Source organism: Pleurodeles waltl, chromosome 1_2 (genome assembly GCF_031143425.1).
Source record: "Pleurodeles waltl isolate 20211129_DDA chromosome 1_2, aPleWal1.hap1.20221129, whole genome shotgun sequence".
Taxonomy (NCBI): Eukaryota; Metazoa; Chordata; class Amphibia; order Caudata; family Salamandridae; genus Pleurodeles; species Pleurodeles waltl.
In genome coordinates this window covers 843150719-843259706 of record NC_090437.1, presented here as the reverse complement: position 1 = coordinate 843259706, position 108988 = coordinate 843150719, and the positions used below count along the sequence as shown (strand labels likewise).

General features: G+C 45.1%; 1 protein-coding gene across 1 annotated transcript; it reads left to right on the top strand.

The window, feature by feature from the left end:
* Window positions 1-5261: 5261 nt before the first annotated feature.
* Window positions 5262-103457, top strand: SPATA4 (spermatogenesis associated 4). Its single transcript, XM_069244640.1, has 6 exons — window positions 5262-5728; window positions 13373-13502; window positions 16577-16695; window positions 37352-37572; window positions 88018-88140; window positions 102956-103457. The coding sequence occupies exons 1-6, from the start codon at window positions 5616-5618 to the stop codon at window positions 103081-103083; spliced, it is 834 nt and encodes a 277-aa protein (XP_069100741.1). The 5' UTR covers window positions 5262-5615; the 3' UTR covers window positions 103084-103457.
* Window positions 103458-108988: the final 5531 nt, after the last annotated feature.

Genomic DNA, 108988 nt, shown 5'->3' with positions numbered 1-108988 from the left:
TCCTTTGCCTGACCATCTCAACCTATATCTGTCCCGGTCCATTCCTAAATTATCCCCAATTGCCGTACGCTGAGCTTGACACTGGGAGTGTCCGACGACCCATATATACAGGAACTGCACCTCTGGCCCCGGTACGGGACCTATAGTAAGAGGAAAAAAGACATGTCACTCCACTAGTCCAACAAACCAGAACCCCCTTTCCTCACATACCGCCTATACGCGTCTGACTTCCACCTTCCCAATGTCATTATTCGTCTGTCCGCCCATCCCCTACTTCCGTCGCCATTCTGATCCTAAAAGAATGTGTGCCAATTTGATCCTTGTCTTGACCAATGCACCGCAAACCCGCACGAAGCACTCCTAGTAACTGATGTGCTGACACCCTCGTCCCCCTCTAATGCCTGAAAACCCTTTGACCCCTTTCCCAAACCGTCTTTTTGAACTCCCGACCCCAACGAATGGGACACACATCAGATTCCGAATAAGCTGCCAATATAACTTGTGCTCTGAAACCTTGTTGGTCTATCTTGGAACTCCCAATTCTCATGACCAAGTGATCGCGCCAAAAGTCTATGCCATCCCACATCACCCCAATCTGTCTCTGCACCCCCAGGAGCTCCGATACTCTGAGAGCTCCAAAAAACATCCATGTCACCAAGGTACGGAAAAGCAGGCATTAGAATGCATTATAACAAATGCCATCCAACACGTGTGTCACCTTCTTCAACAAGGCCAAAGTCAGCGGCTGCCTCCCTGACCCCCTTCTGCTGTCCTCCTTCGCCCAACCGTCCAAAATACGCTGACCCAACTCCCCCGCAGATGGAGAGTATCCCCATAACAATTTGCCCATAAACGTGATGCCTGCTAACTTTACGGCGATGGTAATCCCCGATTGTCGTCTCTCTACCAACTCCATGATAAAATGTACCACATCCTCCAATTTATCTCGCTCATCCTCCCTGTGACAAGCCCCAGACTCGCCAATGCGATCCCCAGTCTCCTACAGAAAGTCCACCCTGCTCTCACTACTCAGCACGCAAAATTAAGATGACCCAGCAGAACCTGAATGTCCCGTACTGTCACCTTATGCCTCCTTAAAAGGTCCTTGAGCATCCCCACCATGACCTCCTTCTTTTCTTGAGGCAAAGGCACCACCATCAGGTCAGTATCCAGCTCAATACCTAGAAATGTCAGGGCCGTGCAGGGCCCAACCGTTTTCTCAGGGGCCAGGGGCACACCCAGGTCCCCCATAATGTCCTGGAATTGCCGCAGGACGACCGCGCAATGGTCCGACCTCGGCGGTGCCACAAAAAATAAATCATCCAAGTAGTGTGTCACAGCTGCATGCCCTGTGGCTGCTGAAAAGATCCACTATAAAAAGGTACTGAAACATTCAAACAAAGAACATGATATGGAACAGCCCATAGGTAGAGCTTTATCCACGTACCAATGGCCTCGGAATTGAATGCCTAATAACTCAAAGTCACTGGGATGCAATGGCAAAAGTCGAAAGGCAGACTTAATATCTGTCTTGCCCATCAATTCCCCCGTCCAAAAGTCTACAGAAATAGCAACGTCTACCAACGCATATGACACCTTTGTCAATTCCTCTGGTATGAAATCATTAACAGAGGACCCTTCCGGCCACGACAAATGATGTATGAGTCTAAACTGTCCGGGTTCTTTTTGGGGAACCACACCAATAGGGGATACTATGAGATGCTCTAACGGCCAACCCATGAAAGGACCTTCCATACGTCCTTCAGCTACTTCCTTGTCTAACTTCTCTTGCACAATGTCCTCCTTTCCCGTAATAGATCTCAAATTATCCGCCCAACGCCGAACCCGTGGGCCCTCATATCCCAATGAAAACCCATCAGAAAAGCCACTAAACAAAAGATGCCCAGCCTGCCTGTCGTCGTAAATGTTTAACCAAGGGACCAACTTGTCCAGCCTAACCGGAGTATGAGCTTTTTCCCAAAGGCCCCTGTCTGCTCTTATAGCGTCCTGCCTGCTGACTCCCTGAGGTGGCTCCCCCTGACTGCTGCCCTTGCCCTGCACCCGAGCCCCCTTGTGTTGCAGGGGCATAGCAGTGAAGAAGCGCGTGTCGTCCCACGCATCGGGAGCACTCGTGGTGGAATTTACAGTACTCCCGGGCGCACAAACCCTTGTTGTAATCCCAGCCAGCCCCCATCTTGGCGGGACTGCTCCCAGACCCTGACTCTCCCTTCCCATTACTGCTCGCCCCACCCTGAGTGGGGTGCTCTCGAAAGGGCCGATAAGTAATGGGCAACCCACTCGCCGTGAAGACGGTCTTCCCAAATTTAGCTGGGCCCATGGTGTGTTGCCATAGATCCACGTCAATCTCACCCCATTTCACTTCCTCATCCGCTGCCAATCTCACCCGGAACTCCTCGTCATATTGCACCCAGGCGTAACCCCCGTAATTCAAATAGGCCTTTCTAATTACGTCCATATATTTTTTAAGCGCCACTGCCCTTTCAGGAAAGCACCCGCAGTATACGCTGGCATTTATATTAAAAACACAGCCGTCCAATTCTCTATAGTGACCAGCACCTTTGGGCGTTTAGCGAGCTCGTACTCCTCCTCCTTTGACCCCTCTTTCGACCTGATTTCGCGATGCAACAATTTGAGCATCTCCACATATTCCCCTTTCCATATTTTTTCTTTAGTGGCCAACATTAAGTGGGCCCCCAGGGGTTTAGCTGTACCCATATATGGCAATTGTTTGGCTTTGTCCTGCCCTGAAGTTGTCTTTCCTGTCCCGGAGTCTGCCGCCATGTCCCCTTTTTTCTCTCCACCCTCCTGCGATGCAGCCTTGTCTTGTTCCGATCCCGGACCTCCCAAAGCTCCCTCCCCTAGTTCAGGACCAACTCCTACATCCGTGATGTAAACCCCTTTATATAGCCGTTCCTGTGTGGCACCTACCTTCGTCTCTACCGCCACCGAAATTGCCCCAGTGCGCACAGCACTGCTCTTCTTACCTGTCTTCAAAACCGGGGGCCGCTCTTGTGTCCTCCTCTATATCTGTCCCTGTTGTCCGCTGTCCTGTGCGGGAGTCTGAAACGACTTAATGACAGGATTAGACCCCCCCCCCCGGCGCACCACCAGTCATATTCCAAATCCTCTCTCAGCTCCCCTTCCTCCACACTGTCCTCGCCATAGTCTCATTCATCCATCGTCTCAACCAAATCACTAGGCAGGGTGCCCCCCAAAACCCTTGCCTATACCTGTATCTCACCCGTTGCTCCATGTGCAGATCCTGGAAGTGCCGCACTAGGTTGTCGCTACCGCTGGAATGCAGTGACGGGGGCGCAACATCCACTCCGCCTCGTCTCCCTGCGGGAACCACCATAGCCGTGGACGCACACGCGGATACCTCTCTCCTCGTCATCCGACCGGCCGCACTAGGTCCCGCCATCACTTCATCCTGGGGTCCTCGGGCCGCTCCTGACCCGCCCAGGTCCCGATGCGACCACTCACCATCCTGCCATGATAAGCCCGGAGTGCCGGTGAATCCTACGTTCATATTGCCCCATCCTCACTAGTGCACTCCCAATCTCCTAACCCCCTGCCCCTTCCTTTCTCAAACTCCTCCTCTCCCGCACCTTGGCAGACCCCTCCGTTCTCTGATACCTCCCTATACCCAACCCGGGCGTAAGTGCGCAGGGGAGGGAGCACCCGTAAAGTGATGCCATCCTCTTCAACCCCACACCCATTCCCCTCCTCCTCCTCACTCCAATCCCAACCAAACTGCCCTTCCTGAACCTGCACCTCACCTGTTCCCTCTGCCAAACTTGAAGACTCCTCTTTCTCCTCATCCTGAATCCTGCCCACTGTGTCCCTCAACTCGCTGTGCCCGCTAAGCAAAAACTCTTCACCTGGCTGGTCTTCCTGGGCCCGTGCTGCCAGGGGCCCCTGCCGACATATCTGCCTCCAATGCTGCCCCAAAGTCCCTGTCTCCCCGACGCCCGAGCGCAGCTCCCTGCCTACGTTGCGCTAATGCCCGCCTTCTGTGCAGGGCAGGGACACGCTTAACAATGGTTGGGCCCGGCGCGCTCATGTAACGCCACGCAACCGGGCCCAAAACACTCCTGCCGCCCGTCCCCCGAGTGCCCATGCGCTCGGGCCGCTACCCCGTGGACGCAGCCCAGCCCCGAGCGTCTTCAACGCTGCAAGGGGGCTGGTGTGACGGGTCGGCGAGCCCCTGTTCCGCCCCTAGTCAGCAGCGCCCCGGCACCTCCTCCCGCCCCACCTACTTACCGCCTGCCTCGCAGACAGCGCCCTCGTTGGAGAGCAGGCGAGGACAGCTGCCGCCACTCCACTGGAGGCCTGTTGCGCCGGACGCGATGGGCCTACCACGACCTCTCTCAGCATATCAAGGCAGCCGGCCTCCGTCAAGAGCCGGAGCACCGCCTGGACCTCATCCTCCGCATCCATCGCTGAAAACACCGTGCTTCGTGAAGTAAGACCCACTATTATACTTGTTTTTTTTTTTTTACACACTCGTGCCACCTGCAAAACGCCCAGACTACCTACACCACTCGCCCAACCTGCAAAAACACCCCACACTACCGGACACCGTGTCGCACTGACAAAATGGTTGCGACATCTAAAATGGCTGGGCTTTATAATTCCCCCCATAGCCCAAAAGCGCTATACCACTTCACCAAACCTCCCGGGGGGAGACCTCATTCTTCAGCGCCCCCCCCTTCCCCCGGGACCTCCTTCTGCTTCTGCTTCTTTTCAAAGAGGGTTGTCTGTTTTCCATTTGAAAACCAGGCACCATTGGTATATATACATACCTACCTTTTGGCGTGTGGTATCTGCATTTTCCTTTGAAATCGCTGGTACAGTCTAGCATAACAGTGCCCAGAACACTGTAGCCCAGTGGTTTTCAAACTTTTTTAACTTTTTAATACAGCGCTCCCCGTCCAACTATAACCCCCCACTCCCCAAACGACCCCCTCGAGAATTATTAAAAAGTTATCTGCGTAATGCTTATTTTGCCGGTGCCTGGCGTCCCCTCCGGGATCACCTGAGGACCCCCAGTTTGAAGACCCCTGTAGACCGAGGCCAGTAAAACACCAGTCCTCGCAGTACTGTATATTACGAACTTGTAAACTGCGCAAGCCTCAAGTGAAAGGCAGGTCAGACTCGAAACTCAACCAATCACAGTGTCAGAGGGAGGAGCTTCAGCCACGCAACGTCAAATGTAACCTCTCAGGCACTGCTTATTTATTCATCGGGAAACCGAATGTTGACGAAGGCTGCTTTCCGGTCTTCAGATCGGACCACGAAACAGAAAATACGTGCTCAGAAGGCGAGGTGAAACACGAAAGGGGGCAATGACCCTCTTATCCTCTCCGAAGAAACGAAATACACAGTAGAAAATAAAATATTGAGCACGCTATTCACAGGTGATTATTTTGACCTCACTGGGCTACCATGTCAGTACTCGCGCTGCGTGTCCAGTGTTTCTGTGGCAACAGTCTCCCAGGAGATGATAGAAGCAGAGAAGGGTATGTCTGTGTCAGAGACGGCTGAACAGGGAGCCCTCGCTGGGGCAAGAAGCATTGCACCTCTATCCGGCCATGTCTTCCCCTTCCTATTACCCCCAACCACCGCGCAGGACAGGTCTGCCCCGGGAAGTGCTGCGCTGGCTGCAGAGCCTGGACCTGACCTTCCCAGTCAAGAACGTTCGCAGGTAACCGGTGCAAGAAACACCAGAATAATAAGCTCAGTTGTATTTACGCAGCGCCAAAGTAGCTTTCAGGCAGCACCTTCTTTAGATATACTATTTGCGTATTAAAAGCAATGCGTTTCTATTGTACTTTTATTTTGTTATGTGTCACTATGTCAAGATGCAGTCAGATCTGTGGCTTGATATTATGACCCATGTCAGTCTAATTTGAAACTGTTTGAGCTACTAAAACGGATTCAGATGAGGCGGGCATTCGAGTCCTTTTGCTTTGACAAACTCTACTTTTACGTTAGTAAAAGAATGGGCACTGTATTCCTGAGGCACGAGAGGTCCACTTTATACAGCCCAGTTGGTTAAACTATGCAGCAAAAAGGTGCAAACTGTGCAGCATACTTGGGCATTAAACACCATCTATGGGCGTTATAGAGCTACTATTTTGACATATTACAAAGTATTAAAAAGGATTCTACTGCTATATAAAATACATAGTTCACCTCAGAAAGTACACAAGATACGCTCCGCTGATCCATTTAACAGCAGTGGGCAGGGGAGCTTGTCTGCGGAGGAATGCTAACTGTAAACATTGTGAAACATTTATGATTTTTGTTGTGCGTGGAAGCTCCAGAATTCCATTCCAGTAACACTACCCTTTCTAACACCAAGAGTAAAATACTTTGTGTTAAATATATACATTGGCCCACTAATCTGAAAACAACCCTACAAATAATCATTATTTGTAATAAACGATGCACCAGTTTTATTCTACCCAGACGAGTAATGTTTTAAAGTGTGCTTTCAGTTTTGGGGTTACCTTTTGGTCACACTGCTTGTAAGAAATGTGATTATTTCAAGTGGGGTGACTGATCCTTTCAAGCAGTAATCACTACTCTTCTCAGGGTTAATCCTTAAAGTCACTATATTAACCGGAACTGAAGCCCCTGGTACCTATAGCACAAAGCAGATTGCCTTAAATTAGGGCACTGTGTAAATTGTTTATACAGTGCCAAAGCAATAGTCAAGTCAAAATACAAAACAATAAAATCCTCAACCTAAATTAGGAAAAATAGATTAAAATGTAATAGAAAATGATTAAATTACAATAAGGAGAACCAGAGGGATGACATTTTAAAGATTTAAATAGAAGTAGTGCCAAAAAAAGGTAAGTGCAACTGATAGTCAGTGGTTGTGGTAGACCGAGACCAAGGTGCATTTCCATTTCAAGGCGACCGTGCTGGAGCCCGGGGTGAATATTCCAAGTGGGCTTGGCCTGGTAAAAGTCTGGATGTCAGAAAGTTCAAAAGAGTTTCTAACTCCCACTGGTCTGGAGGAGAGGTTTCAAAAGTTTTCAAACTTTCTTCAGGTGACTGAACAACCACATGTGTACACATGTAAATACCCCAGGACCTCAGGGGAGAGAATTAGAGATTCACAAGGTATCAGGCAGTGGCTAACATGAGGGTCCAGTTCTGGTCCAATTGACACTGGTTATGTGGGCACTTCCTGGAAAAGGCTGCTTGCAGTTTGTCACCCAATAGCCACCAAGGAAGTCAGCCATCTGACCGTGGAGTCCACTCTTTGTCTTGGGTACACAAGGTAGCAGGACCAGTCCTTCAGGGCTCCTTTCAGGTCACAGACTGCAGATACAGTCCTCTTCTGATCTTCCGCAGGTCCAGAAAATGTTCTGAAATGGCTACCTTGCACTAGCTAGTGGATGGGTGTGTTTTCTGGCCACCCCTAACCGGTGGGGTAAAAGTTCCTGGGGCCAAACCCTACCCACTTTTCCAGTAGTTTTGGTTTGCCTGTGTGCAAACAGGTCCAAAATGTAATGTCATGGTATTTTTAAGATGCCAAAAGTCTTCTGCCACACTGAACATAGGCTCTGAGGGCTGGGATTGTGGGTGGGAGTGTCATAGGGAAATCAAACATCTAACACTAAAATCTAGTTCGTTCACAACAGGCACTGTATCTACAAAAAAAACAAGAAACAAAAGTCTGGTAGGTCCTTCAGGAACCGGACAGAGTATCCGCATGAATTGTGTTGATAACCTCGCCTCTCCCTTTGAAGTGTGTCCTAAGTGTTACATGTGGCTCAACAGACCTGTCAGGCACATTTTGAGAGTGTGGTGTGATACAATGCCCACATCCCTCACTCTGAATATTCTGTGGCGTTCATAGGAGTCACCTCTGCCCACTCAGATCAGCCTATTGTTTGCTCCTGAGAGACATTTCACACCTTGTTCACATGTATTGAAGGCTGAGCACAGGCTAGGGGCAGCATAACTGACAAATGGCCCCATTCAGACTGGAAACTTCAAACTTTCGAGAAAAAAATGGCTTTATTTTGTCTGTCTCCCGCTTGAAATTGCTTCTCTGTCAATAGAAATTAGCGGCGGAAATATAACCGCTGTATTATTTTTTAAGTTCTCCCACTGGCCTCTTCTAAAGTGTTGGCGTGCATGGAGGAGCTGGAGAGCTAAAGCAAATTAGCCTCAGTAGTTTCAGGCAAAGGAGCTGTGACTTTTCAGTAGTTAATAAAAATACCATTGACTTCACCATTGAATTCAGTTTTTATGTACTATTAAAATACTGTTTTTTCTAGCTAGTCCCTTTCCCCAGTTAGCAATATTAGTATTTTAATCTGCACTCTGGTTTTCCACAGAGGACAGCTATGTCTGCCACAGTGAAAATACTTTTTTAGGCCTTTTCACTGTGGGCTACAAGGCTCATGTGGGGTGAATTATTAATATTTAAAACACATGTTTTTATCTATCAAAAAGGATTATTTTAACAGGTGTTACTGCAGATGTTACACTGCAGCAGTCGATCTACATAGGATAGGCCTGTAGCAATTATTGCATTTATAGCAATTGTAGTGGATGGGACAATAGGTGCTGCAGTAAGTGGCGTTCAACTTCCAGGCTCTGGGTGCATGTTGTACACCATATACTTGGGGCTTAAAATCAAGTTAAATGTGCCAATTAGTGATAAGCCTATTTAACCACATGTAAACTGGGAGCAGAGGTATTCTACTGTTGGTTTACAGATGTAAAGTGGTCTAAAGCCAGGAACAATATAGGGACCAGCAAAAGGTAAAAAATCCAGGATGACCATGCAGAAAGGTTGATTTTCGTCACGGTCAGCCTCTGGAAATGCCAGATAGCGATAAAGAAATTAAGTTAGTTCACAGAGGCCAGGATATTTGATACCCCAATTTATTTGTGGGAATGAATACACCTTCAACCAGGAGAGACCAGCGTCTGCAAGAAGCGCAAAGCAGCTGAATAAAATTGTGGCTGGGCTCGCAGGCACAATTCCTCTCCAGAGTGTGGAACACAATACAGATCACAATAAGTGGTTCAAGCTACATTGTTGCGTGAACATTGAAAGTTATTATTATCCATATTACTACAACATTTCCTTCCTTAAATGAAAAGAAAAATGAAAATCTACATAGCATGCATGATGACAACACATTGACCTTGAAAGCATAAGAGCAAGCAAAACAAACCAAACCCTCTGATGCAATATATTGAAAAAAAAATACGTAGAATAAAATGAGGATGGGAGAATTCAAAATTAAAACAACACTTAGGCATTAAATCTGCTGGGCGTCCTCCTCTGACGGCTACCCCCTTCTCTCCTGGTTGTGTAGCCAATATTGTTGTGGTTCAACACACCTATAGGAAGTGGCACTTTGGAAGAAGAAGAGACCTGATGTGACTGTAACGAGCTCGACCAATCACACTCTGCAATAACACTATAATTTGTTTTATGGAAGCCGCTTGTGTCTGAGAGGTGGACAAGACTCCGCTTATTCCACAATCCTTTGTCCTCTAGAAGAACTGGCCCTTTGCTCACTTCCTTTACCTGTACTCGAGAGGAAAACTTGGATAAACCTTTACACACTCTTTTTGGATTTTTTATCATTACCCAGTCACCAGCCTGTAGATTCATGTTTTTGAAGCTTTTACCTGCATCAAATTGTTCTTTGGTTTAACACTGTTTCTTCATCACACGTAAGTCATCGGAAGAACCTCTGGCTCCATCATCCTTCACAGTGTCTTTGCACCTAAACCATTCAAGAAAAATGCTGGTATACACCTTCCTATCTCTGAGTAAAGTGAATTGTTGGACACCAGGAGTACTATGGAGTGTTATTTTGTAGCTCCAAATCAACTTGTTAACAAATTCGTGTACATGATGAAATCACTGTTCAAATCCCTTCCTTTACAATTCTGTTTGCCCTCTCAACTCAGTCTTTCAAGGAGGGAAAATAGAGGGCTACCTTAATGTGCTGGATGCCACTGATTTCCAAAAAAATTCACATTTTGTTAGATACAAAGTGTGTGCCATTGTACGTGACAATCACCTTTGGCGAACCTTCAATCTTGAACACCTGTCTGAGAAAACCTTATGGCATTTTCAGTACTGGGTGAGTCACAAAACGTATAGTACACCCACTTAGAATGATAATCTGTCAACAAGATTGTTGTTATTGGGTAACACCTCATATGATCCAGAAAAATCCATACCAATTTTGTCCCAAGGTTTATTTGGAAAGGGGACTGGGTGAAGAGGTGTGTCAATAGTTTTCCACTTTTTGTTAGACAAAAGACATTCAGTATAATTACCAATCTTGGATTTGACCTGTGTTTCTAGGGATGAACACCAATAGCACTGCTTGAGGTGTTTACATGTTTTGATAGCCCCCAAGTGCCCTTGGTGTGCAGTATGAATTATGTCTTTTCTCAGGCTCTCTGGAGGGATGAGCAGATCATGTCACCATCACCATATTTGCTAACCATTCATTCTGAAACCTTTGACTTGACTAATGTCCTGATTTAGAACTCTGCGGATGAGTTACTCTGTCACAACAGTGACAGATATGCCATCCGCCATAATCTAAATCCCATTATATCCTATGGGATTTAGATTTCAGCAGATTGGATATCCGTCACCATTGTTATGGAGTAACCCGTCCACTGAGTTCTAAATCAGGCCAAAGTTCAGAATCCTTGATATAGGCCTCTTGCCAAGCTTGTTCAGAAATATGAGCACATTCAACAACAGCATCTAGTGCTGCCACCACGTTCAGTCTCCTGATGCCCATCTTGATCTTGTTCACCCTTTGATGCCATGCGCACAAGGCATTCAAGCCTGAAATTCTTTCCCCCGGTAGATATTGATGGTGAAGTGATACTCCTGTAGTTTAGACAACAAGCTTGCCCCGTTACCATTGAGGAAATGCAGCAAAAGTTGTGGTCAGTGAATATCTCATACTCTCCTCCCCAAATGTACATTCTGAACTTGTGTATGGCCTAGACATAAGGCAAAGCCTCCCATTCTATTGTACTGTAATGTGTCTTAGAACCAACCAAAAACTGAGCAGAAAGTATCTCTATCTCCGGGTGGAGCAGCATTGCTTACTGCCTTGATCAAGGAAAATGTGCGTTTGACGCCCTCATGTGAGATCATGTGCCCTAGATAATCCAACGCTTGGTTTCAAATGTGCACTTTTCTCACCTTATTGTCATGCCTGTATCGGACAGAATGGAGAGAACCTTATGTAAGGTTGCATTGTGTGCCTTCCAACTACTGGCAAAGACCAGTATGTTGTCCTGGTATGCTTGAAGCTCAGGCATGTCTCCAAAAAGATTGTCCATGTGTTTTTGAAAAACGGTAGCCACAGAAGCTAGACCAAGTAGTAGTTTTAGGTGTTGAAAAGCTCCAAATGGGATGAAGAAAGTGGTGAGTTCTTGTGACTTGGCTGCAAGTGGTATTTGGTGATATGCCAAGCGCAAGTCTATGATGGAAAAGAATGTAGCTCTCCACCAGCTTAACCAGCAACTCCTGCATTTTGGGGAGGGGGTGGCACTTAACCAAGATGTTTTTGCTCACTGAGCTCAAGTCGGCATACAGCCTGATCTCCCAGGACTTTTTCCTCACCATTACGTTGGGCGAAACCCATTCAGAAGAATCTCATGGTGCTTTGACCCCATCAGAGCACAAATCAAGCAAGATTTTGAGTTCATCTCTTGCACTGAATGGTAAGGGATGTACTGTGTGAACTACCAACTGTTCCCCCTGATTTAAGGCAAAGTTTGTGTGTAAAACACTTGATGGTCTCCAGCTTGTCAATAAATATGCTAGGATATTGGTTCACAATACTTTCAATGTCTGAGGCACTCAAACTATATTCAGTACATACAACATGAGGTTCATCATCAGTGCAGCCTGTAGGAATATCGCTTACCACAATGGGATTCTTTTTCCCTGGTAGTAAGTACAGTCCCATCTTAGCAAGGTCTTGCCACCCTATGATATTCTGTCCTTTGGTTGCCATATATGATAAATCTGTACCTACCTAAGCACTCAAATATGGACATAAAATACTCAAGCATGTCTATATTGTATTTACCAAATGCTTTGGGTTTTTTCATCCATCTGCTCCATTTCGACATTAGAGTTCCATTTTTTTTGTAAAACGTTGCATCTGAAAGAATGGTAATCAACAATCCAGAGTCAGCCATGAATGGAATATCTACATTGCCGATTAGCGCAGTACACGATGGTCCTTTGGCTTTGTTAACACCCAAAATGGAGTTACATTCAATAATTTTTCTGTATGTGTTAGACCGGCTTCCTTGAGGTGGTCTCCCCTAACTTTTTGCCTCTGCTTCCCAGGTTGTTGCTGTTTTCTGGACTCTGTTTTTGTTACTTTGGGCACCCTACCACTGCTGACCGGTGCTAAAGTGCACCCTATGTGAAATTGTATGTGTAATTGGCTTTTCCATAATTGGCATATTTGATTTACTAGTAAGTCCCTAGTAAAGTGCACCAGAGGTGCTTCGGGTCTGTAAACCAAATGCTACTAGAGGGCCTGCAGCACTGATTGTGCCACGCACATGAGTAGCCCTGTAAACATGGCTCAGACCTGCCACTGCAGTGTGTGTGTGTGTGTGTGTGTGTGGTTTTAAACTGCCAGTTCAACTTGGCAAGTGTACCCACTTGCCAATCCCAAACCTCCCCTTTTTTATAAATGTAAAGCACCCCTAAGTTACGCCCTAAGTAGCCCCATGGACAGGGTGTAGTGTACGTTAAAGGTAAATGTAACTGGGGCCCATTCATTTAATGTATTTTACTCTGAGTAATGAGGGACCTGTAGCCCTGTAGGAAGCAGTGAGGCCTATTTTGGTTAGAAAAATAACTCAGCGGGAGCTGTAAATTGCATTTTTGCTAGTAACCCTGAAAAAATGGTTTGGTTAACAGCTATACACGCCACAGTTGTTAGTTTTTGAGTAGAAATTAAAGAAAATACACTCAATGGAGTGACAATCAAAAGAATGGCCTGTCATTAGAGATTCTGTTATGAGAAACAGTGCATTGTAAATGTGTTAAGATGTTGCCATCTTCTTGATTCCAAAACACAGCTTTTTCAAAAAGTGAACTCTGTCTTTCCTATTTGGAATCCTGCTTTAAATATTACATTAGCTCCATTAGTCCCCAAATGGGATAGATAGCAAAAGAGTTAGTGGCAAACATCTGCGTGGTTGTATTTATATATTTGGCATTGGAAGGTGCAATTAGAAAGCATACAAGATTGTATATTGTTTCTAATGCATTCAGTTTTTTTTTTTTTTTTTGTAGAGATTTTTCTAATGGCTTAATCGTTGCTGAAATTTTCTTCTGGTACTTTCAAGAAGACATTCAGATGCATTCATACGAAAACGGAAATTCGATAGAGAATAAGTTGAGCAACTGGTCACAGTTGGAGAGAGTGAGTATTCAATCCAGAAAACAATTTATTAAAGAAAATGGACCACGAGTTGCTATTTCTATGTTTTTCAACATGTACAAATATCTAGGGATTTTTCTTATCTGCTGTTCCTCTACTGGCAATGACCTCTGCTGAAATGTTATGTGAAGCAAAACAGTACTCTGTATTTTTTTTTTTAAGTTACTTTGGATCCTTTGTTTGAAAAAAGTAATGCTCACATTGCTGAGCACGAACATTTGTGGAAGACTATGCGTTGTGGCCTGGATCATAAACAGATAAATACTATCATTGATTTACTTAAGCATATATGGGGTCATCAAGAGTTTGGCAGACGGAAAAGGACGTCTGCAAAACTCCTGCGGTCAGGTTACCGCCAGTGCAGTCACCTTCCTGTGGGCCCCATTACGAGTTTCCTGCTGGGCCAGCGGGAAACAGCCCACAACATTGATGCCGGCTCATAATTGAGCCCGAGGCAATGTTGCGGTGCGTAGGGTGCACCAGCAACCGTCGCGCATTTCACTGCAAAGTCCCAGGAAGGGGGACTGTGCATCCCCCTCCCCTTAATATATATGTTAAGCCTCAGTGATGACATGCCCAGGGCCACTATTGTTTTGGGGAGGAGGCCTGTGCAACTTCCTTCCCATTACACATATGGTTTGACCCCAGGGTATGAGATAACTAGGGCAACTATTGGCTCGTGCATGCACTCCTCTCCCCTTAAAGGGCTTGGGGGATGGGGTCTCCGGGTCCCCTTCTGGCTCAGGGAAGTGGAGGCCATGCACCATCCCTCCCCTTTAAATACTGCAGGGGTGGCGCCCCCATGGCCCAAAAGGCCAACTCTTTGTCAATCACACCAAAGGCTGTGCGTGGCATTGGTTGGCAGTTTCGGGGAGTTGGCAGCTGGGCCTGGCCACAGACCAGATCTTGCAGGCAAGCCCACACTGTGCATTGCCAAAGGCCATGCTCACCATGCGTTTGGCTGCCTCCAAGGGGTGTAGGCACAGGGCACAGGTGCAAGCCAGCCCTGCAGCTAACTCTGCGCTGCTACAAAGAAAGGCTATGAGCAGAGTGGAGTTTGCTGATTCCAGGTGGGTTGGCTAAAGGGCCAGACACAAGTTATAGTTGCCTTCGGCCATGACTACCAGAGCTATTATAACTGGTGAATTTCAGTGGTTTTACATGTTTAAAACGTTATGTTGGCGCCGATATTTTCACCTAACTATAATTTTAGTTTAACCTTTGTTTCTTCAGCTAATTTCTAAGTTTTTTTTGTGTGTTTAATGTAAAGTAAAATATAAGAACAATTCCGAACTATAATGCCTCTTTAACCTTTGGTTTTATCAGTGAATACATACAAACACTTCCAGATGATCTAGTGTAACCTAGACCTAACTAACTTACTCTCAACACCTGTCTTTACTTATATCCTAATGTTTACTGCCTGTCTCTGTTGCAGAATTTTTTTAAATTAAATTATTCTTCTCCTATATTTTAACTTTAATAAATTCACATACCCTTTCATATATCTTGGCACTGATACTATGTTCTCACTTTAATGGTAGTCTGCTTTATTTTTTTTAATGCATAGTAATAGGTGGTGCCAGTAATGATACAACTGTGATTATTTTAGATTTCTTTTCGTTTCTTGAAGACACCTGTGTACGTTTCTGTCAGTTTCCTTTGCCGCAATCCGAGAAACTTCACATGCACAATAACCTGTGCTACTACTTGTTCTCTGCTCAAGTAGCACCCAAAACAGAACAGGTAAAAGAGGCCGCTAATGGAATGCCATTACAAGAAAAATCTCTTTAGAGATGTTATCAGTATTTGCCTTACATGCGAGGGGCAGTGTTCACCATTTTCACACTGAGAGCTAATGTTGACCTGAATGCCATGTATTTAAACGCTGTGTGACCAAAGGAAGAAATATAACTACATAGTAACATTCTGGTGCTTCAGGAAATTTGATTATTTTTGCAGGCTTTTCAGCAACCGGAATGGCTCTAACCCGTATTGATGCTTATTGATGCTTACTGACAATACAGCAGGAACATGTTGCATCAAAAAACAAGAAAGAAAAACTGTCGCTGTTGCAACTAAGTGATGCTTCTACGGGAGTGAACACTTCAGAATTAGCCATATTACTTTGCTCTTAATGTAGCAGAGGAAGAACATGTTAGACTGGATAGTCTATAATAGTTTGTGTGGTATTTATTTCTGTTATTTTAAATTATTTTGTGGACTTTAGTATTTTCGATAATTAAATATATATTTTAATACATGATGTGTTGGTTCACAATAAATAGAACTATATGGATTTATGACAGATTATGGAGTAGCTAAGTGATTTGTTTTTAGATGAATGTTTTCTTGCTTTATGAAGCATTTCAGTCTCCATAATAGCCATTCAATTCCACCTGACAATGAGTGTAAATAAAGTCTGTTCTTAGGTGCCCTCTCCTAGCACTAAGTGGCAAAGGGTAGTGTTAGAGCATGTATCTACAATATGACAAGAACATGAACAGCACTTTTATTATCCTAAACCATCTCTACCCAATGGGCTAGTAGGCAGAAGTTTACTGTAGGACGGTACAGCGAGATAGAAGATGACCACCATAGGCAAAGGGTGAACAGCAGACATGAAGGGAATTTAGCTGTGAGTTGTGGAGGGTCATAGAAGCCTCCTCAAGAGCCTGGCTACATGGTATATCTGCTATTTTCTTTTTTAAAAACAAGAGCCTGGCCACATGGTATATCTGCTATTTTCTTTTTTAAAAACAAGGGTAAGTTGTAATTATCAAGGCATTATCTCAACTATTTTGTATTAAAAAGTCCAAAAGCTAATGATATAATAAAACTCCAAAAAGTAGATCAACAACAGCAGTGTGTTGCATTGAAATATACAAAGAGCTTTATAACAAATAGATAATCATACAATCATAAGCAGGCATGTTCACTTGCCTCATTATCCACTGTGTTAAATTCAAGCATATAAGACAATTAACATACTGTTACCTTCTTTAGATGTTTAAAATAATTAGTATTACTCTTTGACATTGTTTTCTTCTTCAAAGTTTTTCATGAAACGGAACCTGAATATCAGCAGAGAATTGATTGATGGGACAATTCACTGTAAGCCTGGAGCAGCGGAAATGTTGCTGCAGACCATATATGTTACCTTGACAAATAGACGGTGAGCAGTGTTCTATTTTTATTTTAAATGTCTCCGCACTAAGAGAACATTTGTACAAATTCCTGATAAGCGTTCATTGCTAGAGTCTTAGCTAAGGTATATTAATGCATATTTCACACAGTTTAGAATAAATGATTACTGTTCTGGCATTTGTGCTGTATTCACTTCCTCGTGAAAGTCTGAAATAGGCTCACTTCATGTTCTGCTAGTGTGAGGCCCTGAAAAGAATAGTGCCCATTTTTTGCCTTCTAAATAATAGCTTTGCTGTCACTTGGAAGAATCAATTTATTCTCTGAGTGATTATAATCCATGGTACAGATTTTAGGAAAATGTAGGAGGGTTGGAAAGTGCAAAGCAGACTGAGCTAGACACCCCATCAGTTTTGGGGGAGGTGACTCAATGGGGTTTATGGACTAGCTCTACACTGCCAACCTTGGTTACACCCCTCTTGGGGACACCTACAGTCCTGTCCATACTTCTCTGTTTAAATATTTGAGAACTCGGTTTTACAATAAATGTATGAGAGAGGTTTTTGTTTTTTACTGAGTTGATTACTCGTAGGTGTAGGAAATTGGGTTACTGGTTGAGGAGGGGGACCCCTACTCAAGCAGCACCCCCAATACTTATCAGGGTGAAACACAAACCTCAAAATAACCTGTGCTTAACTCTCTGGTAGCTTGGCACAAAAGCAGTAAGGCTTAACTTAAAGGCAATGTGTAACACATTTATGAAGCACACAATAATAAGGTTAAAAAACAACAACAACAAAAAATCACACACCGATTTATAAAAACAGAGTAAAATTGAATAAATTATTTGAAAACAAAACAACAAAAATCCAATTAGTTGAAGCGGAAATATGAAATGTTTAAGATTTAGATGACTTAAAAGCACAAAGTGCCAAATGTAGTTATTTGGTCGTGCCACACTGAGACAAAATCACAAGTTCAGGACGACTGCGAAGGAGAGCGAACTTGATACAGGGCCAACTTAGTCCTGCTTTGAAATGTACCCTACATCCTGGTTTTGGAGTGTTTTGCGCCGCACAGCAGCAGTTCCGAAAAGGGATACGAGGTCTACATCAAAGCTATGTCATGTAGCAGTAGCTCTGATGAGCTGCGAGGGATTGCCGGGTTGCACAGAGGCTGCATCACACTGCGTTCGTTCTAGGGAGAAGCTGCGAGGTCCTCTTTGCAGAGGTGTCATGCAGCAGCTGTTCCATGAGCTGCACAGACTGCGATGCAGGCTTGCGACAAGGCTGCATCAGTTATGATGAGGTGCTGCGCAGAGCTGTGTCAGATTTATGTTATTCTGCTGTGTTCTGAAGAGACCACAACTTGGCTGACAGATCACCTCTAGTCCCACTTCCAAAGGTCCAGGAGTGGAGGGGCTCCACGTGGGGGTAATGGGAGGAGGATTGGACTCACAGCAGGTAGAGTCCAGGTGCAGGGTTCAAGATGGCTGGAACCTTTTCTGTGCCTGAGGCTCTGATCAGGAGGCTAGCCAGCTAGCACTTGGAGACACTCAGGTGGTCCTGTGTTTTAAGATGCAGGTCCAGTCCTTCCCACTCAGGTAGCAGGGCACCAGGATAGCATAGCAGTCCTTCTTCTGAGTCTTCCACACACACAGAAGTGATCTGAAGAGTTGGGCCTGAGGGTCCACTACTTTTACCCGATGGCCACTTTGAAGTGAGAGAAGCTTATAGAGTTCCCCCCTCCCCCCCTACAAAGGTGTCTGGAATTTTCTTCCTCCCTGCCCTGTCCCTATCTTGTCTGGGGGCACAAAAGACTAGTGTGAAACCCTTTGTGACAGTTCTGAGACAGAGTCTTTGTCATGTGTAAGTGTGGTAGGTGACAGCTCCTTCCCCTCAACCTGACAGAGATGGTCCATCCTGCCAACACCAATTCCCCCTTTGTCTCATTGTCTGAGTGGAATACATAAAGACCAGCTGCCAGCTACATTTAGTCACGTGACCCAGGGCACAGGCTGCAGGCATGAAATGGCTGGGACGAGAAAATTCAAACTTTTCAAAAGATACATCTTCAGAATTGCTACTTAAGATCCAAATTTAACTTTAAAGGTGGTTTTAAATTAAAATTGTGTAGAGATCAAACTTAATATTCCTACCTACTCCCAATTGAAAGCTATCACTTGTAAATGTAAAAAGTGAACCCAATGTCATCCTAAGGAAGAGGTAGGCCCCACAGTAGCTAAAAACAAAGTTCTGAGATTTTCACTGCCACGACTTGTACAACTAAAAAGTACTTCCCCATCTTTTGAAATAAACTGCACCCTGCCCTATCCCCTATTTAGGGCCTACACTAGGGGTGACCTATATGTATTAAAAAAGGAGGTTAAGGCCTGGCAAAAGGTTTAATTTACCAGGTTGAAATGACAGTTTAAACTGCACACATAAGCTGCAGTGGCAGACCCGAGACATGTTTAAAAGGGCTACTTAGGTTGGTGGCACAATAGAGACTGCAGGCCGATTAGTAGACTATAATTTACAGGCCCTAGGCTACAGGCAGTACTGATTTACTAGGGACTCCTAAGTAAATTAAATGTGCCAATTGGGGGGGGGGGAGCCAATGTTTCATGTTTTAGGGATCACACACAAGCATTTTAGCATTGCTTAGCAGCGGTAAAGAGTCCTAAGGCCAGCAAAAACGATGTCAACAAAAACAGGACGATTGAAGGCAAAAATTTGGGGTAAAAACATTGCCAAGGATGTTAGGTCTGTAAATGTTTGACAATGACACTCATATATGCCCACGGGGCAGGGGGACAAAGCAAGCATATATATCAAACAAATAGTCACATAGGATTTGCATCAGGAGACCTCACCAAAACGTAAGCGGAATCCAAAAACAACTTTAAAAAGGCAGTACTATTCCAACTGAATTATACAGATGAAAACTAATGGATTTCTGTTGCATTTGTATTAACAATCCACGTGCAGTACAGTATAATCTACGATGATAGAAATGAATAAAGTGCAGATGATGCAGTGGTCATTCAGTGATGATATTTACAATATATAGTACACAAGACACTGTACAACGCCCAATGGTTATAAAATAATTGTCAGACCACAGTCAAGGAAGAAACTTAATTAACGGTCCCTTAACTCATTAATCCTCAACTGTCACTGATTTGGGGGGAATGTCAACGTTTTGACTCCAAACAATTCATATGGTGTCATCAAGGCGTAGTCATCACATCCGACCGATAAACCTGCACGTTGGAACAAAAACCAGGAACAACCTGACTAAGAATATCAGACCAAATCCAGTCACAAGGAAGGTAGTCAGCATTGGCCAGTTACTCACCATATGATGAAAAAACAAGGTATGTCTGATAAATGATTTGCACCATCCACACATTCCTAATGTCCTATGACCAAATCAAACTGTTGCCACAAAATACTTCTGCATATTCTGCATATATTATCTCAAGTAAATATAACTTGAACTAAATAACTTGACGCTTTGACAGTTCTTACAAAGTTAGAGACAGGCGACATCTAGATTAAGGGCAGGCACGTTGATGATTCAGCAAAAATACAGAAAATTTAGTCTCGTCCAACTCAAAATGGAGCCGGGCCTTATGTCTTTACGTCACATGGACCACATTTGTTTGTTGAAAACGCTCTTCCTGCAGGGGATTAAGACAGTATGGCTTCTGAGGATCTTGCACTTCTTTTAAGGGGGAGGGAAATTGCAGTAGATGGTTCGGGCTTTGAATGTGGAAGGAAATTCAAGATGCAAAAAAGGAACAACTACAGTAAATAAAGCTAGGCATACTTATTGAAAATCAATGAACAGGAAGGAATAGTTTCTTACCTGGAACTCCAGTTCTCTTGTAGGGGTATTTCCATGATAGTCATAAGCGTTGAATAGTTTCGCCCGCTTGCGGGGACCCCGGAGCACCTTTTCCAATATAACTTCTTAAGTGTCCATGTTCGCCTTACTTCAGGAAGGCCTGCCAAGTCACTTAAGAATGTCCATATGCAGCCTCGAGGAAAGGCTATAGTGTCCAAAATTCTTCATCCAGTTTTCTTTTCTTTTTTAAAGGGACACATTTGAGACGCATGCATTTAAATGCCTGAATGAATGAACATTTTTGCAAAACAATGATGGAGTGCAGGGCAGTGTAGCCCATAGGCTGCCATTATTAATGAAGAAAAGGAGACTGAGCCTTTTTAGAGCAGCCAGTCCTTCAGTATCCCATCATGCCTAGAGAGAGGCAGTTACCTCAGTTCTTTTTGTAGGCAGTCCTAGCTGAGAGTAATAAGTAACCTGAGTTAGTAATCTGTCTACTCCACCGGGGAGGAGGGAGGGTTGCTTATGACTATCATGGAAATACCCCTATTAGAGAACTGGAGTTACAGGTAAGAAACTATTCCTTCTCTCGTAGGGGATTTCCATGTATAGTCCTAAGCATTGAATAGAATAGCAAGCCCATCCCATAAACCGCAGAGGAGTAGACAGAACACTCATGAAATACACTTTCAAGCAAAGAGGTTCCTGAGAGAAGCCTGTCGTACTTGAGCATCTGCCCTGGCATTTGAGTCAAGACAATTATGCTTAGTAAAGGTGTGAATAGACCTCCAAGTTGCAGCTCTACAGATGTCTGCCAAGTGAACATTACTCATTAAGGCAGTCGTTGCCAACTTGCCTCTGGTAGAATGCGCTTTTGGTCTGCCAGCTAGTGTCTTGTTATCTAGTTGGTAGCAAAATAGAATACAGGAGACAATGCATCTAGACATTGCTTGTGTGGAGGTGGCTAGACCGGTACGAACTGGACCATAATTAATGAATAATTGTGAAGACTTACGAAGAGAACTGGTCTTATCTAAGTAGAATTTTAACACCCTTTTTACATCTAGAGAATGGAGAGCCCGCTCTGCTGGAGTAGATGGGTTTTGAAAGAAATTTGGCAAGGAAGTTGATTAGTTGACATGAAAGTCAGATATAACCTTGGGCAGGAATTTAGGATGTGTTCGCAGTACTACCTTGGAGGAGTAAAATACTGTGTAAGGTTCGTGGGCACAGAGAGCCTGAATCTCGCTAACCCTTCGTGTTGATGCGATTGCCACAAGGAAAGCAGTTTTCCAAGTTAGGTGTTGGAGAGATGCCTTGTGTATGGGATCAAATTGATTTTGCATGAGTTGCAAAAGGACCACATTAAGTTCCCATGGTGGGGAAGGGCGCCTAACTAGAGAAAAGACCTTCTTTAACCCGTCTACAAAATCTTTGATGACTGGAATTTTAAGGAAAAAGGTTTGCGAAGGACTTTTTCTCTATGCCGTCAAAGCTCCCAAATGGACCTTTATTGAAGAGCATTGCAGACTAGATTGAGCCAAATGTAACAAGTATGGAAGAATGACATCTTCCTGGCAAGATGTAGGGTCTATCCTCTCAGAGGAACACCAGATGCAGAATCTCTTCCATTTGAAGGAATATGCCGAATGGGTAGATGGCCGCTTTGCCTATTTTAGGATTGCCATACAATCCTGTGGAAGATTTAGGTGTCCATACAGAACTAACTCAGAAGCCATGCTGCCAAATTCAAGGAGGAGAGATTGGGGTGTCTCATCTGCCCTTCAAACTTTGTCAGGAGGTCCGTTCTGCATGGTAGCCTGAGATGTGGACGGAGTGACCGGTGAAGAAGGTCTGGGAACCACCGCTGTCTCGGCCACTCTGGTGCAATGAGAATCATTGTGGCTGAAGTCATTGAGAGTTTGAGGAGAACTGCTGGGATCAGTGGAATTGGTGGGAAGGCGTACAGAAAATTGTTGGACCAGTCTATCCACAGAGCATTCCCCAGAGATTCTAGGTGGTAAAACCTGGTGGCGAAGGCACGGCATTTTCTGTTTTCCTTTGTGGCAAAGAGGTCGATAGAAGGTGTGCCCCACTATCTTGAACAACATCTTTGTTGAGCACCCACTCGTGGTTCTCTTCGAGAACTCTGCTGAGGGCATCCACTTGTACATTTTGAGCACCTAGAAGGTAGGTTGCCACTATTTCCAACCTCCTGGCTAGGAGCCAGTGCCATATTGTCTGGGACTCTTGAAACAAGACTCTGGATCTGGTGCCCCCCTGCTTGTCCAGATAGTACATGGTGGTTGTATTGTCTGGACAAGTAAGTTGTCGATGGTGAATGACGGGAGAAAAGCCTTGAGGCTAGGTGCACCGCACGGAGCTCGAGGAGATTGATGTGGTATGACAACTCCTTGGGAGACCAGAGACCTTGTGTTTTGTAGATGACCCATATGGGCTCCCAATCCGAAGAGAGAGAAATCTGTCACAATAGTCTGTGCTGGAGGCTGTGGACAGAAAGGCATCCCCTTTAAGAGATTGGCTGGAGAACACCACCAAGCGAGGGATCTGATTGCGTGGGTGGACATAAGAATTTGGTCTTCCCAGTTCCCTGACAGTTGATTCCATTCATCCTCCAGGCACTCCTGAAGAGGTCGCATGTGGAGGGGAGCGTTGGGTGTCACAAAGATGGCCATGGAGCAGAGAAGTGAGGAGACTGTGCGCACTGTTGGGCGATGCATAGTCTGGAGTGCCCGACACTTCTGGAGAATGGATAAGTGTCGTTCCTCCAAAGGACACACTTTTGCCTGCAGTATGTCTATGGTAGCTCCTAAGTAGTGCAACTTCTGGACAGGAACTGTTGTAGACTTGTGATAGTTGACATGAAGACCTAGCCGGTAAAGGAGATCGCAAGTCCACTGGAAATGCAGTTGGGCTTCTGCAAGGGTGAATGCTTTGATTAGACAGTCGTCCAGATATGGACAGATAAAGATCCAATGTCTTCGGAGATGTGCTGCCACCACAGCCATGCATTTGGAAAAAGTTCTGGGTGCTGACCTGAGACCGAATGGTAGGACAGTGTAGTGGAATTGATCTTGACCCACAACAAACCTCAGGAACTTCCGGTTCTTTTTCACGATGGGGATGTGAAAGTAGGCATTGTGCAGATCTACTGAGCAAAGCCAGTCCCCTTGCTGAATCTGGGGGTATATCTGGTGTAAGGACAGCATCCTGACCTTTTCCTTTCGGATCAATTTGTTGTCAATTTTGAGGTCTAGAATGGGTCTGAACTCTCTCTTGTCCTTTTTCAGAATGAGAAGATACTTAGAGTAAATGCCTTTCCCCCGCTGGTTGAGGGGAACAGGTTCCACTGCTTTCTTTTCGAGGAGGATGGAAACTTCCTCCTTTAGAAGGCCGAGATAAGAAGTGGTGGATTTCAGTTTAATGCTTGGCGGCGGAGTGGAAAACCTGAGACCATATCCATTCTGTACAATGTTTAAGACCCAAGTGTCTGTTGCAATGAGTTTCCACTCTGCCACGCAATTGGTGATGCTTCACTCCCCCTCCCCCACACCGGAGTGGGTAATGGAGTTGTGGGAAGGACATTTCTAGGGTTTTGAGGCTGAAGGTTGTCGAGAACCCTGATTGGACTGATGTGTCGATCGTCCTCTCTGTTTTTTGCTGAGGTTGATAAGATCTTTGGAACTGCTGGTGATATCTTGCAGGGAGCAACTGAGGGGTTTGAACCCTCTGAGTGGAATAGCGACATTGGAAAGGTCGGAAGGGCCTTCGTTGTTCTTTGGGTTTTTCAAGACCCACTGCCTTCAATGGGTTCATCTCAGCCTTCATCCTTGCCATCTCATCGTCGGTGTGGGAGCCGAATAGAGTAGAGCCTGAAAATGCCAGGATCAGAATGCGCTGCTGAGTGCTGCAAGACACAGCCATGAATGTCTCAGTAGCGTTACTCCGTGGCAGTATGTATGCGCGGAGAGCAAGAGAGAGTCCGCCGCTGCACTAATGATCTGATTCGAGACCATGGCACCCTCTTGGACGATCTCCAAAAAATCCTCCCTATGATCTCTCGGGAGATGCTCTGCAAACTGGAGTAGGGAATCCCACACGTCCTGTTCTGCTTGCTGTCTTCATGGAGGTTGCAGCCTGTTGAATCCACTTTCCTACTCTCTTTGTCCGGAGGAGAGGTAGAAGACGGAGAGGTAGCGTGGGATTTGCGAGCTGCCAATATTACCACCGAATCAGGTGGAGGGTCGGAACGCAGGAACAAAGGATCTTGCTCTGGTGGACGATTCTTTTTCTGTAGTCTGGAGGGAGCAGGCTTAGTTGGAGCCGGCGTAAGGAAGACTTCCATAGCAGGTTCTAGAAGGCCTGGTACCAGAGGTAGCAAAGGTCTGGCTGCTATGCGCTGTTGGAGAGTCTCGAATATAATCGAAGTAGATGGGGTAGGGGCAGTCATCGGAATGTTGAGTTTTATTGTACCTCGGACCAGCACTTCATGAAAGGTATTGATATCATCTACCGGCGAGGACCGAGGTGGAGGTGAATCTGATAAAGTTGGGGAATAATCTCTGGTGGAGGACGAAGAATCTCTCTGATGGGCACGTGATCTTGATCTATGTCTAGATCTTTGGTACGAGTGTCGTGACCTGGGCCTGATGACTGATGGCCATGTCGAGAACGGTGGCGCGATGTTAAGCGCGGTCTGGGAGATGGGGCACTGATATGCACCAGAGGCACTGGAAGTGGTGCGGCTGCCGGAAAAACCGGATCAGTCGATCGCAGCGGAGTCAGACTTCATGAAGGTTGAACAGGAGGCGTAGAAGCTGGTGGAGGAGAGGCATGAGGAGAGGCGATGAAGGAAGAAGCACCAGTGAAGGGGAATGGTGTGAATCTGATGAAGAATAGATCCTTCTCCGTTTCTGTCTCCTCGACGTTGAGGGACTCCTTGACGTCGATCTTTCTCTCTGACGTCTAGGTGTCGACGTTGAGTGGGACCTCGATGTCGAAACGCGACATCTGCGTTTTCGTCTCGACGTCGATATGCTCCTCAAAGTCGTGCGTGTTGTGGAGTCTTTGACGTCGTTCTGTGTCTTGACATCGACCGGCGACGCTTGTGTGACGTTGAGCCAGACTTCGACGGCGAGCATGTCGGTGCCATACCTCCTCTTGACATTGATCTCCTCGATGTCGACCGGGACCGAAAGCATTTTCTGACAGAAGAACGCCTCTCAGACCTTCCACGTCCACTGGAGGCTGAGGTATGAGCTCTGGTGAAAGAGTGATCTTCCCCCTCGCTCAGAGATCTCACTGGTTTCCTGGCTTTGTCTTTCTGCTCTCCTTTGAAGGCAAATCTTCTCCCTGACACGCAGGGTACGTTTGGAAAATGTTTTGCAGATGTTACAGGAGGCAGTAATGTGTGAAGACGGCAGACAGATGATACAGACCTTTTTTCGGCCACATCGTGGACAGTTGTCGAAATAAAAAAGGCATTTTACTGGGAAAAAAGCCTTAATTCCAGTCAGAAAAAGACAAAAAACAAGAGGGAAAGTCAAAAGACGTTGAGTGAAGCAAGAAAAAACCTAAATAGGTCGAGCTCAGTGCTTCAGGATCCTGTCAGCAGGACTTGGAAAAAAGAACTGAGGTAACTGCCTCTGTCTAGACATGATGGGATACTGTAGGACTGGCTGCTGTTAAAGGCACAGTCTCCTTTTCTTTATTAATAATGGCAGCCTATGGGCTACACTGTCCTGCACTCCATCATTGTTTTGCAATTTAAAAATGTTTGTGAAGGAATTTTTCATTTATTCAGGCATTTAAATGCCTGTGTCTCAAACTTGCCCCTTTAAAAAAAAAACAACAAAAAAACTGGATGAAGAATTTTGGACACTGTAGCCTTTCCTCTGGGCTGCATATGGCATCTTAAGTGACTTGGCAGGCCTTCCTGAAGTATGGCGAACATGGACACTTAAGAAGGTATATTGGAAAAAGTGCTCCGGGGTCCCCGCAAGCGTGTGGAACTATTCAACGCTTATGACTATACAAGGAAATCCCCTACGAGAGAAATCATTCACCTTTACACCTTTTACTGTTCAAGGACTTAACATCCTTAAAACTTGAAAAGATGGTGATGAAAGTCCTGAAGAACACACAGTTGGATATTAATTAATATTATGCAAAAGGCCCAACTACTTTTGCAGTACATGGAGGCTTCCGTCCCTCTATTTCCCCTAACAGTTTTTGCTTCATCTAAAAATAAGGTAAATGGGGCTTACAAACGGGGCTCACATTTAAGAACTCCTTAGCAGTCGCTTAAAAGCGCTTTGATGCCTCATAAGGGGTAGTAAGAACTATAGAATTACAATTACGAAATGGCCTTTTGAGTTGTCAGTCCTTGTCGGCCACAGCAGTGTATACACTCATCTGCTGCCAAGAGGGTTTTCATAGACAAATAAATCAGGGGCTACTTAGCTTAGCAATGGGTCCCTAAATATGTGAGAGGATTGGAGCGTAGTAGTAGATGGTCACAGAGACAAATAAGCCTGAGTCTTGGAAATACAGTGATGCTTTTGCATAAGGAAAGCTGGTTGATTCTGAAGATGAGCTTGATCGCCAGATCATGACATCTGCGTCCAAATGGCATTCAAGTGGCAAGGAATTTTCCTACTTCTTAGCGGTAGTCAAAGGCTAGAATCTTTGTGATACCATTGGATCAAACTTTGGGCTCTGCCTTTATAGAAATGTGGCATGGAGTAATAACGTTGCCATACCGTACACCAGTCACTTGCACATTGTGGGGGCAAACAATGAAAATTATGGACAGGGTTATGTATCTGGATGATCCAGAAGCTAAACAAGCAATTCTCTCTCAAATCAAAGAATGAATTGTATTAAATGACAGGTGAATGTGACCTATTGACAGTGCAGGAGTGAAAGGAATGGTAAGGGGATCTCTAGATTGGAAGCTGTTAAAATACAGGTCATTGCAGTAACATGGCTAACCCTCCAGAGTGATTGGAAGGATTTGGAGGCACACTGTATGGCGCTAACCTCACAAAAACACATGCCTCAAGGTACTGGCAGTGAGAGGACAGCAGTTAGAGGGCCGCATAGGCTGCAGAACTCAGGAACGCAGTATATAGTCCAGCCAAAGTCATACAAAAGTGAGATGAAAGAGGCAATGATTTTGGAAGGATCTTAACTGCAAGCCTAAGGATTTGTGGGAAGGCCTGGTGGGTACAAAACTAGCACAGAATTTCAACAGTAAGGAACAGCAGTTTTTTTTATTGGAAATTCTCCTGATGCAAGATGGCACTTGCTTGCTAGTCTGGTCTTCAGCGGGGAGAGATGCATAACTACGTACTTATCATCATCATCATCAGCAGCAGCAGCAAAAGTTCGGTGAGATTCCAGCCATAAAAGCACAATTCTGATAAAATAGTAAAACATTCATAAAAGCTAATCAAATTTACAGTTCAAATGCTAAAAACATAAATAATCATTAAGATCAGTTCATAGGTTTGGAATGCATCATCTTCCCACAGCCTGTCTGTCTTTTTCTTATAGCCAGTGCACATTTGTTTAAAGTAATCGCCGCATAACCAATCTGGGGGGTGTCCAACTTTTACAGCAGCATCATAGCAATCCTATGGTGTCTGCAGTTGGCTGCGCAGAGAACAGGGACCAAAAAGTGCTTCCTGTGCAAAGAATTCATATTACAAAACATCATAAAGTCCAACGTGCTGTGTTGTATGACAGAGTCACAAGAACAGTTAGGGAGATTAACAAAACAGGTACCCTCGGAAGGATATGCAACCAGAAAATGGATTAGATTAAAACAAAACCTGGTGAGATAAAATCTATATCTTTTATTCTGGACTAACGTGAGATAGAATTCTAAACCTTATGAGAGTTTGATAGGCTTGTAATTTTGAGCTGACTGGGCTAGAAAACAAAACCCTCTGCCATTCTTCTTTCCTCCGCTAAAACAACTCTTTCACTAGGGGTTTAGTGCTTTTCGTAATGGATTCTGGGTTTATAAAATACCCTTCAATACCTAATGTCATAAAGACAGATTTTACATATTTTAACAATAGAAAAGCTCCAACATTATCCAGTTGAAGACAGTCCTGTATGATCTCCCTCATAAGACTTATTTCAGGGGTCGACCAACATCTCAACCAAAATAATAATGTCCTGATTTTAATTCTATCCTCCACGTAATGTACACCAACTTCTATATGACATACATGTGTAGAAAGGGACCGCAACCAGATTACGTAGGAAGTTATTTTCCAATATGTGCAGGAAGTCATTTTTTTTGTATCCCCACACTCCTGCTCCATAGGTCGCTATTGCAACACATTTAGCATTCTAAATTGCAGAGAGTTCCTTCACCAGTTTTAGCCCCAAACGTTTTGCAGATTTTCAGTTGATCTCTGAAAGTGCAAGGAACCTGCTTTATATAAAAAGTTCCAGCTCATTTTAGAATCGAAATCAACCCAAGGTACGTACAGTTTTCCACTTTAGCCATCTCTGTACCACCCAATTGAAAACTCAAAGTTCTTGTTCATTTGTGACTCACTAGCAAAACAGATGGCTTTCCTAAGTTTCTTTTCAGACCTTGCTTATCTATAAAGTGCTTAAATCCTTTTAATAAGGATTATAACCCCATGGCCGGTCGCGCAATTGGCACTGGATCGACTTCTTTTAGCAGTGCTGGAATTGAAAGGTGATTACATTTGAGTGTAACTTTACCCACTCTCCACAATGCGTCTGCTAGCCCATTTATATTAAAAAAATAAAATTAAAATTAAATAAAGGGGCAAGCATACATCCTTGCTGCACACACAACCTAGACCTGATCTCTAGTGAGAGTTCCCCATTTATCCCATAGCTGATTTTTACTATGGCATCCAAATGCATCCTGTACAGGAGGTTTATCAGTGGCTTATCAAACCCTAGTTCATCCATAACGGACCACAGAATAGAGCGGTTTACCATGTCAAATGCACTGGAGACGTCCACAAATGCTAAATGAATAGACCCCGCCTTGGCATGAAATACTTCCCTAGAGTAAGCTTTAATTTTAGGCATTGGTCAATGGTACTGATTCCTTTGCGAATCCCATATTGTGCCCTGGAAAGTAACTACTTGCAGTTACTGTAGGAGGCTGGACTAGCTTATATTGGGTACCTGATGGTACTTACACCTTGCGCCAGGTCCAGTTATCCCATATTAGTAGATTAGTAGTGTTCTAGCAGCTAAGGCTGATAGAGGTAGCTATAGCAGAGCAACTTAGGCTGAACTAGGAGACATGCAAAGCTCCTACTATACCACTTACATCATATAGCACTATATCATAAGAATCACAATACTCAGAGTTACTGAAAATAAAGGTACTTTATTTTAGTGACAATGTGCCAAAAATATCTCAGAGGATATACTCCCTTATGAGGTAAGTAAAATACACAAAATATACACACAAACCAAAATCAGGTAAGTAAACAGAAAAGTAATGTAAACACTGTAGAATACAATAGGATGCAATAGGCCTAGGGGCAACACAAACCATATACTAAGAAAGTGGAATGCGAACCACTTAGGGACCCCAGGCCTAGTGTAGTATGTAGAGGGTCGCTGGGAGTGTAAGAAAACACTAAGGGTGTCCAAGATACCCCACAACCCTGAAAAGTAGGAGTAAAGTTACCCTACTCCCCAGAAACACACTAAAGTCGTGATAGGAGATTCTGCAAAGACCACTACTGACTGCAAAGCACTGAAGACGGATTTCTGGACCTGAGGACCTGTAAAGGAAGGGGACCAAGTCCAAGAGTCACAAAAGTGTCCGGAGGGGGGGGGGGGGCAAGAGCCCACTAAACACCGGATGAAGGTGCAAAATGTCTGCCTCCGGGTGGAAGAAGCTGAAGATTCTGCAACAACGAAAGGTGCTAGGAACTTCTCCTTTGTGCAAAAGATGTCCCACGGCGTGCTGGATGATGCAGAGTTGTTTCCACGCAGAAAGACCGCAAACAAACCTTGCTAGCTGCGAAGGTCGCGGTTGAAGAAAAAGGGTGCTGCCCGGGCCCAGGAAGGACCAGGAGGTCACTACTTGGAAGAGGAGACAGAGGGGGCACCCAGCAACACAGAGCCCACGCAGAAGCAGGCAGCACCCACAGAAGTACTTGAACATGGGTTCAAGAAAACTGAGCACGGCGGTGGTCTCAACTCTACAAAGGAGGGTCCCACAAAGCCAGTGGTCAACTCAGCGAGTTGAGCAATGCAGGACGGAGTGCTGGGGACCTGGGCTGTGCTGTGCATGAAGGATTCCTTGCAAAAGTGCACAGAAGCCCTAGCAGCTGCAGTTCACGCAGTACATAGGATTACTGTCTGGCGTGGGGAGTCAAGGACTTACCTCCACCACATTTGGACAGATGGACCACTGGACTGTCGGGGTCACTTGGATCCAGCTCCTGTGTTCCAGGGACCACGCTCGTCACGATGAGAGGGGACCCAGAGGACCGGTGAAGCAGAAGTTTGGTGCCTGCGTTAGCAGGGGGAAGATTCCGTCGACCCACAGGAGATTTCTTCTTGGCTTCCAGTGCAGGGTGAAGGCAGACAGCCCCCAGAGCATGCACCACTAGGAAAAAGTCGAGAAAGCCGGCAGGATTAGGGGCTACAATGTTGCTGGTAGTCTTCTTGCTAATTTGTTGCAGTTTTGCAGGCGTCCTGGAGCAGTCAGTGGTCGATCCTTGGCAGAAGTCGAAGAGGGAGGTGCAGAGGAACTATGGTGAGCTCTTGCATTTGTTATCTGACAAGAAGACCACAGGAGAGACCCTAAATAGCCCTCAGAGGAGGATTGGCCACCTAGTCAGGTAAGCACCTATCAGGAGGGGTCTCTGACGTCACCTACTGGCACTGGCCACTCAGAGGCCTCCATTGTGCCCTCACACCTTTGCATTCGAGATGGCAGAGGTCTGGGACACACTGGAGGAGCTCTGGGCACCACCCCTGGGGTGGTGATGGACAGGGGAGTGGTCACTCACCTTTCCTTTGTCCAGGTTCGCACCAGAGCAGGGGCTGGACTGGAACCGGTGTAGACTGGTTTATGCAAGGAGGGCACCATCTGTGCCCTTCAGAGCATTCCCAGAGGCCAGGAGAGGCTACTCCTCTCAGGCCCTTAACACCTATTTCCAAAGGGAGAGGGGTTAACACCATCTCTCAAAAGAAATCCTTTGTTCTGCCTTCCTGGGACTGGGCTACCCAGACCCCAGGAGGGCAGAAGCCTGTCTAATGGTTGGCAGCAGCGGTAGCTATAGTGAAAACCCCAGAGAGCTGGTTTGGCAGTACCCGGGGTTCATGCTGGAGCCCCGGGGATGCATGGGATTGGCACCCCAATACCAGATTTGGCATAAGGGGGACAATTACATGATCTTAGACATGTTACATGGCCATATGCGGAGTTACCATTGTGAAGCTACATATAGGTATTAACCTATATGTAGTGCACGCGTGTAATGGTGTCCCCGCACTCACACAGTCTGGGAAAGTTGCCCTGAACTATGTGGGGGCACCTTGGCTAGTGCCAGGGTGCCTTCACACTTAGTAACTTTGCACCTAACCATCACCAAGTGAGTGTTAGACATATAGGTGACTTATAAGTTACTTAAGTGCAGTGTAAAATGGCTGTGAAATAATGTGGACGTTATTTCAGTCAGGCTGCAGTGGCAGTCCTGTGTAAGAATTGTCTGAGCTCCCTATGGGTGGCAAAAGAAATGCTGCAGCCCATAGGGATCTCCTGGAACCCCAATACCCTGGGTACCTAGGTACCATATACTAGGGAATTACAAGGGTGTTCCAGTGTGCCAATTAGAATTGGTAAAAATGGTCACTAGCCTGCAGTGACAATTTTAAAGGCAGAGAGAGCATAAGCACTGAGGTTCTGATTAGCAGAGCCTCAGTGACACAGTTAGGCATTACACAGGGAACACACATTCAGGCCACAACTGTGAGCACTGGGGTCCTGGCTAGCATATACTCGCAAACAGGCCAAAAGTGGGGGTAACAATGCTAGAATGAGGCTACCTTCCTACAGTTACCGTACCCAAAATCTTACATGAGCTGTCCAAGAGAGAGTTTGGCCGATAGCAGCTAGACAAATTTTTGTCCCCTGTTTTTAAAAGGTGGTACAGCCACACTCTCCTCTACTTACTCAATTCTGCCCATGTGATCATGGGACCAAAATTTTCAAGTGAACTTACCAGCTCCTGGCTGTCTTCAGTGTTCAGCTCTGCGGGTTGTCTCCTAGTGTCGGCCAGTACTTGCTGCCTCCAGGAGCTGTGGGTTTCCTTGCTGCTGTGGATGCCCAGGGTCATGCTTGGTTTCTTTTTGGTACCGCTGATTGACTCTTCCCACATTGCCATGCCCTGGCTGTTCCATCAGCTGCACGGATGGTCCCCTGGTGATTTACATTCTGTTTTTGTGGGCTCTCTCCAGCAGCAAGGAATGCCGTGATTGTGGGATCTCTTTGGGGAAGAGAGTTCAAAAACTCTGCCACTGCACTCTCTCTCTCTCTAGAGATTCCAAAAGCCACCCCATTAAGGGTGGCAGAGCCATCACAGTCTACATTCCACAGTCTTCATCAATCCAAGGTGAGAACTCTGGAAGGCATTTTCTTTGGCAGGCACATAACTAGTTTGAGATGAAAGATGCAGATAATGAAAGCACCATACGAACTACAGGCACAGCAAAACCGGTGGTTCAAAGGTAGGACGATCACACAAGTGATAAGAGAGCTATAATACTCAGCAAGATGTCAGATAAACCCTCATGTTCATCTGATGTTATGGCTCTTGCTGCTCCCAACTTGCAGGTAAAGCAAACTCTCAAATCAAAGGCTCCTAATGATGCTTGTGATCATAATGAAGGTACTCTTGCACTGTCAATACATGTTCTGACACGTCTGAAGTGAATCACTTCTCAGACTTTAGATGTTAAGACAGGTGTCAACTCTATGGATGTTGTTGCACCACAACACAATTATATTCTGATACAGCCTTGTCTGATTGCTTCTAATTTGCAGGCTCCTAGACTACCTCCCTCTCACTTCCTGCTAAGTGCTAGTGTGGGGCCTACTGATTCAGAATCACCTCCATTTTGATGCACAATCTCTTAACAGACAAAATTAAGACTTGCGCAGTTGCCCCTTTAGAAAACACTGAGAGCTCTTAAAGTAAGGATTCTAGTGCTTATATAGAGCAACCTGAGGTCAGCCTGGTGTCACGCCCAGCAACTAAGCAGATACAGGAGGGCAAAGTAACCAAATTGATACAGGTAAATAGATGCAACAATTTGACTCAGAAGAGGCCTTGCTTTCTTCATTTTTTTTTCTTTCTCCGAGATCTCTGACTTGTGCTCTGATCCAGACTCAGAACCAAAATTATCAGAGGCGGTCTGGTTTTTTGATGACTCAACAAATTGTAAGAACATAATGGGTGATATAGTAGGGGATGATGTGGAGGAAGCACTGATTGTGACAAACTGCTAGGGAGAGATAAGCCAGAAATTAGACAAGAGTATTCATAAAGGTAAAAAGAATCCTTCACTGCAAAGGGCAGATGGGGATGAGGATAAAGAAGAAACAATCACCTTTTGTGGTAAAATACAGCTCACCACTTGACACCAAATGCTACTGTTATAAATCCTCTATCAAGCCTCAAGCAGGGCACTGACTCACAACCTTTCATACTTAACCGTATGTGTGATACAACAGCAGATCCTTCCTTGCCCTCAATCTATGAGCTACGATGCATACATTGTGATGTATATGAGAAGGATGCTGCTGGGCTCCTTATACCTGATCTAAAGACTCAAGCTGTGGTATAGAAACTTTCAAAACGGATTACACCATTTGGGGAGTGGGTGATCAAACTGGAAGAAAGTGCTGAGAAAACTGAAGAAACTAACTCCGCCACCAGATAACAGTTGGTCTTGCAACAAAAAGAACATAGACCCTCATGGGTAAAGTAGAAGATATAGAGAATCGCATGAGGCGCAACAATTTACAAGTCCTTGGAATTGAGGAGGGTGCGGAGGGCGACCAGTCTAGGGTATTTCTGTTATACAATGGAAATCTGTTTTACCACAGCTGCTCTACCAGACAGCTAGGTCACAAAATCGAACGAAAAATGACAAATACACATTCTTTTCTAGGTCTGACTTTTGCCATTGGATAGTTGAACCCCGCTGGCAACTCAAACAGTTAATCCCTATGTTTCATTCTGCAGGAGCACAGATATTTCTTCACAAGCCAGATCTCCTGAAGATAGTTTCTAAATCCTACAGTGATTATTGTCCTCTCCCTCTGACGGCTGAGGCTCTGCTGGAGAAACAGTTTTGGTGTGGACTTTCTGATAATGATTAATTCAAGGGCACCGAATAAAATTCTCTCTTGTCAATTATGCCAACCTTCTCTGCAATCATGCTTTAATTGGCATACTCCTTTTCAAGAGGCTACTAGCCTTTGGACTATTAGCTTCTCTCTTCAGGATATCACTTAATTTGTTTGTAATATTTACCTGCCATTACTGCTATATCTCCCCTTCTAAAGGCTATACTAGTGGCATGTACTCCCCTTCTACCCACATCTACATGATGTGGGTCATATTTGTGTCCCCCTGAGGATGAGTGGTGTGTGGGAAGGAAGGGTTGTCTTCTTGGAGGGAGGCATGTTGGACATAGATGGGCAGGGGAAAAATATAAAAACATATAAAAAGGAGAGCAAATGCTGGTTAGATGCAGTATAGAACTAATATACAAAACACGTGACAACTCAGAACTCTACCTCCAAGGTCACTGTTAAAAAAACTAAAGCTTCTGATTAACAGATTCACCTTAACACATTTGGGAAGATACCTGAACCCAGAAGATAGACATTATTCTCTTTTTCACATGCACATAAGGTATGCCCTAGAATTGATTATGTATGTGTTGACTGAACTGTATTTGGAGATCTGAAATTAGAGATTTCTATCATATCAATATATGACAATGAACATACAGAATTTATGTGGAAGAACAGGATGAAAGAAGGGAATTCTTCAAGTGCCTATGCTGTAGAGCACAGTGGGAAGGTATAGCAAACATGATCAAGGAATTCTTTGAGCTGAATAAGAAAGGGAATCTGCCAGTGGCTAAAAAATAAAAACATTAGAAAAGCCAAAAATGCACTACTTCATTTGAAATAAAAATGTATCACAACCACTGGCATCGAAGTACACTACTTCATTGACAAATGTTCATGTGTGCACAAACAAAAAGCCATCACTCAGAGTGAAGAGTGCAGTGGCTGAAGCGTACTGACTCATTCCCACATGCTGTGTGCTTTGGTGGACAGAAGCAAAAGGTGAATAACAGTGGACAAAGACTTTTGGCCCAAAGCCCATTTATGTTTATAATTTTGTATTCTTAGCAGTGTGTTATGGAAAAAAAACATAAATCTTGTGAAACAGCTAAGGTTGCCTGTAGACCAGACCTAAGAAGTAGGGTAAAAAATATATTTGTCACAAAAAAGGGGAACTCATGCTCTTTAGGCTTAGACAGAGGTATATGGAAAAAAAAGAATCAAGATGGACGTGTTATTGTCCATGAAACTTTGCACATAACATAGTAATGCTCAATTAGTGGGCATTAAAAACCCCAAAATGGGATGTAACTGATGAGCAAAGATAGTGGTCATCCGTGCTTTCTATCAGGAGTTGTGTACGAGAGGTCCATAGACAACAGTACCAGGAAATAATAAGTGTCTTACTACAAATGCTGTGCTTACCTTAGACTCATCTAGACCTAAATAGATCTATTTAACAGGAAGAGATTAAAGAAGCAACCTTCTCATTAAAATCATTAAGGCCCAACATATCCAAACAACAAGAATTATGGTAAATGTTAAGGATGAGGAAGACCTAACCTGATGTCATGGTGCAGGTGTGTTACCTGTATGCCACTCCGTGCCATCACGTCCGAAGGTGGGACAGAGCCACCACAGTCGTTTAGCAGTGTGAGGGAGCTATTGCAGGTAAAGTATCTAGATCCAGTCTGGTGCCTGGAAGGTTTCAAAAGGTGAGAAAGCTATGGTTAGAGTATCCACCAGAAAGAGCATTGCCAAAGATAAGTAACATTATGTTATGTGTTTTTGTAAAGCAGAATATCACCTGCAAGAGTAACTTGGCGCTGAACAGGTGTATGTGCTTAACCCTGTCTATAGCATTTATGTTAATTGAAAAGCCAGGACTTTATCTTCTTGTGGAATTCAAGAAGAGAGGTGGAGGCTCTGGTGTGGAGTGGGAGGCTATTTAAGAATGATGTAAGAGAATACCGGTTCTGCTTATCTGGTTCTGTGTATGCATAGGATGTCTGTGGGTAGGAGTCCTGCTGAGTGAAGGTGTGTGGGTGGCAGGTGGAAGGAAATTCAACTGTTCAGGTAGGTGCCTTGAATTTCTGTGTGAGGAGTTTGAAATGAGCATGCTTGTGTCACAAGAGCCAGTAGAGCTCCCTGAGGTGTGATGGGAGTTCTGTGTGAGACATGAAGATTCATCTAGCTGCAGAGTTCTGGAAGGTCTGGAGTCTTATAGTGAGTTGCTTGGTGATCCCAGCGTAGAGGGTGTTCCCATAATCTAGCTAGTGACTAGGACATGAGTGACAGTTTTTCTAGTGTTGCGTGTTCTTTAAGTTATTATTGTTTTCTTGTGACTTCTAATACGAGTCCTGGCACCAACATATATTTAGTGTATTTTACATTTTCCTATGTAAATATTTCTACTTTATAGAATTAAAACAATTCACCAAGAAGAGATTGACTTTACAGACCGCCCATACCAAGAGATTCTGCCAATGGTCGCTCGATCAACCGCCACAAAAGCAGTGAAGAATAACATTACGTTGAGTGAAATGTTGATAGAACCTGATGTAGTTGTCAACAAACAGAAGATGCAGACTATTGTTAATATACATCTTCAGCAGAGGAAACAAGAAAGAACAGAGGATCCAAGTAAGTGATTTTGAAGAATGTTGATTGTTTATATGTTCAACTTGGGATAAATGAAGAAGACTTCTTATTTGGTTTGGTGTCTGGGATGAGCTCGAATCTAGTATTAAGATACAGCTTTCACAGTGTTTCCACAAATGAGAAGAAACAGGGAAGACACATGGAACATCTTCTAATTCATTTTAAAAAGGTTCACAGGCAAGACAGAAGGATAATCTATATGTTGGCGTTTTATTAATCACAGTCCTCATGCCCGCATTGGCCGCTCATGCTATTAAGAAGTGGAACCTCATACAGCATTGGCCATGTTCCTTGGATGCTACAGTTAAATTCTTCTTTAATGTGCACGATCATTTAGGAGAGGAAGTTCCATAAGAATCCAATCCCCCAAGAATCTCAGCACTTAATCCACCAGCACAGGTGTAAAATGGATGTTGTTCTAAAGGGTTTCAGTGCTAAGACTTTATAAAAGTCACTTCTTAAATTTGGTATTTTATATGGTCAGAAGGAATGAAACCTTTCTTCAATCTGCACATTATTTGCATGGTTATATAGTCAACACTGGATAATTTATTCCTATGTCATACTGTTCGGAGTACTCTTCAATGCAGCTCTCTCTCATTTCCCAGTATCGCAGTGGCAGCGGATTTTAGACAGTTTTAGTTGGGGATCCCAGTTTTATGGTATTTATCTTTGGACATTTCCGTCTTTATTACCATATTCATTTTAATTGTATTTATTCCTGGTTTTTTTTATTCCTCAGGTGAAATAAAACACAGTAGCATGTGTTTTTCCACTTTTAATTTTATGAAAAATGAACACAACTCCTCACAGGGAATGTAATTTGTATGTAATAATTATGCTGAATGAAACATATTGTGGCAGCTTCACCCCCATCTATCTGCTTCATTTGCACTTTCATGAGAAAGTAAATGCGTCCAATTTAGGTGCTTGAAAGTCCCCATAATTTCAAATGTTAACCCTTCCGGGCCATGCAGTCACAATACTGACAAAATGGCGATACGGTGAAGAGACCTGATCCTATTTATCTGCTAACATTTACAAATAATTAAAACCGAGAACTTTGAGGTTCTTAGATCACCTAACTTGCTTAGACAAAGAATCCTGTATTCCTCACAGAAAAGGACCTTGCTCTTTCTTAGAGAAGGGAAATTGCCTATTGCTGTCATTAAATAAAACACGAGTTCATGATTCTAAATGCAGACACATCACTAGCTTGGTTAGTTTAATTTCTCACAAATAGATCCCCTTCTGTTTCTAGACCAGGTCTGTGTGAGTCACCACATGTTCCTTAATTTGCCACATTAAATGTAAACCTTATGGCCAGCCACATGTGCATCTCAATGAGGTTTACTCTTTCCACTCTTACATCTATGATGATACTACAAATCTTCCTAAAAATATATTATGGGGAGATTAGGGTGTCATGATGGCACAAATCCAATGGTTCATGATAATGACTCAAATTAATTCACTCGGAGATGAAAAAAATATGTTGACAGGAGGAAGTATAGAATTGTTGGATTTCTCTTTTTGATACATCTGTGCATACTGGTGTTCTAAACTAATATCTATGGTACCTCTAGATATAGCTGTGTTGATGTCCAGCGCCCTTTGCACTCTGCCATCCAGGTGTAATGTTTTATTTGTGTTGTACTCCGCCTGTCTGTTCAAAACAAAAGCTACGAATCAATGACAAAAATACAGCGTGCTTTCAAAGTGTAAAGATTGTTATTAAGATCTTGACATCTATTAAGCAGTGAAATCAGCCTGCAGAATGCACAATCTGTAGCTGACTTGCCTGGTTTGATTATGAGATAGATTGTGGCCCCTAATGAGGGAGGGTTGACTTTTCTATCCCCGAATATCTTCTGAAAGACTAAGAGTACTTGCAGTAATTGGAGGCCAAAAGACTTATAAAAGACTACTATGAAGCCATCTGCTGTTGGTGCCTTGGAAAACTTTAAACTCTTGATGGCTCGTGCAGGAGGCTGGCTCAGTTTGTGGGGTACACCTCTGTTGTGGCACCCTATACTGAGTCTAGGCAACCCTTAGTGATATTGAATAGGTGTCCAGATAGCAAAACTCTCTAGGGGTAGCTGACACAAGCAGCTGAAGCTTATTCAGGAGGACTGTAAAGCACTTGTAATACCACAGTAGTCAGACAGTAACTCACTCACAAGAAAGAGCCACATAAGTGTTGCAAAACAAAGGATCCTATATTACCGCAGTACTGCTACGCTAGCATTGGTATGTCTCCCTTTGAAGATATCTACACACAATATATACCCAAAATAACCAACAGAAATAGCATAAAATGTACAGGGCACTATGGGAGGACCAAACCATATACTAAGAAAGTGGAATGTGCAATAGTGAACCCAGCCAAGGTAAGTGTGCTAGTTAGCTAGGCGCTGGGGATAGATGAAAACACCAGATGTAAGTACAGTAAGTGTCCCCAGCGACCAGGTGCAAGGTAGTTACCCACCCAGTCGTCCCATGGGTTAACACAGGGAGTAGTGGTTGGAGTTTGTATGACTAGGGACCCTTCCCAGTGGACCCCGAGGAAACCAGCAGACAAGAGGAAGGTTGGAGAGTGCCCCACCCCAGGATACCCAGAAGACAGGAGTACCTATATCAGGGACCCTGGATGCAGAGGGGAGAATGGACTCTCTCTGAAGTCAGTGGAAGCCTCGGATTGTCCAGCTGCTGTCACAAACCGTGGACTAGGCCGGTGGAACACAAGGTCGAATTCCGGATGTGGAGGACCTGAAAAGGAAGGGAACCGAGTCCAGCACCCTTGGGGATGCCCAGGTGATGCAGGTGGCGATGCCCACCCTCCTAGAGGTGAAGTTCCTGCAAGTCAATGGAAGAAGTCCAGCTGCGTGGTCCAGGAGCTGCAGAAGATCCAAGGAGTTGCCTATGAACTGTCCCTTGACGGTCACCGGATTGCAGGAGTGTCAGTGACCTGCCAGGTCACCAACAAGCACTGGCACATGCAATCAGGAGATGCAGAGGTATTTGCAGAGTTTTGGGGACCAGCAAGGTCCAGGAGACTCTATCCTTGAGGAGGAATCAGGGCTGGCTCTCACCATGCAGGAAGGCCAGCAGAAGTCATTGGAGCCCCCACGAGTGACCCACAGGTCATGCATACAGGGAGTCACAAGGAGGCCTCAGCAGCACAACAAAACAGAAGTCCCACGTTGCAGGAGTTGCAGGACAGGGGCTGATCTTCAAGTTAACTGCTGGAGGCCGGGGCTTCTTGGCGCCTTAAGATCTCCTGGAGGAATAGCCATCAAGCCTTGGCAAGTGCAACAGTCAAGGTGCACATGGGTTCCAGTCGCAGGAGCACAAGTTGGACAGAAGACAAGCAGGACCCAGAGAAAGCCACAAACTCACCACCTGTGAAGCAGAGCCTTTCGATGTTCGTGGAACAGCAGATCCCACCTGCCCAGTCAACGTTGTCTTGAGGTGCCTTCGGTTGCAGGAGAGTGACTCCTTCACTCCAAGGAAGATTCCTTCGTGCTTCCTGGTGCAAACAGAGTCCTTGTGACCCTGGATGTGTTTTAAGTTTCAAAGCAGACCAGCAGAGGTTTCAGCGTCCAGGAGCAGAATATGTCTTGCAGAGAGTTCCTTGGAGAGTCTTACTCAACAAATCTGAGGACTGATCCACGGGGGAGCCCTTAAGTAACCCTAAAAGTGGGTTGGTCACTCTCTAAAGTGACCCACCTATCAGAGGGGGTGAGAGACGTCATCTATCTGGCTTAACCAGTCACATGCCCCCACGGGCCTCTGCCCATCTTGTTTCCAAGATGGCAGAATTGAGTGGCCACCTGGCAGAGCTCTGTGCACCTCCTTAGGGGAGGAGCTGGACAAGGGGGATGGTCACTCACCTGTTCTTTCGCGCCATAGCGGGAACCGGGGGTTCCTGAACTGTTGTAAACTGGATTATGCAAAGCAGACTGGTTGCACTCAGAGGCCGTCCTAACCCAGCCCTTAGACACCTACTACACAGGAGGAGGCGGTCACACCTCTCCTTTGCAGGAAATCCTTTGTTCTGCCTCTCCAGCCTGAGCCGGGCTCACCCGCTGGAGAAAAGAACAGTGTCTGGGATTAGCAGCAGCGTGGGCTGGCAGCTAGACCCCGTAAGGCTGCACAGGCAGAACTGTAGGATTCTCAGAGGATGCCCCCCCCCCGAGTACATGGTATGATGCAACTAACACTGGAATTTGTGTAGTTGCATGATTCCAACATGTTTGATACCAAACATGCCTAGCTTCAGAGCAACCATTATGTCATTGGACTGCTTGTGTTGACCAGTGTCCACTACATACCTTAAGATGGCTTCCCCGCACTTAGAGTCCAGGAAATGGAGCCTGGGGTCTGTAGGGGAACCCGGGTCATGCAGGGGTACCCCCACACTTAGGGACATGCACTCTGCCCTTGGGCTGAAGGGCCTACCAGAGGGATGACTTACAGTGTCTAAGTGCAGTGACCAGGACAAAAGGCAAGCCTTATATCTGTGGTGAAATGGTGCTTGCACCATTTCAAGCAGGCTGCAATGGCAGGCCTGCAGGAACAACTGCATGCTGCAGCCCCTTGGGGACCCTTGGTGTAGCAATGCTCTCTGGATACTTAAGTACCATATACTAAGGACTCACATTGGTGCACCAGTATGCCAATTGTGGGTGTAAAAAGTTTACCAGCAATCCAATTTAGGGGAGAGAGCACAGACACAGGTGCCCTGATTAGCAGGATCCCAGTGAACTACAGTCTAAACATGCTGACAGGCAAAAAGTAGGAGTAACTATGGTAGAAAGGTAGCACTTGCCTACAGCTCTGAGGACCTTCTTATTTAGAATTGGCCCATCCAGCTTATTCTTGTCTGTGTTTGAAATTTGGAGATGCTGTGCCTGAGACACATAGGGGGTCATTCCGACCCCGGCGGGCGGCGGGCACCGCCCGCCGGGCGGAAACCGCCCAAACACCGCCCCGCGGTCAGATGACCGCGGGGGGCATTCCGACTTTCCCGCTGGGCAGGCGGGCGATCTGCAAAAGATCGCCCGCTGGCCCAGCGGGAAAGCCCCAGCAAAGATGAAGCCGGCTCCGAATGGAGCTGGCGGATTTGCTGAGGTGCGACGGGTGCAGTGGCACCCGTCGCGATTTTCAGTGTCTGCCAAGCAGACACTGAAAATCTTGCTGGGGCCCTGTTAGGGGGCCCCTGCACTGCCCATGCCAGTGGCATGGGCAGTGCAGGGGCCCACAGGGGCCCCACGACACCCGTTCCCGCCAGCCTCTTCCTGGCGGTGCAGCGCCGCCATGGAGGATTCCTTTGGCCAGGGGAAAACCGGCGGGAAACCGGCGGTGTCCCTTTTCTGACCGCGGCTTTACCGCCGAGGTCAGAATTGGCCAGGAAGCACCGCCAGCCTGTTCGCGGTGCTTCCGTGGTCGTTGGCCCTGGCGGTCAATGACCGCCAGGGTCAGAATGACCCCCATAGTCTATTCAGGGTGCAGTCTCTGTTCTTGTGTATATAATTGTCCCTGTATTCCAGTAACTCTTCAACCAGAGGTTCTCTTTTTCAGTTGCACAGCTTCTACTATAGCATGCCGCCTCAGGACAGCTTTGACACCATTCCACAACAGGGCAATATTATCCTCATTGTCATTTGTTGAGAGGTCATCTGCTATACTTTGGCCAATGACTAGAAGCATTACTAGGTCCCTATGAGTGCGTCCTTGAGTGTAGTCTTGTGCTGAGTTAATCATATATGAAGCCCTTCTAGTACAAATGACACTGTGCCTCGTTTGAAAGTGTCGTGGGTCCCTGGCCTACCTCCTTAACTTAACAGCCATGTATTCAGAAATGTGTAGTCTAGGCACACTTAGCTTTTGTATGCAGTTAACTTCCTTCAACAATTCTCCGTTAAACTGATTGTGCCAGCTTGCCCCACAACAAATTAAGACCTTGGTTGAGTTATACTAATTCCCAAACCAGGTAATAAAGTAATGCAGCGTTCGCATCTATTCCCAGGGTGCACCCCCCCCCATGGGAATCAATCATAACCACTGTCCATCTCACCTCTCATAAAACCTAGTGCTCCTCTATTAAAAAAAGACAGCACATTGTCCTCTGCTTGACTTCTTAGAGGCCTGCCATAACTCGTTTTCTTCATCTGATGTTTCTTGCCACTCTGGTATGCTGACCTTTTGTAGTTCAATTGCCTTTCTGCAACCCACCACCATTTTGTCTTGGTGTCATGTCACACTGCATTCGTGTTCACTCACTTTATGCCGTTCCAGGCCTTTGACGTGCTTCACGCCTCTTCGCTGGTCACACTGATGGGTGTCTTTGCCTAGATTACTGTCTACTATTTCACTGTCTTCTAAGAAGAATGTGGTACTCCAGTGCTTGACTTTCCTCATTTTAAATATTTTTATTTATTTATTTTGATATTTCAATACATCACCGATGATAAACATACTACAATTATGTTCAAGTAGGTAAGTGAAAAAAGTGTACAAATTTTAAGGAGCATGACCATTCACCAAATTATACATACTGAGAAAGAAGAGATAATTGCAAAAGAGGCTTCGTCTCGTTGACCTATTGATGGACTTGTTCACCCCCACTTCTCCTTTGCACAAGCTATTCTACACTTTAGACCACCATAACGATCAGCGGTGATTAGCTTGCCTTGTTCTATGTGTGGGCTAGGATAAGCTTCACTATTATTAATACACTGCTGGGGCTTCCTGCCATGAGGACACCTGCGGCCCAGGCCGGGCACGACTGGTGGGAGTGAGACTCCGCAGTGGGACCATGGAAGTCCCAGCGGGGCCCTTTGACCACCCCCCCCCCCCCAAAGGTCACCTGCATCCAAAAAGTACACCGGCAAGGGACCATCCACGCGCTCCAGGTGAGGCCTTGTGGGGCAGCACCGTGAAACATGTCCTGTTGACAGGCTTATGGCAGAGAAGTGAAGTGGTGAAAGGATCCCCTAGATGAGTGCAGAGGGGTGATGAAGGAAGGCCCTAAGGGCAGCAGGAGGCCGAGTGGAACTTGTCCAAGAGACTTGAGTGGATCGGTGCGAAAACCTAGGAGGTGGGCAACCCCAGGCCTGGCAGCACATACTAAAAAGCCGAAGGGGGAGGCCGACACGAGAATTCCCTGAGAGGGCGGGGTGGGCCGGCAACTCCTACAGAAACTTGGGGAGAGGCACAGTGACGCGGTGTTAAGGCTTGTGTTGGGACGCCCTGCGAAAGATACAAGGGACTTTGGGAACCAATAATGGGGCGGCGGCCTGAGCCTTGTCCCCCTGTGAGATCCTTGAACACTGACTGAAGGGACACTGGGGCCCACCTCACAGACCAAAATCGACAGGTTCGCCAAGCAAGCCTCACAGTCTGACAAAGCTGGTGCGGCAGGGGGCACGGCACCACAGGACAGACACCCCCAAAATTCCGCAATTTTGCAGGCGATCAAAGACACTTTAGAAAGAAGCATAGGGGAGCTCAAAGTTGACTTATCCTTAATCTGCTAAAATCTAAGAAACACCACACATAGTCATGGAAGTAGGTACTAGGGTCTCTGAGACAGAAGAAATTGTTAAATCACGTGAGACCCGCCTTGGAGCCCTACAATAGCAACACAGAAGTATGATGCACGGAGTACTGAAACTTTTCAAGCATTCACCCACGGTCACAGATCTGGGTTTAATCAATCGTTCTTTTGCTCACCATGCACCCCAGCTTGGACCCAGCCATATGCAAATCACTTTTGACCCTGCTCCCCATGGAAACAGCCCAGCCCGAACTGCCAGGTCAGGCCTTCCCGGAACCAGAAAGAAGCATCCGGGGACAGCATCAGCCAGGCTAGCTTGAATCCATGGCACAGTGAGCAAGGAACACATGTCCGGGCATCCCCTGGCCACTTAGGGTGACTTTTACAACACAAAAGGATGATGCACAGAATGCTGAAATTTTTTAAGCACTCACCCACCGCTGCAGATCTGGGTTTAATCGATCATTCTTTTGCTCACCATGCCAGCCCAGTTTGGACCCAGCCATATGCATATCAGTTTTGACCTTGCTCCCCCATGCGAACAGTCCAGCCCAAACTGCCAGGCCAGGTCCTCCGTGGATCGGAAACGAGCCTCCTGGGACCGTTTTCGGGATATCAACCCTCATCAGCCAGGCTAGCTTGAATCCAGTGGCACAGTGAGCAAGGGACTCACATCTGGGCATAGCCTGGCCACTTAGGGCAACTTTAGCAACAGAGAAGGATGATGGACGGAGTGCTGAAACTTTTCAAGCACTCACCCCCCCAGTCACAGATCTGATTTAATCGATCATTCTTTTGCTCACCATGCCACCCCAGTTTGGACACAGCCATATTCAACTCATTCTTCACCCTGCTCACCATGGGAACAGTCCAGCCTGAACTGCCAGGTCCTCCCTCGACCGGAAAGAAGCATCCTGGGACCGGTTTCAGGGTATCATTCCTCATTAGCCAGGTTATCTGGAATCCAGTGGCACAATGAACAAGGGACCCACGTCTGGGCATACCTTGGCCGTACAATGGCAAGTTAACTTATTGATGGCCCGCCTGGAGGATAGGAAGGGGAGCTCTTGCTGCAATAACCTTTGCTTAGTGGGTATCCCTGAGGGACTGGAAGGGTCCTCACCCACATCCTTTATTGCCACCTGGCTTAAAAGATGGCTACCCAAGACTGTTCTTTTGAGTTGCTTTGTGGTGAAGCGGGTCCACTGTGCTCTGACGGCCAAACCTCTATGGAGACTCCGGACTGACCTTTATTGACCGGGTGCTGAACTTTGCTGACCGATATGCGATCATCCGAGCTGTGCAAGAACTGGCTCCCGTGATGATCTTCCCCAATCACACCCAGCGGATCCAACTATGCTCCTATATGGAGATAAAACAGAAGCTCCGAGCCATGGGCGTAAAATACATACTGCTTTTCCCTTCCAGACTAAAGATCCTTTTTCAGGACCAAACTTTTTTCTTCGACATACCAGAAGCAGCTTGGGATTGGGCTGAGGAGCGCCCTAACCTTTGGGATGGAGGGAACCTTCACCGGGAAAGTGGAGAAAAGGCAAGAGAGAGAGAGGAAGGGACGAGGGATGAAGGTCGAGAGAGCCGGCTGGGGTCTGGTGAACAATTGCAAGAAGCGCCAGCACCGAAGAGACAGGAGGGCCCATTCCCTGACTCCCGAAAAGGGCTCAGGGAGACAAAATGCTTCCTCTGCTGTCGAAGATAAATCCTCACCAGACACATCTAGACAACACACTACTGCCTCCACAAAACTTATATGTATATTTTCACACAAGGTGTGCGCACAGTTAATGACGCTGTGATCCACACTAACCCCTGCACTTCTTGTATCCACTGTTTTCGGAGGACCTAGTGCATGCTATAGTTCAAGAGTTTCGTTTCTAGTGAGGGGAAAGGGGGGGAACCTAAGGGGGATGGGCGTGTTCAGAGTAGCCAGAGCAACCTTACCCGAAGGTGCATAACAAGTACTTCTTGTTTACAAAGTATGGATTGGAATCCAGGGAGGGGAGGGATTTACACAGTTATGTGTTTCTTTTTGGTGTTTTTTTTTTTACACAAACACATTTTGTTCCACACACCGGGGAGCTACATAAACCGAGCTGTGCTTCCCAGCCTCTGCCAACACTACTACATTTAAGTAACACCCACCACGCCCTTCATGGAGGAGCGGCCTGACACATGGGGGGGCTCTCAGACCTTGTCATTCCTTTCTTGGAATGTGAATGGCATGCTAGATAGACTCAAACGAGGGCAGTGCTTAAATCAGCTCACCATCATGGGGTTGATATCCTTCTGCTACAAGAGACACATTTAGTGGGCAATAAATGCCCTTTCCTGGCTTACCAGGGCTACTGCCAAGTCTATCATGCAGGGTTCCACCAGGGATGAAGGAGGTTGGCCATTGTGATTCATAAAAGGATTCCCTTGACAGTGTCACAGACATGGCACAATAAAGGAGGCCGTTACGTGGCAATTTCAGGTTTTCTGGGAGGGTCCCCGCTGTCTGTCATTAGCGTATATGCGCCCCCGCTCCCCCACACGCTATATTGCCTTGGGAGGTCTCCTTAGACGCTTGAGGAACCATGGCTGATGGGCGGGGACTTCAGTGGGGTCTTTGATCCCGAAATAGATTGCTCTGGCCGAATACTGTGTGGCAGCTCCACCCTGTTATCGGGATTCTTGCATAAAATGTTGGTGATAGATGTTTAGAGGGCATACCAACCCCAAGAGAGGGGATACATATTCCACTCGGAAGCCTTGGGAAATCTCCACAAGGGATAAACATGTAATGGATTCCCGGCCGAATGTTAACATTTAGTTTCGCCCACTTCTGGCCCCATGATGTGGAACATGTTCAGTGAGTCCTTAGAGCATGGGTCTTAGTCCAGAAGCACGACAATATTGAGATGGAATTAGATGTAATGTTATTCTGTACATGAAAATGTATTTTGCATGGCATGTGTGGTTTGCTTCTCAAATAAATAAAAAGAAAATGTTAAAAAAAAAAAAAAAAAGACAGAATAAGTACATATGGTCCTTCTTTAGAGGATAAAGAAACCAGCCCTTCTATAGTCCTTCTGACACTGGTCTGAATGCCCAAACTATGCTTTCAGTCTAACAGGGGTTAAGTATCATCTTGTGATACATTTATATGCTTTTTCTTTGTGTGTAGAGATAGTGATAATTTAGCTGCTGTATCCTCTGCACTGTTGCATACTTAATATGTGTGTGCATTCTGCAGGACAATTGTCCATTGACGTTCATAGGTATGTTTCTTCGAAGGTTGAAGATTGTTTAATTGGCATAAAGTTTAGAGATTCCTTTATTGGTAAAGAGTTGATGAAAGTGACGTCTTTTCTTGTCTGCCCTTTTCTTTAGTGTCTCTAGAGCTTGCCCTCTAATAATTGACTCAGAAAAAAATTCACTGAAATGTAAAAGGTAGAATGTGTTCATATGTGTTTCTTCTTAACACCTCCCCACTGTGGAATAAGTCACCCAGCAGTGGGGGTTCCTCTGATTTCTCTCTGCTGAACACTATCTGCATTTCCACGTCTGAAGTGGGATTGAAAACAATTTCAACATTGGGTATGAAAAGGAAGTCATTGTCCTCTTCAATAAAAAATAGAGCAAATATTATAAGATTGTGGGGTCAATGATGTGTGGTGACAGCAACTAAAGTGAATTTTCAAGACCCAGCAGCCCCTCAATTAAAAAAGACCAAAGGTTTAGTGAACTACATCTTGCACATCACCCATGGTTGTTTCTGAATTGCCTGACATCGACATGGTGAGCTGAGCTGCGGTGCCTAATACTTACCATATTGGAGAGGGGAAGGTAAATGATAATAACAATGGTACTTTCCAGAGCAAGGAAGTCGAAGAACAGAAGGGTTGGTATGTACTCTTGTCTTATTCTGATGTCACTTCAAGAGGGTTCCTTTGCTGTCTCCATAAGAGCATGCTGGCTCTCTGCTCCCTAATTGTGCTTTGCCTCTATCACTCCCTGTGTTGTCTCAATTAGGACGCATCAACAGCTTCTCTGCTTGTGTGCTGTTTTTTTGTGCACCAGATTTCTTTCGCTTTGCTTGGGAACGTCTCTGAGTGGTGTTTCTTTTGGACTGAGAAAAACAGTAGGAATAAGAATCTGTATGGGTTCTTTTCTTGCTACATATAAGCCATAATGTCTCTGTCTGCTTTTGGATCGGGTGGTAAATCACCCATCTACAAAAAGGATAATTGTGTTTCCTTTGACTCTGTCTTGTCAACCCTCCTCACCACCGGTAGTATATTTCCTTTCCTTTTGATGGAGTGGACTCTTGTGAGTAAATCTGGTACCATTTTGTGTCCGGTCTAGGATTATATCATGGTTTTTAGGAGCTTGAAGAAGGTGACAGGAAATAAGTTTGTAGTTCTCCAGGTTTTCTTTGGTTACAAAGTTACTTCTTCCCTGTAATTCAAGGACTTGTTCGGCCATAGTATTCTATATGATCTTTTCTCGTTTCAACATTTTCTATTGAGTGGTCTAGGTCAATTAAAGCTTTTGTGAAATCTTGCTGCAGTGCTGTAAAGTCCTTTTTTAATTCTAGCATCATTAGCTACACATCAACTTTACTAGATGGTGCATGCAGGTCGATAGAATCCCGGTGGGTTTCAGTGGCACCAAAGGACAGTTGTATAGCATTTTAGGTTCCCTCGCCCCTTGGTTTGTTTTGAATCCACATTTGTTTTTATGGAAAGTGTCTTCAGGTCCTTCACCTTAGAGGATGCCATTTGTTGATGGCAAATGGTCAGTTGTGTTAAAGGCAGCAATTAATCAAGATGGGCCCGAACAGAAGTAGCTGAACAACCTTTGCTCCTAGGTCCCCATTCCAAGAAGGGGGGCATGGGATTTGCTGGATATTGAATCTTTTGAGGAGCACTGAATTCCCTCCATGTGAATGGGGACAGCAAAAATCAAGTGGCAGGGCAGCGCAGCACTGTTGTGCAAACATCCCTCTGTTTGCAACAATTGTATATGCCAGCATTCAAAATGATGAGCAACTCAATCACCTGATGCTTGCAGCTTCCCGACACCTATGTTTGTCAGACCCTGGAAGAGCATTCTACTGAGCCTGTGGTGATCAGCGTTCTTCAAACATAAAGGGCCACTCTTACAAGCATGTGACTGCACACCAGGTAGTACACCGTCTGTCTTGGTGCATATGGATTCTCCTCACCATAATGCAATATTCCGTCATAGTCCTTCTCCATTGAACTGTGACTGCTCACTCTGATTGATGCTGCAGTGTACAGCTTTCCAGGGAGCTGCCATTTCTTATTCTGAATTTTATAGAGGCAGGGAAGGGGTCAGGTTTAGAAAATCTCTACCTCTTTGGCCTAATGCAGCACTAGTTAATTTCTGCCCCCTGCTGGGTCGCAGTCACTTGCGTAATGGAAGCCTTTCTAGGATGGTGGTGCTAACGCGTCCCTTTATGATTAATTTACTCACTTTGGGACTAGTTTTAGGCCAATGAATCTTTTGACCCTGTTTGAAGACACCTCAGGACGAGATAGCTAACCAACATGTCAATCAATATGTCAATAACGTCATCAATATTTATTATAACAATGCACTTTTACTTTAGTCAATGACACTTAATAAACTCAAAAACACCATGACCTTGCAGTCATGAATAACCACACCAGTTTAGTATGAATTTAGTGTTATTTATTCCCTATTTGTTACAATACTACTAGCAAGTTTAATAATCTCAAAACCAAGAAACACAATAGCATAGTCACAATATGACAACTCTGATAAGATTTCATCAAAGCAAGAACCACAAACATTAGAATATAACACGGCGTCAGCATCGATTATTCTAAGCAGAGTATATTAGTGTATTGTTCATCAGTGAATAGATTCAGTCATTTGTCTATTTGCGTCCGTTTAGTGAACCTCTCAACTAACCTCGAATTAGCATTGGCATGTTGGGCTTCATGCAAAACAATTTAGTAACACCAATTTAGAAAACATCTAACTATGGTCCCTGTCAAAAGAAAAGCAGTTGGTACCTAGAAAGGAAAAGCAAACAGACAATCACAAATTTATTGTTAATATAGTTACCCTCCAAGCTTGGGCAGCACTCAGGTTCTGTCTTCGTCTTCAGGACATCGGTAGATTGGCCATCAAAAGAGATTCAGCTCCGGGAAAAACATGAATGGGCAATCTAAGGACAAGGATGGTTCTAAAATAAAATCAGCAAGTCACCAAGCAAAGTGACAAGGTCTATGGATCATATCAAATCGCATCAGCATCTCCCTAACTAACTAGTCTGGTCACTTACGTGTGTCAAGGGGTTTTATCCCGTTTTCGTCGTACGTTCCCCTAAAATCTGATTGGACAAGGGGTTGCACCCCACTATCTTTAACCAATTAAAATCAAATTACTTCATCGAATTTGTTACCCCATAACAGCTCTCATGCATTTTATTGGTGCTTATGATTGACGTTTTTAGCGGGTGGAATGTCCGGTATGATTTCATCGTCTTATAGTCCTTTGCACATCTTTGGTCAGTGGCTCCATTGTCCGTACCGGTTTAGGCGACCTTGTACGTAGCATTAATCTACACTGTTGCATTTAGCTAAAATGTTACTATAGGCAGGATGAATTTCATGAGAACGGATCTACTACGGTTACATTCAGCTTCTAGCTTTTGGAAAAAACAAGAGTTCATGTCCTTTAGCAAGTCAGCACACTGCACGTTAGAAAAATACATTTAATATGAGAGCCAGGCAGCTAGGCCTCGACTCATGCTAACTAAGGCCTAATGATTTATTAGCAAAATTCTAGTACATATTCTTTTAATATTAGTATAAAATCAAATTTTTAATAAAACATTTCATGATTATTAGTCAATATCATTAGTCCCCGTATACATTGGCGGCCACCCCCCCGTGGGCACATTTCAAATGCACGTTTCAGCAAAACATGTTAATAAAGTTTCTATGCAGCATTATTATACATTAGTTCATAAACATTTCATGTTAATATAGATTATATAGGCTACGCTCTCTCAGTCCCTCCTCTGATGACACTTGTCATCACACAAACCTTTCCCTTTAACCTTTCACTTTTAATTTTTCACTTTGCGCATGATGCGCATTTCAACATCTTGCCCTTTGTGTGAGCTTTCCCAAATTTCATTGAACATTTTCTCCCTTTCATTTTCTTCATTTCTTTTACTTCGTTTTGTCAAATTTCTTTTAACCCCTGCGCTGCCAGACCTTTTCAACCCTCCTGTGCCAAGCCTTTTTTTGGCTATTTGGGGCAGTTCGCGCTTACGCCCTCATAACTTTTTGTCCACATAAGCTACCCATGCCAAATCTGCGTCCTTTTTTTCCAACATCCTAGGGATTCTAGAGGTACCCAGACATTGTGGGTTCCCCTGAAGGAGACCAAGAAATTAGCCAAAATACAGTGAAATTTTCATTTTTTTCAAAACAATTGGAAAAAAGGGCTGCAGAAGAAGGCTTGTGGTTTTCCCCCTGAAAATGGCATCAACAAAGGGTTTGCAGTGCCAGAATCATCATCTTCCCAGCTTTCAGGAACAGGCAGACTTGAATAAGAAAACCCCTTTTTTCAACACAATTTTGGCATTTTACTGGGACATACCCAATTTTTACTATTTTTTGCGCTTTCAGCCTCCTTCCAGTTAGTGACAGAAAATGTTGTGAAACCAATGCTGGATCCCAGAAAGCTAAACATTTCTGAAAAGTAGACAAAATTCTGAATTCAGCAAGGGGTCATTTGTGTAGATCCTACAAGGGTTTCCTACAGAAAACAACAGCTGAAATAAAAAAATATTGAAATTGAGGTGAAAAAAACAGCAATTTTTCTGCACGTTTTACACTCTAACTTTTTCCTGCGATGTCAGATTTCTGAAAGCAATATACGGTTACATCAGTTGGACTCTTCTGGTTGCGGGGATATATAGGGCTTGTAGGTTCATCAAGAACCCTAGGTACCCAGAGCCAATAAATGAGCTGCACCTTGCAATGGGTTTTCATTCTATACCGGGTATACAGCAATTCATTTGCTGAAATATAAAAAGTGAAAAATAGGTATCAAGAAAACCTTTGTATTTCCAAAAAGGCCACAAGATAGGGTGTTGAGAAGCAGTGGTTATTTGCACATCTCTGAATTCTGGGGTCCCCATACTAGCATGTGAATTACAGGGCATTTCTCAAATAGACATCTTTTTTATACACTGTCTTACATTTGGAAGGAAAAAATGTAGAGAAAGACAATAACACTTGTTTTGCTATTCTGTGTTCCCCCAAGTCTCCCGATAAAAATGGTACCTCACTTGTGTGGGTAGGCCTAGTGCCCGCAACAGGATATGCCCCAAAACACGACGTGGACAGATCACATTTTCAGAAAGAAAACAGAGCTGTTTTTTACAAAGTGCCTAGCTGTGGATTTTGGCCTCTAGCTCAGCCGGCACCTGGGGAAACCTAGCAAACTTGCGCATTTTTGAAAACTAGACACCTAGGGGAATCCAAGATGGGGTGACTTGTGGGGCTCTGACCAGGTTCTGTTACCCAGAATCCTTTGCAAACCTAAAAATTTGGCCACAATAACACTTTTCCTGTCATTTTGGTGACAGAAAGTTCTGGAATCTGAGAGGAGCCACAAATTTCCTTCCACCCAGCGTTCCCCCAAGTCTCCTGATATAAATGGTACCTCACTTGTGTGGGTAGGCCTAGCGCCCGCGACAGGATATGCCCCAAAACACAACGTGGACACATCACATTTTCAGAAAGAAAACAGAGCTGTTTTTTACAAAGTGCCTAGCTGTGGATTTTGGCCTCTAGCTCAGCCGGCACCTGGGGAAACCTAGCAAACCTGTGCATTTTTTAAAACTAGACACCTAGGGGAATCCAAGATGGGGTGACTTGTGGGGCTCTGACCACGTTCTGTTACCCAGAATCCTTTGCAAACCTCAAAATTTGGCCAAAAAAACACTTTTTCCTGTCATTTCGGTGACAGAAAGTTCTGGAATCTGAGAGGAGCCACCAATTTCCTACCACCCAGCGCTCCCCCAAGTCTCCCGATAAAAATGGTACCTCACTTGTGTGGGTAGGCCTAGCGCCCGCAACAGGATATGCCCCAAAACACGACGTGGACACATCACATTTTCAGAAAGAAAACAGAGCTGTTTTTTTACAAAGTGCCTAGCTGTGGATTTTGGCCTCTAGCTCAGCCGGCACCTGGGGAAACCTAGCAAACCTGTGCATTTTTGAAAACTAGACACCTAGGGGAATCCAAGATGGGGTGACTTGTGGGGCTCTCACCAGGTTCTGTTACCCAGAATCCTTTGCAAACCTCAACATTTGGCTAAAAAACACCTTTTCCTCACATTTCGGTGACAGAAAGTTATAGAAACTGAGAGGAGCCACAACTTTCCTTCCACCCAGCGTTCCCCCAAGTCTCCCAATACAAATGATACCTCACATGTGTGGGTGGGCCAGGTGCCTGCAACAGAAAAAGGCCAAAAACTTGTAGAGATTGAGGGGGTAGCACAGCGGGTTGATAAGCACATATTCTTCTTTTATACATCTTTAGGCTGACTCTGCTTTGGGGACCCACACAAGTGAGGTGTCATTTTACTTGGGAGACTGAGGGGAATGCTGGGGAGTAGGAATTTTGTGCTGGAGCGGTGATCGTACAAAGAAAAGTCAGGAAAATATGCTTTTTTAAGCAAATTTGGAGGTTTGCAGAGGAGTCTGGGTAAGAAATGTTGGGGGATCCACACAAGCCACACCTCCCTGGACTCCTTGGGGTGTCTAGTTTTATCAAATGTCTGGGTTTGGTAGGTTTCCCTAGATGAAGGCCGCACCCAGGACCAAAAACATAGGTGCCCCCTCCCCCCCAAACACAGGTAGTTTTGTAATATATCATTTTGATGTGTCCACATAAGTCTGTGATGTGCCAAACACTAAAATTGTGAAAAGAAATGCACTTAGGTTATGTGAAAAAGACCCCTCACCCACCAATCAAGTTGGTGGCATGCTTCATCATCGGGGTCCCACCTGAGACACCTAGCGTGTCACAAGTGTGCTGCGACGCCTGATTATAGCAGAGCAGATTTTGTCATTTTTAACCACACATAATGGTTGGATTTGGCACGAGGGTGAGTGATGGTTCAGCAGATCAAATTTTATTAACAAGAGATTTCACAAAAGTGAAATGCACTGTTAATAACTGAAAGGCCAAAAAACTGAACGAATGACTCACAGCTCGTGAGCTGTAAAGCCACGGCAAGGCACCAACCGCTTTACAGTCCATTCACACACCTTACATACATGACATGCACAAGACCATTCACGCCGCCAGCCACGGGCCCAGCACATTACAACACTCGCATCGACAGACAGCTCCACTCAAGGGCCCATCACTTTCATACGCCCACATGCCTGATACAGCAATCACACCAACTGATGTGTGTGGACTGGCGTTTGGCTGGCACCGCCAGCCAAGCGCCACCCCACGCACACCGCCACCCAAGCGCCACCCCACGCACACCGCCAACCATGCGCCACCCCACGCACACCGCCAGCCAAGCGCCACCCCACACATACCATCCCTTTTTTTTTTTTTAAACAACAAAGAAACCACTAATCATAAATAAGTACAAAACTACAAACACAAAAGCTCTAACTGAATACATGACTAATGCCAACCGTGAAACTGAACATATAAAAATATAAAACAGCAGTTAACGCTCACGGAATTTCCCAATAATTCTTCTGTGTGTGGTAGCTCCTGAAACAGCCACCCACACACAGCCCAGGCTTTGAAGGACAATCAGGGCAGTACATCCTAGTCTGCTTCCTGATACCTCTTCGAGCACAGACTCTACATCTCTTAGCATGAAAGTTTTTTTTGGCCGTGGGAGGAATGTGCTCAGCAAAGTGACGATCTTTCAATCTAGCCACATCCTCCACCACTGCTTCTCTAGGAACTCTTGCCTGTTCCAGCACAACAAGGATAGCTATGATAGACTCTTGAAATTTCACAAACTTCATCCTTGACTCTGGAGAACTATCCTTGAACACAACAAAAGCATTAAAAGTTGCCAAGTGGAACAAGTGAACCACTAATTTCTTATACCAAACATAAGACTTACGAGCAGCAGTGTAAGGTTCCAACCTCTGATCTACTCTATCAACACCACCCATGTGCTTATTATAGTCTAAGATGCACACAGGGTTGCGCACTTCGGCAACCTGACCCCAAACAGCCACAGGTGAAGTACTCTCATCATGGATGGTACTTAGCATGTATACATCCCTCTTGTCTACAAATTTCAGAGCTAGCAGCTCATCATTCCGCAAGGCACTGCACTGTCCCTTCTCAAGTTTTTTACAGACAAGCTCTCTTGGATAGCCTTTCCGATTAGAGCGGATTGTGCCACAAGCAACAGTGTCCACTCTGAAGAACTCCTTGAACAACTGAACTCCAGTGTAGAAGTTATCTACATATAAATGGTGACCTTTGTTAAACAGTCGTCTACCAAGTTCCCATACAATTTTCTCACTAACTCCAAATGTGGGTGGACAACCAGGGGGGTCAATATTGGAATCCCTACCAGTGTAGACCTGAAAATTATAAACATATCCTGTACTACTTTCAGACAGCATATACAATTTAATTCCATACCATGCCCTCTTGCTAGGAATGTATTGCCTAAAAACCAAACGACCCTTGAACAGGACCAAAGAGTCATCTACAGATATTTCTTTGCCTGGAACATAGATCTCTGAAAACCGATCTACCACATGATCAAGGACAGGTCTAATCTTAAAAAGACGGTCAGAATCAGGGTGATCTCGTGGCAAGGCTAAAGCATTATCTATAAAATGCAACATCCGAAGAAGAAGCTCATACCTGTTACGACTCATGATGGCAGGAAATATAGCAGTTGCCATCAAGGGACTAGTAGACCAATATGAAGACAGCGATGGCTTCCTTATCATCCCCATCAAAAAAGTTAAACCCAAGAACTTTTTCAACTCTTCCAGATTTGTGGGAATCCACTGGCTAGCTCTAGAGTGTGGCCTAAGTCTGGCATCGTTGTCCCTCAAAAACTGCTCTGCATACAAATTAGTCTGCTCAACAATCTCTTCCAAAAATATATTGTCCATAAACAACTCAAAAAAGTTGACGGGCAAAAAGTTTTCCGTATTAACTCGACACCCTGGAAAACCAGTAAACGCAGGCAACTGTGGCTGCTCCATGTTTGGTACAACCCACGTGTCAGGTCTTCCAATGTTAGACATAAGACAACACAATAATCATTGTGCATAAATCTAAGGACAATTTCACACACAATCCTGCATTCAGTACACCACCTACAAACATGTCATTCATGCATGGCAACAAAACTCACTTGGAGTAAATTTATTTACTCACCTAAAACTACGCAAACCACAGGACAACTACTGCCGAAACTGCAACAAGCCACAGCAAAGTCAGCAAAAGCTTTGAACTAAAACAAAAAGGAGAAAAACTGTTGTTATCATAAAAGCAAATACTTTACCAGTTGACAAACACCCCACCACCAACCATTTTTAAATTTTCCCTTGTGTCTAGTGTTCTCTGCTTGGGGGAAGATGGGCCTAAAAAAAATAGGCCAGTCTGCCCCCAAGGGGTGCAGAAATGCCATAGAATATATTTCCCCCGTTGGGGGCGACCCTTGCCCGAGGGGCCAACCCCCCCACACAAAGCACACACATAATGCCTGGCGCTAAGTGGATTCTGGCCCCCCTTGGGGACAGATGGGCCTTAAAAAAAAAAAAAAAAAAAAAAAGTCCGATCTGCCCCCAAGGGGAGGGGGGGGGGGAACAGAACTGCCCAATTGTGCTTTTTGGTCCTTGGGGGCGACACTTGCCCAAGGGGGCAACCCCCCCAACACAAAAAAAAAACAAAAGAAAAAAAAAATCCCTGGCATCTTCATGGTTTCTCAAAGGGGGGACAGAAGGGCCTACAAAAAATAGGCCAGATTACATTGCCCCCTTTGGGGGGGGCGACCCTAGCCCAAGGGGCCACCCCCCATGCAAAGCACACACACACACACATACATTATCCCTGGTGCTATGGGGATTCTGCCCCCCCTTGGGGGCAGAAAGGCCTAAAACAAATTGGCCTATCTGCCCCCAAGGGGTGCAGAACTGCCCAATAATGCATTTGTGCCCATGGGGGTGACCCTTGCCCAAGGGGCCATCCCCCAACACAAAAAAAAGAAAAAAACAACAATAAAATCCCTGGTGTCTAGTGGCTTTCTGTTTGGGGGCAGATCAGCCTAAAAATAAGGCCAATCTGCCCCCAAGGGTGGCAGGAACGGCGATAAATACATTGACCCCCCAAGGGGAGCGACCCTTGCCCAAGGGGCCACACCCCCACACAAAGCACACACACATATAGTATCCCTGGCGCTATGGGGATTCTGCCCCCCTTGGGGGCAGAAAGGCCTAATCAAATAGGCCTATCTGCCCCCAAGGGAGGCAGAACTGCCCAATTATACATGCCCAATAATACATATGGGCCCCTGGGGGCGACCCCCAACACAAAATAAAATAAAATCCCTGGTGTCTAGTGGCCCGCCCGGAGGTAGAAACTCACCTTCTTCTTAGACATGCTGGAAGCAAATGGCTTCCAGCGCGTCTTTCACCCTTTCATGATGTCAGCGCGCGATCGTGCTGACGTCATGGTGGGGGGGGGAAGGGGAAGGGATTCCCCTTTCAGCCCTGGCCTGGGGGCGTGGGGGGCGGCCCTCAGAGGGAGCGCTAGCGCTTTCCCCGAGGGCCGGTCCCAGGACGTAATCCATGGCGTCGAACAGGTTAACTCTTTCGTTAATTTTGCATGCTCCCCATAAACCCAATAAACAAGTCAGAACAATTAATAGACCCTCTAATATTTTTGCAAGTGCCCCATTCCAAATATTACTAAACCAATTCCCTACTTTGGCAATTCCTCTCCCAACTTTCTCCCAAAATCCAGGTTCCTTCAGCTCCTTCAAATCTGCACTATCTCTTGTTAGGTTAGTAAGCATACTTCTAATCTTTCTACTGTTATCCGGGATGAACGCACAACAATGGCGCTCATTAAGCATCTTGCACACTCCGCCGCTCTTCGCTAAAAGAATGTCTAAAGCAAGCCGGTTTTGAAGAGTCATCGCTCTTTCCGTAGCAAGTTCAGTATCCATCAGGAGTATAGCACCTGTAAAATTTGTCAGCATGTTATCCACAATAGTAGACAACTTTCTAATCTTTATGGAGTTTAAGATAACCCCTACTGAAGGAATTATGGCTCTAAATATGTCACCAACGACAGCAGCCGCTGTCTCTCTCTTTTGTCTAGTATGTTGTATTTCAGACATTTTAGGTATCTGCTTTAAGTCATCAATCTGGTAAATCTTTGGGAAAACTATTCCCAAATAACATGTCCCATACCATCCCTTAGGGAGACGGTAATAAGCATTAAGTCCACATATATAATAGATCCCAGGGATCGCTGGATCCTGTCCATTTAACATGACTGTCCACTTACTCTGAAACAAAAACACATGCCTGCATTCACTCATTCCCACAAATAAAGTATTGTGCTCAGATTTTGGTCTATTTATACAAAGCCTACCTACATGTAATGCATCTATAGCTAACTTGCCTTGCGTCTTTATTGCGGTATAAGCATAATCATTTGCATATGTGCGTTTTTCTAACCCCTTTTCTAGCCTTTCCTTCAGTGCTTTGCGTCTATCATCAGTGTGATCTAAGAAGCTCTTTTCTACAGGTGTTAGTAAGCAGGTTAGATTATTGCGGTGCGCATAAGCTGTCCCAAACGTTAATGTTGGCTCGAAGAAACCCCTAACTAATTTTATGCTGTGCTCTTTAGCTAATTTATTTAAAAACTCAATCAAAGGCACAAAAGAATACACTACATCTAAATTAGAATAAAAATATTGCACATGTTCCTGGTCATAGAATATTGTTAGTAGCAAACTACAGCCTATCCCATACGTTAGAGGCAGGCTATGATAGGTGACCCCTTCTTTCACTGATGAAGGAATCTTTGTACACACATAACAATTATTTGCATCCATTGTGTCAACATACTCATTCAGCAAGCGATAGAAGACATTAGTAGAGAGTTCCCCTTTTGGATTAGTTCCCTCATGCAAGTATTTTGCATCCTGCTCAAACTTTTCCCACGGTGTTAGTGTAGCAATCTCAGGTTTTGAAGCATTGTTAGTCACTTTCTTATCCAGCCATGGCATTCCCACAATCACACCTATAATTATTATTGCACACACAATACCTAAGATAGCACTTAACCAACCACACACCCTACCCCTTTTGTTATTGCCTCTAGTGTAAGCCATGATCTGTAAAGAATCAGATAGCAGAAAAATATAAAGCAAACAATCAACTTAAGGACGATATAAAAGCTCTTTTTGTTCTTTTTCTAAAGCAAAGTCTCTTTCTCTCTGCGTATATTTACAGCGTTTCACTCCCCCCAGGACCCTTTTGTCAAATCAGGTTAGCAGCTTGTCATAATCGGTTTTCAGAGTCAATTCAGGTTATCAGTGTCACATCCGGTAATTTTTCAGTCTCTTTTCTCAGCTTTACAGCTTTTAATTTTCAATTTCAACTTTTAACACAGTCTCTTTCTCAGGTTGATTTCAGGTGCCGTAGTATTGACCTGGTACCTCTCGATCAAAGCAGAACGCTAAGAATTCTTGTTGCCATTCAGATGTTGTTGCATATGCCCATTCAGGACCCGCGTATCTTTTATTTGCGACTCTTTCTTTTTAGTCTGCGTTCACTCTGCAACTCCCCTTCACTGAGATCCTCTTTTCTAGTTGTGTCAATTTCTTCCTCTATTGTGTCACCAAGGACCACTTTCTCTCTTGCAGCTTGTTTCCTTGGCCAGTTATCACCTTGTTCTGCTTTCCTTCTTATCTCATAACCAAGCTTACAGAACCTCTCTGGAATGCACTTCTGAGTTTAAAGAAGACATTTATTGTTATTAATTCTCCACCACGAGGTTCCTGAGAGACGAAATTAGTAGATTGGAAGCACACGTTCAAAAGTAGTCGCAGCAATGAAAGCAAAATATATCAAAGTACTTCTCAGTTGCAATGTACACAGCAAATATATGTGGTTATATTATAGCATAACTTCAAAGCAAAGCATAAAAGTCAAAATTCATCACCGTATGGGCAAGGCTGTAGGGCCTTTATTCAGCTTCATCTTTCTGGGGTCTGCAAGTTGATGACTCCGGTCAACTGCGAAAAAGAGATTTTCTACCTAAACGGGATACAGGCAACTGACGTCTAGCTCCTGTCTGAAGTCAAAGCAGATTCAATCTACCTCTGCTGTAGCCCAGAGTCATCCTTAAAAGCAAACTCAGTGTGAGAACCGAAGAAACCTGGAGAGTGGCCAATTCTCCCGAGCTCCCCGTTCTCAGACTGGATTGCGAGGTAAAAACAAAATCTACGTGCTCTTATCAGCTAAGGTCTGGTGTGAAGAAAACAGCTTGGCCCATCTTGTGGAAAAACACAGCTTGGAAAAACACAGCGCATCTGCAATGTCTCAACTGCAATGTCTAACCCCACATTAAAGCCAATAGGCAGCTAACCTAAATATCAAATGTAATGTCTAATGTCTTGTCAAAGCCAATAGGCAGCTAAACTGAATACAGAATGTAATGGCTAATGCCATGTCAAAGCCAATAGGCAGCTAAACTGAATGTCTAATGCCATGTCAAAGCCAATAGGCAACTAAACTGAATACAGAATGTAATTGGCTAATGCCATGTCAAAGCCAATAGGCAGATAAACTGAATATCTAATGCCATGTCAAAGCCAATAGGCAACTAAACTGAATACAGAATGTAATGGCTAATGCCATGTCAAAGCCAATAGGCAGCTAAACTGAACACCACATGCAATGTGCTACTGGTGAACACTGAGCAACTAATATGCGGAATGGTGAAACACAAAGTCATTGGTCAAACACAATTAATAGCATCACACACCTTTATGCGTTTTCTTTCTGCCTGGCCTTTCAGGACGTTGAACAGCACCCTCCTCTTGGGCTATGGTGTTTTCTCTTGACAGACCTGCAAGCGGCTCAGGAGGATTTGATGTACTTTGACCTCCTTCTGCTCCTTCCCCCTTGTCTTCAGGGTCTGTAACGGGTTCAGGTTCTAACCCGTATCCGTCTACTTGTGGGAGAACCTCTCCTTGTCTCGGTTCTCCTGCTGCCTCTACTGAGATAGGCTCACTGTCACCTCTCTCTAACTCGTTTACTGTTTGAGGGACTAAGCCGTCCTCAGTGGGCTCTCTTTCAGTCTCAGTTCCCCTTTGAATACTCTCCAGCCCTGAGACTTCCTTCTTTGGAGTTGTTGTTTCGGACACTTCAAGTTCCTCATCAGTCGAACACGTCACCTTCTTTGTGTGACTGGCATGTATCCAGTTTGGTACGCCTGCACATTTCACAGCAGTGGTTGTCATCAGTATTACTTGATATGGTCTCTTCCAACGCGGCTCCAAACACGACTTCCTCACGTGTTTCTTGACAACCACCCAGTCACCGGCTCTCAAGGTGTGACCTGGATCACTGATTGGTGGCAATGTGTTAGCTTCCACCTGGTGAGAAAAAGAGCGGACCACATCAGCCAGACCCTTGCAGTAGTCCAATACCATATCATCCGTGATATTTACCAGAGCATTTGCAGGTACTGCGGGCAACCACATAGCTCTGCCCATCAAAATCTCATGGGGGGATATTCCTGTCTTTTTATCAGGTGTGTTTCTCATTGACATCAGCACTAAGGGCAATGCATCTGGCCACTTCATATTGGTAGCTGCACACATTTTTGGCATTCTCGACTTCAAGGTACCATTCATCTGTTCCACTAGTCCTGATGCTTCAGGGCGGTAGCTACAATGCAACTTCTGCTCAATGTCCAATGCAACACACAAGAGCTTAATCACCTCATTGTCGAAGTGTCTGCCCCTATCTGATTCTAAAGAGACCGGAAATCCGAACCGTGGTATTAACTCTCTAGGCAACAGCTTTGCTACTGTGAGACTGTCATTTCTACGTGTGGGGTAAGCTTCAATCCAGTGACTGAAAACACACACAGTCACCAACACATACCTCAAGCCTCCACATACAGGCATTTCAATGAAATCCATCTGCATCTTGCTAAACGGACCTCCAGCTCTCCCTATGTGGCTCAAAGTCACCACAGTCCCTTTTCCTGCATTCATCTGTTGACAGATGATGCACCTGTGACAGGTAACCTCTGCGGCTTGTCTGAATTTCGGATTGAACCAATCAATTTTGAATAATCTGATTGTCTCTCCCAAGATGTGCCTCACCATGGTAAAGCCTTGCAAATTGTGACAAAAGACTGTTTGGCAAAACCAACTTCCCCTCCTCTGAAACCCACAAGTCGTCAGCCCTCTGTACACATTGCATTCTTTACCAGGAGCGTTTTTCCTCTCTGCTAGCACGGCCGTGCAGTGATCTTAGCTCATCTAATGTATCAACCACTCTTAATGCAAAGTTCAAGCATGTTTCATTTTCAGTTTCAGGTAATAATTCTCACTGTTCCTTGAACGATATACAGTTCAATGCGCAAAACCTTGCGACTTGATCTGCATAGCCGTTTCCCATTGACACAAAGGTGGTCATTCTGACCCTGGCGGTCTTTGACCGCCAGGGCGGAGGACCGCGGGAGCACCGCCGACAGGCCGGCGGTGCTCCAATGGGGATTCCGACCGCGGCGGTAAAGCCGCGGTCGGACCGGCACCACTGGCGGGGTCCCGCCAGTGTACCGCGGCCCCATTGAATCCTCCGCGGCGGCGCAGCTTGCTGCACCGCCGCGGGGATTCCGACCCCCCCTACCGCCATCCAGATCCCGGCGGTCGGACCGCCGAGATCCGGATGGCGGTAGGGGGGGGTCGCGGGGCCCCTGGGGGCCCCTGCAGTGCCCATGCCACTGGCATGGGCATTGCAGGGGCCCCCGTAAGAGGGCCCCTACATGTATTTCACTGTCTGCTGCGCAGACAGTGAAATACGCGACGGGTGCAACTGCACCCGTCGCACAGCTTCCACTCCGCCGGCTCGATTCCGAGCCGGCTTCATCGTGGAAGCCTCTTTCCCGCTGGGCTGGCTGGCGGTCTGAAGGCGACCGCCCGCCAGCCCAGCGGGAAAGTCAGAATTACCGCCGCGGTCTTTCGACCGCGGAACGGTAACCTGACGGCGGGACTTTGGCGGTCGGCCTCCGCCGCCCGCCAAGGTCAGAATGAGGGCCAAAGTCTTGTGACTTAACATGAGCATTGCATTTCACCATGGCAATTTCAAGAGGTAACTGAATCGCATGTAACAAATCCTTAATCTTTTTGACATTTTTCACTGGTGAGCCAGAAGAGGTCATGAAACCCCTCTGTGGCCATAATTGGCCAAAATCATGTACAATTCCAAATCCGTATCTGCTGTCAGTATAGATAGTGACTTTCAGGTTTGCAGCTGCGTGGCATGCCTTAGTAAGGGCAATTAATTCAGCCACTTGTGCGGAGTACACTCTTTCGAGCCAGGAGGCTTCTAGAATACCAGTGATTTTACACACAGCATAACCGGCTCTCAGTATTCCGACTGAGTCTCTCAAGCATGAACCATCAACAAACATAATGTAATCATTTTCCTCTAACTGTGTATCCTTAATGTCAGGTCTGGGTTTGGTGCATAGTTCTGTTACCTCAAGACAATCATGTTCCATTTCCTCAGCATTATTCATCTCAGCATTTTCAACAGGAAGTAAAGTTGCCGGGTTCAATACTGTACATCTCTTGAGGGAGACATTCGGAGACCCAAGTATAATGGTCTCATATCTCGTCAGCCTAGCATTTGTCATTTTGCTGAGTCTTAGTTCGGGTTAACAGAATTTCAACTGAATGTGGAACCATTACTGTTAAGGGATGCCCCATCACTATGCCTTCACACTGTGTGAGGCTCTGACCAACTGCTGCAACTGCGCTCAAGCAACCTGGTAAGGCTGCTGCGACTGGGTCCAAAGTAGCTAAAAAATATGCTACTGGGCGGTTTGCACCTCCATGGACCTGTGTTAAGACAGACAAAAAACAAGCATCACGTTCATGACAAAACAGTAGAAAAGGCTTTGTGTAATCAGGCATACCTAAAGCTGGTGCCCTGCACATGCACTCTCTCAACTCCATTGTGAGAAAACAGGGCTGATTGCAGAGGCCCCATAAATTTTTGCCCCCATTTTCCTCTTTTTGCTGGTGTTTTCCTGACTTTGATGGTGCCCTGGGTACTGCTAACCAGTCCCAGGGCCTGTGCTCTGTGTAAAATGGATATGCAAATTAGGCTAATTATAATTGGCTAAGTTAACCTACCTATAAGTCCCTAGTGTATGGTAGGGCATGTAGGTTTAGGGACCACACCATAGGTGGTGCACACCTAGGTGCACTGCTGAGGTGCCCAGTGTCATTTTAAAGGCAGGCCTGCTTTGCTGGCTGCTTTTAAATTAAAGTTATATGCAAATTCGACTTTGGAATTAAAGGTACTTCCAAAGTCTTAAACTACCATATTTTTACATATAAGTCACCCCTAAGGTGTGCCCTATGTGCCCCTAGGGCTGGGTGCCATGTAACTATAAGCAGGGACTTTATAAAAATAGATTTATAAGCCCTGGTGAGGTAAAAACAGCCAAATTCGTTTTTCCCTCATTGAAGTAAATGGCCTTCATAGGCTAGAATGGGCAGACTTTATTTTAAATTTTAAAGTCTCCTTAAATGTTGCATACCAAGAATTTGGTATCAAATTAATTGTTGTAATAAATCCTACAACTTCCAGTTGTTGGATTTAATATAACTAGTTCAGGTAAAAAGTTTAGACTTTACCTAAAAAGTTGCCAATTTCAGCTCTGCATTGTTTTTGCTGCTGTGCTCTGATTGGCCAGCCTGCAGCAGCTTCTGCCAGGCTGCCTTGATGAGGTGTGAAGTGGCCAGGCTTCACACAAAGGAATGTACTTGGGGGAGAGAATCTCCCCTCAGCAGATGGTGAGGCAGGAAGGGGGAGGGCTGCCAAACTGGTCTTCAAAGGCAGAGAAGGACATTTGCAGCACCCAGCAACACCCCCACATCCTGCAACCCCAGACAGCTAGGTGCCCCCTTGATTAGATTAGGAGAGGGAAGGAGAGGGGTGTGTTTATGATTTTTAGCCACACCAGTGGGTGGGCTCAGCCAGATGTAACCTCCAAAAATCAGATTCATCCATGTTGGATTTTTAGAGACTGTTGCCTTCTGGGATGGATTTTTGCCACACTTCCCAGGAAGTGGTCATCACAGGGGGACGACCCTGTCCCTGATTGGAGAACCAGGGCCCCCCTGCTTTTCACCCAGGAGCAAGGATAAAACTGGCAGACCTGCACCCACACCTCAGATCCCCACCAAATTTCAAGAAGAAAGAACTTAAGGAGAAGAAGGACTGCCCTGCTGGACCCCTGGCCTGCACCTGGAACCTGCACTCAGAAGGACTGCACCAGCTGCACACTTGGGCTTCACCACAAGAAGGACTTTGCCTGGCTTCAACTGGTTCAAGGAGGGACTCCCTGTTTGCTACAGGTGAAAAATTGCTAAACCAGAGTCCCCTGCACCAACTCCTGAAGAAAGCGAACAGCTGACCACTGTCCAGTGGCCAAAAAGGAGTTTGCGCCAGGTGCATTCTGGGAGTTGAAGTCCGCACCCCCCAAGGACCATCACAGAACTTCTGGACCCTTGGGGTGAGCTGTGGACCCCAAAAGAACCTTAAAAGAACATCTGGGTGAAGCCCCAGAAGTTTGGAAAAGATTTGAGAATTTTTGGAAAAAAGCTCCAGAGAGGGACCGACCCGCCGCGGAAATTCTAGCCGGCTTGCCTCAACCGCGACCCGGCCTGACTTCGTGGTTCGTCCCGGTAAAGAAAAACATCCAAAAAAGAGACTAAGTCCGAACGTAAAAAGTTGACCGGGACCTCCCAGCCATCGTATCCGAGAAGGGCTCCATGGACATCGGATCAAGATCCAGGTTTACCCCGTCGAAGGATTTTCATCTCTAAAAAACGACTAAGTCCGAAGGTAAAAGTCTCCACCGAGGAAACCCACATCACGTATCCGGACAAGGGCTCCAGGAGGTCGGATTCAACTGGCAGGTTCGTCCCGGTGAAGAAAAACTTCAAAATAAAGACTAAGTCAGAAGGTAACTTTTTAACCGAGGCCTCCCGCGACCTGTAGCCGAGCAGGGCTCCATCGCGGTCGGCCTGAAAGTTTGACTTTGTCCCGGTTGAGGTGCAACCAGATGACCCGTTTGGCGCTTTTTGTTTCTAAGCGCTAGAAAAGTAATAATTCTTTAAAAATTCATATCTCCGGTTCCCCTGAACCGATTTTAATCGTTTTTGTGTCATTTTAAAGATAAAAATATAAACTATTTTTATAAATTGGTTTTAGATTTTTAAACTGTTTCCTGTGTTTTATTTAATTACTGTTTTGTGATATTTGAATGCTTTACACTTTGTCTCCTAAGTTAAGCCTTGATGCTCGTTGCCAAGCTACCAAGGGTTGAGCTGGGATTAATTTACTGAGACCTAACTGTACCTATGTGGAGGTTAGTGGCTTGTTGCTAGGTGTAGGTACCTACCTGCCCTACCAATAACCCATTTTCCAACATCCATGAATGCCTCAATTTCTTTCTCCGACATGATTATGGTACCTGGGTCGTCCTGAACTTCTTTACCTGTCAATTTCACCAAAGGTTTGGAGATTATCGAAAAGTTGGGAATCCACTTGCGACAGTAGCCCACCATTCCCAAAAACATCCTGACATCTCTTTTAGTTGTTGGGGGATTCATCTGCAGTGTGGCCGTCACCCTTGCTTTGGATATTCTCCTGGAGCCCTTTTCAATCAAATGCCCTAAATACTTCACCTCTTTCTGACAATATTGCAGCTTCTTTGGGGACACTTTATGTCCGTTCTTTCCCAAATGATTCAGTAAGGCAATTGTGTCATACCTGCAGTCGTCTTTTGTTCTGGACGCAAATCAACAAATCATCAATGTACTGTACTAGAGTCGAACTGAAAGGCAGTTCTAATGACTCCAAATCCTTCTTCAATATCTTATTGAAGATGGACGGTGACTCAGAAAACCCTTGAGGAATTCTGCACCAACTGCACACCTTATCAAAGAAATTGAAACTGAAGAGAAGTTGGCTGTCCTCATGGAGAGGCACCGAAAAGAATGCTTGAGACAGGTCCACAACTGTGAACCACTCTGCATCACACAGAACCTGAAACATGATTACTGCTGGATTTGGCACTATAGGGCAACATTTTACCACAATCTCATTTATTTTTCTCAAGTCCTGCACAATTCGAACCTTCCCACAAGGCTTTTTCAGACCCATTATTGGTGAATTACATGGGCTGGTCAATACCTCTTTCAGAACTCCCTGCTTTACAAAGTATGCAATTATCTGAGATACCTGCGCCATGTGGTACTGCGGTACCTGAGGAAACACTGCATTTGGTTTAACTTGCACTTTAACCGATTCTACTCCCTTTATCAGTCCTACTTCTTTTCCGGTCAGGTCCCACACTTTCTGTGTCACTGTTCCCTGCAACTCATGTGGCAAGTCAGTCACTGTAAAAATTGGGAATAATGTTATCAAAGGGTATTCCTCATTTGCGGTCTCCGTCTCTAACTCTGAGAACTGTCCATCGTCCCCTTCATCATCACTGTTTGTCTGCACCTTGAGAATTTTTGGAAAAAAGCTCCAGAGAGGGACCGACCCGCCGCGGAAATTCTAGCCGGCTTGCCTCAACCGCGACCCGGCCTGACTTCGTGGTTCGTCCCGGTAAAGAAAAACATCCAAAAAAGAGACTAAGTCCGAACGTAAAAAGTTGACCGGGACCTCCCAGCCATCGTATCCGAGAAGGGCTCCATGGACGTCGGATCAAGATCCAGGTTTACCCCGGTCGAAGGATTTTCATCTCGAAAAAACGACTAAGTCCGAAGGTAAAAGTCTCCACCGAGGAAACCCACATCGCGTATCCGGACAAGGGCTCCAGGAGGTCGGATTCAACTGGCAGGTTCGTCCCGGTGAAGAAAAACGTCAAAATAAAAACTAAGTCAGAAGGTAACTTTTTAACCGAGGCCTCCCGCGACCTGTAGCCGAGCAGGGCTCCATCGCGGTCGGCCTGAAAGTTTGACTTTGTCCCGGTCGAGGTGCAACCAGATGACCCGATTGGCGCTTTTTGTTTCTAAGTGCTAGAAAAGTAATAATTCTTTAAAAATTCATATCTCCGGTTCCCCTGAACCGATTTTAATCGTTTTTGTGTAATTTTAAAGATAAAAATATAAACTATTTTTATAAATTGGTTTTGGATTTTTAAACTGTTTCCTGTGTTTTATTTAATTACTGTTTTGTGATATTTGAATGCTTTACACTTTGTCTCCTAAGTTAAGCCTTGACGCTCGTTGCCAAGCTACCAAGGGTTGAGCTGGGATTAATTTACTGAGACCTAACTGTACCTATGTGGAGGTTAGTGGCTTGTTGCTAGGTGTAGGTACCTACCTGCCCTACCAATAACCCATTTTCCAACATAATTGGAAGCAGCGACGGGATCCTGTACTTGTGTTCAATATCACGTTACAGTTTTAGGTAAAACAAATTAAAAATCCTTTAAATTGTCCTAGTGCAAAAATTGTTTTTAATTTTTAATTTGGATTAATTTCAATTATTGAATTTTTGTAATTTTTCTAAATTCTTGTTTCCAATTTTTGCAAAAAGTTTTTGTTGACACAAAACTAGGGAACCATGGAGCTTGATCTGGCTAGCCTACCCACACTGACAGTAGTCCAGCTTAGGGGATTGTGTATTGAAAGAGGGTTGCCTGCAACCACTGATCTCAGGAAGCAAATCCTGATCACATCCCTGACAGCATGGGCTGAGGCCCAAGAGGTAGAGTCAGAAGAAGCTCCAGAGGAGGGAGAAAGAAGGGAGGATGCAAGCTCTAACCACTCAGGGGAGGGAAGGCATCTGAGCCCAAGTGAGGATGAGGAAGAACGGTCCTCAGTAATACAGTCACTAGGGGCAGATCCAAAGCTAGTGGTGGGAAGGGGGTCCTTTCAGGAGGAGAGAACCCATCCATCAGAGAAAGAGAGCTGGAGGCCCAGCTAGCATACATAGCTTTGGAAGCAGAGAAGCTGGCCCTAGAAAAGAAAAAGCGGGCATACAAAGAAAAAAGAGATGGAAGCAGCGATAAAGAAGCTGAGGTGTCCATGGGTGGGGGGGTTTGCCCCAGATTACCCAAGGGGGTAGTTCCTGCTTATGTAGAGGGGGATGACATAGATAAGTGGCTAGGGGCCTTTGAGAGGGCACTCCAAATGAGAAGGGTTAGGCCTCAATACTGGGGTTCCCTTTTGTTGGAGTTGGTCCCCAACTCAGGGAGGGATAGGCTTCTGACCTTAAGGGGGGAGGAGGCAGATTCATACCCTAGTATGAAGAGGTGCTTAGCCAAGAAGTTTGGTCTGACCCCAGAGCAATATAGAATGAAGTTCAGGGACACCCAGAAGGTCAGTACCCAGTCTTGGGTTGACTTTGTGGACATTTCACTTAAGGCACTAGAGGGCTGGATTATTGGTAACAAAGTAGATACTTATGAGGGGTTATACAATCTGATCATGAGAGAGCACATCTTGACCAATTGTATCCAAGAAAGGTTACGCCAGCATCTAGTGGACTCTAAGCAGACCAACCCTAGAGAGCTAGGGGAGGCAGCTGATGAGTGGTTGAGAACCAGGGTGGTTGTCAAGTCCCAGGGGGGAGACTCCAAGAAGGGGGGGACAGGTCCCCAAAAACCTAAGGAGGGAGGTGGTAAGCCCACCACAGAGACTCCCTCTGTACCCCAGAACCCTAAGAAGGAGGAGAGTAAATCCCACTCCCACTCTGACAAGCAGAGACAGGGAGACCCAGGGTTAAAAAAGCTCTTGGACAGTAGGGCTTGCTTTGACTGTCAGCAGACAGGTCACTTCAGAGGAGATGCAGCCTGTCCAAAGAAGGTGGTTAGCACTGGGCTGTCCAGTGTAGCCATAGAGGAGGATTCCTCAGATGATGAAGTCCTCCTAGCATTGAGCTGGGAGACAGGACCAGATGGTAAGCTGGTGATCCCTGAGGGTGGGAGTAGGCACTTCCACCACATTCAAGTGAATGGGATCCCTTCCACTGGCCTGAGAGACACCTGTGCCAGTCACACTATAGTGAGTGACCGGTTAGTGACCCCAGACATGTATGTCCCAGGAAAGACAAAGAAAGTCAGGATAGCCACAGGGGAGGTCACCTCCAAACCTGTAGCCATAGTGCCCCTAGAGAGGGAGGGTATCCTTGACTGGATTAGGGTGGTAGTCAGTGCTGACCTTCCCCTAGATTGTATCCTGGGCAATGACCTCCCAGAGGTGAGTCTGGTCACAGATGGGGTGGTCGCCCAGGGCGCCCCCCCAACCCAAAGTCCTGGGGAGTCAGTCCCTACAGTTAGGAGACAGGGGTCCCCAAGAAAAGGAAAGAAGAAAAGGAAGGGTAGGCCACTCTTAAAGAGAGTTCCAGGGAGCCAAGGGCCTTCTGCCCCAGTAAGGGGGGAGCCCAGAGTTGGCACTGGTGAGGCCTCACCTGACCCCAAGGAAGTCCTGAGTAGTCAGGCAGCTGTCCAGATGCAAGGTATTGCCCCTGCACTGACAGAAGGGAGAGTGGAAGGAGGGTGTCTGCCACAGGAAGTGGTAGCCCCCCACTCTAGACAGCAAGAGGGGTGCCAGGACCCCAAAATGCCCCCTAAAGCATCTCAGCCACCTGTCAGTGGAGAGCTTAGGGTGTGGTTCTGGGTACTGACAGCTGTCAGTAGCCTCTGCTGGGTGCTAGCCTTCCTGGCAGCACTGTACTTGGCCTGGGAGGCAGACCCCAAAGCCAATAGCAAAGTAGGCCCCCTGACCCTATTGGTCATGGTGGGGTTGCTCAAGTGTTGGGTGACCTCTTTGGGTAAGCTAGGTGTTGCCCTAGCAAAGTTTGGAGTAGGGGAGGTGGGCACCTCACTACCCAAGTTGGCAGAGAGAAAGGAGGAAGGCCCCCTAGAGGAAAGTTTCAGTTTGAGTTGGGTCCTTTTACTGTTGGGATGGCTTCACTACCCATAGGGAGTGACCCTGACAGGAGGATATAAGGCAGAGTAGGCCCTGCAAAGGGACAGCCAGTTTTCTTCACTGTCTTCCTCGCCTAACAAGCCAGGAAGACTCTCCCAGGGTTGGGCTGAGTCTCCTGGGCGTGTGGGCTGGGGGGGGTTGTGTGAGAAAACAGGGCTGATTGCAGAGGCCCCATAACTTTTTGCCCCCATTTTCCTCTTTTTGCTGGTGTTTTCCTGACTTTGATGGTGCCCTGGGTACTGCTAACCAGTCCCAGGGCCTGTGCTCTGTGTAAAATGGATATGCAAATTAGGCTAATTATAATTGGCTAAGTTAACCTACCTATAAGTCCCTAGTATATGGTAGGGCATGTAGGTTTAATGACCACACCATAGGTGGTGCACACCTAGGTGCACTGCTGAGGTGCCCAGTGTCATTTTAAAGGCAGGCCTGCTTTGCTGGCTGCTTTTAAATTAAAGTTATATGCAAATTCGACTTTGGAATTAAAGGTACTTCCAAAGTCTTAAACTACCTTATTTTTACATATAAGTCACCCCTAAGGTGTGCCCTATGTGCCCCTAGGGCTGGGTGCCATGTAACTATAAGCAGGGACTTTATAAAAATAGATTTATAAGCCCTGGTGAGGTAAAAACAGCCAAATTCGTTTTTCCCTCATTGAAGTAAATGGCCTTCATAGGCTAGAATGGGCAGACTTTATTTTAAATTTTAAAGTCTCCTTAAATGTTGCATACCAAGAATTTGGTATCAAATTAATTGTTGTAATAAATCCTACAACTTCCAGTTGTTGGATTTAATATAACTAGTTCAGGTAAAAAGTTTAGACTTTACCTAAAAAGTTGCCAATTTCAGCTCTGCATTGTTTTTGCTGCTGTGCTCTGATTGGCCAGCCTGCAGCAGCTTCTGCCAGGCTGCCTTGATGAGGTGTGAAGTGGCCAGGCTTCACACAAAGGAATGTACTTGGGGGAGAGAATCTCCCCTCAGCAGATGGTGAGGCAGGAAGGGGGAGGGCTGCCAAACTGGTCTTCAAAGGCAGAGAAGGACATTTGCAGCACCCAGCAACACCCCCACATCCTGCAACCCCAGACAGCTAGGTGCCCCCTTGATTAGATTAGGAGAGGGCAGGAGAGGGGTGTGTTTATGATTTTTAGCCACACCAGTGGGTGGGCTCAGCCAGATGTAACCTCCAAAAATCAGATTCATCCATGTTGGATTTTTAGAGACTGTTGCCTTCTGGGATGGATTTTTGCCACACTTCCCAGGAAGTGGTCATCACAGGGGGACGACCCTGTCCCTGATTGGAGAACCAGGGCCCCCCTGCTTTTCACCCAGGAGCAAGGATAAAACTGGCAGACCTGCACCCACACCTCAGATCCCCACCAAATTTCAAGAAGAAAGAACTTAAGGAGAAGAAGGACTGCCCTGCTGGACCCCTGGCCTGCACCTGGAACCTGCACTCAGAAGGACTGCACCAGCTGCACACTTGGGCTTCACCACAGGAAGGACTTTGCCTGGCTTCAACTGGTTCAAGGAGGGACTCCCTGTTTGCTACAGGTGAAAAATTGCTAAACCAGAGTCCCCTGCACCAACTCCTGAAGAAAGCGACCAGCTGACCACTGTCCAGTGGCCAAAAAGGAGTTTGCGCCAGGTGCATTCTGGGAGTTGAAGTCCGCACCCCCCAAGGACCATCACAGAACTTCTGGACCCTTGGGGTGAGCTGTGGACCCCAAAAGAACCTTAAAAGAACATCTGGGTGAAGCCCCAGAAGTTTGGAAAAGATTTGAGAATTTTTGGAAAAAAGCTCCAGAGAGGGACCGACCCGCCGCGGAAATTCTAGCCGGCTTGCCTCAACCGCGACCCGGCCTGACTTCGTGGTTCGTCCCGGTAAAGAAAAACATCCAAAAAAGAGACTAAGTCCGAACGTAAAAAGTTGACCGGGACCTCCCAGCCATCGTATCCGAGAAGGGCTCCATGGACATCGGATCAAGATCCAGGTTTACCCCGTCGAAGGATTTTCATCTCTAAAAAACGACTAAGTCCGAAGGTAAAAGTCTCCACCGAGGAAACCCACATCGCGTATCCGGACAAGGGCTCCAGGAGGTCGGATTCAACTGGCAGGTTCGTCCCGGTGAAGAAAAACTTCAAAATAAAGACTAAGTCAGAAGGTAACTTTTTAACCGAGGCCTCCCGCGACCTGTAGCCGAGCAGTGCTCCATCGCGGTCGGCCTGAAAGTTTGACTTTGTCCCGGTTGAGGTGCAACCAGATGACCCGATTGGCGCTTTTTGTTTCTAAGCGCTAGAAAAGTAATAATTCTTTAAAAATTCATATCTCCGGTTCCCCTGAACCGATTTTAATCGTTTTTGTGTCATTTTAAAGATAAAAATATAAACTATTTTTATAAATTGGTTTTGGATTTTTAAACTGTTTCCTGTGTTTTATTTAATTACTGTTTTGTGATATTTGAATGCTTTACACTTTGTCTCCTAAATTAAGCCTTGATGCTCGTTGCCAAGCTACCAAGGGTTGAGCTGGGATTAATTTACTGAGACCTAACTGTACCTATGTGGAGGTTAGTGGCTTGTTGCTAGGTGTAGGTACCTACCTGCCCTACCAATAACCCATTTTCCAACATCCATGAATGCCTCAATTTCCTTCTCCGACATGATTATGGTACCTGGGTCGTCCTGAACTTCTTTACCTGTCAATTTCACCAAAGGTTTGGAGATTATCGAAAAGTTGGGAATCCACTTGCGACAGTAGCCCACCATTCCCAAAAACATCCTGACATCTCTTTTAGTTGTTGGGGGATTCATCTGCAGTGTGGCCGTCACCCTTGCTTTGGATATTCTCCTGGAGCCCTTTTCAATCAAATGCCCTAAATACTTCACCTCTTTCTGACAATATTGCAGCTTCTTTGGGGACACTTTATGTCCGTTCTTTCCCAAATGATTCAGTAAGGCAATTGTGTCATACCTGCAGTCGTCTTTTGTTCTGGACGCAAATCAACAAATCATCAATGTACTGTACTAGAGTCGAACTGAAAGGCAGTTCTAATGACTCCAAATCCTTCTTCAATATCTTATTGAAGATGGACGGTGACTCAGAAAACCCTTGAGGAATTCTGCACCAACTGCACACCTTATCAAAGAAATTGAAACTGAAGAGAAGTTGGCTGTCCTCATGGAGAGGCACCGAAAAGAATGCTTGAGACAGGTCCACAACTGTGAACCACTCTGCATCACACAGAACCTGAAACATGATTACTGCTGGATTTGGCACTATAGGGCAACATTTTACCACAATCTCATTTATTTTTCTCAAGTCCTGCACAATTCGAACCTTCCCACAAGGCTTTTTCAGACCCATTATTGGTGAATTACATGGGCTGGTCAATACCTCTTTCAGAACTCCCTGCTTTACAAAGTATGCAATTATCTGAGATACCTGCGCCATGTGGTACTGCGGTACCTGAGGAAACACTGCATTTGGTTTAACTTGCACTTTAACCGATTCTACTCCCTTTATCAGTCCTACTTCTTTTCCGGTCAGGTCCCACACTTTCTGTGTCACTGTTCCCTGCAACTCATGTGGCAAGTCAGTCACTGTAAAAATTGGGAATAATGTTATCAAAGGGTATTCCTCATTTGCGGTCTCCGTCTCTAACTCTGAGAACTGTCCATCGTCCCCTTCATCATCACTGTTTGTCTGCACCTCAATTCTTTCATTAGAACAGGTAATTGAACATTTGGTCTTGCACAGTAAGTCTCTTCCCAGTAGGGACACAGGACTGGAGTCACAGACTACAAACTTGTGTAATCCCTGGAAGTTGCCAATCTCAACTTGAACCAGATCTGTAATTGGATTTGTCAGGAACTGATTTTCTACTCCTACCACCCTTATGGTTCACCCCGAAAGTGGCAGGTTCGGAACCTCTGCACTTCTGACTGTAGAGCATGTAGCTTCTGTATCAACTAGGAATGAAACCTTGTAACCCACCACCTGTCTCTACATAGGGTCCCCTCTGATCTACTTCTAGGGACGTTGCAAGCCTGCACTCCTCACTGTCTGAACAATCATCCGACCATTCATTGTTTAATCCATCCTCACCAAGCAATGGGAACTGATGTACTGTGTTATTTTGATTCATTGTCTGGCCTGTGACCTTTTGAGGAAGCATCACCTGTTGCTGTCCCATCGGAGCTAATGGTAATTGCATTTGCTGTCTAGGTACCATGGGAACCTGCTGTTGTACCTGCTGCATTTGTGCTGGTTGAACACACAGCATTTGTATTTTCTGCATGGGTTGTAACCCCTGCATCTGTACCATGTTGTTCTGAAAGTTCTGATTTTGTCCTCTCATCTTTGGACCCCTCATATTTTGGAATGTACCGACATCATTGCTTTGTTGAACAACACCATCCTGCACCACCATTGGGCATTCCCGCTTCCAATGCCCCTCGAACTCGGCCTCCCGGCTGTGTCTGAAACATGCCATTCCCCTGCGGTTGCTGCTGTATTATCTGCTGTACTCCGTTTCCCTGCATCCCTGCTTGCTCTGCCTTAATCTGCATCACCATCACTTTCTCCTTCAACTTTCTCTGCTTCAACTCAGTCTCATCATTACAGTATTTTGCATACTGCAACACCTCATCAATCGGCTTTGCCTGCCAACAGATCAAATGATTCTTAATCATCTGACTAATCTCTGGTCTCAATCCCTCAACAAACCTGTCTTTCGGCTGTATGGTCTCAGTGCCACTGTAATGTTTGAACGCTTTCAACAATCTCTCATAGTAAGCATGTATTGATTCTTTAGCCTCCTGTGAGGTTCAATCGATTTTCTGCCAATCAGTCACTTTCGGCGACACTTTCTGCTTCAAGAACTCAATCACTTTATGATAGTACTTCATCACCTCCTCAGATGGTGCTCCAGTCGCCTCATCCATTGCCGGTTCCTGTGTCGGCCAGTCCACACCCCTCTTGCACTCAAGCCATAGGTCAGGTGGAACTATAATCTCAAACAGGGTATTCAAGTCCTCCCAGAGACATTTCGCAAGCTTCACAAATCTATCTGTGTGCTGATACCATTCTATCGGCTTCTCCCTCAACCTGGGATAATCATTTGTGAATGACAGAATGTCTCCCCTAGACCATGGCACATGGACTAGAACCCCTCCGGCTGTCTCTTTCATTGGTAATATTTTTATTGTCCCTGTGTCCGGTGCGGCTTTAGCCTGATTTGGTTCCGGACTGTCACTTTTTCTCCTTAGCTCTTTTCTTTGCCTATCTGCCTTCCCACTTCTCTAAGGTTCCCCAGATTGCGCGCTTTGCAGTATCTCTTTAAGATGCGCCTTCATTCCGGTAGACCTCATGTGCTCAAAATCTTTAGAATCAAAGTCTAATCTGTAGCTTCTTTTCAAATGTTTAGTATTCTCAATGTCTATATGGTATTTATCTGCCATATTCGCCAACCTCTGATGCACCTTGCCCACTTCTTTAGTGATCTTGGGGCACAGATATCTCAATTCTGCTTCTGTGTATGACTCTAATCTGTTCACCCCCATTGTCCCTTCCACTAGCTCTGCAGCTTCTACACCCAGTCGCACAAAATTCAGGTATTCTTCCTTTTCTGGCTTGTCTGTGGTTACCGCAGTATTCTGTGACGCATAAGTCTTTTCTAACCATTCATTTAATTGAAAAACCTTGCAACGAAATGTTCCCTGAATGCATCAATGGTGATTGTGATGTATTTGTACTCATTGTCTGTGGGGCTAGCACACTTAACCCTGCTTGCCTCATTGCCTCCAAAGGAGCGCCAATCGGACTGAGGTCTAGCAAGGACCGGAGTCCTTCTGTTGATTGTTCTCTTGGTGTTATTGGCTGGGGAGTTCCTTTGAACCCTCCTCTTACTACCTCTAGGGTTCTCACTCCTTGATCACACATGTCAGGCTTACCCTGCGCATACAATGGTACTGGGGGACCAACAGTGATTGGTAATGATATGGCAGCTGATGTCTGACCAGGTCCCAAACTCCATGGAGCAGTAACTCACAAAGCTTGGCTCACTGTGGCTGCTGCAGGTACCGACGGAGGTCCTGCTGCTGAATTATAACCCGGAATCAGCTGTTGCTGCGGCTGGGTCAGCAATTGCGGAGTTGGCTCAATCTGCACTAGCTTTGGTCTAGTGTATATCTGATCAGGCGGCACTATCAGACTCGTATTTGTCTCTAGCACTGGGACGTCCGGATAGATTCTCTGTATCTGTGGCGGAGGTTGCAACTGTATCTGCGCGTCTGGTGCAGTGGGTACATTGACACCATTCTGTATCAAACTCGTATCACTTGTCTGCATTGTATTTGTAACTTCCTTACTCTGCGTTGGGTTCTCAGGACCCGCACTAGTGCTCGGGGCAGTGTCATTTATTGCATAAGGTGGTGGGTGATCATGTAACAACTGATTAAGAAACTCTTCATCGTCTGAATCACCTTCATCTACCCAAGACCTCTGAGTCTCCTTAGACTTATTAGAGCCCTTGTCTGTCTTACAGGTGGCTTTCTTTCCCTGTGTCTCATCTTGTGTAATTGACGGAAACAATTTAAGTCCGTCAACTATTCCCTTTCTCCGCATTTTGCTCTTGTTGTCCCATCTAGCCTCGGCTAAAGTTTTCTCTGCCCTTTTTATTCTCCTTTCAAGTTTTTGCTGTCTTTGTCGTATGGCCATTAAATCCCAGATTGCTAATGCCTCATACTGGGCTGGCCTCGGGGTGGTTTCAGCACACTTAACATCCACCTCAAATTTTCTAAAATTCTTGTATTGAACGTTCCGTGCTCCGGAAACGCTAAACATCCCTCCTTCTCTGTCAATTTGCGCCACTGCTTCATCCAAAGACCTGGCGTGACTCCCTTTTCCTCCATTACGATATAAGCTGGAGTACCCTCAGGCGGTGTAGGCTCCCCTCACTCACCATAATGTATGTGTCTCCTTTCAGAGCGCTCTTTAAAGCTTTGAAAAAATTCATCTTTGCATCTTTTATTTTGTTTAGAATCTAATCAGGAAGTGACTTTAATTCCCAGAACATTCTTCACCCACCTTTCTCAACCTATTGCCTCTTCACGGACGGCTGCCAATCCGTGCGTGACCCCTCTCAGCAGCTGACCTATCCCAGCGCGGCACCACTGACGTCACACTCACACACACTGCGGCTGACAGTCTTGCGGCTTGTCCTCCTCACACAAAAACTAATGCACTATATTGCGAGCACCTTTAACCACAAAAACCCAAATTTGCTGGTTTACTACAGGAAGGGTAACACATTTGCTTCAGAACTTTACAGAGATTTCACTTGAAGCCTCGGCCGCTACTCTCTCCTTCTCAGTTCCCGCACCTGCAAGCAGAATTTGACCCGCAAATCCTACTCTCGACTTGTCAATGGTTCGTCCTAGTGCACCTTAGAACTTGCCAAATCTCCATCGAAGGTTTCATACACACAGTTTGACTCAAACTCGACTTGTCAACCACGCCCGATTGATCTAATAAACCGCACAAATTACAACATAAACTCAAGTGTCTCCTACACTTGTCAATATACTCTGGAGTCTTAGACCACGACGGGTCCGTACATCAACAACCATGTGGATAATTTTTTGAGCACAAAGCACCACACTCACACAAAGTACGCCGACTTTCCGACTCTCATACTGCGGAGTACGCCCACTCCTACTAAAACAATATTACCTGACCTAAAACACCCAATACTTCACAAATCACCTGCAATGAGCATCAGCTGAACAAGCGCAAATTCTACACTACTCATGCTAAAATGCCGAGAACATACCCAACTCACTTAGTCAGGCTCAGAGATTCCGGGAAAGTCATGGGGAATTTAGAAACACATCATACCTCCAATTTGCATTATCTCGAAAAACAATTTAAAACCATGGTCCTCCGTCCTAGGGCCCAAAAGGGCCTAAACCGTCGCTCTGCTACCAGAAACTGCTGACGCGTCCCTTTATGATTAATTTACTCACGTTGGGACTCGTTTTAGGCCAATGAATCGTTTGACTCTGTTTGAAGACACCTTAGGACGAGATAGCTAACCAATATGTCAATAACGTCATCAATATTTATTATAACAATGCACTTTTACTTTAGTCAATGACATATAATAAACTCAAAAACACCATGACCTTGCAGTCATGAATAACCACACCAGTTTAGTATGAATTTAGTGTTATTTATTCCCTATTTGTTACAATACTAATAGCAAGTTTATTAATCTCAAAACCAAGAAACACAGTAGCATAGTTGCAATATGACAACTCTGATAAGATTTCATCAAAGCAAGAACCACAAACATTAGAATATAACACGGCGTCAGCATAGATTATTCTAAGCAGAGTATATTAGCGTTTTGTTCATCAAAGCATAGATTCAGTCATTTGTCTATTTGCGTCAGTTTAGTGAACCCTCTCAACTAACCTCGAATTAGCATTGGCATGTTGGGCTTCCTGCAAAATAATTTAGTAACTCCAATTTGTAAAACATCTAACTATGGTCCCTGTCAAAAGAAAAGCAGTTGGTACCTAGAAAGGAAAAGCAAACCGACAATCACAAATTCATTGTCAATATAGTTACCCTCCAAGTTTGAGCAGCACTCAGGTTCTGTCTTCGTCTTCAGGACATCGGTTGATTCGCCATCAAAAGAGATTCAGCTCCGGGAAAAACAAAGGGGCACTTCCCTCATAAGGAGGTAAAGTGTGAATGGGCAATCTCAGGACAAGGATGGTTCTAAAATAAAATCAGCAAGTCACCAATCAAAGTGACAAGGTCTCTGGATCATATCAAATCGCATCAGCATCTCCCTAACTAACTAGTCTGGTCACTTCTGTGTGTCAAGGGGTTATCCCTTTTTCGTCGTACATTCCCCTAAAATCTGATTGGACAAGGGGTTGCACCCCACTATCTTTAACCAATTAAAGATTACTTCAAATCAAATTACTTCATCGAATTTGTTACCCCATAACAGTTCTCATGCATTTTATTGGTGCTTATGATTGACGTCTTTAGCAGGTGGAATGTCCGGTATGATTTCATTGTGTTGTGGTCCTTTGCACATCTTCGGTCAGTGGCTCCATTGTCCGTACCGGTTGAGGCGACCTTTGACATAGCATTAATCTACACTGTTGCATTTAGCTAAAATTTTACTACAGGCAGAATTTCATGAGAACGGATCTACTACGGTTACATTCAGCTTCTAGCTTTTGGAAAAAACAAAAGTTCATGTCCTTTAGCAAGTCAGCACACTGCACGTTAGAAAAATACATTTAAGGCAGCTAGGCCTCGACTCCTGCTAACTAAGGCCTAATGATTTATTAGCAAAAGTCTAGTATCTATTCTTTTAATATTAGTATAAAATCACATTTTTAATAAAACATTTCATGATTATTAGTCAATATCATTAGTCCCTGTATACATTGGCGGCCACCTCCCCCCCATGGGCACTTTTCAAACATAGCAAAACATGTTAATACAGTTTCTATGCGGCATTATTATACATTAGTTCATAAACATTTCATGTTAATATAGATTATATAGGCTACGCTCTCTCAGTGACGTGCTATAAAACTTCAGCATGAGGGGGTCATTTTGGGAGCCTGAAATCCGGAGCTCAGCTGGAATGTGTCTTTCTGGGTCCCTACCCAAGCCACGCTCTCTAATCCTATTTTAACGCTTTTTTTTCCAGGTGAACGCAGTTTGAAACAGGCAACCCTATCTGTCCCAAAGCTTTTGGTCATGGAAGAATAAAGGTTTAAAGCAAGCTTACCTTCAATACACAGACAAGGGGCAGGCGAAAAGCAATCTATCCTATAACTTTTTAAAAATGTTGTTAAAAACAAATGCCATACAAATGTTTGGTCCTTGCTCTATTCTTGGTTAAATGTGCACCCGGCACCCAAACAAAAATGAAGATATAACATTATCAATTGAGGTGGCTGTTTTCGACCAAGATATTTATTGCTCATTACTTACCAAGCCACTGATTAACTCATATACCTGACAATATCCTGTCAAGGACTAGATCCTTAAGTTTCCTTTTTACCTCTGATTGCTGGGCTTATCCATTTTGTGCTACAAACCAATGTATATAAGGTGGTCACTGCATACCTAACTGAGGGGAATATAAGATTGTCACGATGGCACGGAACCTTGTCATGTTCATTTATCTGGAGTCTTTTTCAAAATCAGACTGAGTTCAGTTGCAGTCTATTGTCAAGAGAGAATAGTTCATCCTCCTCTTATAATTGGGTAAATTCACCAAGCCCATCCAGAATGCATTATTGCTTATTGTAACGGTTTTGCATCCACGATAATCTACGGTCCAGTGTCATAAGCCCCGGAGGCCACATCCTTGGCATCATACTCTTTGTGTCATTTCCCAAAAAATGGGAATTGAACTTGATCTTGAAGTGGGCAACTAATACTTTTCTTATAAGCGGCTACAGCTTTTCTAATGTGTTCCTCTTAGGATAGATTTTCTTAGTTCATTACCTCAAAATAGACCAACATTGTAATCATTAATTTAAAAAAAAAAAAAAGTTAAAGTGGACAATTTGACTCGACTATCGCTGCTTTTGTTTTTCTAACTATAATGTTAATCCCCTTCCTTTGACAATGTTTCATAAAGGCAATCAGGAATAGCAATACAGAATGCTCAGCAAGAGTACGAAATGCAGCATCATCCACAGGTGAGAGGGATGGTACTGGTTAATAAACAGGTTTAAAAGAATGAGGGCCAGCACACAGTGCTGCCTTTCTTCTGATAGAATATGAAAATACACTCCAAAACAGACATTTACTAATTCCCATCAGTGGTGTAACGCAAAATGTGTTGAGGGTCCCCCCAGTCTCCCGTAGCTCACAGATATTTATTGGTCTACGGCTGAATGGGGCCCCCATTGAAGGATTAAAGGCCCCCTGGAGGGCTTGGGGACCCTCTGCACCTCGGGGGTCTGTGTTAGGTCCCTAATTCTCTTAGTGCTATTAATAACGAGGATGCCGTATGTGGTTTTTGTAGCATCTGCCACAAATTGATCCTGGTCACAGGGGTGTGGAATTTATCAAAATATCTACTTGTCCAGGGGACAGGTTGCTTCTCAAATCTACTTGTCCTGTAAAAAGATCTACTTGTCCCTTTGGTGCCATGTAGTGTGGCGACAAATTATGGCAGCAATCTCATTATGTAAGAGCTCTGATAATAGCCTCTCTGATTATGCCAGGGCTACTACCATAGTAGGGCTTGAATACTTGCAGTTTCAATCCCTACTGTAGCAATTTCCTTATTTTGCCACCTTTCTGCAGATCTGCATACTGGGGCTGGAGGAAGCAGTAAGCAATAGTTCCAGGGCTGGAATGCCTTTGAGTCTGCAAACCTACTAACCTGCATGTTTTAAAGATTTTCACCAGCTTCTCCCTAATATTTTGCCATAATAAGAAAGGTTGGACATTTACTCCTGACAATGGCAGAATTAGAACTTCTTCCAGGGTTGGGAAGAAAGTGGCTGGAGGGAAAATGAACTTGCAAATGCTCAATAGATTTTCACATGAGCAAATCTACACATGCGTATTTACCTATGCTAAAATACAGTTCACAAATATTTTATAGGGGTACGACATATACCATTGGTGCACTTTTGTGACTTTCTTTAAGAATTTGGGGCCACATGTAGGTAGGTTCAGATTTGCGACTGACACCATCTGTGATTCGCAAGGGCTTCGCAAATGCCCACCTAATGAATAATCATGAGGTGGGTCGCAATATGCAACCCCCTTGCGAATAGCGGCCCTCACAGGGATGGTGGCCTGCTGGAGACAGCAGACCACCATGCCTGTGACTGCTTTTCAATAAACCAGGTTCTTTTTTTTGTAATGCAGCCCGTTTTCCTTAAAGGAAAACGAGATGCGTTACAAAAACGAAAAATGAAACGATTTTGTTTCATTTTTTCAGAGCAGGCAGTGGTCCGCAGGACCACTGCCTGCTCTGAAACTTTTCTTACAGTGACATTCACAATGGGGAAGGGGTCCCATGGGGACCCCTTCCCTTTTGCGAAAGTGTTAGCACCCATTTGAAATGGGTGCAAACTGCGAATGGTTTGCGCCCGCGGTCACAAACAATCCTACATTGCACTGCTAGTCGCAATTAGGAAGGGAACACCCCTTCCTAATTGCAACAACCCATTTTGCGATTCGGTAACCAGGTTACCGAATCGCAAAACTGGGTTTGTGCATCGCAATGTGCTTTTTGCACATCGCAAACAGCGAAAGTCACTGTTTGCGACATGCAAAAAGCTACCTACATGTGGGTCTTGGTCCCTAATTAGGTCTGGTGTTAACAAAGACATTTTGTTTTTATTAAACTTCTATTTCTCTCTCTTTCGGCTGGCTTTACTGTGAGTGATCGCATTCTGCTCTTCCACAAAGAGCATATTGGCACACAAAGTAGTTTTGTTCAGTGTCAGGAACTACAGTGGCAATCAGTGACGTAACGAAACTGGAGGGTGCCCCTTTGCAAAGAACATGGAGGAGCCCCCTCTTCAGACTCACTCAGGGCAGGTGCTGTGCTGAAGGGGCCCCCTGGAGGGTGGCTGCGGGGCCTTTGTTATGCCACTGGTGGCAACGTGTGCTTTTAGAGTTCAAAAAAACGTTTTGGGGGGGTTTTGCCAGTGTTTGTTACAATGTTGAGAGCCTGGTAGCTCCCACAACAATAAAGTGTTACAAAAGCCATGTCCAAACAAGACACGCATTGATGAAACTAAAAGACTTATAAAAATATGTCAGATCAGTTGGTTTTGTCAGTGTTTGTTTATTTTCATGCTTCCCATATTCGTGTTGAAAATGGTTATACTGATTTTCCATTAGAAATATTTTGGGGAAATACTAGCATGCATCAACACATTTTACTAAATGACACTTCATTTGCATCTAATCAGAGAGCATTCTGGGAGCATTTTACTTAGCCTCATAGCCTAAACATTTCAAACATGTGTATACACATTTATTTATTTTTGTACTGGAACTGACGTCAGTAGTGAAGTTTGACCTTAAAACATTTATTTACAGCACTCACCCTAATAATGAAGGCTTTCAAATAATGAACCATAAATACAAGTTCGAACAGCATTATCTTTTGGAAACACATTACCTCAACTTCAGAGAGTTCCACTCTCTGTAAACAAGCAGCCAAAGGTTTTGTGCTGCAGAGGGTTGGGCCTACTTGTCCCAAGGACAAAGTAAACATAAAAACTTGTTGCCCTTGAACCCAAACAAGATGTCCCGGGCGATAGGAATTCCACATCCCTGGGTCACCAATTCAAAAGCACTGGTTAAGTCAATGAAGTTCTGATAAATTGGGCTTTTCACACACATCCAGCATGATCAGCAACTGCTTGAAGGTTAACACAACATTTAGGACTCACAGCCTACATCTCAGAGTTACATTTATAAAGGACCCTGGGCTAGGTGCCTAATCAGTGTTTGGCTACCTAACACAGCCTCAAAGATAAAGGGTTCAATACAAGGTGCCTCTATGGGCAAGTACATTGAGTGTTTCTGAGAAATAGGCACATCAGAAGGGCGAATTTTTAGATACACAATACTATATCACTGAACAGATCAATCAGGAGTAAACGGGAATATCAGAGTAATCTTTGTGCCATTACTTTGTTCCTGTACTCAACAAGTGGTCTCAATTAATGTTTTTAAAAATACCACTTGGCCAATGTGATGCCACAAGCACAGTAAGATATTTCCCTGTGGTTCCAACACATACCCCTAATAATGGAGCCAACTTACCCACCAACTAGCCATTTTACAGAGCAGCACACTGTGTCTTGGTGAGAAGGACAGTGCCACTTTATAGGTCAGAGAGGACCAATGTTTGACCAGCAGTTCTTTCTAGTTGATTTCCAACAGCTGTTTCTTGTCGTAGAGTCAAGGCAAGGAAGCCACACATTGCTCCTGTCAAATCTATCAGTGGCCATCGACCTCATTTTTGGGTTGGCTTTCCAGCACATATCTTTCCTGCCCTTGAAAGACCTGGACAGGAAAAAGGATCAGCTGCCCTTCACATGCATGTAGAGAACTCATTTTGGAATTTGCATATTTCACTTTGGGGCCTTGCAGTTTTGACTTAAGGGCTCTCGCTGGGCCAACTTTTGCCAAACATTCCCCACTGAACTAGCAGGCAGGGATTGGTAAATGCTTTAAGAACTCCTTCAACAAATCGTGAAAGGTCTTGCCTCTGCTGCACTGGCAGGCTGTTGGAGTGGCCTCCATAGTCTAAAATATACCCCATGGTCTCTAGGAAGTCAAAATAACGTAGACTTTGGAGCACATGCAAACGATTAAAGAAATTAACAATGCTACAGTTCATGGATTTGCGCACCCTTGTGTGATTTCAATGCAAATCATTGTCCAGTTCAGATAAAGCATCCAACAGCTGACACGTGTTTTGTCCTATGGACTATTTCAAGGCTGAAATTCATTAGATTGTGTCGATTGTCTAATACTTTAGGTTGAATTTAGTAAGTACTTGTCAAGAAGACAGGGATTCAAACCACACCTAGGAGGAGATAACAGACGAACCCCCATGGCACATTTAATAGATTCTGCAAAATCAACATGGTATATTCATGGTTAGAGTTGTTTTTGGATAATCAGGAGCTGCAACGTAATAAGTAAAAACTATGCAGTTATTTAGCTCTAACCAATATCTTACGGTTAGAGGAATCTTCCATTGCTTCTACAGCAACTGCACTCCAGAGATGTATAATACAAGTGAAACATTTCTTGAACAGTGGCTCTAAGAATTATCACATCTTCAGAAAAGCTTCCAGTAGACGTCCTTGAAAATGATACTTTGGGTATTTCATGGAAGCCTTATTCACAATACACACTTTCTAAGAAGTCATTCACTCAGTGCTGCACAGAGCACTGCGGCTTTGCAGTGGGACACTGATTGGGAATGAGCAGGAGAAGTTGAGCAGATCACAAGAAATATCATCAAAAAAATATTACAAATAATGACGTATCACACAAAAATGTGGCATAGCGGTTCAGGGCATTATCTAAACTTCTAAATGACCTAAGTAACTCATTCCAGGTGCAACTTCATTAGCTAATCGGTTACAACTCTATAAATCATTGAAATTAAAACATTTAAAAAATAATTTTCACAGGATATTTGCACATTTTGCATATTTCAAAAAGGCTATAATGCATACATTTTACACCCAGAGGTAGCAAGGGTTTCGGTTATTGTCACAATACCTGCATTTTTATAACTACTTTTTACGAACATACTGTAACTTGGGATGTGCAGCATATCTTCTTAACCACTGGTGTCTCTAGGAAGTCGTTTATCCAGTAAGCTGTTTGTGACATACTCAGAAAAACGTACTTTCCACGGCTCATTGATTTGCTTTCGGATTTATTGAATCGGTCTCAGAATTTGATTTAATCAGTGTTCATCCTGTATCTGAGTAAATGTTAATTTTTTTCAAGAACGATTTAACGTGAAACCTACTTTGGGGGAACTTGCTGTTCGTCAACCACCTCCACCTTCAGTGCAAGCCGAGGATGGGAACATTTTTCATTACAAGAAGGCTTCAGCTGCACCTCTGTCAAGTATGTACTTGCCTATTTTTGTTGTATAGCGATAATACAACTATAAGTGTGTGTTGAAGTGTATTTAAAGAATGCGGTTTCAGCAGTAAGATTGACGTACTTATCTCTTTTTGGTAAGCCTACCTAGTATTCTAGTATTGTCAGCATGTGTGCACTGAGCCAAACATTGCTTGCTATTTGTGGGGCTAGAAACGAAGCACTAATTATTATTAGCTGATACTGACCACAGTTGAAACTACTTCCCTCAGCCTCGGATTGACACCTCATTAGGAACAGATCATGTCTCTGTAGTATTTAAAGATGTGCCAGAAAATATATTTTGTTTGTATTCTAATTAGAATACATGGCAAGTAGGGCGTGACCTGGGAACTTGGCCTACAGGACTTGAGCTCCCATGCTCCCGGCCAGCTAGAATCATTGTAATTCTATAACATCCTGCATTACCCTGCTTCTCCTGTGCAGTATGTGATGGGCACAACATTTTGCAATGCCTGAACTGATCCAGGGCTGAATCCTCGAACTGACGTGCCCGTACTGGGATTGGGGCCTAGCGCAGCACCTGTACCAGGGAGAGCAGAGGACCATTGCGGCTCTGGAGTTGGGTGAGCTGCATACCCCTGAACACCCCTGAAACTGGGGGAGACTCACCTACCATGTCCTGGTTGGCCTGCCTGAGATCATGGACCCTGTGTGGATGCAGGAGCGGAGATGCGCTAGCGACCTGCATGGTCTCGCCCTCTGAGATCAACCGTGGCATTGTGGGAGGCGCGGGTGCCGCTGGTATCCCTCATAGACTCTGTGGAGGCTTCCCCTTGAGAAGTGCACCCCTTCGCCTTTTGTTTGGCGGTTGCAGGACCCACTCAACACTGCCCCGCTTGGGTGAAGAGTGAGGAGCACGACGCCAGCACTTGGATACTAGCGGGGTGTGGCTGTCACACGCTCTCAGCTGATGACCTGTCTGGACCGTGCGATGGGGTCGGCCCCGGTTGGGGGCATCGGAGACTGGGAGCCTCATTGTAGAAGGCTGGCTCTCTATGTAGTGTGACTTACCTATATTTCATGTAGTGTGTAGTGGACAGGTAACACAGGCTATGTGCCATGTCAGTTTCGCATTTTAGGATTGCATCAGTACACTCAGCCTTCAATGGCATTGCTGGGTGCACTTGGAGGCATGGTCCCTGAGGGTGGCACAATCTGTGCTGCTGTCCTTAGGGGCATACCCTTAGTATCCCATGCCCTGGGTACCCGACTATGGGAATGGAACTGCGATAAGGGGCCAGTTTCCCATACTCATGCAGCACTAAAGGGAAACAATTCAAATATATATATCTATATATGTGTGTGTGTGTGTGTGTGTGTGTGTGTGTGTATATATATATATATATATATGTGTATATATAATCTCCCCGGCTGGAATTTACCTGCGCCAGTGGCCTTGTCATACAGCTGTGCATGTGGAAGCAATTTGTGTCTGGGGGAGGTGATTGTCTGATTGCCTCTCCTACATTGCACTCCCTGTCAAACTGCCGCTGATCCCTGTTAGTCCCCAGCCGTATATCAATCACTATTATCATCGAAGACTGAGGACTTGTTTCCCACCACTGTGGGGATTCACCGTGATGTATTGAGGCACATTGCTGCACCTCACTGGGCTGTCACTGAGTTCCTGATTATCCACGAATATGGAGGGCTTGCGAGGCATCCTGGATCCATGTAGTTAGGGCCCCTTCGGCGCTGCATGCATAACTGCATAGTGTTGAGAGGTTCCTTTTTTTGAGGCAGCTTCACGGGGCCCCCTGGCACTAATCTTGGGATCCTCCTCAACAGTTCTACTTGGGTCTTTCACCAACATCAGCTCCAGTGACCACCATGGGTAAGGATGCATCATCATGCTCTCATACCTCAAACACCATCAATCAGTATACTACTCCTCGCCATCCTATGCAAAGATTGACAACACAGGCGGGGATATCCGTAGAGGGAGACGTACCAGCGGCATAGTCTGAACCATCTAGGGCAGAATTATTGGCAGCCATGCAAGGAACTCTAACTGCTCTACGGCATCAAATTGAATCAGTATCTATTGATGTAGATCCACTATGTGCTGACCTCCAAAAAGTGGCAGATAAGGTTTTGACGGCAGAAACAAATATCACTGCACTACAGAGGGAAGTAGCCAACTTGAAACATCAAATGGCAGTGATGATGAACTTTACAGCAGAACTACACAAATGAGCAGAAGATGCTGAAGGCCACTGATGGCACAATGACATTCGAATCCTAGGCATACCGAAGAGATCGAAGGGGGTCTACAGAGCCCTTTATAGAAACTTGGATGTGCAATGTGCTGAAACAGCATGGCCCCTCAGACTTGTTTGTTGTGGAAAAAGTTAATTGGCCTTGGTGCCTCCTCCTCCTCCAGGACCACCCCTTAAGGCCATAATAGCAAGGATATTAAACTATTGCGACAGAGACTGCCTGCACGAAAGAAAGAGATTCCTCGGTTCAAGAACAGTACAATTGCTATTTATCCAGACTACATCAAAAAGGTTGAGGATCCTTTCTTGGTGTTAAATAAAAGCTAAGGTTGCTTAATCTGCGTTACGTGCTCCTGTATCCAGCTCACCTTAAAGACATTTTTAACAATAAGGTTCACTTTCTTGAAAAGCCAGAGGAAGTTTGGGAATGGCTGGAACTCGGAGATGAACCCTCAACTAGTGGGGCTGGACGTACTAAACAGCAGACATGGGGAACACATCCCTGGAGAAAGCCGGCCCAGTCCCGACCTGGCACTGACAATCCAAATTTTTCCCCCCTGGGTCCTCCTAGGGTACGAATCGGAGAGGATAGCACCATGCATCTTGCTGCTGTAACTCAACAAACCGGTGAGGCAACTCTTCCTTCTCGAGAGACACTGGCGAATTTACCCTCTGAGTCTCCGAGCCCCATGACAGACATGGTACCAAACACTTTGATGGACTGCAGGGATGCAGTTGAACCGACCTGAGCTTCTTTGTTTTGCCTTATTAGTTACAGTAGATTCTCCCATCACACAGAGGCACTGTGAGGGAGACTAACAGGTTTGGTGCTGAGAAATAGTATGCTGGAACAGTATCTGCTAATAATGGTCTGTTTGTAGGGGGCAAAGTTGTTGGTAGCTGGCCAATTGCTCTGTTACTGGTAGGGGAGGAGTATGTTTTCTTGATAGACAGTTTACAAAAAGTACACATGCATTTATGATGGCTAGCTGCACTAAGTTAGAGGTTATCAACCTAGGTTCGGTTGGGAGGGTGGTAGTGCATGTCCTGGCACATGATGGGTTGGGCTTCATTAGACTCAAGGTTGTTCAATGATTGTCCGTGGGTGGGGGGAGGTATGTTTGCCTTTACATGATTTTGTTTAGTTTTTGTTTTGTTCTGATTTTCCTGTTCCTATAGCAGAGTGCAGGCACAGGGTGGGGTTGTTGGCGAAAGGTTCCACTTAGATGAAGAAGGGTGACTATCGGGGGCTGGGAGCATATATTAAGAGCTTGTCTCCAAGAAACTCACCTGGATGAGGCGGGCGACACGACTGGCCACAAAATGGAGGGGACTAGTGTTTCATTCCTCCTATTTGACACACTTCTGTGGCACCCTGATTTGGACTGCCCCTGGGGTTCCATTTTCCCTCACATACATGTAGGCTGATATAAATGGACGCTATGTCATTATACGGAGTACACTTGGTGGCACTGAGATATCTCTATTAAACACATACACACCCAATACTGATGATTATGGGCTCATTTATGCCATGCAGGATTTGATTTCTGCTGCCCTAGACTCTCCTCTGGTCTGGTTGGGCGAATTCAACTGTGTCGAGAGACCTCCACCCAAAACAGGGACCAAACCTAATATGACTAAAGCCCTAAGAAGCATGATGCAAAATTTAGGTTTATGTGACGCATGGAGACTTTTGCACCCCTCACAGCGAACGTTTATATGTCACTCCTCTACACAACACCTGCAGCAGACTGGACAGAATCTTGGTGGGGAGGTTCAATTGCCTAGAAAACATTGGTGTCACTAATGTGGCACAGTTCTTATCTGACCACTCCCTGGTATCTTGTAGGCTGGTCTGGGGAGATGCGTCACGTCTCAGGGGAACTGGCGGTTACCGTCCGATATTATTGGACACTGTGGTTTGCGAGGCCCTTCGACTTGGCCCTAACTGACTATTTGGACATAACTGAAGGCTGTTTTGAGGGGTGCTTGTCCGGGTCTTACATTTGGTGCACGTCAACAGCTTCAGGTGGAAATACATAATAAAGAGATGGAACTGTCTAGAATACAGGGTGTTTTCCCAGTCACTCTGGACCTACAAAGTCAGGAGGTCTGTGTGAGCTTTGAAACCGACTTGATAAATACACAATCCGTCAGTACAGACAAAAACTCCATAGAGAAGGGGATAAATCTGGTAGATTGTTAGCATGGATACTGCACAGAGTGCATTCCGCACCACATGTCTCTCATTTAACCACCAGTGAGGGGTTGGGATTACCTCTGGGGCAGATATAGTCCATACGTTCCATCAACATTTTCAGTGAGTTTACACAGCAGATAATAATAAAACCAACCACACATTGGTATGGCCCCTGTTTGGCTGCTTTGGGTCTCCCAAAGTTGGATACAATGGTCGTTGATGCTTTGGAAGCCCCACTAACTGTGGAACTACAAGATGCTTTACGTGCACTCCTGCGTGCAGAAGCTCCCAGCGGAGATGGGTTTCTATCTGAGCACTATCAAATATATGCTAAGACCTTGATGCAGTGGTTGTTGGAGGTCCCTTTGGAGGCTCAGGAAACTGGTATCTTGCCATGCTCCATGAGGGAAGGCGAAATCTGTATGCTTCCCCATGTCCTACATGAAGTTCAACATCAGTAGGCAGAAATGGCTTTAGTGGCTGTAGATTTGGAAAAAGCTATTAATACCGTGGACTGGGGTTACCTCCTGGACGTTCTACATATCATGGGATTTTTCCCTCAATTTAGCGGATCAGTGTGATTGCTACCCACTGAGTCCCATGCCTGGGTGAGGGTGAGGAGCAAACTTTCTGAGTCGTAGCCACTGGGTCAGTGGGCAGAACAGGAGTGTCCCCTGCCCCTGCTTCTATTCATGTTAGCGATGGAACCCTTCGCGATTTCGCTGCGAAGACTGATCCAGGAATGGAGGTTACAAACAGGGATTAGTTACCATATTATATCACTGTATGCAGATGATGAGCTATTCTTCCCCCGTGCAGCTGTCCCATCACTACTACGGCTACTGGATGAGTCTGGGAAAATTTCTGGCCTATGCGTTAATAGGGCCAAATCATTGGTATTCCGACTTGCTTCGCTGGCATCACTCCCGCTTGAGCAACTACCTGAGTTGTGTCTGTGATGGCAGGCGTCCCATTTCCGATATTTAGGGATTATAGTTGTGAATACTTGTAAACTACAGATTGATCTCAATCTGGGGAGGGTGACTGAGGGCCTCTGGAAATCGGTCTTATTCTTGAACACCTTACCACTTTCTTTGGTGGGCCGTTTAGCCTTTGCCAAGATGGTCTGTACATGTTGCAGAATTCCATGACTATCTTTCCTCACAGATTTTTTAGAAAGTTGTATTCTATCCTAATTTCTCTCCTATGGGCAGAAAAATGAGCCAGGGTTGCCTTGTCAACTCTGACGAGACAATATGAGGAGGGAGGGCTGGAGGCTCCAAGGCTGGATTTATATTATTTTGCTGCACACTTGCAACATGCGCTGCAATGGCTAGACTTAGCAGACAACTGTTTGGCATAGGTTCGTACGTACCGCTCTTAAGCGAGCTCCGTTCCACCGAGAACTCCCATTATGGATATTAAGTCCCATCAGACCATGATTCAAAATATGTCCTTTCAACAATAGCGAGATGGGGGATGTGAACTTCTTGGAGACTTATACCCAAACAAAACCTTCATCGCATTCAAGAAGGCTAAGGACACTTTTTCCATCGGCTTGGGCCAATTCATGCAACATACGGTACTGATAGAAATGGCAAGGGAAACCTGGCCAACATACGCAGCAGCCCCTGAGTCAAATAGCATGGGGCTGCTTTTGACCTGCGGTTCAGGTAGCCATTTGATATCATTGTTTTACAAGACTATGTGCTCTTATGTAAAAAGCCCTCCACCACAGGCTCGTCTGGCCTGAAACCTAGGATTTAATACTCCACTCACTGATGAGGATTGGGCCCGAGTTAACACTCTCATGCATACTGCTGCCTGTAACTCTTGATTTGAATTAGTGCATTATAATTTCCATCCTAGGACTTATCTTACTCCAAAAGGACTTCATCGGATCCCCTCTCTCTCTCTCAGATGCCTGTCCCAGATGTGGTTGTAGGGGGTGGATTTCATGCATTTAGCCTGGCAATGTAGAGAGGTTCAGACTTTCTCGACCCAAGTGACAACTGAAATACGGAGAGCTGCTGGAATAACCTTTGCACAGATTTCCCTCCCACCCCCCAATAGTGTTGCCTCCTTGGTAATATTACACGACCAAAGGAGAGGAAAATGGCATATAAGTTCTTACAGTAATCCTTAGTCTTGGCTAGGCGCATGGTAGCCATTACATGGATGGGTCAAAGAGCCCAGATTATGCTTGCTGGTGTGCTGATGTATTGGAATGGTCAGTAGCTGAGGCAATGCATATGAGAATATGTCGCCATGATGACAAAGCGCTTGAGCATGTAGCTACTTGGAAAATAATATGCAATGTCTTTTTTTACCCCAAGTTGGAGATGACCTCCTCAGACAGGGAGGGTGAAGACACAGAGGAAGAAGTGGGGGCAGGAGTAGTAGTGGGGGATGTCCACTGAAAGGGATTTCATTGTGACACAGTAGCTGACGTTGCTATCCTTTCATAAGTACATGCTGGGGAGGATTACTGGGGATATATTTTTACTCGTATATATGTTGAATAGGACAATGTCTGACTAATTGTATGAATAACGCTTACTTGTGTGCCCATTTTTAGCCACTCTAAACTGTACGGGTTATGCAACTATGAAAAATAAAAGCTTTTAAAAGGTTTTAAAGAAAATTAATAAATACATGACAAGAACAATTACTTTAAAAACACAATGACATGGTTCACAGATTCATGCAATGTAGCATAAAACTATAAATGTATCAGTATGGTGGTATAGCTTCCACTAGCAGGGTAAATTCCAATCCTTTCCCTACGACCTTTCCCAAACCCCTTCTTCCCCAGACAGAGAGTTGAAGAGAATTGAGGCAATTTCCTGAATGACTCATCATGGAAATTCTCCTATGAGAGAACAGGAGTTACAGGTAAGAAAGTATTCCTTCTGTTGTAGAGGATTTACATGTATAGTCCTAAGCACTGAAAAGAGTAGCAAGACCATCCCCACATATCACGGTGGAGAAGACAGAGGGTCACTTGGACAGTTTCATCAAATAGATTTCTGAGGGAAGCCTCCCTACTTGAGCATCTGCTATACCATCAGAGTGTAGGCAGTAGTGTTTGGTGAAAGTATGTACTGATTTCCAGGTAGCTGCTTTGCATATTTCTGGAATCAGGACATTGTGTTGTAAAGCTGCAGTAGCTGCGTTTCCCCCTAGTAGAGTGTGCCTTAGGTCTAGCTGCTAGTGAGTTATGAGTTTTTTGGTAGCACAACAAAATACATAAAACTATCCATCTGGAAGTGGATTGTTTGGAAGTGGCTAATTCAGTGCGGACCGGACCATAGTTAATAAATTATTAGTCTGTTTGACGGATATCTCTTGTCGAGATACAATTTCAGAACCCTTCTAACATCTAGTGAATAGAGAGAGCTTTCTGCTGGAGTAGAGGGATTCTGAAAGAATGTAGACAGTGAGATAGTCTGGTTTACATGGAAGTCCCACACTACCATAGGAAGAAATTTTGTGTGAGTTCTCAAAACCACTTTGCTTGAATGAAAGACGGTGTATGGTTCATGAGAACATAGGCCCTCATTCTGACCTTGGCGGGCGGCGGAGGCCGCCCGCCAAAGTCCCGCCGTCAGATTACCGTTCCGCGGTCGAAAGACCGCGGCGGTAATTCTGACTTTCCCGCTGGGCTGGCGGGCGGTCGCCTTCAGACCGCCCGCCAGCCCAGCGGGAAAGAGGCTTCCACAATGAAGCCGGCTCGGAATCGAGCCGGCGGAGTGGAAGCTGTGCGACGGGTGCAGTTGCACCCGTCGCGTATTTCACTGTCTGCACAGCAGACAGTGAAATACATGTAGGGGCCCTCTTATGGGGGCCCCTGCAATGCCCATGCCAGTGGCATGGGCACTGCAGGGGCCCCCAGGGGCCCCGCGACCCCCCCTACCGCCATCCGGATCCCGGCGGTCGGACCGCCGGGATCTGGATGGCGGTAGGGGGGGTCGGAATCCCCGCGGCGGTGCAGCAAGCTGCGCCGCCGTGGAGGATTCAATGGGGCGGCGGTACACTGGCGGGAGCCCGCCAGTGGTGCCGGTCCGACCGCGGCTTTACCGCCGCGGTCGGAATCCCCATTGGAGCACCGCCGGCCTGTCGGCGGTGCTCCCGCGGTCCTCCGCCCTGGCGGTCAAAGACCGCCAGGGTCAGAATGACCGCCATAGTGCTTGTATCTCGCTAACCCGGCAAACTGATGTTATCCTTACCAGGAAAGCTGCCCTCCACAGAAGGTGTTGTAGGGAAGCTTTGTGGATGGGTTCAAAGGGATCCTGCATAAGGCGAGAAAGCACTATATTGAGTCCCCAGGAAGCGAGGGATGCCTAATGGGAGGGGAAGCCTTCTTCACCCCCTCTAAGAAATTCTTGATGACCGGGATTTGGAAAAAAGAGGTATGTGACATTTCCTGTAGGCCTCAAGAGCTGCCAGATGAATGTTTATGGAGGAGAATTGCAAGGCAGATTTAGCCAAGTGTGGAAGGTATGGTAGAATCACATCCTCTTGGCAAGTAGTCTGGTCCATGTTCTTAGAGGACCACCAGATGCAAAATCTCTTCCATTTGAAGGCGTAAGCGGAGCGAGTGGAAGGCTGCTTAGCCTCCTTGAGGATCTCCATGCAGTCGTGTGGCAAGTTCAAGTTTCCATACTGCACTAGCTCAGGAGACATGCCGTCAAATTCAAGGAGGAGAGATTGGGTTGTGCCATCTGTCCTCCAAATTTCGTTAGTATATCTGGCCTGCATGACAGCTTGAGATGTGGACGCTGTGACCGGTGAAGAAGGTCCGGAACTATCATTGCTGTGGCCACTCTGGAGCAATTAGGATCATCTTGGCTTTGGCATGGAACAGCTTGATCAGGACTGCTGGCAACAGGGTTATCGGTGGAAAGGTGAAAAGTAATTTACTGGACCATTCAATCCGCAGGGCATTCCCCAGCATCTCTCGATGGTAATACCTGGAGGCAAATTCTCAGCATTTTCTGTTTTCCGCTATGGCAAATAGGTCAATAGAAGGGGTGCCTCATAAGTGAAAGATACTTTGAACAACTTCTTCGTGCAAAGCCCACTTGTGATTTTCGTCAAGAGCTCTGCTAAGAGCCTCTACTTGAACATTCTGGATGCCTGGGAGGTGAGTTGCTGTTACCTTTAGGTTCCTGGCCAAAAAACATTTCCAAATTGTCTGGGCCTCTAGTGACGAGGCTCTGGACCTGGTGCCCCCTTGCTTGTTCAGATAGTACATGATGGTTTTATCATCTGTCCGAACAAGCAGGGTGTCAATGGGGAATGATGGGTGAAAGGCCTTGAGTGCCAGATGAACTGTGCGGAGCTCCAGGAAATTGATAAGGTATGTCACCTCTCTCTGAGACCAAAAGTCTTGAATCTGGAGATGATCCATGTGGGCTTCCTATCCGAGCAGTGATGTATCCATCACAATGGTTTGAGAAGGGACCTGTTGGTGAAACAGCATCCCTTGAAGGAGATTGCTTGGAGAACACCATCACTTGAGGGATTGTGTCACATGTAAGCAGAGTGTGATCCTGTCCTCCTAGTTCCCCGTCAACTGGTCCCACTGGTCCTCTAGACACTGCTGGAGAGGCCACATGTGGAGGTGAGCATTGGGAGTGAGAAAGATACAGGAGGCCATTGAGCCGAAGGAGATGAGACTGTTCTTCCTCGTGAGTGAGACACCTCCCTGACAGTCTGACATTTCTGAAGAATCGGTAAGCACCGCTCCCCGAAGGGCACACCTTTGCGTGAATGGTGTTGATGGAAGCCCCTAAGTAATGCAACGCCTGGACTGGTGTTGACGTGGACTTGTTGAAGTTGATGTGAAGACCCAACCGATGAAGGAGCTCGAAAGTCCAATTGAAAGGCAGTTGGGCTTTGTGAGAAGTGGGTGCCTTTGTGAGCCAGTCGTCTAAATGAGGGTAGACAAAGATTCTGTGTTTTCTTGGATGGGCTGCCACCACAGCCCCATGCTCTTGCAGAATGTTCTGGGTGCTGATTTGAGGCCAAATGGTAGTACTGTGTACTGGTAATGGTCATGCCCCTCAAGGAACCTGAGAAATTTCCGATGCTTCCTGATGATGGAGATGTGGAAGTATGCATTGTGAAGCTCGATGGAGCAAAGCCAATCTTCCCGACGAAGTTGGGGATATATTTAATGTAAAGCCAGCATCCTGAACTTCTAATTCCAAATCCACTTTGAGATCAAATGAGTCTGAATTTATGTTTGTCTTTCTTTGGTACCAGGAAATACGTGGAGTAAATGTCTGTCCCCTGTTGATTGTGGGTAACTGCTTCCACCGCCTTCTTTTGCAGCAGGATGTTGACTTCTATCCTGAGTAATTTAATCTGGGAAGTGGACAGTGGTGAGGTGGTAAACCTGAGAGAGTACCCATTCTTCACAATATTTAGAACCCAGGTATCTGTTGTGATGCGTTGCCACTCTTCCAGGTAATGTGCAAGAATCAGCAGCTGCACTGATGATTTGATTTGAGACCATTGCGCCCTTGTTAACGATCCCCAGGAAGTCTCCCCTTTTGTATTTTGGCAGGTGTTCATTGAAATGCTGGATTGAGTCCCAAAGGTCTTGGTCGTACCTGCCTAAGAGGGCTGTAACACTGGTTGCCTTAATTGAAGTGGCCGCTGTACTGCAGCCATTGCGGCCTGCTGAGTCCAATTTTCTACTCCCCTTATCTGGAGGTGAAGTGGATGATGGAGAGGTGGAATGAACCTTTTTTGCAGCCAAAATCACAACAGAGTCAGGTGGAGTTTCAGAACGAAGAAATAATGGGTCTTGACCTGGAGGTCAGTATTTCTTTTGAAGTCTGGATGGGGCAGGCTTAGCAATGGCTGAAGTTGGGTACAAATCCATGGCCGACTCGGAGACCCAGAACCATGGGAAGCACCGGCCTTGAAGCTGTACACTGATATAGTGTATTAAAGATTACCGATGTGGCTGGTGTGGGTTCTGACATCTGTATATTTAGTTTGGCAGCTCCTCAGAGTAGAACCTTGAAGTGAAAATCCTCACTCTGTATATTAGTTTCTGTTTAATAAGATCCATCTACAACATTAACTGCTTTCTCGCCTGCTCTTCATCAACTGTCACATTATCCAATATGCCCCCAACATTCCTAAACCCCTGTTATGACATCACATGTGTGACATGTTTACCATGCCAATAACCCACATAATAACATGTACACAAAATACATTTTAATCCCTTAAGAAAACATTGTACAAATATAACAATGAAAAGAAAAATGAGAAGTTCCAAATGATTTACAAACTAAAACACAATAATAGTTGTAATAATGATAATAATAAGAATAAGGGTAGATGCTGCCATGTGGATAAATACTGCACAAGAATAATGAAACAATTAGCATTGCACACATTACATCATTAATAACTTAATGTACAAATATTGTATTTAGTTCATGACCTGATCTTGGAATTTTGTAGGAAACCTACACACCCTTTGTTCCCTTGTTCTTGTCCCACCCTCTTCTCCATTCTCTCACCACACCTATCTTCTCTGTTTCTCACACTTTCTTTTATTTCCTCATCATTCAAAATCATGAACCCTGAGCATTGATGCTTCTCTTCTTTCCACCCTTTTACTTTTCCTTGGATCCTATCCTGTTTACAATACAATGTTACCCTCCTTTTATTCCATTTTTGTCTGTTGAATTAAACCACATGCCACTCATGAACATCACATACCCACATAGGTTCTTAAAATTTATTAGCACCATCTTCTCTCCTTCCTATCATGATTCTCACGAAATCACCTCTCTACTCAGCTTCCCCTAATCTGACATTCCCTTCTCTCCTTTCTCCACATTATCACATCCCGTGAGGTGACCACTTTGTTTTTGCATCTCTACTTCTCATCTTCTTGAATGGTGTTACGCCTGTCACCCCATTTTCGGTAGTGTTGTAAGCCCACACGATTTCCTCTAACACCTCACTTACCACTTTTCTATCCCTTAATGCCATTTGAATAGTACCTTTCACCATTCAATTCACACACTCTACTATTCCATTACCCTGTGGGTTATATAGTGACCTGCACATATGTTTAATGCCATGTCCTTTCAAGAATCCCTCATAACCATGGGCATGATTTGTGTGCCATTATCTGTAACCAATATGCTTGGACACCCTTCTTTTCTGAACACTATCTTCATGACTTTCATCACACTTTCCATTGCTATATTTCTGAAAAACTCGACTACCACACATCTACCATAACTAACCATAACTACAGCAAAACGCTCCCCTTCACTCAAATAATCCATTGGACCAAGCTAATCCAGACATACCTTCATCCACGGGCCCTCCCCTTCACTAAAATAACCTTTGCCTTTACTTATCACCTTGAGATGCTTTTCGCTCTCCCTACACATTTCACAATTTACTATATACTCATTAATTTTGCTGTTCATGTCTGGCCACCAAAACTTCTTTCAACCTTTTCTTTGTAAGAGTCTGTCCCAAATGGCCTTCGTGTGCTAGTATTATTAGTTTTATTTTCACTTCTTCTGGAGGCACGTACCTCTCTCCTCCCATGATTATGGCTTTGCTGGCCCCTTTCGACAATTCATCCTTCAGTTTTGCACAACCCCTTAAACCAGGATTGAGTTCTCCCTCATGCTTGCAACTACCACCAATACACCTAGCCAATTCTTGGTACAACACATCTTCACGCACTGCTGCCTCTCAATCTTCCTGTGTGATTGCATTAAAATCACCCTCCAAAGAGTCTTCCACACCATCAACCACAAACACCATCTCTTGATCCAACTGGTCCTCATTTCCTTGACTTACAGGCAACCTTGACAAACAATCCGCTTGTAGGTTTTTCCATCCAGTTACATACTCTATATTAAAGCGCTACTCTTGGCGTCGGGATGCCAAACAAGCCAATCTAGCGTATACATTGTTAATTCCATCAGGTTGCATTAATTTTAAGAAAGGCTTGTGGTCCATGCCTAAAAGATAAATAAACACCCACTGTATTTTCAGTTTTTATAATCAGCTAAGGGGTAAATATTTTCCTGGAGAATTACATTGTTACTGCTCTACGTTGTGAATTAAGCTCGTACTAATATTTCTGATGTTTCAAGTGAAATCATCGTTTTCAGCTGAATGTTATTTACCTGACAAGGTGTTCATAATGCTTATGGAAAGGAGGGCATAAAAGTTCCCTTAAATGCGAGGGGAGAGATACCAGATCTAGGGAGACATGCTGTCTGGCAACTCCACAATGGGAACGGTCGGATGTAAATAAGGTATGCGAAGCATGTACTTTATGACTTTGCAACAGTACAGCATAATAGCACACTGCTGCCAGACAGAAAGGGAGATTGTTCAAGTAATTGATTGGTCATGTATATTGAATAATATTTGAGGGCTTATTTTAATAATATCCAGTATCGTTTAGCTTTCCAATAATATGGTTTTAATCCTAACACCAGTTAACAAATGTTATATTAGCACATAATACCACCCTAATTATAAAATACCTATATGGATACTGATTTGGGGGTTCAGGGCATGGTCCTAATTTATGCCAAAGCTTTTCTGTCAGGTCTGTCGGAATCCTTAAACACCTATTTTACTCAGTGTGCCCTATAGAAGGGAATGAGTAGTACATGTCCATATCTCTTTTCTCTTAAGAGGCCAAGGCTACTTGAAGGAAAGAGAGCAAGAACTAAGTATGCCTAAATTCCTATGGGGCTGAGTTACAAAACCTTTATTTGCAGTCGAAGGTCCAACATCGTGATGCACAGAACAATTTTTTCATCGTCAGATTTGGCTTACTAATGGGCTCTGCAAGGAAGGCATATTTTCTGTAGGTTTCATGTAAGGGGTAGGAATATGGCTGTTTGGATCATGTCCCGCAGGTGTGATTGTGCACCAAGATGTATCTTTGTAAGTACTTCCACAGATTCCCTTTGTAAATGTAACATTTTCTTAGTACCTGTAGTCCACCCTTCAAAAGTATATGGAATGAAGAATATGCTTGGAAACCAGCAGCTAACATTAATGTCATGGTGTGCTTCTGCAACCTTTTTTAAAATACTCAAATATGCGCAATACTACGTTTATCATTGGTGTAACTCTCCAACATATGGATTTTGGTGTATTTTTGTGAATCTAACATTTTATAAAGATTACTGTATCGGTTTAAACCGTAAATAAAGTATTTAGATTCAAATAAAATATACAGGTGTTTTTGAATACCTTTGTGATTTCCCGAAAAGCCATCATTAGTGGCTGTGTTGAGGAACCTAATCTTTTTCTTTTTGTTTTGAACTCTTAGAGTCCGCACCTACAGACATTAGAAGCAAGACCAGTGTTGCTTTTAAGGAGATCCAAGTGAAACAAGCTGAAAGAAATAACCTCTCTGCTGCCAATCAACGTGGTTCTTCATCCTCCTCATTGAACTGAGTCAGTGTTGTGAAGATAGTATATGAAGATAACGTGAGCGGGGCTTTAATGAATAAGGCACACTGTTTTGTTTCGAAAACTGTGATAACTAATATCAAATGTAATACGTGTCACTTCAGTATCCATTTGTCCTCAGCATTTGGCTAGGGCCCTTTTAGAAAAAAATACAAATGCAGACGTACTGCGCATTATGCTTTGTAATAAAACAAAGTAGGCATGGCTGAGAGAATTTAGTTGTGATTCCGTACTGACCGATGTGATAAGGAGCTTTATCTTTTGTCATTTTGTTTGGTAAACTATATTTAAAATGAAAGCTGAAATATAATTGAAAATGAAATAAAGTAAAATAATACAGTAAACATAGTTAATATGAATCACGGTTCTGCTGTTCAGTCCATGCTTCGTGGCAATGATTACCTCGTTAATAAATACGCCGGTTTCTTGTTTATAAAGTACATGAACACCCTTCCAAAACCCTCTGTGGGACTACTGATCGCGATTACACAAGCCATGTATTTGCACGGAAATTCACGTAAAATCTCGTAATATTCCAGAGTGGTCTAGAAATATTGATGCTGATGCTATAGCTTAGCTCTTTAATGTATCTGCAACATACATTTGAATGTAATTTTAAGGACACAGGAATGAATGCTGGCTCAGTGGTGACTCAACCCATGATCCTCCTGAGGTTAATAGTATGAGTACTACTGAGAGGGGTAACAGCACTATTTAGCAGCAAATATGTAGCTACAGGATCCATATAAAACCAAGTTATCACTTTTGATATTCACAAAACAGCACATGTAAAACATTTGCATCTACTTTATGGAAAGCAAAAACAATGATTTTTAACTTTTGAAGCTACATAATCTACTATAACATCATGTAGGTAGTTCCGATACTTAAGCTGCCCCACGTTTTACATTAGCCTAAATTTATGTTCTCTGAAATTAAACAACTCTCATTAAGTCAAAATGTAGGCATATTTAAATTGACTTAAATTTTAGTATAATGCATTTGTGATAATCAGTACAGGGACCTTATGAAAATTACATAATTTTCATTAATGTATTGAAGAAATCTTAAAGAATTGGACCCTTATGCTTAATAAGGATTGTGCTTGTTCAGCTAAACCTTGTTTTTTAGTTATTTCTAACAGGGATCCACATTGAATGATTCAGACGCATCTCTTTGTTCCTCTGAGAGAGATTTTCAAGAAATATACATCAATTCAGACAGCTACAGTGTCATAAGTAGAGGAGCGAGCAATGTAATGAGAGCTAAGGTACAATGTACAAAAAATGAAAGCACAACAGGCATAATCATTATGAAGGCATGTCAATAAAGAGCATTCAAAACATGCAAGCGCAACAGAAATGTATAATCGTGGGAACACATTACCACATGTCAAGGGTGCGCAGATATTCTAAGCGGTCGCCAAATGTCCCTCGGTCTGGACGCTGGGGGCTGAAGAGATGTATATATCTTGCTAGTGTTGTCACAGTAAATTAGGCTTGAGAGCTAGCACATGGTGGTAGGCACATGCTTGGTTCCCCAAAGGAGTGCTATTTCCCTCTTGGCCAGTAAGAGTGTGATAGTGGCATAACGTCTCATGCTTTTAGAAATATCACCCATGTACCCTAATAGGGCCGTCAGTGGGCCACAATTGGGAGTTGTGCCCAGCATTAGTGACAGCCGGCCAAATACATCGTGCCAATAAAGTCTAAAGGGGGGACATGCCCATGTCATGTGCGGGAAATCAGCAAGCCGTGTGTGACAGAGGATTTGGAGGGATCCATTCAGACTATAGCATGGTGTTACATACGCCTTGTGCAAAAATCTGAAGTGCAACAGTTTGTCTGTTGTTGCAGGACACAGAGCAGGTTTGGGTGCAACAGGTGGACCATATGCTCCCTGACAGGTATCAGCCCACGTCCGATTCCAAAGCCTCCCTAAGCTTCACGTCAGAAACAGGGAGAAGAGCAATGCTCGCTTGGTAGAGTCTGGAGACAAGATGTGCCCCTGAGTCTGCTATAATGACTAATGTGAGGGGGACAGAAGTCACCTGGGGCCAGCGGATAGAAAAGAAAGTGAGTGCATAGAGCACTTTGCAAACATAGCACAAAATGTTCCAGTTGTTTGGCAACGGCTAAGCATGGTCATTCGGAAAAACATCACCCAATGTGTGAATTTTATGTTTGTAGTGTGCGCTGAACCAGTGCTTCCTGCGTGATGGGAAAATATGGGTTGTTAGGTAAAGTCAGGGCGGGAGAGTAAAGTAAGTCACACTGTAGCACACGTGCAAGTAAGTTTACCCCATGCCCAGCTTGTAGTGGATAACATTTGAAAATCTCTGGGGGCTAGTGGGACGCCCCGGGGTAGAAGCGTGTGCAAAGGTACTGGGACAGCAAGGTCACACTCTGGAATCGCATAAGGGATGGGCACCTCTGGATGAAACCAGTGATGGAGAAGTGACATTGTGCTGCTAGGAAATAGAGTTTCATATCGGGCACTACAAAGCCTCTGCGTTCATAGGGGAGAGTGAGAACTTTCTACCAAATGCAGGGGTGTCTGTCAACCCACAAAAGTCAAATCAGTAAGCCGTGGAGCATATTGAAGAAGTTGTTGGTGAGTGGGATAGGAACGTTTAAAAATAATTGAAGGAACTGTGGAAAAACTATCATTTTAATTAGAGAAATTTGCTGCCATGGAGTCAGGAGCTTTACCCAGCAATCCACTTCTGCCATAAATCTTTCGATAACAGGCCCATAATTGAGCCTTAGGATCTGGTTTTTATCTCTGTGAATTGAATGCTGAAATATTTTGTCGGTTCGCTGCACTATTTTAAGGGATATTCTGAACCGGGAGGAGTAGTAGAATCAGTGAGTTGGAAGAGCTCCAATTTTCCCCAACTGATGTGTAAACCTGGAAATGTGCCAACATTGAGTTAAGGTTATCTCCACGGTGGTGTATAAACAGTAAAATATCGTCCGGGTACAGCGATTTGAGAAGCAGTCCGCTATTTAATTGTAAGCCTCTAAGGATATGCTTCTCCTGCATATGGCGCACCAGGGGATCCATCGCTATATTGAAAAGTAAAGGTGAAAGCGGGCATCCCTGAGGAGTTCCCTGCTTGATGGGGAAGGAAGGTGAGAGCGTCCCATTAAGCCATATAGGAGCTGAGGGTTGCAAGAAAAGTAGTGAAATGAGAGCAGTGTAGCCCAGCGGGAATCCGAGTTTTTGCAGAGTGGCATAAAGGAATGGTCAAGCAAGGGAATCGAAAGCCTTTTCCGTGTCTAACAGTGCTATGGCTGCTGGGGTTGTGGGAGATATTCTGTTTAGAACTGAAAAGACTGTGTGGAAGTTAAGAGAAGTGGAAAGGTGTGATACAAAGCACAACTGAGCTGGAGAAATAAATTGGTCTAAGAGGAGTGAGAGTCACGTGGCTATCAGCTTGGCAAGGACCTTGTTATCGAAATTTAGAAGAGAGAGGGGTTGACATGAGCTACTCTCAAGCGGGTCCTTGCCAGGTTTAGGAAGCAAAGTGATAACCACTTCCCACAACGTTGCAGGAAGAACTCCAGTTTCAACAGCGTCCGCATACAGGAATAGAAACTGCGGCTCCAATATTTCTTTATACGCTTTATAAAACACCGCAGTGAACCTTTCTAGTCCGGGGGTCACGTGTACCCTCCATAGCATCTATGGCCTGTATGATTTCCTCTGTGGTGAATGGCTCACTGAGGAATTGTTATTGGGCATTGGTTAACCACACTATTGCAACCTCATCAAGGTATTGCTGCAGCATTGCGTGAAGTGAGGTAGGTGGAGCCACGTATAGTCGAGAGTAATAGTCGAAAAACTCTGGCTGGACCTCGGAGGGGCCCATGACACACAAGCTGTCCTGTATCCTGAGCTATAATATGTACTCAGATGAGTATGATGGGTGGAGAAGTTGGGCCAGCGCGCGCCCTGGCCGGAAAAGTCGGGCCAGCGCGCGTCATTCAAAAGTAGTTTATGTTGATGGAGTTGGGAGTCAGCGTCGGACTCCAAGGAAGTGCCATCAGTCTCTGCGAGCTGCGCTTCCACTCGCACAAGACTGCGCCTTATGTCGACCAGCACTCCAGAATGTTTGGAAATGCAAATGCCTCTAGTATACGCCTTCCACACATCCCATAAAATCGCATACATACTCATTTAGCCGTCCTTAAGCAGGAAATATTCGACCATTGAGTCTCTCAATTCAGATTGGAAAAGCGCATCATGCAGGGCCATGTCCGGGAAACGCCATGATCTCACAACCACCCCTGTACAGGAACACTAAGTGTGAGCAGCACGAGGGAATGATCAGATAATGTACGTGGAAGCTACTTGATGGAAGTGACCCATTGGGTATTTGGGCTAGTTAGGAACCAGTAATCAATGTACGTCTAGGTGCTGTGGGGCGCCAAATGAAACGTGAGGCCCTTGTATCAGTATTGGAAGGCACCATGTGTCATGAAGTGAATGTCTCGCAGATAGTTTGTATGACCCGAAAGAATCTGGGTTTAGTGGTAGGGACTGTGGCAGATGTGTCCAACGATGGTTTTAACACCATATTAGGGTCGCCCCAAAGAGTACGTGATCAGCTTCAAAGCGGTCCATGTGGGTTTGTAAAGCCTGAAAAAAATCTGGCTAGTCAGTGTTTGGTGCATAAAAATTAATTTGCAGTACTTTGAGACCCGCAAGTGTACCTGCGTCTATAATAAATCTGCTCACCCCATTCAAATGGGAGAAGAAGCACACAAAGGGAAGGTTCTTGTGTATCGGGATGCATACCCTCCGAGAGTACTTAGTTGGCATAGAAGCAATGTGGGCCCCATGTGGATCCAAAGGAGTGTGTGGTGCCCACAGGTAAATGCGTCTTTTGCAAAAAAAAGCAACTTGCACATTGTGCCTAGGCAGGTATTGCAGCACTTACTTACCCTTACAAGGGTTATTATGGCCGCATATGTTCCAAAACATGAAGGTCACGTCTGCCGTCCAACTTCTCGCATGTGCGGTGCCCGTCATTGAGATAGAATGTTTTGACATCTTAGTTGGCAAGACAATGAAAATAGTAAGCATTGCAGTAATATGTTTGTATTCGAATAGTCAACCCTGTCAAAAGGAAAAACCCACCCACACCCGGTGGGAAACTGCCAGGTGTATCCCATAAGCTCCAACAAAATAATATACCCAACGGAATAATATTAACTTTGGTATCAACCATGTGGGCATGAAAAATGTACAATACCATATTGGAATAGGAATGAGCGTCCATCAGTAATGGGTGGCCTTGATTAGTATAGTCCAATCAGCAGTCAAGGGTACGACTCCTGTAATTCAGTGGGACCATGTTCGAGAACCGTAGAATGCAGTCCTGCAGACAGGGGCAATAATGTCAATCTGGAGGGAAAGGTCCATGCTGGCAGAAGTGTCTGTGTTAGAAACTTTGCGTTCCGGGGAAGAGTTCTGGGATACAGCGCCAAGCTTGGTGTGCTGCTTGCAGAAAGCTATGGCATTGGCGGGATTGTCAAAATACAGTGGTATGCTGTTCACATCAACCTGCAGCCTGGCCGGGTAGAGCGTGCCATAGCAGAGGCCCAGTTTTTAGAGTGCCCTTTTCGCATCCTGGAATTTCCTCCTGGACAGCAGGAGTATAGTCTGGGAGCTATAACTCCTTTTCAGATGCTTAGTATTGTCTAAGTCTATGCCGTATTTGTCTGCTAAGTTTGCCAACCTCTGGTGCACTTTACTCACTTCTTTGGTTATTTTAGGGCACAGATATCTTAATTCTGCTTCAGTGTATGATTCTAACCTGTTCACTCCCATGCTCCCTTCAACTAGCTCAGCTGCTTCCACCCCCAACCTCACAAAATTCAGG

Bases quoted from the DNA above. Each gene is read 5' to 3' on its own strand.
- SPATA4 (XM_069244640.1), top strand. From the start codon at position 5,616: ATGTCTTCCCCTTCCTATTACCCCCAACCACCGCGCAGGACAGGTCTG. The intron at 13,503-16,576 runs GTGAGTATTCAA...TCTTCTTCAAAG, and splicing joins ACTGGTCACAGTTGGAGAGA to TTTTTCATGAAACGGAACCT. The intron at 16,696-37,351 runs GTGAGCAGTGTT...TCTACTTTATAG, and splicing joins GTTACCTTGACAAATAGACG to AATTAAAACAATTCACCAAG.